The sequence below is a fragment of the Cynocephalus volans genome, chromosome 15, assembly GCF_027409185.1.
Source record: "Cynocephalus volans isolate mCynVol1 chromosome 15, mCynVol1.pri, whole genome shotgun sequence".
NCBI lineage: Eukaryota > Metazoa > Chordata > Mammalia > Dermoptera > Cynocephalidae > Cynocephalus > Cynocephalus volans.
In genome coordinates, this window is record NC_084474.1 from 49293393 (window position 1) to 49437571 (window position 144179).

Genomic DNA, 144179 nt, shown 5'->3' on the forward strand with positions numbered 1-144179 from the left:
TATGGTGAAAGGTATGGGTCTAGTTTCATTCTTCTACATATGGATGTCCAGTTTTCCCAGCACCACTATTGAACAGGCAGTCCTTTCCCCAGGGCATGCTCCTGTTGCCCTTGTCAAAGATCAGTTAGCTGTAAGTATGTAGGTTGATTTCTGGGTTCTCTATTCTGTTTCATTGGTCTGAGTGTCTATTTTTATGCCAGTACCATGCTTTTAGTTACTATACCTTTGTAGTATAATTTGAAGTAGGGTAGTATATCATCTCTGGCTTCTTTTTTTGTTTTTGCTCAAGATTGCTCTGGCTACTTGGGGTCTTTTGTTCCATATTAATGTTAGGATTATTTTTTCTATTTCTGTGAAGAATGTCATTGGTATTTTCATGGGGATTTCGTTGAATCTGTAGGTCGTTTGGGGTAGTATGGACAGTTTCACAATGTTAATTCTTCTGATTTAAGAACATAGAATGTCTTTCCATCTTTTTGTGTCCTCTCATTTCTTATAGCAGTGATTTGTAGTTCTCACAGAGATCTTTCATCTCCTTGGTTAAACTGATTCCTAGGTTGTTTATCTTTTTTTGTGACTATTATAAATTGGCTTGCTTTCTCAATTTCTTTTTCTTTTAGTTCATTATTGGAGTATAAAAAAGCTACTTATTTTTGTGAGTTGACTTTGTATCCTGCAACTTTACTGAAATCATTTATCAGCTCTAAGAGTTTTTTGGTAGAGTCTTTAGGTTTTTCTATATATAGGATCATGTGATCCTCACACAGGGACAGCTTGCCTTCATCTTTTCCAATATGGATGGTTTTTATTTCCCTCTCTTACTCGATTGCTCTAGCTAGTACTTCCAATACTATGTTAATTAGGAGTGACGAGAGTGGACATCCTTGTCTTGTTCCTTTTCTTAATTTAGGATGATGTTGGCAGTGGGCTTGTCATATATGGCTTTTATTGTGCCAGATACCTTTCCTTCTATACCTTCTATAATTTTCTGATAGTTTTTATAATGCAGTGATGTTGAATTTTGTCAAATGCTTTTTCTGTGTCTATTGAGATAATCATATAGTTTTTGTCCTTGATTTTGCTGATGTGGTGTATCACATTTATTGACTTGCATATGGTAAACCACCCTTGCATCCTTGAGATGAATCCCACTTGATCATGGTGTATAATTTTTTTTGATGTATTGCTGTATTCTGTTTGCTAATATTTTGTTGAAGATTTTTGTGTCTATGTTCATCAGAGATGTCAGCCTGTAGTTTTCTTTTTTTGTTGTAGCCTTGTCTGGCTTTGGTATCAGGGTGATGCTGGCCTCATAGAATGAGTTTGGAAGAGTGGCCTCCGTTTCAGTTTTTTGAAATAGTTTGAAGAGAATTGGTGTTAATTCCCCTTTAAAGGTTTGGTAGAATTCAGCAGTAAACTCATCCGATCCTAGGCTTTTTTGTTGGGAGACTGCTGATGACTGCTTCAGTCTTGTCGCTAGTTACTGGTCTGTTCAGGCTTTCTATTTCTTCTTGGTTTGGTCTTGGTAGTTTGCATGTGTCCAGAAATTTATCCATTTCCTCCAGGTTTTCAAATTTGTTGGCATATACTTATTTGTAATAGTCTCTAATGATTCTTTGTATCTCTGTGTTATTAGTTGTAATGTCCCCTTTTTCATTTCTGACTTTTGTTTTTTGGGTTTTCTCTCTTCCTTTTTTAATTAGCCTGCCAATGGTTTGCCTATTTTGTTTATCTTCTCAAACCAAACAACTTTTTTTTCATTTATCTTTTGTATTGTTTTGGGGTCTCTATTTCATTTAGTTCTGCTCTGATCTTTATTTATTTCTGTTGACTAATTATGTGATTTGATTATTCTTGTTTTTCTAATTCTTTGAGATACAGCATTAGATTGTTTATTTGAAATTTTTCTGTTCTTTTGATGTAAGCATTTATTGCAATAAACTTCCCTCTTACTGCTTTTGCAGTATCCCACTGGTTTTGGTATGATGTATCTTTATTTTCATTATTTCCAAGAAATTTTATCATTTACTGTTTAATTTCTTCTTGGACCCATAGATCATTCAGGAACAAGTTGTTTAATTTCCACGTATTTGTATAGTTTCTGGAGTTTCACTTGTTACTTATTTCAAGTTTTAATACATTGTGGTCTGAAAATATACTTGAAATGATTTCAATTTTTAAATGTTTTAAAATATTGGCTCAGGCTTGATTTGTGTCCTAACATGTGGTCTGTCTTGGAGAATGTTCCATGTGCTGATAATAAGAATGTATATTCTGTGGTTGTTGGATGAATTGTTCTGTAGATATCTGCCAAGTCCAATTGGTTTAAAGTGTAGTTTAAATCTTGTGTTCCTCTACTGATTTGTGTGGAACATACTAACATTTATAAAGCAAATGTATTTCACAGGGCCTAGTTTCCAAAGCCCTGTAGTTTCAGGTTTAACCTAACCTCCTAAAATTACATTTGGAAATGTTAAGCTTGCAAAAGACAGGAAACTTTTCCCCAGGCTAAAGTCTCTGTTGTAGATATAGAATTGTAACACAGCAAAGTTGATGGCTCAAGGACAGACAAGTTACTTTATTGTTATGTAAAAATACTAAGGAAATTGCTGTAGGGAAAGAAAATGTTTGATAAGAACAAGCTTTTGTTGGTGGATTGACTTAACCTTTTGCAAACTGCATTATGGAATGTCACTTTGTTATTTCACTGATGTTACCAGTTTCCATTGTTAAACTCCACTTATGTTCCTTTTCTGTAACTTCCTGGTCTGGTGAATAAATACGGAGAGAGAACACCAGTTCATGGTTAATTTCCCAAAGGAGGAATGCCTCTCTCTTGAGGGTTCCAGGAAATTAACCCCTTTGGGGTGTCTCACTGCTCAAAAGAAATGGGCTTTGAGTAATCCTTTTTGCATCTCTGTCACCCCGTGTGAGGCAAAGCAACAAATTTGTTGTCTAGATGATTTTCCAATGTTGGAAGAGGAGTGTTCAGGTCCCCAACCATTATCATATTGGGGTCTACCTCTTCCTTTAGATCTAATAGTATTTGCTTTCTATATCTGGGTACTCTGGTGTTAGGTGCATATATATTTATGATTATTACATCTTCTTGCTGGATAGACCTCTTTATTGTTATCTAATGTCCTTCTTTGTCTCTTTTATGGTTTTTCATTTAAAATCTCTTTTATCTGATATAAGAATAGCTACTCCTGGTCATTTTTGGTTTCCACTTATGTGATATACCTTCTTCATCCCTCCACTATTAGTCTGTGTGTGTCTTTACGGGTGAGGTGAATCTCTTGAAGACAGCATATAGTTGGATCTAGCTTTTTAATCCAGTCAGTCAGTCTGTGTCTTTTGAGTGATGAATTTAATCCACTTACATTTAGAGTTGTTATTGAAAGGTATTGTCTTAGTATTGGCATTTTATTGATTATCATTTGGATGTTTTAAATATGTTTTTTCCTTTCTTACCCTTTTGTCGTCTTTGGTGCTTGTTGGTTTTGAGGTGGTAATATGTAGTTTCTTTCTCTTTCTTGTTTGCATTTTTGTTCTACCAGTGGGTTTGTTCTTTCTTGTGTGTTTGCGGTAGTAACATTTTTTGATTCCAGATGCAAGACTCCCTTGGTGATTTCTTGCAGGGCTGTTTGTGTTGTGGTGAACTCTTGCGGTTTTTGTTTGTCTGGGAAATACACTATTTCTCCCTCATTTCTGAAGGATAACCTTGCTGGTTATAGTTTTCTTGGTTGTCAGTTTTTTTATTGAATTTTGAATATATTATCTCATTTTCTTCTGGCCTTTAGAGTTTTTTTGAGAGGTCAACTGTTAGTCTGACTTTGTAGTCATCCTTGTAGGTGACTTGATGGTATTCTCTTGCTGCTTTTAAGCTTCTCTTTTTTTCTCTGAGCTTTGTCAGTTTGACTATAATGTGTCTTGGAGAGGATCCTTTTGGGTTGACTCTGTTTGAGGATCATTGAGCCTGCTGGATCTGAAGGTCCATGTCTCTCCCTATACCTGGGAAGTTTTCTATTATTATTTCATTGAATATATTTTCAGTGCCTTTTCCTTTCTCCTTCCCTTCCAGAAAATCAATGATTCAGATATTTGTGCACCTAAAGTTGTCTGCCAGCTCTCTTAGATTTTCCTCATTTTTTAAAATTCTTTTTTTCTTTTTTGTCCCCCTGGGTTATTTTGAAAAGACTGTCTTCAAGGTCAGAAATTCTTTCTTTTGCTGCTCTAATCTGCTGCCTAAGCTCTTGGTTGTGTTTTTTATTTCGTTGAATGAATCCTTCAGTTTCAGGAGTTTTGCTACATTCTTTTTTAAGGTATTAATCTGTTTGTAAATTTACTCCTTCATATCTTCAATGCTTTTTCTCATTTTATTGTGTTGTCTAACTGAGTCTTCTCATATCTCAGTGAGTTTCCTTAGGATTGTTGCTCAGAATTTCTTTTCACTCTTTTCAAGGTTTTCCTGCTCTATGGGGTCTGGTACTTGAGAATTTCATATTCTTTGGTGAAGTCATATTCTCTTGTTTTTTTATTACTAGTATCTCTACATTGATGTCTGGTCATCTGGTAGAGCAGTTGCTTCTTCTATTACCCTGGAGTGGGCTTTGAGGAGAGAGACTGCCTCCTTTAGATGTGTTTTTTATTGACAATTGAGTAGGGTGTTTTAGTATTAATTCTGGGTAGATGTAGGAGTGTATTCTCTGTGTGTATACTTCAGCCATATTCAGTGTGGGAGTTGTGTGTGAGCCTCTCCATGGCCTAGGCAGTGGGTGACTTAGTGATTCTTTGCTGAGGTTAGAGATACTATGTTAGTTTGTCAAGGATGCGGGCAAGCTCTCAAGTTTTTAGGAGAAGTGCTTGTGTGCCCTGTCACTTTTTGGCTGGGATGGGTGATCCTGGGAGGGCTTTTTGGCACCATGGCTTCTGTTCCATGACCCTGACGAGTGCACTGGGGTGTACTAGAGCTCCTCAATTTGAATGGGTGACCTTGGGCAGGATTTCTTATTCCTCTTTCCTACAAGCAGAGGCTCCTCCTGGGTTCTTGCTTCCCCCAGTTAGGGGTTGGATTGGTAGTGATTGGGAATTTCCTTTCTTACTCTATTTGGGTATCCTGAGATTCTGCACTCTTGGGGGATTCTGCATGTGTCTCTCCCCAGATCAAGGCAGTCTCACAGGCTGCACACATAACTCCACCTCCCAGGTGAAGCACCATGTGTGGCAGCATAATTCCCCCTGTGGGTTGGGCCACTGGGTCATGAGTCTGCACTCACTCACCTCTTGCCACAGGCTCTACTGGTGACTCTCTTTGTGTCAATGCAGTCAAGTAGTCCGCAGGCCACCTGTACACTGGCCACATCTGCTGTGTGATGATGAGCCGATCTTGCAGTGGCAGTGAGTATGGCAGAAAACTCATGCAGAAGTGGTGTTTGCGGCAGTCGTGGGGGCTGCATTCAGTGTCTCCTGAAGTCCCTGGGCACACTCCTGCCATCTCTTAACTACTATTTTAAACCCTGTTTTAACATATTACTATGGACAAGTTTTGTATGATTCCGTTGATATACCTTGTCAAATTCATAGAGACAGAAAGTTAAAATAGTATTACTAGGGTCTTGGGAGAAGAGGAATGGGAGCTATTGCTTAAGGGTTGTAGAGTTTCATTTGAGAAGATGAACAAATTCTGGAGATGGATGGTGAAATAGTTGCACAATAATGTGAATGTACTTAATGCCACCAAACTGTACACTGGAAAATGGTTAATGGGGTTTTTTAAAGGTGATATTGTAAGATATTGTATCTTTTCTGATAACTTTTAGGTTTCCAAGTTTACCAAACTCCCATGATGCATATGGCAGTGTACAGAATCCTGAAAGCAAATCATTCCCTTCTTGTACTAGATACTCCAGAAGTAATCTCAGCTTTCTGCTTGTGGATTATCTAGGCCATGGACTGAGACCTTGGTATCTCTACTCAATTCACTGTTCCATGAAGCCCCTGAGACTTCCTACATAGCTGCCCACAAAATTCTTCACTTACATCCCCACCTCACCTCTGAAACCCTCTTGGTCTCACAGCCATTTCTTTACCATCCAGAAATTCTTGGGAGTTTTGTCATTCAGTCTGCATTCCCTGCTATAGCCTGTTCAGAGGATGTTGAATGGAGCATCAGGGTTTGTGTGTAGGGGAAAGGAGAGTGGTGAGGTGGGAGTTTGTGGATACTGTAAGTGAACACAAAGGATGAAAGTTTTAGTTCAGATTTTGTCACGTGGGTGGCATTTAAATAACACCTTAAGTGGTCAAAATGAATCAGCTGTTTCATTTATCATTCTTCAACAAATTATGGAGGAGCCACTTATGAGTCAGGATTTGTGCTCACACCTTGAGAGGGATTCTAAGTCCCAGACTTGCTGAGGAGACCAAAGGGGCACTGATGGTAGGACAAGAGAAGGGCCATATTCTTGGTGCAAATATCCACTCCTCTGCACTGCAAGTGAAAAAGTCCAAGGCAAGATTGCCTTCAGGCACAGCTGGATTCAGGTGCTCAGTGTCTTCAAAATGTTCTCATCTCTTGACTCTCTGGTTCTCATTCTGGGGAAGGCTCACCTCTTAGGGTAGCCAGATGCTCTAAGCTTACTTCCTACAAGTTTAGCAAATTCCACATAAAGAGAGCTCTTTTTGAAGAGTTTCAGATAAAATTCTAGAAATGCATCTCACTGAGCTGGGGGACGGGTAAAATAAGGGGTTGGCTCTACCCAACCTATATAGATTGGGCAGGGACTGGGGGAGATGTTTACAAGCCAGAAATCCACCTGCTCTTACCAGAAGAGGGAATGGATCCTGGCTAAGGAAACCATTTTCCTCACCATGGTGTGGAAGTTTAGATGAGGCAGTGACCTAGTCTCCTTGAGGAAATCAGAGTGACCACTGTTGAAAGTGGTCTTTATGACTTTAAAAACATGTAGCATGGAATGATCAGGTTGAGAAAGAGGATCCACCCACCCAGGGAAGAAACATCAGGAGCAACATTAATACTAACCAATGATTTTATCAGCACCGCACTCTACCGAGTGAGCCACGGGCCGGCCCCACTAACCAATGATTTTAGATGAGAAAATTCTGTGTGAGCAGCCTATTATCAGGTGATACCAATTGGTCCAGAGAGGATAACATGGAGTTGAGACAGGAGAGACCCTTTGAGTCTACCTCAGCAGACCTGCCTCAGGACTGAATCAGTCTTCTAGTAATACGATTTTCTGAAAATAAGTGGGGAAAGCAATAAATGCAATTTTAAGTAACCCAAATGTCACATTCCAGTCACTCCTTGGTTAAAAACATGGAATTAAAATACCTGTAGAGCTCCTGAGAAAGTTAGACTATTCCTCAGCTTGGAGTGTAATTTGTAAAGTAAATCTGCTTTTGGATTTTTGTTTTGTCCTTTAATGCAAGGTGAGACAAGAGAGAACCTTACCCATTACAAGGATTCCAATGAGTCCCATGTGAAAAGACACGTAAAATAGATTGAAGCACAGTATAATATTATACAAGAAAGCAATACTGAGGTCTTAAAAAGAGTTTGGGTATTATGTTTTACGTTTTTTGTCTTTAATGGAAGATCACAAGGAAGATTACTTACGAAAAACACAGCTCCAGGCCTAGAAATGCTTTCAAATCTCCAAAACTCTCTTATTGAAAATTTTTAATTTCCTGGTGTACCTACCTAGAACACCTCAATTTGCAATCATGTAAGCAGTGAATTTTTATTTTAGAGTAGACCCCTCCTGTTAGGCTAATTCTACAGGGGAGCAGTTTTGATAAACAGATAACCAGTGTTCTCCAGTCCTTCCCCCTCCACAAATGGGAACCAGAGCCAAAGAGATCAGTGGAACAAAAACAACCAACACTTATTCTTGATTTTTGTCACTACTCCTTTCATGTTTCCTTTTTTCTTCCACATGTTAAATATATAACCAAAACTTTATAAATATACAAATAAAGAAAACATGCGCAGCATGTAAGTGGGTAGGTGGTGAGTAAACCTGTCAGCTGATGGCTCCTACACCAAGAAAAAGGCAGCCTCTGTGGGAACAGAGCAGCTGTGTTTGAATCCTTTCTATGGGTCTGGCCATTCCCAAGTTGAAGAACCTCAACCGAAGAGCCACATAAGCCACGATGGGTTGAAGAAGGTTCATAACACAGAAGAGTTTCTGTTCACACTAAGGGGCAAAGCCGCTCTTTTATTTTTTTCCTGAGACCTCACTTTGTTCTTTTCTCTGACAAATGTTCTAAATTCTGTGAAATACGAAAGAAGATATGGATGAAAGGGGCCACAGGATGGGATCCAAAAAGCATAGGCAGAATTCAGGAAGTTCTGGGGTGGACAACTCATAAGACCCCTAAAGAAGAAAAGATGTACAGAATATTTAATCAGCCCATCTTTCTCCAAAAGGGAAGAGTGCATACAGTTTTGGTTCGGGATAAGTAGCTAAGGCTTTTGCAGAGAGGAAAACTGTCATGGGTAAATGGAAAATAACTAATGTCTATAGTACATGCAATATCTATGAGTAGGAAAATATTTAAGGTCAAGAGGGAGTATCTGTAAAAAAAAAATTATAGTGCACGTTAAAAGAAAAGTAAAATTAGAGAATGGTTGTGTTATCGAAATGGCATTTGGTGTATAAACTCAGACATTCCTTTTCGCATTCAGCTTCTCAGAGGTTGGTTTTCAGATGCCTGAGCACTTCCAACATTATTTTTGCCTTTATTCTTCTGTATGCGGATAAACACAACTGCTAAAATTATACCTAAAAAAGAAAACCCAGGGTCAAATAGATGGAATCTTAAAATGCACTGTCACATTCATTTATAAATAAGTATCCTGACAGGAAGAAATGTTTGTTTGTGGTTCAACCAAATTCTCTTGTCCTTGTAATAAGGGATCGTAGGAGTTGGCTCTCTTTGATAAGTATGCTTATCACTTATTTTGTTGTAAGGATGTATCAAGTCCCAAATCATACCTAATCTGGTAGCTGTCGCTGGGTCTCTATCAAGGAATATAAGACCTAATGTCCTACATTATTGTGAGAGTATAAGCATCTGACAAAGTTCCTGAACTTTGTACATACTCAAATGTGATCTCCTCCCTTCCTCCCCGTCCCTAGAGGAAAAAGTCTTATCAGGACAACCAGAAATCTGTTCTCTGACCTGTTTACTTACCTAAAGCCTACTTTCATTGTATCTATACCAAAAATGCATTTTCTCTGACATCTTCCTTGTGGTTTCAGCCTACATTGTTGAAAGACCTTGGGTAGATATCCTAAACCTTCTGGTTTCTCCCATCTCTGAGCTCCTACAAAGTTACATTGTGTACCTTAGCACTAAATGTGTACTATCTGTCAGAGCCTACAATGAAAAAAAGGGAGTTGTTTTAAGGACATCAACCTGTCAGTAAATTTACAGGCAGAAAAGACTGGATGCTCAGAAACCCATTAAGAATATTGTAATAATCCCAACCATATTTTAAAAAGAATAAGCAAATGGAGTTTTAAGATCCTGAGGTTACTTCAAAAAGTTCATGGAAAAATGGAATTAAAAATATGAATCTTTTCATGAACTTTTTGAAGACTTCTTGTTTTTGAGGGTTTTTTTTTTTTTTGCCACAAAACATGTCTTAATACATTTTAAAAGGCCAAGATCATAGAAAATATGTTCTGACCACAATGACAGAAGGAAATTTAGAAAATTCACCAATGTGTGGAAATTAAGCAACACTCTCATAAACTAGAGAGTATTTTGAAATAAAAATCATTGCACAACATATCAATTTATAGGATGCAGAGCTCATGCATGCTTACAGGAAAATTTATACTTGGAAACACCTATGTTAGAAATAAGAAAAATTTCAAATCAGTAATGTAAACTTCTACCTTAGAAAATAGAAAAAGAAGAGAAAACTAAGCCAAAAAATATATATAAGTAGGAAATAGCCAGGATTACAACAGAAATATATGAAATAGGGAATTAAACAATAGAGAAATCAGCAAAATTTGCAAACGTTTATCTAGACTGACCAAGGGGGGAAAAAAGAGAAAGACCAAAATTACTCAAATCAGAAATAAAGCAGGGGCTTTATTACTTTGTCATGATTTTTGTGGTGGTTAAGATTTAGTTTCTCTCTCTTTCTCATTTGTATTTTTGTTATACCCAGTGGGTTTTGTTCTTTCTTGTGTATTTGTGGTAGTGATTATTATTTTTCAGATGCAGGATTCCCTTGAGGATTTCTTGTAGGGCTGGTCATGTGGTGGTGACCTCCCACAGTTTCTGTTTGTCTGGAAAATATACTATTTTTCCCTCCTTTCTGAAGGATAGCCTTGCTAGGTATAGTATTCTTGGCTGATAGTTTCTTTTAGTATTTGACATATTATCCCATTTTCTTCTGCCCTGTAGAGTTTCTGTTGAGAAAGCTGCTGTTGGTCTGATACAGGTTCCCTTACAGATGACTTGACACTTTTGTCTTACTTCTTTTAAGATTCTCTTTTTGTCTTTGAGAATTGCCAGTTTGACTATAATAAGTCTTGGAGAGGATTTTGGGGGGTTGAATCTGTTTGGAGATCTTTAAGCCTCTTTGATCTGAAGGTCTGTCTCCATATACCTAGGAATTTTTCTGTTATTATGTTGTTGAATAAGTTTTCCACGATTTTCCTTTCTCCTCCCCTTCTGGAACACCCATGATTCGAATGTTAAGACCACTTGAGGTGGTCTGCTAGCTCTCTTAGATTTTCTTCATTTTTAAAAAATTCTTTTTTCTTGTCTGCCTGAGTTATTTTGAAAAGACTATCTTTAAGATCAGATATTCTTTCTTCTGAGTGTTCTAGCCTGCTGCTTAAGTTATCGGTTGTGTTTTTTATTTCATTAAGTGAATCTTTCAGTTCCATGGGTTCTGTTACATTCTTTTTTAAGGTATTAATCCCTTTGTAAATTTCCTCCTTTGTATCCTGGAATTTTCTTCTTGTTTCATGATGTTGTCTAACCGAGTCTACTGTCTCAGTGAGTTTCCATTAGATTGTTCCTCAGAATTCCTTTTCAGTCATTTCAAGGGTTTTCTGCTCTATATGGTCAAGTATTTGAGAATTACTGTATTCTTTTGGGGGTGTCAGTTTCTTGGGTTTTCATATTTCTAGTATCTCTACATTGATGTCTGGTTATCTGGTAGAGCAGTTGCTTCTTCTATTACTCTGGAGTGGGCTTTGAGGAGAGAGAGATGTCCTCTTTTTCTTGTCTCCACTGGTGACTTTCCTTGTGTCAATGCAGTCAAGTGTCTGGCAGGCCGCCTGCATGGTGGCTATGGCAGGTCACCCATGTGGAAGTGGTGTTCTCAGCACACTCTCTTGCCTGCTTCTGGGTGGAGGGTGCTGCTCTCAGCCTGAAAACTCCTTGTATATCCCCAAACTCATCTAATCTTTAACGTACAGTAAGATTATTGGGTTAAATGGGTGTGTAAGAGAATTGCTATTTGGTGCATAAACTCAAATTCTTTTAAGGTGGGAGGGCAAATAGAACATGAAAAGGTATAGAGGGAGCTTGGTAAATGGGTGTAACCTCAAAAAGCCAGCTCAACTAGGATGAAACGTGTGCAGCAGACAGTGGTTCTCAGGGAGAAATGATGGTCGCTGTGCACATGTGAGGATGGGTAGTGGCCATGTCACAAGGGCCCTCCCGTATCAGAAAAAGTTTGGACTGAGGGGTTTAAGGAAATGAGACTCCTTGTAGACTTGTGAATTAGAGTCCAATGTGACAGACAGACTGGTTCATGAAAGAAAAGGCCAGATGGAGAGAGAACAATTAAGAATGGTTAGAATAATCCCAGCTCTCTGTTTAAAAGAGAAAGGATATGAAACTGTGTAAACCCCTTCACTCAGGTGCACATGAATTAATCAAGTATCTATTTTCTAATTAACTTGTGGTGAGGATAACAGTTGAAAGACAGTAATTACTGTAGCAGGCACTGAGTTGATCCCAAAAATACAGCTAGAACAGGAGACTCTGCTGTGTGGCCAGGGCTGTGATGCAATGGAGTTATTCCAGGTAATAAAGAATTAGGGTCCACAGTCATGAAAATGTTCAGAGGGAAGTTGTGCAACCTTTCAGTATATCAACATCTTCACTGGAAGGCTAATGCCTACCTATTCCAACAATGGCATAAACTCTGAGTGTGGGATCTGTATGTGTCTTGCCCACAACTGTGTCCCCTGGATCAAGCTCTGGGATAAGCTCATGTTTCTGAGGCCCAGAATAGATATCTTTGAATCTGAGAAGTTTTACTCACCAATGACTAGAAAGGTGGTTAGGAGTATACCAACTGCCATGCCCATAGTGGGTATCCCAGCCTGGTGACCTGCTGGTCGGAAACATCTTCCTTCCACACATGTGCAGAAAGTAACTGAAAAGCAGAATAGTATTTGGTAGGATAAATTTTAAAGTGAATAGTTGCAGAATCCCATTTCAAAAATAAGAATCCCTCCACACTGCCCAAGGTTACAGATACTATCTTAAGTTGCCTAAAGCAAAATACCTACCTGGTAAAGAGACAGTCCCTTCCAAGGGTGGCCGACCCCCGTCATTGATGCGGATTGGGATTTCATAAAGTCTCTCCTCAAAGTCCGTGTGCTTGGTGGAGAGTCTGGCATGAGTGCCTGCCAGAAACAGAAAAAAATGAATAATGTGAAAACACAACTTCAGACTGCTGGATCAGTGGGAATTAAGCTCATCTTTGCATCATATACTAAGGTAGATTGGGAAATTCTTAGATACGAGTTAAACTATGCAAAGTATCATCTACATCCTTCCACATATACCTTCTCATAATGGAAAAAAGGGCTAAAGCATCCTTTAAGTTCTCAATTCATGATGTCTCTGTAGAAATGAATACTAAAAAAACAGTTGGTTCTCATTATTTCTGTTAGTTTGTTCTATAAAGTTGCCCCAAACATCTGATTAGTGAATACTGAACCATTGCTGCTAAGGGAAATATAGAGTTAGATTCCTGTGAGCCTCTAGCCTTTCAATATATAACCTTATTTTCTGGGCGTTTCTGTTTAAAGGCACCTTATTTAATATATAGTGTGGATTCATTAGCATTGAATTCATGGCAAACAGTACCAGGATGCATGCCTGAGCAAAATTATCTGAAAAGTGTTTTCTCTGTAAAGCATATCACAGCCTTCTTGCACTTAGGAACGCTGGACAGCACTGCAGCACCATGCTTCAGAGCCATTTTAAGCAACGAGTCATCAATAAAAAGCACAAAAATGGGAAAAGCAGGGCACTAAGACTGCAAAAAGAACACAACCATTTGGAGGGCAGAAAAACAAGAGTGTCACCTTGTTTACATGTGCATCAGGTAACTCATTTTTCATCATTCTGCTGGTGTCCATGAAAGCAAAAATCCATTAAGTATTGCTTGTGGGGTTACAAATTTTAACAAGTAGATGAATTTGTAGATAGAGAATGTTCAAATCATGACGATCAACTGTATATAGCATGGTGATTGGAGAGTGCATGGGAAGGAGCATCTATAGAACTGATCCTGGCTCTCAAATCTGCCTCTTGTTAGCTACGTGACACTGGGTAAGTCACACATCTCTAGACCTCAGAATTCCTTCAAGTTCTGAAATAGGAGTTGCATGATATGATATTCTACCTGATTTTCAGAGTATTTACTTTCTTCCACAGAAAACTAAGAGTGTAAAATAACATTGTCTCAAATTCCTAAAGATAGTTTTGATCTTGTTGTGACTCATCCTTATACCCTCCCGATTCATATATCTGCCTGGATATTTTCCAGAAGCTGGGGAGAGATTTTTGTAATTTAAAACTGTTACAGCCCCACACATTCACTCCTAGACAAGATGGAGTAACAGGGACCAGATTTACCATCCCACCAAAAGACAGCTAAAAGAACAGACAGTATATATGAAACCATGGTTTGAAGGACATTGAATATTTGACAGTGAAGGTCAGTGATCCTTAAAAGAATTTTAAAAAATGACTGGAGTCCTACAATTGCCCAGGTCTCAGTGCAGGGAGGGGGAGCTCAGTCAGGGCCCAGTGACGTCCCTTAGTTGAGGCAATGGCTCTGGAGTAAGGGGAAGTCAAGGCAATTAGAGTTCACAGAGCAGAGAGAAGAGAGCTGCAGAAAGAGGGCACTATGAGATCTGCGGGGGCACAGATCAAGTTTTCAGCTGAGTACTGATCAGGGTCTGTATATGAAGGAGTTACTCAAGGCTGTGGAAAGAACCACCTAAAAGGATTAGAGCAATCTTAGGAGCTCGCAAAGGGCTAGGTATGGCCCCTAATCCCAAGAGCCAGGTGGGACACCTCATAATTCATGGGGTATCAAGTAGAGTACATAGAAGGGTTTTGCTTTTATAGTTTGGAAAAATTAGCCCTAAAATAAACACTGCCCTGGTTCTGCCTAACAAAATTTAAAAACAACGTGTAAAAGGATCAAACTATTTCCAAGTACCTTAACCGCACTTCATAATAAAACTCAAGAATATTTAACATCTAGATATCTGGTATTTAAATAAAAAACTGCCAGACATGCAAGAAGAAATACATCCCGTAATAAGGGGGAAAAGTAAACTAGGTGAGATTAGTGGCAAATTAGATATAACAGAAGAAAACCAGTGAGTTGAAGACAGAGAAATAAAAACTATCCAAAGTGAAACAGAAAAAAAGAAAAAGCAAACAGCATCAGTGAGCTTTCATGCAACTTCAGATGGCCTAGTACATGGAAAACTGGAATCCCTGAAAGGCAGGAGAAATCGAGGGAGAAAAAGATTCTTGATGAAAAACTTTAAATCCTCAGATCCAAGAAGATAGCAAACCTCAGTAATAAGAAAAACAAACAAAACTATTCCAAAACACATAATCTTCAAATTACTCCAAATCAGAGAGAGAATATCTTGGAAGCATCCAGAGGAAAAAACACATTACATTCAAGGGAACAAAGAAGAAACTATGCAAAGCAGAAGACAGTGGAGAAATAAGACAAAAAGTCTCAAATTTAAAAGTATTCCAGTCATATGTTCTCTGGTCATGATAGAATTAATTTAGAAACCAGAAAGATGTAGGAAGCATTTGGAAACTAAATAACACTTCTAAATAACCCATGGTTCACAGAAGAAATCTGAAGGGAAATTATAAAGTATTTTAAGCCAAATGAAAATGAAAACAATATATCAAACTTTGTGGAATACGGCTAAAGTAGCATGAAGAGAGAAATTGATAGAACAAGAACAAATTAAACACAACATAAGAAGAATAAAGAAAATAATAAATATCCGAGCAATGAAATACAAAACAGAAAAACAGAAAAATCAATGAAACCAAAAGCTGGTTCTTTGAGAATGTCAATAAAACCAATAAACTTCTAGCCAGATTCATAAGGAAGAAAAGACATAATTTGTCAATATCAGAATGAGGTGATATCTCTCTATTATTCAGATGTTAAGAGAATAATAAAATAATATGAATAACTATATGGCAATAAATTATTTGAAAGATACAAACTGACAAGCTCAACCAAGGAAAAATATATAAATTGAATAGCCCTATATCAATTAAAGAAATTGAATTTGTAGTTAAAACTTTACACACGAAAAACTACAGGCCCAGAAGCCTTCACTGGTAAATTCTCCCTAACTTTAAGGAAGAAATAATACCATAAACTCTTCCGGATAATTGAAAAGGAAGAACACTTCCTAATTCATTCTATGTGGCTAGCATAACTCTGATGCCAAAACCAGACAAAGATAACAAGAAAAGAAAAATAGAACCATATTTCTCATCAATACAGATGCAAAAATTATTTTAGCAAATCAAATCCAACAATACATAGAGATGATAGTATTTCATCACCAAGGAGGCTTTATCCCAGAAATAGAATGTTGGGTTTCAAAAAAGTATTTTCAAAAGTAGACAAATATAATTCACCAATTAACAGACCAAAACAACAAATCTACCATAATCTTAATAGATGCAGAAAAAGCACTTGAAATTTTTAACATCCATTTCCAATTAAGAAAGGAAAGGGCCGGCCCGTGGCTCACTCGGGAGAGTGCGGTGCTGATAACACCAAGGCCCCGGGTTCGGATCCCATATACGGATGGCTGGTTCGCTCACTGGCTGAGCGTGGTGCTCACAACACCAAGTCAAGGGTTAAGATCCCCTTACCGGTCATCTTTAAAAAAAAAAAAAAAACACAGAAAGGAAAAAAACTCTCAGCAAATTAGGAATAGGTGGTATAGTCATCAATCTAATAGTAAGGATCATCTACAAAAACCCTACAGCTACCATCACACTTAATGGTAAAAAACTGAATGCTTTCTCCCCTAAAATCAGGAATATGTCAAGTATTTCTGCTCTCACTGCCTGTATTCAACATCGTACTGAAGGTTTTAGCCAGTAATAAGGCAAAATAAACAAAAGGCATGCAGATTGGAAAGGAAGAAGTAAAACTGTCGTTATTCACAGATTACATGATTGTCCACTTAAAAAAAAACTATGGGATTAAAAAAAAAAGATGAGAATAAATGAGGTCAGCAAGGTTGTAGGATACAAGATTAACATACAAAAATTAATTTTATCTCTATATCCTAGAAATATTTAGGAATTGAAATTTTTTAAATATTTAGAATAGCATGAAAAATATTTAATACTTAAGAGAAAAGTCTGCAAGAACTATACACTGAAAGTTAAAACATGTGGCTGAGAGAAATTAAGGAAGACTTAAATAAATGGAGATATAGATCATACTCACAAATTGGAAGACTCAATTTTGTTAAGATGTCCCTTCTCTCCCAGACTTCACTGTGGATTCAACACAATCCCAATAGGCTTTTTTTTTTTTTTTTTTTGGTAGAAATGAATAAGCTACATTCTAAAATTATCATAGAAATGCAAAAGATCCAGAATAGATTACATAATTTTGAAAAAGAACACAGAAAAGTTATGCTCCCTGATTTCAAGTCTTTTTATAGAGCTACAGTAATCAAGACAACATGGTATTGGTTTAAAGATAGAATCAGACCAATGAAAGAGAAAAGAAAGTTCAGAAATAGATCCATATGTATGTGGTCACTTGATTTTTGCCAAAATTGACAAGACAATTCAATGTGAAAAGGATAATATTTTAAATGGTGTCAGAACAATTAGATAGCCATATTAAAAACAACGAACCTTGGTCTTTACTACATATTCTATACAAAATTAATGTAAAATAGAGTATAGAGCTAAATGTAAAAGCTAAAATTGTAAAATTTGAGGGAAGAAAAAATAGTAAAAATATTTTAGTGACCTTGGGTTTGGCAAAAAATTCTTAAATGTTACACATTTTAAAAATCACAAAATAAAATGCAAGCCATGTCCTAGATAAAAATACTTACAAAAGATATATGTGACAAAACACATGTATCTATTACGTATAAAGAATGCTTATACTTCGACAATAGAAGCCACACAGCCCAATTTTTAAAATGGGTACAACATCTGACCAGCCATTTCATCAATGAAGATATACGAGGGTACTTCAAAAAGTTTGTGGAAAATAGAATTAAAAGATAATATGAAGATTTCCATGAACTTTTTGAAGTACCTTTGTACAGATGGCCAATCAACACATGGAAAGATCCTCAACACCATTAGTCATTAGGGAAATACATATTAAAACCATAATGAGATACTACTCCATGCCTATAAGACTGGCTAAGATTTAAAAGTGAGCATAGCAAGTTGGGGAGAATGTTGAACAACTGGAACTCTCATATTGGTGGGAATATAAAATGTTAAGAACAATTTAGAAAGCAGTTCGACATTTTCTTAAAAACATGACCATACACCTACCCTATGACCCAGCCATTCCACTCCTCGGTATTTGACCAAGAAAAATGAAAGCATATGCCCCTACAAAATACTTGTTCACAAACGTTCATAGCAGCTTTGTTTGTTATAGCAAAAATTGGAAACAACCTAAATGGCAGTCAACAGGTGAACGGATAAATTGATGTGGTCATACGATGGAATTCGACTTCACAGTTAAAGGAAATGAAGTATTGATACACGCAACACGGATACATCTCAATAATTGTGCTAAGTGAAAGAAGCCAGACAAAAAGTGTACATATTGTATTATTCCATTTAGATACAATTTTTGAAAATGTAAACTAATCTATAGTGACAGAAAGCAGATCAGCATTTGTCTGGGGAAAAGAATGGGTGGGGTGGGGTGGGTTGGGAAGTAGGGATTACAACAGGGTATGAAAAATCTTTTGGGGGTAGTGGAAATGTTATCTTGATTGTGCTGATGGCTTCAGTAGCATATACACAATCAATTCTTATAAAATTGTACACTGAAGATATTTATGTGTCAATTATATTTCAATCAAGTTTGTAAAAATTATTATGAAATCTGATTCTTAGCTGTCATTGGAAATTTTGCAAATGATGCTCAGATTGTCCAACTATCCATTTACACTAAGAGGGATGCTGTGTAGTAATCTCTCCTCCCTCCAAAGCCAGGGGGTTTATCCCCTCTGGAGACCTTCCCTAGAAGAGTTTCTGAAGCATGAACTTCCTTCCTGGAGCACTGAAGAACACTGGTGTTGAGTACTGCGGGCCCACCAACAAAACCTAATTTCATTATCCATCAGTGAATTTCTCTATATACTTTTGATAACTCACCATTGATTTTGGAAACTTCCCAGTGGTTTTGTAAGCTTTCACTGCCAAGGGAAAATGTAAAGTGGAGACCCCGTAATGACTGCTGATCATCATCAGTGGCCTCGAAAATGACACTTCCGGGTGCATTAAGGGGATAGCAGAGGAATAAGCCTGTGTAGTTCTTCACTAGCCTCGGGGGGTTGTCATTCACATCAGTAAGGGTCAGGAGGAAATCCGTTGTGGCACTCAAGGAGGACCCACCTAAGGAATTGAATGATTGAAACATGGTATCAGCTCACTCATTTTCCTCTTAATATTTCCATTTCTTGAAGAACAATTAAAATTCTCCATGAATATATGTAATCAATAAAAATAAAAAATTTTTTTAAATTATAAAAATATAATTCAAGCACTTAGGTATACTGAGGCAGGAGAAAGGAGATAAGCTTTTAGAATCAAAGGCCTGGTTTTATTACTGATTAAAAACTCTCAATGATAATAACTAAGATCTGTGTGCTAATGTTTTACATATATTACTTCAAAACAACTCTGTACATGTACAGATAAGTTGTGTGACTTGCCCAAGATCACACAGCTAGTGAGAAGTAGTGAGGCTTCTAATCCAGGGGGTCTAACTGTAGCACCTGCACCCTCAGTTGCTCCTTACCACACCGTAGGCATGTCAGTCAAGTTTTCTAAGTCTCATCTCCTCAGCTGTGAAACGTGGGCTTTGTGAGGATCCCACATGTAAGGGAATGTTCTAGAAAGGACTGCACAAGTGTTATTTACTATGCAGTAGTGGTGAAAAACGTGGACTCTGCAGCATGACCAGCTGGTCGCTGTGTGATCTTAAGGGAAGTTACTTAATTTCTCAGTACCTTGGTTTCCTCATCCATAAAATATGGTCAATAATGGTACCTAACTCATAGCATTGTATGAGGAGTAAGTTATTACACTAAGTCCTTAACATGGGACTCTCAGTACAATGTAAACATTGACTGTTAATTTCTCCCTGACATAATCACAGATACTCTTTCTACACTCTTTGACTCAGGACCTGCTTTGATTCCAGTAAACCCTGTTTTCTCACTTTTCTTCTCAACTGTCTTCTATGTCCCTGACTACACTTAACCAAAGGAGAAAAAGCCACTGTGTTCTTGAAGTCATTTCATGTATTTACATCATTTCAGTGCCAACAACTAAAAATGGAACAGGATTTTGGACCCTGCTTTTTATTCTTGAAACTTCTAAAATGTGAGAAAGCCCCTGGACACATCCAAAGTGAAGTGTTGATCCCCATGGTATGATATAGGGGACTGCACAGCATAAAGGCTCAGCCAGAAACTTGTTGCTGATTAACTGGGAGATTTTAAATTAAGAGTAAATGTACACAATGTGATAGTGGAATGCACTTAACTTGAAGCAAGCGACAGAGAAAGAGCCTGTCCCTGTCCTGCCCCAGCAAGGCCCGTCCACTCACATGCAGCCATTCCAAAATCAGCACACAGTTCTGCATTCCTACCCACTTTGGTTTCACTGCAGTATTTGTTTTTCTTAATTTCATAGTCTTTTCACATGCAAGATCATTTTTATGATTCCCTTCTCTGTTCTCCATTCCAGCTCCCAACCCTGGACCTCACACTTTGAAAGTTTATTTTTTGGTCTAAAACCGTATTTCTTTAGTAGTAATTTGCTCAATTCTCATAAACCAAGCAGATATATTTACTAGCTTATTAGGGCCTCCAATCAGCATAAGATCAACAGAATTCCTACCGTAAGCTGGAAAATTCCTTTAAATGCAAAAAAACTCAAAGTTATATGACCAGCCTTATCACTGGTAAGCATACTATTCCTGTGAGTTTATTTTTAATTTAAAAATTCCCTGGAACTCCATGTTCAGAGCCAGTGGGTGATAACACCACAGCTGAATTAGATGGGATGCATACGTCCGGGATCTATATTGAATAAGCTCCCTAGGTTATTCTGACACATATCAAAGTGGGAAGCACTGCATGAAGTATTTTCTCCTTTAAAAAGGATGAGATCTGCAGGGATGCAGTCTAAGATTGGTGGAACAAATAGTTAGCTAGGTGCACAGGGCAGTGCTCTGACTCCAGTCCTAGCTCCCAGGAGAAACCACAACCACTTTGACGGAAGGGAGGTGACTCAGCTGGGAACCTTCCTGGAAGCATCTGCAGCTCCTGCAGGAAACCTCAGAGCGAGCAGCATCCCTGAATCCTAGCCGACCCCCAGGTAGGGCCCTGCTAGGGGCACGGGGGCTCCACCTTTAACAAAAGCAGGAAGGTGTGAGCACTCCCCACATCGTGTGCCCTTCTCATCCTCCCAATGTAAGGTAGTGACGTGCTTTGACCCCAGCAAGCTTCTTACCCTCCCTCCCACTTCTACTGACACATCCCCTGGTCATCTATGTTTTCTTTTTCTGCTCACCTACTTCAGTGGCCACCACTCGTACCCGATACAGACTCTGAGCTTCCCTGTCCAGAGGAGCCACGCTAGAAATCTCACCAGTGACGGGGTGAATTTTAAGCCAACCTCTCGTGTCGCCTCTCAGTGAATAACTTCATAAAGTGAAAACAGCAAAAGAAAGCTTGCGTTACTTTGCATGAAAATGTGAAGACAGTTCACACACCATACTGTTCTATGTGCATTATCATTTGCATGTCATTTAAAACATATTGAAAGGGTCGTTATTATTAATGCTCTTTTGGCATTTCATCTGTCTTCAAAAGGAAGATTTATTCATGTTTACAATGTGGTGTTTGTACTTGTTTTATCAGAAAAAGTATAGTTACGAACTCTGGGGGAAAAGTTAAATTTTTCTGGCAATCAAAGAATTCAAATTAAAGCAACCTGGAAGTACTCATGTCTTGTAAAACCTCTTAGCAAACCACCCCCTCTTGGGAAATTTGAACACCTGGTAGTGGAGACACCGAGTGAGATGGGTGAATATTCATAGACTACTGATGGCACGGTGAGTTTCTCATTCCACCAATGTCTATTTAGTGCTTAGCAATATCAGGCAGTGCACCAAAGAAGGACCTACGGAAGGGGTCTCAGGCTGGGGGAGGAGACAGACACATACAGACAATTCCAATAACGTGGTAATATAATGGAAGGGGCCCTCGGGGATCCCAGAGAAGCTGATGGGCAAAGAAGTCTTTCTGGAGGAGGAGATCTTAGAAAAGGGAGGCTTCAAGCAGAAGAGCGCGTGAGCTAAAGCAGAGAGGCAGAGGAAGAGCTGGGTGGGTATGGGGAGAGTTGGGATATAAATGAGAAACTGGGTGGCAAAAGCATGAGGCCAGAGATTTGAAGAGCCAGATCATGAGAAACAATAAGCAGCCAACAAATAGCGTTAAGCAGGAAGGTGAGCCAGTCATATTCGTGTTCTCAGTGGAACTCATTGGTACGTGTGTGAAAGATGAATTTGAGAGAAAACACTAGAACCACAGGAAAACCTATCGGTACAGCCCTTTGGAAAGCAACACATCGTAGCTATTGGAATGTCTGTATCTTTAGACCAAACAATCCTACTCCTGGAAATCTTACCTAAAGAAAAATGTAATAGAAGTTAAAAAAGGTAACATGCATACATATACTCAAAACATTTTCTATAATAAAAGAAATATTGGAAACAGCTTACATGTCCAAGAATAAAAGAATGATTTAAAAATAATGTACTAGTTAAATTAATTTTCCCAATGTATTTTTGTAATATATTCTCTATGCCAAGCACTGTGGTATCTATATGTTGGAGTGAACAAGAAATCCTTTCTACTTGGGATTCAATCCAGAAAGAGAGGGGAATGCTTTGAAGAGTTTTAAAAGAGGAGTCAGTTGATCTGACTTACTTTTTTAAAGAATCAGTCTGACTGCAGCAAATAGACTCAGGATGGTATGGGAGATGGGAAGGGCAAGGATTCATCCAGAACAGAGACAGTGGTGCCTTGGACCACGCTGGAAGTAGTGAGAAGCATTTGGATTCCAGATATATTTCAGCGAAAGAATCTATAGGATTTTCTGATAGACTGGATCAGGACCCATTGGGTGCTAAAGGATTCTAAATTTGTGTAGCTGGAGAATTAAATTGCTCAAAACTTTGAAGCCATCCTTCATTGACTTACTACTAACATCTGAACTGTTGGTTTTTCTTCATTCACTTTTTTCACTTGTCTTTCAAAACTGTGTCTTACAGGACATACCTCAGTCTCTCTTACTGACCTTATCTTTGTGACCTCAACCTAATAGTATTCATATTATATTGTTTCCTTGTTCCATCACAGAAATTTGCTTAAATGCCTGTTTTCCGCATTTACAAACTAAAATTTTTACTCACTTGTCTGTGACCAATGATTTTTATAGCATTTCCATAAAGGAGGTAGAAGCATTTGCTAAATAGATGGCTATAAAAATTTAACTATTTTGCATCCCATCATAATTTGTGACTCTGATACATAGTGTAGTATCTACACTAAACCATAGAGTATATCCCCTACTGTTCTATCCTCTCTTAATGAAACCAGAGAGTAAAATAGTAGGTGGTAACTTTACTCCTTGACAATCAGAAAAAGGCCTAAGAGCTAATTCTGTGTGTTTAAAGGATAGCTCAATAGAAGGCAAGACTCCCTCAAATGTTTATAGAACTTAAGGAATTGTCATTTGTAATCACTGCATTGGTTTAAGTCATGCTGATCTGAGTTCAAGTCCTATCTATGTGCTTATTAACTATATGATCTTAAAGATTTTGTAGGTATTATACAGATATAGATATATATACATATATATCCTGAGCAAATTAATCATCATTGCACATTTTTAAGGCACATCTATGTAGGTCCTGTGGCATTAAAAAAAGTGATTGAGAATTGCTAAAATGGAAATATTTACACATTTTGTTAAGCCACCTCACCCTGAGCATTAGCCTCTCCAGGAAAGGGACCTAGAATGAGTCTTGCTGCCCCAGACCAGCTCTCTGGAGACCCAAGGAATCTATGCACTCTACATCTAGAAGATTCCCTTAACCCTGCAGGGCAGCCTAGTATGTCCAGTTGGGCTTATGCTTTATTCTCTCTGTCTAGAATTTCAGTCTGCATCAGGGGCTGGAACCCTTCCCCAAACCCCAGTACACATCACTGGTTCAGACACAGGGCCTGGCTCTGGCTCACCAGTCTCCAGGAGGTGAATCCACCTCCTGAACTCACCAGCTCCCAGCTGGGACCTGCAGCAGGTGGGCTGGAATGCAATCTGATGCTGCTTCGCTGCGTGAGCCTAGGTTCTCACTGATGAACCCCCATCCATGGAATGCCCCCCAGGGTCTGACACCTGCCTGAATGAAGGCCAAATTCACCTCATGCACTGGGACACTGCTTCAGATAGCTGGCTGCTCCATTAGGGGACAGTCCTGGAGTCAGCACAGGCCAGCTTCCCCACCCCTCCCAGTCCCTTCTCCTCCCCACTGGCCTCGGTTACAGCACAAGGGGACTGCCCAGGACTGTTCTCTTTTACCTTACGTTCAAACCTTCTGGATCCTTGGCAGTCACGCTGCCCACCTTAGTGCCTACAGCTGCATCCTCACTGACTTTTGCTTGGAATACATCTTGAGAAAATATGGGTGCTTCATTCACATCTGTCACAATAAGCTTGAATGTAGCCAAAGAGCTTGCATTGTACGTTACACCAGATACCAGAGGCTCAGGATTTTCCGCTTGTACCACAATGTTGGAAATAGCAGCTGTTTCAAAATCAAGAGGCTATGTAGGAAAAAGAGGGAAAATTAATTTGGGGGTGATTAGCTCCCTTTAAAGATTCATTCTCTATGCACCTTAAAAAACTCTTATAAAGAGCAGCAATTTTTAATCCAGTGTCAGCAAAAACCTACTTCTCAGAATGGTAATACAGCCATGAAAAAGTCTTTATTGTAGGACTTATCAGAGCTTTTAACATGTTAACGTGCATTGTGACTCTCCTAGAAGAAAAAAGTTGAATGCAGCAGCCCTGATATTTATTCAACCTTGGAACACGTCATTCATTCAGGAAGATTTTATTCTCTCAAGACAGCTTGCAGAAGACAGGTTGGGAAATGCTTATAATAGAGATTTCCGCATTGTATGGTGAATGATTTCCCATTGGCCTCAGGACCCAAGCCCCCAAATAAAAGACTTTAAATTCATGGAGGGTGGGAGAGGTGAGCAGAGATGATTGAAAGATAAATGATCTGCTCTTGTTCCAGGCCATGCTGAACAAAACCAGGAATAAAAATTCAAGAAACCAGTGTCGGTTTAGTATAAGGAAGAATTTTAACAGGGCTACCCAAGAGGGAAAGAATTGCGTCAAGAAACAATACATTTCCATCTCTGGAAGTTTTCAAGCATAGGCTTAAACAACATGTGACAGACTAGCTTAGAAAGGACTTAAATATCATATAAGCAATTGGTTCCACATGACTTTTAGTCCCTCTAGACACAGACTTCATGATTCTACTGGGGGTGGGGTTACCCTAATCCTAGAGACCTGCTGATGAGTGGAGCAGCCCCTAAAGCAGGCCTTCCTAACTGAGACTAAAGGGCTTCACAGGGTCACTGAACCCCTTGGAACTAAAGTCTAAATATTGTATATATGTGCATATGGGGGTTTTTTGTTCTGTTCTTCAGGGAGAGGGTACCTAGCTTTTATCAGGTTCTTAAAGGGACCCAGGACTCAGAAAATATGAAAGACCCAAAGCAAAGCCCAAAAGTTATGTCATGGATTATGGAAAGTGCACTAGTTTACTCACTTTCCAGGCCTGGAGGACCCAGGACCTCCTGGTGAGCTGTCAGTCCTTTAACTTAACTTACGTCAGTTCCTCACCCATTAAACAGAAAAGGCAATATCCATTCATGAAGAGAGAACCCGAGGCATGACTGCACTGGCTCCGTCTGCCATTCCCTAACATCTGAAAAGACTCCCTCTCCCTCAGGAGCAGGCTGATTGCTGTCCTCTCCCTGTCGGCTTCCCTGATCCCACCCTCTAATCCCAAGTGGCCAGGCTCCACGTCCTCTGCAATCTCATAACTTCTAACCCAGGATTCCAATTGTTGGTTTATCTGCTTTAGATCTCACAGACCATAACCTCCGTGAGAGGGGGAATTGCATTCTATCCATCCTGGCTTCTCAGTGCTCTTCCCTGGCGTGCAGTACCCATGGTGTGTGGGTCAGGCGATACAAAGGTACGAAAGGCCTGGTCTTTGGAGGTCTCAGTCCCATCTGGTGAGGCGTGTTCAACAAGCGAGCTGAAAAAACCCGCTCATGCCACAATTCCTCTTTTGTACGCTACTGCCAGGAAAGTCAAACCTAGTGATTTAGATTCAACCTGGAGGCAGAGATGAAGTGCTGAGGGGAAGGGGTTGAGACTGGGGATATTTAACATTTTCACCAGCGATCAGTGATGAGAAAAAAGCGTGCACATTAGCTTTCCAGAGGAGGCCCAGGCTGGTTAAAAACAGGCCGTGAACTGAGAATTCAAAAGGACCAGCCATAGTCGAGAAGTGGCAAATTTTACATTTAAAAAAAATCAAAACCAAAGCAAAACCCTGAATTTCAAGAAAGGAGATCCCAGGAAGAGTTGTTGATGAAGCAGGCAGGGCTCAAAGTCATGGCTTCCAGCTCATGACCCCCACTTGTCCTCAAGAATAGGATGATCTACAACATAACAGGCCAGAGCGTGAGACACGGGTAAATATACGGTAGGACAGCAATTCTGAAACTTGTTTAATCTGAAGCATCGCTTTGGGCACATGACAAAATTACCGATTTCCAGGCTTCCCCCTAAAGAGGCTGAAGCAGCTGTCCCCCGTGTGCACCATCTGACTGTTGAATTAGGCAAGTTTGGCCCCCTTAGATATGAGGGGAAAGCACACCTGTCCACAGGCAGAATCCTGGCTCTAACTAATCACAGTGAAGATAAACGTTTATTGAATTTTCTACCCTGTGGATGCTGTGTTACAGCCCTTCAGCTAACACTACCTCATCAGAACTAGAAAGTTAATTAGCAAAGTGACCTTACAAAGAGATTTTCTTGGTGACATGAGTGGTTTTCAAGACATGCAGTTTGGTTAAAACTATAGTACATCCCTCATCATTGCAAACAGGAGTATAAGCATCTGGCTAGCCAGCAGTTTATATCCTTCAGAGTTCCAGGGATCGAGTGCTGTTCTGTGAAGGATCACCTTTCTATGGGTGGTCAAACAAATCATCACTTGAATTTTATAACAGTGCCCAAAGGACAGAGAGCTGGGGCTTCATGGGCTTGAGGCAGGAGTTGGATGACCACTTATGTGCCTGTTTGTTAATTGTACAGGGGACAGAATTCATCTGTTCATTCAGTCAGGCTGTTTTATTGAACCTCTACTATGTGCCAAGCAATATTCTCGACACTTGGAATACAACCACATATAAAATAAGGATGTGACAAAGAGTTTGGTCAGAGACCTGCTCTCTGTAACATTCCTGCTCATGTCAAGATTATCTGGGAGGATGCCTATAGCTCTCATCTACCACTAATCATTGAAGTTAATCATTGAAGTTACCAGTGTCTGCCTAAAAGTACCCATTAGCCATAAATGGCCAAATTAAGCCACGACAAAAAAAAAAAGTGACATGTGGGAGTCATTCACACAGGGATGGATAGGCCTCTATCTTCCCTTAGACCCCTAGAGATCTCTGGTCCTGGAAAAGGATGGGAGAAAGCTGCCCCCGTCTCCTGCATAGGGATCACACCAACATACTGCCCAGACCACCCCTGCCCACTCTGAAAATTGCCCTTCCCTTTATCCTTTCCTTTTGAGGTTCTTTCTCTCCATGTAGACAGCCATGAGCGAAAAGGGAAGCTGTAATGGCACTGCTTCTAAATGCCAGACTCACACAGAATGCTAATGCTCTGAGCTGGTCCTCACACAAACCTCTCCACTGAAACCTAGTGAGGACTTTTGTCAGAGGTGAGACACAGGGTAACAATGGGATCAGAATTCTGCAACTGTCCCAGGCTTACTACAGCACTAGCACTTTTCCCCTGTGCTTCTGTCCATTTCCTATTAAATTATTCTATATTGTCTTCATTTTTAGCCTCTGCATTCAGCTTTCCTTTATTCTGGCTCAAAACTGTCCTCCAGGGCCTTCTTTTACAGCCTCCAGCACACTACACTGCAAACCTTCAACTTTTGCAGGCTGTCTAATGCTGTAACTCTGGCCCTTTTTAACTGGGAGGCTTTGCTCTCTCCCCTAGAAAAGTATTTTAAATATATTGGATGACATCAAGGGCTGTTTCCAACTGAGTCATCTGGTAAACCATTTGCATGCTCTAAATACAGATGAGGCAGCCACAGAGGAAAGAGTCGAGATTCAGATGTCCACGGTGGAGACAGGAGTGGATTGAGGGAGGGTTGGGGGGAGACACTATATAAAGAAATAGAACTAATTGACTCCAGACTACCCAGTCCTTACAGAGGGAGAGACAAAGTGCGAGCCAGTGTGCTTAGCAGCACTATAAAAAATGAAAGAAAAGCAGGGGGTTGGGGAGGGGATAAACTTATCTATTAAATCTTGAAAGGAGGCCATCAATTTCCAGTCATTATTCAAGAGGTGTCTCTGCCTGGCACAATAGAATAAGAGTTTATACCCTATTGGGTCCATAGGACTCATCCAGCCTAATGCCCCCCATTTGCAAAGGGGGAAGAGAGACCCCGAGTGCCACCCATCCTAAGGCTGCCAGCTTTAGCAAGCAAATATAAACACCTAGTTAAATTTGAATTTCAGATAAACAAACAATTTTTTAGTATAAATATATCCAAAAGGTTGCATGGAACAGGACTAGAATCCTGGCTTTCTGTCTTTCAGGAGGACAAGAATAACTTAAGGGTGCTCCAGGAGTCTATCACCTTCCCTGAGAAGTCGTTGCTAACATGTCACCTCTGCTTATAGGTCCTCATGCTGTCATTAGTAAATTAATACACAAAAAAGACAAATTCCTTTGAATGGGCTATTTACCTTTCTAATTGTGACATATCCGGCATTGGTTTGGGGATCTGTGTCAATCCCCAGTCGCCCCTCACTGTCTCCCTGGATAATCCGATACACGATTTTAGAGCTCCCGGTAAGTGGCTCATCAGCATCGGTGGCCTGGATGATTAAGATGGTAGACCCAATATCTGTGTCTTCAGCGAGAGTCAGGTTTCCATACTAAGGAAGGAAAGGGAAGGAAACAATGAGAATGTCCATCGTCATTAAGCGTAATTGCCAGAGGACAAATTAGTTTCTTTGGTTTCAAAATGGACACACGTCATAATATGCATTGATATTTATGGGGCATGTTTTTCCTATTGATGAATATGTTGCAGTTCATTTTAACGTCAGTCATACTCATAAACAAACATCTCAGAGCTACTGGTAGGATTCTAAAGCAGATTCCCCCTGCCATATCCAGTATGTTCAATAACTATAATTATCATTGTACTAGTCATGATATAAATGAATAGCTACAATGCATTGAGTACCTATGAAATGGCAGGTATTTTACGTACATTATTTTAATTAATTCTTAAATCAACCAAGAAATAGAAGTTAAGAGCCTCAACTCTGGAGTCAAACAGCCTGAGTATGAATCCTAGGCTTGCCACTTATTAGCTGGGAGACCTGAAGCAAGTTACCTCACTTCTTAAGTGTTGGTTTCATCATATGTCTGATGGAGATGATAATAATAGAACCTACTTCATGTTTGCTGTGGAGATTAAAGGAGACAATACATGTAAAGCCCCCAAATGCCTGGCCCATACTAAGTGCTCAATAAAGATAAGCAACAAAACACCCTACCGAATAGCTATATTACCAACTCCATTTACAGAGAAACAAAGGATTAGAGAGGTTAAACCCATCCAGGATCACACAGCTAGCTAGTCACAGAATTGGAATTCAAACCCATATTTGTCCAAGTCCAAAGCCTGTGCTCTTAATCACTGGCCTATACCCTCTCCCATTCCCCTGAAAATACCCCAGATCACCTTTCTTGGCATCATGATCTTAAAGATGGTAACAGGGAGAGTCCAGGAGAGGACGACGGCAATGAGAGAAGTAGTTTCACTCTCTCTATAGCCAGGTTTGCATTTCTAAACTCTGAGGACCCCACAGCAAGATTCTTACCCTCAGTCTAAAAAACATGGTCCAGATGAAGTGCAGAGCAATCACAACACTAGGAAAGGAGAAAATGCCCAAGAGAATAGAGGCTGAGAAGAAATGGGTTTTTCATTTCATGCTCGCTTAACCTCACTGCCTGTTATACAAGATATATTCGGTCACACTTCTTCCCACCCTAAGCTTCCTCATATATCAATTTCCTCCTTTGTCACAACCTTGTCCTTATTTTGATTTACAAACATCATCACAGGGCTCTGTGCTGCCATATAACTGACTTTACATACGACTTACCAATCTAGTCAGATGGGCTTCTCTCACCTTCAAAATAGAGATGTCCCTTTTAAGGGAAGCAGTGATAAAGCCATCACCAAGTCTAAAGCCCATATCAACGACAAGAAATCAGTAAATTTATATTTTTTCTTGATGTTCTAGACTGATTTTTTTCTTTCTGCCCAATTCTCCTAATTTTTGCAAATATCATAAGCACAATTTCCTTCAGCTTAAGCCAGAGATTTTTTTCTTCTCCTTTTCTGTTACCCAATTATTACAAAATAAGTTTAAACTGCCAATATTCCAAATATTAAATATTTGACTAAAAATGCTTATTTGAGACCTAGCAGTAATCTATTTATTGTCCTAATACATACAAATCATACGATGACAAATTGCAAGCGGCCATTCAACTCCTTTCAATTTGACAAAGATTGTGGTTGTAGCTTTTGAGCAGGCCTTGAGGTAAATGAGCCGTTGGAGATGTTCCCAGATACTATAACAGTGAATGTTAGTGTTCCCTGAAGAATTCCACTGAAGAAGGTGTCTGGGTTTGTTGATGGTGCCTTGACCCAGACTACCTGTTAAGTCTGGAATTTTTCCTAACTATTGTCTGTGTCTTTATCCCAGAAGTAGGGTCAGGTAATATGAACAAAGTAAAGAAAAAACAAATGGTGACAACTACTCACATCTGATTTTTCAAAGATGGGGATCTGATCATTGATATCAATAATGTTGACTTGCACAAAACAGAGGGTCTTGAAATCTGAAAACCAAAATCATATTACAGAAACTTTCACTGAAAATCATGCATTAAAATCAGATATCTGCAAGAAAAAAATGGCAAGTGAAATGACTGCCATAATAACAACTTCACAGCTGACATGCAATTTATGTGGAGAAAAAGTTCTCTGCTCCCCACCGGTACCCACAAGCCTGTCACCAAAGGGGCAGGGTGCCTGGAGAAAGACCTGAGAGGTTTTCCTGGGCTTCCCATTGCCCTGCCCCATCCTAGGTAAGGTTTGTTCCTGAGCAGATGGGTCTTTTTTTGTGTGAAGCAGCCTCTTTTTCTGACTCACAAAACTTACATAGTCTTCACAGTCCAGTGCAAAATTTTCCTTCCAGAAAGGCTTACCTGGGCACCCCCATGCCTCTTTCCTTCTCAGAACACATCCATCCTACATCTGCTCTGCCCCCTATGGTGGGGAGATTCCAGGGATACCTGCTCCCTTCCCTCTAGGTGAGGAAGTGGTTCAATTTGCCTCCTCCAAAGAGTCTGCTGCCCAGCCTGCAGGAGGGAAGGTGGGGACACAGGTAGCTCATGGAACCCTGGGAATTGCACAGGCTTTCAGGGGTAGGTTTCACAATTTGAAGACCTAGTCAGAGAGATCAGGTTCAACCTAGATCCAAGATGAGCATGGAGTGCAGGTGGGATGAGATGCCTGGCTGGGGAAAGAGCCAGAACAAGAAGCAAGACAGCAGGCTCTTTGCTGGGGTTGCCATCGTTCTGACCACAAGGCACTGTATCCTATAACAGTTAAGACTCTGGGCTCTGGAATCCCACGTGCAGATTCTGTCTGTGCCACTTCCAAGATGTGTGAGCGCTTGAGTGTGTCACTCAATGTCTCTGTGCCCCAAGCAGTTTATCTATGAAACTTGGATAACAACAGAACCGAGATGCTCATCACAACACAGATTGTTAGCCGTCTCCAGGTACCAGGCACTGTAGGAACTGCTTCACCTGCACTGCTTGTTTTATCTTCACAGTAACTTATGATATAGGTACTATTGTCATTCCCATTCATTTAACAAACACGAAAGCTATGGGTAGAGAAGTTAAGTAAACTGACCAAAGTCACACAACTAACTAGTGGTGGAGCCAGGATTCGAATCCATGGACTCCCTTGGCCCTCCACGTCCACTGGCCTCTCCTCACACTGCTCTGTTCCCCAGGGGCTGACCTTATAAACTGCATCAACAACCATGCTTGCCCTCTGGGTAACAGGTGGCAGGAGACTGGAGGAAGGGCAGGAGGGAAGTGGTGGGGTGTCACTCTTTTGCACCTACAGGCATAGGTCTTGCTCCTCTGGGGGATTCTCCCTCCTCTCACCCTTTCAGGCTTTAGAGTAGTAAAGGCTGCTCACAGCAATTCATACCTCCCACTGGCTTCCCTTAACCCTGCTCACAATCATTACAAATAATCCCTCCTTTAAATTCTTTTGCTTGCCCTCTTTTGGTGGGGCCATCTGTTTCCTACGAGAATGCTAACATACCAGATAGTTTAACTCTAGTACTTGTGCTCAATGCACTGAACATGACGTCAGGCACGCAATCTAATAATAATGTAATTATAAGCAAGCAGGTATTGATTAAAGTTGGGGCTGGTCCCCAGAACAAGAAAGGCTGAAGACTGGGGTGGTCCCAAGGCCTGAACTCCCTGGCTCACTGCCCTGCACAAACTTCACTGGGACAGCAGCAAATCTCCCTGGTAAAAGGCCCTCACTATTTTATGTAAAACTATGTTAATTACAGCTTAGTCTCTATGTTTTTGCAGTGTGAAACTGAATGTTTAATTCTATCAACATATGCACATATTAATAAATATATTTTATAATCTGGTCCATATTTTTTATAGATGTACTCATGCACATAAACAATTTGTAATCTGATTTCCACTCTATGCTCTTATAACTTCAAACTGCGTCAGGTCCCCATGTGTTTGCACATGGGGTTCCCACTCCTCTGTAAGCCCTACATGATTTTGTAACTTGTCACATTCATCCTTCAGAACTCAGCTCAATGACACCTGCCACGCCTGCTCTTTCCCTCCACTGTGTCACCCATTTCCTTCATGGGCTACCTTGTGCGTGTTCCTTGCAATTTATTGATTCATGTGTCCATCTCTTCTATCAGAATGAGTGCTCCTGGAGACAGACACTGGGTCATCTGTGTATCACTAATACCTTAGATGAGGCCTTAAACAAGGTAAATGTCAATAACTATTTGCTGAAGGAATGGATAGGTAATAGTGTGAAGCTGTTAGTTCATCATGGGCAGGGATGATTTATTATACTTCTGTTGTACCTCATAACGTATGCTAGACAAATATTAGACACTCAATGTTTGTCACATTATTGGATTTCAAACATTCTGCATTGGTGGCCTGCTAAACACCAGTGCTCCCCAGAATACCAACATCCACGTAAAGGGGAGAAATGTGAAGCACAGCATGAGATGATGTTCTTTTCTTTTCCATTCCTATATAACCTGTGCCTCCTACTGGAACAATTTCTGAATTATTAATCTAAGATTCAGTGCTAGTTAACTCAAAGAAAGATTCTTAACCTTCTAGGAATCTGAGTGCCCCTGAAATGAGTCTTTCTCTGAGTAAGTATATTTTTATGTGTCTGTGCTCATTTTCATAAGAATGTGTGCATTTATTTGAGAATGCATAGTTTTTAATCACATTCTCTAAGGGTCTTGTGGCCCAACAAAGATTAAGAACGACTTGCTCTGGAATTGTATAAAGAATAGAAAAGAATGTCTCCTGATATTGACAAGTGGCCAAGTAGAAGCAGGTAGGAGAAGACAGAACTTCCCACAAGATGCAATTCTCCTCCACTTTTGCACTGTAGAGCCCTTTGCATTCAAAAGCAAGACTTGGGAAATACAATTAGTTTTCTTGTTCGTGATCATGGTGGCTGTGAGAATGCCTGGCAGACTTCCAACAACAGGAATAATCACTGATGACGGCTCCACTGCTGTGCTCTGAAACCCATCACTGCATCTGCACCAAGGCTGCGTCTGCCATGGGCCACCCCAGCCAGTGATGAGCAAGGCAGTGATGCTAAGGCACAGTCATTTTTGGAAATGATGGACTCCTTTGGCCACCAATCTTGGACTTCTAAACAACCATGCTGCACTTTCCTTAGACTGCTTAGTGGTCTAGGACATTCTTCCCAGCCTTCCTTCCTCCTCTCTCTTTCACTAAGGGTCAAGCTTGTATTGCCGTCTGATGCCTCTCCCAGCCTCCCTGTGTCCCTCTGCATTTTCTTTCAAAGGCATCCCCCTCTTAAAATCCTTGTACATTTAATCCTCTCTTGGCATCTGCTTCTCAGAGGATCCAGAGAAGCACAACAATGTTGCCTGGACTGCAACTCTGGGCTTTACCATGTTGACCCAGCTGCTTCTGTGTTGCATGTGTTGCACAAAGGAAGCAAAGAACTCTTAAATGGCATCATTCTGTAATAAGCCAGGCATTAGAGCAGCCTAATGAATCATAACTGGAAGGAAAACAATTATCTGCATTTGCGACAGTGGGTACGATACTTACCTTTGTCGGACACCTCTACTGTTAAGTTGTACTGAGGAGTATCTTGCTTCTTCAAGGATCTTTTAGCTAACTGGAACACTCCTTGATAGGTTTGGACCAGGAAGAGCCCATCTGTGGGAAGCTTGGGGGTTTGCTCCACAATTCTGTACCCTAAAATACTGTTGACAGTGTTTTCTTCATCCATGTCATGGGCAGTAAGGGTTCCAATATTGCTACCTATAGAGAAGGAAAGAAGGAAATCCATCCATTATAAGATCCATGTACTCTATTAAAAAGTGGTTTGCTAGATAAGCAGGTTCCTAGAAAACACTGTAAACAACTTCAGGAGCAAAGGCTCTTAAACTTATTTTTGCTCTTCTAACCCTTTCCATGGTACAATAGGTTGAACAGTGTGTTAGTTATCTAGGACTGCCATCATGGACTGGGTAGCTTAAACAATAGAAACTTATTTTCTCTTAATTCTGGAGACTAGAAGTTTGAGATCAAGATGTTGACAGAGTTGGTTTCTTCTAAGACTTCTTCCTTGCTTATGGATGGCTGTCCTTCTGTGTCCAAATTTCCTCTTATTATAAGGATACCAGTCATATTGGATTAGGGACCCCCCCCCAAGGATTTCATTTTACCTTAATTACCTCTTTAAAGATCCTATCTTTAAATATAGTCACATTCTGAGGTACTAGGGGTAGAACCTCACCATATGAATTTGAGAAGTTACACAAATCAGACCATAAAAGGGGGTTAGGACTTCAACATATGAATTGGGGGGGACACAATTCAGCCCATAACAAATAGCAAAGTCCCCCTCCCCCAAATTTATGTCCACCTGGAACCTCAGCATGGGACCTTATTTGGAAACAGGGTCATTGCAGATGAAACTAGTTAAAGACCTTGAGATAAAATCATCCCAGATTTGGGATAGGCCCGAAGTTTAGTAATAGGTGTCCTTATAAGAAGGGAGTTCACAGAGACACACACAGAGGGGGAGATGATATGAAGATGGAGGCCAAAAATTGGAGTTATGTTGCTGGTTTCTAAGTAGCCAAGTAAAGCCAGGAGTCAACAGAAGCCAGAAGAAGCAAGGAAAGGTTCTCCCCTAGAGACTTTGAAGGGATCATGACACCATCAGCACCTTGATTTCAGACTCCAAGCTTCTGGAACTGAGAAAATAAATTACTGTTGTTTTAGGCCACCAAAGTTGTGGTGCTTTGTTACGGCAGCCCTAAGACACTAATACACGGGGCAGAGAGCAGCCACGCATCCTCTCTGCTGCGCAGCACTCACGGCCCTGCGTGTTTTATTTCTGTTTGTGGTTCAGTCCGGGGAGTTCCACAAGTCAGTGGCTATGACTCAGTGCTGCTCCCAGCTCTGAGGGAGTTCTGATAGGTTCTGGATCATCTTGCTCTGCGAAATGGAATTGTGGGTTTCTTTACATGCAGCAATAATTCCACCTAAGAGCCAAAACTTGAATTCATCCCATTTGTGGAGTTAGATAGCACCTCCTCTCCCATGTCAGTTTGTGTCCATTGACTTATATGGAAATTTAGAGGATTTCTTGGTTTGGGGTGGGGGGAGGGGAAGGGAAGGACCTACATTGTGTCTACATTGGAGCCAAACGCATGCAGGTATATCTCATGAGCTGGGTGCAGGGGGCCATTGTGATCAATAGGACGGAAGAATATACATATTCAGTGCAGTGGCAGCTGCTTATTTCTGAATCCATCACAACCAAGTAACCTCTGTGGTATGTATATGTCCTGATAAGAAAAGCATCTGTATGTTGGAATGAAAGAGTGCCTTGCCAAATTCCGCAATCCTTTGGTGCCTAAGAGCCCTGCTTTGGACCTTTCCCTGCAGTAACTGAGTATAACCCTGAGGACACTGTTCTCTCATTCCACAGGAACTTCCAGCTGTCAGAGGCACCATGAGGACTGTTAGCTTCAGGCGACACCCTTCAGTGGGAGCAGAGGACTTTGTGGATGAGCCAGAACTGAGAGGAGTACTGTGTCTCTGAGTGACTGAGGCCAGGAAAAAGTGACAGCCCAGAATGATTCAGGTGTATACACCACACCTCTTAGGGATATCCAGAAATACTTTAGGGAAGCAGAGCTTATATGAGAGTCTACCTTTCTGTATGAACACATAAGACTTGGTCACAAGTGGGATTGAAGAATTAGCGTTGTTATTGCTAAGACTTGGGGACATGAGTCCCACCAGATATTGGCTAATACAAGACACCAAACTGGAGAATATAAATGTACTGAGGAATAATTTAATATTTTATTGAGGTTTTATTTGCTAATGTTTCTATCTATGGATGTCTTGTCAGCTCAGCTAGACAGTAAGCCCCCAAAGGGCAGGGGCACTGTCATATCTCTTTTAGCCTGCATACACAGAACATTCTCAGTTAATTGATAAAAACATCTGGTTCATTAAAGACTTTGTGAAATATTTTTACAAAATAAGTTCTCAATTTTAGAGAGGCAAATAGCATGCCTCTTCCCAAATGAAGGGTTTCCAATAATCCCCATCTCTTGATATTCATGCTTTTTCATAACCCTCTCCTTTTGACTGTGGGCTGGACCTAGTGACTTGCTTCTTATAAATAGAGTACGGCAAAAGTGATGGGAAGTCACTTCCAAGATTAGGTTGTAGAAAGACAATGACTTCTGCCTCAGTCATCATTTCTCCCTCTCTCTCTCTCGAGCTCTCACTCTGAATCAGAGACACCCAGCTGAACTGCACTGATTCCTCACTTACAGACACTGAGATCATAAATGTTTTTTGCCTTCATCCTCTGTTTGGGGGCAATTTGCTATGTGGCAATAGATGACAAATACACTAAGTGTTTGGCCCAATACAAAGAGAATTGAGATGCCATCTTGAAGGGTCTTTAAAGGTTTTCTGCATTCATTCACATCACAGACCATCTCAGGTTTCCAGAAAGGGTGATACCACAAGTGTTTGCTGGCTGTTGTTACACATTCCATTGTTACACAAGTGTCTCTGTGAGAGGACTCTTCCTTATAGTTAACTGAAAGCCTTCAAGCTGTCATTTAACTCTTTCTGTTGCAGCAAGAGTTGGAATAAATGAAACAAAGAGGCCATGAACAGAACACATGGACAACACGTGGCCTGTGTATGACACCTGACAGCAAGAAGGAAAAGTATGGACACAGAGTGACCAAGCCACAACAGACCTCCAGGAAAGCCCCCACTATGTTGAAGTTGTGCGGTGAGAGGAGGAGACAGAAGAAAAGAAAATGGTGAGAGTGCCCACAAGGATGGCAGAGCCCTAGAAATGGTAGTTGTAAGAGGCTGCTCAGCTCATAAGCCTCTGAATCATTCAGAGCACAACAGACCAGAGCGTTTCAAGAAATGCCAGCCTGCTCAGTCAAAGGTCTCAGCACCAAGGAGGAAATAGATAAGGACTGTCCCAAATCCAGGGAAGTTATAAAACTCCCAGAAATCATAAGCAATAAATTCTTATAGTAGTTGTTCCTATACAAAACTAAAGCTGTCATGAGACAAAGCAAAAGAAAATGTAGCAAGTCAAGACCAAAAGGACAAAAATAGATGAGACCTCATCTCCCAGCCTGCTGAATTGTTCAGCTTCCTAGAGAGGGTTAAAAGTCAACTACTTATTGCTTTGAGTGTATTTAAATATTTAGCAAATTTGGATGAGATTATATCTCTTTTAATGAGCTTATTAGAGGTCAAATAAGATCATTTATGGAAAAATTTTGCAAATGAAATATCTTACACACGTATACAGGATACTGGTGTAGGTGGTTATGGTGCTAGTGATAGCAGAAAGGTGATAAGCTTTTTATAAGCAGCTTATAAAAGCTCCAATTTAAGAATACTACCCAGATACTGTTTGATCCAAAATACTGTACCTATGTGACTCCCAAGGTGCATTCAACCTCTATGCCACACTAGAAATGGACAACTGACTCCCAGTTAGGTCTGCCTGCCCACATTGTACCCAAAAAGAGAAGAAACGTGTTACAGAGTTAACACAGGGAAGACAGTTACACAGCATTGAACAGCTCTCATTTCTTACCCAGTTTTTCATTCTCCTGGACCTCAAATACAGTCACTGTACTTGGACATATAGGTGGATTATCATTAATATCTTTAACTTTCACATGAATTTCCAGTGGCCGTGCAAGTGGTTTTCCATACTCATCCTTTGCAGCTGCATAAAAAACATACTACAACAAGAAGGTCAGAGTTAAGACTCCCTCACCATCTCCTTTAAAATGCAGAGAAAATAGCTGTTTTGTTTCTATTTCATTTATCCCCTTATTTTCAATTTACTTAGAACTGCGAAATAAGAAAAAATGAAATGGGCCGGATTTGTGGGGAGATTATCATATTATAATGCCTTTAAGAGTCAATAATATGCTGGGATCTGAAATACTTTTTTTTTTTTTTTCTTTAAGTGAAATCAATTTTGCTGTCAACTGCAGATGGGCATAGGACTTTGTCTTGTCGCCTGTGAAGTTTCTCCCATGTTACTCACTGAATCATTTTCTTCTCGGTCCAAGGGCTGAGTCACATAAATATCTCCTTCCTGGTCAATTGAAAATGGGAATCTTGGCAGCTTCTCTTTTTCGAATAAGGAATACTGTGCACCTGCCTCATTCCACCGCACCTACAGGGCCCAAGGTGAATCATGAGGAAAGATACATTTGGACCCAGAGAAGTGGAAAGGAAATAAACAGTTTTCTGTTTCTCTGTTTGAAATTTCTGACAACCTTGTTTGTATGTCCATGGTTTCTTATAACAACTGAATTATATTTTTTATTTCGAGCTTTTTTTAAAAAAGTTATATTGCTCAAAAAAGCACATCGGGGAATTTTTCTTCTCTAAAGCAGTTCTTTGCAAACCTTCTAAAGAGTTTGTGGGTTGTTTTCTTTTGGAAGTCTGACTGTGAAGGCTTCATATCCATAAGACATCAACTTAAGAAACAAAATGTACTTTTTAGCTGGCATTATCTGAGGATTAAGCCATGATGCATGACAAGCTTCTAAAATTCATCAATGAAGATGAATAAGAGCAATAGGAGACCCTTTAAACTCTTCTCCATGCCGTTATGTAGTTAAGACAAATGATACATAAATAAGGCACATTCCTCCCCTAAATATTTCATCTTAAAGACTTCAGGGATAAGAATAGCTGCCAACTCCTAGAGCTGTTTTGCGAAAAACCTGGCAAAAAAAAGAAAAAAAAGCTCAATAACAAGACCAGTCTACTTGCTGTACTTGCTGTATAGACAGAGCCTGGCCTCTGATTTTCTAATACTAATGTTTATTGAGGGTTTACCACATACCAGACACAATTCTAAACAATTTAATGTACTACCTCATTTACTCCTCAAACAGTCCTATGAACTATAGACTGTTATCCCAATTTTATACATGAGGAAACTAGGGCACAAAAAATTTAAGTGACTTGCCCAGGGTCCTTCAGCTAGTTGAAATGTCCACAACTAAACAATTTTTTCAGACCAGCCTGGCAAGGGTATCAAGGAAACAACTTCATCCCTCACTAGTTATTTAAGTGCCACCCACTGTCTATGCCAAAGACTGTGTCCTTGGTTCTAAAATGAGCCCCCTTGTGTCCTAAAAGTTCAGCCCAAGTTCTTCTCGAACTGTGTTCCCCACTCCTCTCACTAGGTTTCAGAACACCCAAAGCACTTTCTCCAGGCTTGGCAATTGGGTGTGGCACCCCAGAATTTCTTTTCTTGGGGAGCACCAAGAGCAACTAAACCTACAAGTTCTTTTTAACATTTTCAAATCTCTGTGGGGATAACCTAAATAATAAATAGCAAGACTTCCGTCTGGGCCCCAGATCTGAAGTTCTCATGGTAATGAGTGCTGACGTGCTTTCTTCGCTGGTGAAGCACAATTCCTCTTGCTTTCATTCTTTTTTTTTTTTTTTCCTCTCTGAAGATGAAGTTCATTAATTCAACATTTAGTAAATGTTAGACAATAGATATGATGGGATGAACCATTTCAGGGCACCTAACAATAGTATTTTTAAAGATTCCCAGGGGAAATACAGACCAGTACTTCCTCCTACCACTGGCATCCTTTATTCACTCTCACAGATACTGCCTCTGTTAATCTTCACAATAACCCTGAAGGGTGTTCTTATCCCCATTTTATTGATGAGAAATTGGAGTTCAGAATAGTTAAATGACTTGTTTATGATCACTTGTTAAAACACTAAAACAAGGGCATGGTTTGGGTTGTCTGCTTCCAAATCCAGGGATCTCCCACTAACTCACAGCTTTCATGTCAAGGAACCTCCTAGGCTACCAGAAAAGATCCGATCTGGGTGGAGTCAAGAGTGGATTTCTAAGAAATAAGGTAAGAGGGGACCAAGGTGAGAGCACCTGCCATAGGGGTGGGGAAGTAGGAGCATTTGAATGGAGGAAGAGGCACACACAGGAGATGGAATGACAGAGGGGGGAGTCCGAGGGTGAAGGTTGTTTACTATGACATTTTTATCCTTGGCCAATCCTGTCTCTGTCCCTTAACCTCTGATGGAATGAGTCTATTGGGTCAAGATGTTTTCCCACAAGAATAAAAAGCAGCCTTTCATAAGTATTTGCAAACCTAAATTCAAACCACATGAATATACACGATGTATGCACTATATACAACTCTCTCTAGGGAAGCCATACCCCACACTAGTGACAGGGAATGACAAACATCACTGGTATCTACTTTTAAGGTGAGGGTGAGTAGAGTTCGCTCTGAAAGCTCAAATATATGTGAACTCAAGTTTTCCATCACTGATAGTAAACTCCAGAGACTAGGGGTCAGAAACTATTTGCTTTATAATTAAACTATATTTGCTTTTATAATGCAAAAATGTGTCTAATAAATGTATAAGTGAAAATCATGAGGGTGGGTCGCTACAAAGTGAAGCCATTTATCTAGTAGGCTCTAGGTGTTACTTGGGTACTACCTGGGTGATTTTGATGGGGTGAGGGTCAGTTGAGTTTTCTACAATTTCCACAGGTTCTGGTGCTTTCCAAATATTCTCCTTCACCGTAATATCCACAGACGCAGTATCACTGAAGGAGTTCTCATTCTGGCCTCCCATGTCCTTCACCGAGACCACCAGATTGTAGGAAGGATTCTTAGCAGGATCTAATTCCTGAGACCCTATGGGAAGTGGGGGGAGAAGAGAAAAGAAAATGTCTGTGAAGGTGACCTAAGTCTGACTTAGTGCTATGAGGGCAGCCCTTAACTTACCTTCTCGGGTAAGTGAGATTGCCCCCGTCTTGTTGTTGATCTGAAAGTACATGACATTGTTGATCTTGGGAAGCTGAATGACAATTTCATAAAAAAGCTGGCCATTGAGAGTGGCTGGATCATCCAGGTCTGTAGCATTGACATACATGAAAGGCTTTCCTGTTTAACAAAATGTACCCCCCCCAATAAAAGATATTAATTGAAACCCAAACCAACCATAATCACTTTTGCCTTCTAAGAAACAGAGATAGAATGAAGGAAGGTGTGATAATTCATATCACTAGGGAAATAAGTCTCTATTCTTCTCCCCTAGCTAGGATAGGGTTTCTCAAAGAGTAGTCCTAAGACCTTGGGGTGTTCCTGGGATGGTTTTAAGGAGTCTGTGGAGTTAAAATTTGTGCATGTGTAAAAGATATATTCAAAGCATGAGATAATTTAATGAATTTTAGTGTGAAGAAGTATAAAATATATCATTAATAGGTTTCAGATTCCAAATTACAACTAATCTTTAAGAAACTACCGCTTGTCAAGTTTTGGTATAGTACCAAAGAACGTCCACATTTTGAGGGTAATTTTTCTTCATATACTTCAACCAAAGTATCATATGTCAACAGAAGGGATGTAGAAACAGACATGAGAATCCAGTTGTTTTTCTACTAACATGGACAAAGAGATCTGCAAAGATTAAAACAATGTCATTCTTTTCACTAGATTATTTTTATCTGAAAATAGTTATTTTCCATTAAAATATGGTTATCAGTGTTATTTTAAGTTAATAAATATTTTTTAATTTCTCAGTTTTAATTTCTAATACAGTACATATTGATAAGTATAACCAGTTAGGTACTGAAGCCAGCTCATGAGAGCCAATTGTTGGATTTTCAGAAATTTTGTGAGTCAATTATTAACACCATTAGCTTGAAATAGGCCATGGTGGGAGTATTTATACCATGGAAATTGGCAAATGCTACAAAGCAGGGCTTTTCCCCCCCCCCCAGAAAAACAGCTGTTAATCATTTGCCAGAACACCACTAGATATAACCCACATGTTTAAAAGTACTTTAGAGTCCTCAATAATTTTTAAGAGAATACAGGAGTCCTGAGACCAAAAAGTTTGAAAAACACTTCTGTAGAAGATCCTATTGATGAAGAGAGAAAAGGTAAAGCCTGAAGGATTTTTATTTAGCAGAGTCTGTTAGTTGAGTCTTTGCTGTGCAACCTCAGAATCAAGGACAGTAAAATTGCTCCACCTCATAAAGTAGACGGAATTTTTCCCCTGAATTATTGGAAGTGGACATTGAAGACTGAGAGGAGGAAAAGATTAAGTAACATAAAGGGAAGCTTGATGGTGAGCTGATGGAAATGGTCAAGAGTCCTTCTGAGAATGCCAAAATCTAATATTCATTTTCATTAGGTGCACTGTTCAGATGTGATGCTCCTTTCTAGGTGCCTGCTGCACACACTTATGCCTTGATGAGGGGCTTATGTGGAAATGAAGGATAGAAGGTCAATGCAGGATAGAGAGATTTAACCATAGCTGGGAGTTGGACGTAAGAGAAGTAAAAGAACTACAAACCAGCAGTGACTATGATAATCTATGTTTCTGAAAGGATATGAGAGAGGGAGCTCACCTTTCCAGGGTATTATAGAGTTCTAAGGTATTTTAAGTTCACCCTAGAAAAGTGTTCCCAAGTGGGGGTAATTTTGCCCCCCAGAGGACATTTGGCAATGTCTGGAGACATTTTTACTGTCACAACTTGGGGAGGGAGTGTTGTCACTGGATGCTGCTAAATACCCAACAATCCACAGAACAGCCCCTCATGAAAAAAAAAAAAAAAATCAGGCCCAAGATATCAATAGGGCCAAGGTTGAGAAACCCTGCTCTAGAGCAGTAGGGATAATAAAATAACTCCCAGAAAATCAGTGTGAGATTTAAATAAGACAGTAAGTGCATAATGAGCGATAACTGCGGCTGTTAGCCACACAAATCTGCCCCTTCCACCTGATACCCTTCCATCTTTCCATAAATACCTCCAGGCTCCTGCCTATTACCTGGGCGAGAGTTCTGCCTTACTGAGCCTTCATACTTTGACTGGAGAAACGTGGGTCGATTGTCATTGATGTCCTCCACTTCTATGGTAATGGGGACTGGGCCCACCACTGTAGCTCCCTGAGCATCCAGGGCTGCAATCTGATGTTCAGGAAAAGGAAACCACCTTGGTGAGACTGAGTTTCATATCACATGCCAAACATCACTTAAAGGAAATTAGAGCTTGAAGAACCCATGGCCTGGTGACTACAGGGGAGAAAGAACCCATGAACGCCCAAATTGGGAGCTGCTAAAATAGAGGCCCACCTGGCTAATCAAGACAGTGAATTTCTAGCAGGAGTGTGTGCTGGACACTGGACATGCTTCTGTTCTAAATGGCTGAAGTTAGTGAAATGAGAGCACTTTGGCTCTTGAGGCTATGGAAGCGTCATGTCCTCTTACAGGGCCATTATGACTGTCAGCCTCCAGAGCCCCCAGCAGAAGGTACCAGGCAGAAAGCTTTGGACTTGCACTCTTTTTCACAGTTAGCTCTCTGCTATCCCTAGGTATTCAGATACTAACCATGAAAACTAAGGAGGTAAGAGGAAGAAGGGTCTTTTCAGTAAGCCTCTGATCACTGGTTTCTTCTGCTTCTTTTAAGGCCCAAAAGAACTCCATCCCAACACTGATCTGCCTTCTTGGTGGGCCCAGAGCCCACACAGTAGCCACAGGCATACACCAGTGAAGAATCAGAGAAGCATTGGCTTGCTTTTGATCCAGGTGCTTACTAGGATGAGTAATGCCATGAGAGGGTGTTGGCAATGTAAATTGGGTGACTCTGGTCAAAAAACCTAAGGAAGAAAGTACCTTTGCCATGCCCCTCTGTAGTTGGTTAAAAAAAAAAAAGTAGACATGAGGTTTTCCAAGCAAGCCATTAATATTAGAAGAGCTAGAACAGGATTCTATGCAAGGGACCAAGGTTCAGTGATACTTCCAGAACAAAGGGTGCTCAGAGAGGTTGGAGTTAGATCCCTTTGTCTAGTCCCAATTCACCTGGAGATTGTGAATAGCTTTGGTTTCCCTGTCTAGGGCTTTGATGTGATACAGAAGTCCATCTGAGTCTATCTTAAATGTGTCATCTGTCTCCCCGGTTAGTTTGAAAGTCACGGCAGGAGGATCGGCCTTAAACTAGGAAAAAGCAAAAAATAGATTAGGTTGTACGGAAAAACAATACTTTGGACTTTGTAGAAAATCACCAATTTCAGGTAGAGTTTTCATTTGTATGGTCAATAAATAAAAAATCCTCAGCTTTTAAAGTGGTACATCTGAAAGTTTGCTTGCACATGAACCACGTAACATTCAACATACATTTTCCTCAAGAAACAACATATAATTCAATACACTGACAAAAGCCATTGATGCTTTACATTGTAGCTGAGGTTAAAGGAGATTTTTCTGGGAATAACTGAAAGCTATGACATTACCAGCTTCTAAGAAACATTAGAAAGGGTAGCTTTATTGCTAGGATAAAAAGATATCATTTAGATGTCACTTCTAAAAATTGTGACAAAGATTGGCACAGGTTAATATTAATGAAAACAACTTACAAGTGGCTTAAACTTGGTATGATGCTATACGATAATCTCTTAATTACTTTTTCAGAAATGAAGAATATATCAACCACTATTCATGGGACGGCAGTAGCTCTTTTTAAGACCACATAGTAGGCAACTCACATAAAACTAAGATGACATAATAGTTGTTCAACCTCATTAATAATTTTTAATACATTTTTATATATCTTTATTAACATATTATAAAACAATAATACCAATATTAGTAAGGTTATAAAGAAATGTGAGTATTGTTGATGGAAATACAAATTCATTCAATCCTTTTGGAAATAACTTGATACATAAAATTTTTGTAGCTATTGATAGCAAACATTACTATACAGAATTATCCTAAGAACATATTTTTTTAAACAGTAAACTACTACATGCTTGTAGTATAAGTAGCATTATTCGCAATACTGGTAAAGTTGGAAACTCCTAAAAGGTCAAAAAAAAAGGATGGTGAAATTTATTATAGTACATATACTTGATAGAACATTGATCATTAAAATGTTCATTATAAGGGCTGGCCAGTTAGCTCAGTTGATTAGAGTACAGTGTTATAACACCAAGGTCACATGGGTTCAGATTTCCTTATTGGTTGGCCACCAAAAAAAACCAAAATAAATAAAATTTTTAAAAATTATCATTATACAAATTATTAAGAAACAATAACTGATGTAAAGTAACAAAAGAAGAATATAAGAGTAAATCTAGACTATGACTGTAACAGTACCAAAAGCATTATGTCAGTGGGCAAGAAGTGGAATTTTTTTTAAAAAAGAACGTTTGGTGTGTTAAGTAGGTAAGACTATGGGTAGAGAATTTTTGTGCATGTTTTCTTGTGGACCTTATGTTGTTTATATAATAAATGAAAGTGTTGCTATCTTATGTTTTTTTTAAAAAAATAAGACCTGGACGTCAGTGGGAAAGGTGGAGTAAGGACGTGCACAAAACTGTTCCTCCATAAAAGCAATGAGAACACTGGCAAAAATTGCAAATATGAACCTTTCCAGAACCTGGGAAGCTAACCAAATGCTGGCAAAATCCAAGGAATGTTTATTTTTTTTAAAAAAAAAAGAGAGAAAGAAAAACTACTGAATATCAGTAAGAACCAAGCTTTTTTTTTTTTTTTTTTTTTTTGACCAGTAAGGGGAGCACAATCCTTGGCATGGTGTGGTCTGCACCACGTTCAGCCAGTGAGCACACCGGCCATCCCTATATAGGATCTGAACCCGCGGCCTCTGTGCTCCCAGCGCCGCACTCTCCCAAGTGAGGCACGGGGCTGACCCAGTAAGAACTAAGCTTTGTGGTGTTTTAAAATGCCCTAATCCCATTGTTCTCTCCTAAGAACTGAAGTAGCCTTTAAACCAAACAGCCACACAACCACTGTACCATGGAGGGTGCATAAGGGGTATGGAACTTCCCAAAAATCTTATCACCAGAAAATTATTATTGTCTGACCTGTCTGGCATTACACTGGAAACACTTACTCACAGGGCTTGTCTTTATTTGACCTGACTCAATTCACTCACTACAAACAATTTTTCCCTTGAGGTATTTGTTAAAAACAATCATCAGCAATTGTTTAACACTGTAGCTGCCTGAGGCAGTAATAACACTTGAGGCAAATAAGAAGCTTACCAAAAAAGTTAAAAAGTTGAGGAATGAGATGTCCATAGGAAACTTTTAAAATCTGATATATTCCTGGGAATAAAGAAAGTCACATTCATGAGCAGAGCTGTGCATAGGCCCAGAAAAGGTCTGAGAAATTCCTAATCCCTCACCTCTGGCTCACCTTGAGGCTCTGAACAGGTAGGAAGTAAAGGCTAAGGCAGAGTTGTAAACTGCTTGCTACATTGTTTTTTATTATATTTTTCTGATGGCTGGCCAGTAGGTGGATCCAAACGCTTGACCTTGGTGTTATAACACCAGGCTCTGACCAACTGAGTTACCTGGCCAGCCCAGCTTGCCACATTGTTGAAAGTGTGCCCTAACATGCACACAGTGCCTCTTGGTAAAGGCTAGGAGACTTATTGGTTCAAAACATTTAAGGAAATTGTGGTCCAATCACTAGCTGAACTGAGAAGAGACTTCAGTGGGCACATATGACAAAAAATAGACCTTACAAAATTAGTTCAGGAAAGTAACTAAACAAACAAACAGCAACAACAAACTCTGGGAAAAGAAAGGGATAATGATTTCTAGAGTTGCCGCATTACATTATTGAAAATGTCCAGCTTTAACAAATTACTAAGAGACAAATAAATAAGAAACTACATCCCATATACAGGGGAAAAAAGCAGTCAACAGAATCTACTAGATAAATATTTTAAATGATCTATTGTAAATAGGCTCAAAAACTAGAGGAAAACATGTCTAAAGAATTTTTTTTAATATGAAAACAATATCTCAAAGAGATAATATCAATAAGGACATAGAAATTTTATTTTTAAAAAAAATAGAAATTCTGGAGTTGATAAATACAATAACTGAAGTGAAAAATTAATTACAGGAGGCTCAACAGCAGACTTACCTAGCAGAAGAAAAAAATCAGTAAACTTGAAAAGAGATCAATTAAGATTATTTGCCCTAAAGTACAGAAAGAAAACAGAATGGATAAAAGTGAACAGTGCCCCAGAGACTGGCAAAACACTGTCAAGCAACCAAATACTTGCATAATAAGAGTCACAGAAGGACAAAAAGCAAACAGAGAAGAAAGGTTATTTTAAGGAGAATGACCAAAAACTTCCCAAATTTGAGAAAAACACAGATCTACATATCCAGGAAGCTCAATGAACTCCAAATAGGATAAACACAAAGAGATCCAAACATAGACACATCATAATCAAACATTTGAAAGTCAAAGTAAAAGAGAATCTTGAAAGCAGCAAAAGAATATTGAATGCATAGATTCATCACATACAAGGTATCCTCAAAATCAACAGCTGATTTCCCATGGAGGCCAGAAAGCAGTGGAATGACACACTCAAAGTGCTGAAAGGAAAAGACTGCCAAGAATTGTAAATCCAACAAAATTATCCTTTAAAATGAGGGTAAAACAAGCTATATATCAGACAAAAAATGTTGTTTCTAGAGACAAAAAAGGACATTCTATAATAATACAAGGATCAATCCATCAAGAAACCATAATTATACACATATATATGTACCTATCAACAGACGCTAAAATACATGAAGACAAAACTGACAGAATGAAAGAAAAATATACAATTCAACAGTAATATTTGGAGATTTTGACTTCACTTTCAATAATGTACAGAACAAATAGAAAATCAACAAGGAAACAGAAGGCTTGAACAACACTACAAACCAACTAGAAACTAACACTCCATCCAACAAAAGCCAGTTACCTGGAACATTCTCCAGGATAATGTATATGTTAGGCCATAAACAAGTCTCCACAAATTTAAAAGGATTGAAGTCCTTGTATAATTGAAGTATATTCTCTGACCACAATGGAATAAAATAAGAAATCAATAATAGCAGAAAATTTGGGCAATTCACAAATATGTGGAAATAACACTCTAAAAACCAAAGATCAATGTCGGGTCCGCTGCCGGCCAACCTGAACAGCACTAGCCTCATTGCTTTCGGTGGGTGAGCGAATGGCCCGGGATTACTCTTTGCCTCCTGTCCCCTTTGGAAGGAGACGGGGGAAGAGAGCCGTGAAGAGAGGTGAGCACAGCCGCCGGCCCCAAAAACAGCCCGGTTAAAGGACACTCAGACGCGGCGGGGGTTCTGGCGAGCAGTTCCGTTTATTATCACACAAGCACTTGCTTTTAAAGGCAGATGGAGAGGGGAGGTTTTTTACATAATCTTATCAGCTTAAAGGTCAAGAGAGCATGCATCCTGTCTCAATGCCTAGCTATTGCAACCTCGAGCGCGGAAGCGCGTATTTGGCCAATAAGGGCTAAGGCAAGGTTCCCGCAGACACCCCCACCCTACTACCTCCTGGCGCTGTCTTAGGCTGCCACATTAATACGCCCTTGTGGGCCCATAATGGCACCACTTGTAATGTCACTTAAGGTGGCGTTAGCTTTTAAAGCCCGACAAAGAATAAATCAAAAGGGAAATTAGAAAATACTTTGAGATAAATTAAAATGAAAAAATACAGCATACTAAACCTTATTGGATGCAGATAAAGCAGTTCTTAGAGGGAAATCTATAGCTGTAAATTTAAAAAGAAGAAAGATTGCAAATCAATAACTTAACCTTCCACTTTAAAAAACTAGAAAAATAATAAACTAACCCCAAAGACAGAAGAAAAAAAAAAAATGAAGGTAGAGTGGAAGTTAATAAAATTGCGAATATAAAAACAAAGGAGAAAAATCAACAATCTTCAGGTGGACTGACCGAGAAAGAATTGGACAAGATTCAAATAACTAAAATCAAGAACGTGGGAGGGCATATCACTACCAACCTTACAGAAATAAAAGGTATTAAAGAGAATATTATGAGCAATTGTTTTCCTGTAAGTTAGAAAACCTAGGTGAAATGGGTAAATTCCTAGACAAACAAGAGCTACTAAAACGGACTCAAGAATAAATTAAAAATCTGAATAGAACTATAACAAGGAAAGAGATTGAATTAGTAACCAAAAAATTCTCACACAAAAATGCTGAGAACCAGGCGGTTTCACTGGTGAATTCTACCTAACACGTAATAAGGAACTAAAACAAAACCTTCACAAATTCTTTCAAAAACCAGAAGAGTAAGAAACATTTTCCAACTCATTATATGAGGCCAGTATTATCCTGATACCTAAACCAGAAAAAGACAACACAAGAAAACTCCAGACCAATATCTCTTATAAATATAGACACAAAAATTTTCAATGAAATACTAGCAAACTGAACCTAGCAACATATAAAAAGGATAATATACCATTACCATGTGGAATTTATCCCAGAATACAAGGTTGGTTTGATATATGAAAATCAATTAATGTAATACCCCATATCAATAGAATAAAGAACAAAAACCACATGAGTATCTCAACAGAGACAAAAAATCAATTGACAAAATCCAACATCCTTTCATCATAAAAAATATTCAATACACTAGGAATAGAAGGTAACTTCTGAATCTGATAAAGGACGTCTAAGAATAAAGTCCACAGCTAACATTATACTTAAAGCTGAGAGACTAAAAGCCTTTCCCATAAACTCAGGAACACAACAAGGATGTCCAATCTTGCCACTTCTATTTAACATTGTACTGACGTTCCTAACAAGGGGACTTAGGCAAGAAAAATAAAAAGCATTCCTATTGGAAAGAAAGAGTAAAACTATCTCTATCTACAAATGACATGATTTTATATAGAAAATCCTAAGCAACCTAAAAAAAATATTGCAGCAAATAAATAAGTCCTGTAAGGTTGGAGGATAAAAGATCAATATACAAAAATCAATTGTATGTCTATATACTAGCAAAGAGCAACTTGAAAATATTTTTAAAATTTCATTTACAACAGAATTTTTTTAAAAAAGAAAAAACATCAGAATAAATTTAAGCAAAGATAAGGCTTGTAAAATGAAAATAACAAAACATTGTTGAAAAATATTTTTAAAAGACCTAAATAAATGGAAAGACATCCCATGTTTATACATGGGAAAGCTTAATATTGTTAAGAGAGCAATACTCCTAAAGTCAATCTAGTGATTCAACACAATCCATATCAAAACTACAGCTGCCTTGTTTGTAGAATTGACAGGCTAACTCTAAAATTCATATGGAAATGTAAGGGACCCAGAATAGCCAAAACAATCCTGAAAAAGAACAAAGTTGGAAGACTTAACACTGTCCAGTTTCAAAATTTACTGCAAAGCTCCAGTTCAAGATAATGTGGTACTGGCATAAGGAGAGATATATAGATCAATGTAATTAAATTTGTCCAGAAACAAACCTTTACATTTGTGGTCAATTGATTTCCGATGAGTGTGCCAAGATAATTCAATGGGGAAAGAATAGCGTTTTCAATAAATGGTGCTGGTACAACTGGACATCCACATGTAAAAGAATGAAGCTGGACCCCTGCCTCACATCATACACAAAAAGTAACTCAAAATTGATTTAAGATCTAAATGTAAGAACTAAAACTATAAAACTCTGACAAGCATAGACATAAATCTTTGTGACCCCGGATGAAGCAATAGTTTTTTATATGTGACATCATAAATACAAACAACAACAAAATAAGTTGGACTCCATCAAAATTAAAATCATTTGTGCTTTAAAGGATATGCTATGGTTTGAATCCTTCTAAATCTCAAATTGAAACTTAATCCCCACAGTAACAGTGTTAAGAGGGAGGGAAATCCAACCATGGTATTTGAAAGGTAAGGCCTTTAAGAGGTGATTGGATCGGGAGGGCTATGCCTTTATGGATGGATTAATCCATCAATGAATTAATATATTAATGGGTTAGTGGATTAATGAGTTATCATGGAAGTAGGCTGGTGGCTTTATGAGGACAGGAAGAAAACTGGTTAGTACTCTTGTGCCCTCTGTGTGATGCCCTGTGCCACCTCAGGACTCTACAGAGACTCTCCACCAAGAAGGCCCTCACCAAATGCACTTCCTCAACCTAGGACTCCTCAGCCTCCAAAACTGTGAGAAATAAATCCCATTTCTTTATACTCAGTTTTGAGTATTCCATTATAAGCAACAGAAAACTGACTAATACAGGACACTATCAAGAAAGTAAAAAGATAGCCCATAGGATGTGAGAAAATATTTGCAAATCATATATGATAAGAACTTATATGCAGAATATAAAGAACTCTTACAATAAAAAAAAATTTTTTTTAATGAGTAAAGGATTTGAATCGACATTTCTCCAGAGAAGATAAAGCCAATATGCACATGAAAAGATACTTAACATCATCAGTCATTACAGAAATGCAAACCAAAACCGTGAAGAAATACCACCTCACAACCACTAGGACAGCTATCACCAAAATGACAGATAATAACAAACATTGAGGAGGCAGAGAAATTAGAACTCTTATTTAATGCTGGTGGAAATGTAAGATCATTCAGTTCCTTTGAAGAACAGTTTTGTAGTTCCTAAAAGAGTTAAACATAGAATTAACTATGACCCAGCAATTCTGCTACTCTCTCTCTCTGTGTATGCTTGTGTCCCCAAAAGAATTAAAAATATGTCCTCACAAAAAGTTATATGTGAGTGAATGTCCATAGCAACATATTCATTATAGCCATAAGTGAAAACAACTCAATTGATAAATGGATATTCAAAATGTGGTATATCCATACAATGGAATATTATTTGGTCATAAAAAGGAATAAAATTCTGATACATGCTACAACATGGATGAACATTGAAAACATTATTATACATGAAAAAAACACACATGATTTATTTACATGAAGTGTATAGAATTGGCAAATCTACAGAGACTGAATTAGTGGTTGCAGGGGCTGAGGGAATGGGGGTATGACTGTTAATGCGCACCAGGTTTCTTCTGGGGCTGATTAAAATGTTCTGGAATTAGAAAGTGGTGATAGTTGCACATTTTGTAATATAAAAAAAACCACTGTACATTATGAAAGGGTGAATTTTTACGGCACATGTGCTATATCTCCTTAAAAAGAAAAAGACCTGTATCAGATTGTTATCATACTGTCTTTTAATCTACAAGTCCCCAAAGAGTTGAAAATCCTCAGTGAAAAAAGTCATGACAATTAGTTCATTTTACTTTGGAGGGTATATTAATAAGCCAAGAACCAACCTCATGGGACAATGGGCTTTCTTTGTGCCTCCCTAATTCCAGGCGCCAGATGAGGGGATCTATACAACTCCTCCCCACAACCATAATGAAGAGCTCAAAGCACATCTTACCAAAGCTGAGTTTGCTGCATCATCTCCACTTACAAAGATGGAGAGAGCATGGTGTGCTTGACTGGAAGCCAGGACACCTGTGTTCTAGTCTTGGCTCTGCCATTAACTAATTTAAGCTTCAGTTTCCCCATCTGTAAAACAAGTGGTTGATACCAGAAGTCTCTAAGGTCCTTTCTTGCAAAAAGTTTTTGTGATTCCAGAAAGGAAATTCCCTTTGTCTTCTACTGTCTACCCTCCCACTTCAACTCTCCAACCTTACCTCAACATACACCTATAAACAAGAAACATTTAGCCATGATAACTGGACTATCATTTCCAGCCAAGAAAGGATAAGCTTTGCAGCATGGCTAATAGAAAAAGAACAACAACAAAAAAAAGTAGAGCAGCCCAAGGAATGATTTTTGCTAGCTGGTATCCTCAGAGACTCTGGAATGATCTTTTCAAACAGTTTCTAGGTCTGGATTTTTGTAAATAGGAAAGCTTGTAAGTTGGAGATTGCCTCTATATATAAAGGTACCTCACTGAAAAATGAAATTAAAAAACAGCACGAATCTTTCCATGAACTTATTGAAGTCCCCTCTTACAGTCCTGATTCTGTTCAACAGAATATGAGCCTGAACTCACAGAACACCTACTCTATTCTGCCCCCAAATCTTTTCATACAGAGGTCACAGAAGTAGCCACAGACTCTATGGCCTACAAACATGTTTTGTTTAGATAATATAATGATTTTTTTTAACTGTGCTGATACTGTTAAAGTCGGGGAATTTTACATAAATATAAAAATGTCTGGCTTTTCTAGAAAATTTATAAAATCTAGTAAAATCTACTACAGTAGTACCCAAATTCTGACTTGTGAAAATTATCTAGAGCTGAATTGAACCTAACACCTTTTGATGCACTCTCAGTTGGCCACAGTCACCACTACTCCCTATTGTTCCATATGCTGAAGTATCAGAAGCCTTTTAATTTCATATCTGTGCAGTGGGGGTTTTTTCACATCTGTTTTTTGCTATTGTTTTTCTTATTTCTAGACAGCTTCATGCACCACTCAGCTGGCCCCTATGAGCAGCTGAGATAACTCACTACAGATAGGCTTTCATGTCACAGTCGTTCAATTAGCACCTGTATGAGGAAGACTCCCCAGTCTGTCTCCAGACCCATATGACCACTGTCTCCTAGACATCTCCACCTCGATGCCCCACAGTTAACCTTAAATTCAATATGCCCAAAACTTGTACCTGTTCATTAACTTTTCCATAAACTTTTTCTTCTCTCTCTATGACACCACTAGCTACCCAGTCAAGCAAGCCAGAGACCTATGAGTTATCTGAAATACCTTTGGCCCCCTCAGGTCCTGCATTCATTCAGTAACCAGTTCTGGTAGGTATGACTTCCTTCACATGGCTCCTACCTGTCTCCTTCCCTCCATTCTCCCTATCTTAATCTATTTGGACTACTATAACAGAATACCTTAGACTGCATAATTTATAAACAGTAGAAATTTGTTGCTTACAGTTCTGGAGGCTGGGAAGTCCAAGATCAAGGCAACAGCAGATTTGGTGTCTGATGAGGGCCCATTCCTCACAGATGGTCCTCACATGGCAGAAGGGGCAAATGGGCTCCCTTGAATCTTTTATAAGGGCACTAATTCCATTCATGAAGGCTCTGCCCTTATGACCTAATCACCTTCTAAAGGTCCCATCTCTTAATATTATTGCACTGGGGGTAAGGCTGAAACATATGAATGTGGGGAGGACACCAACATTCAAACCATACCACCCTCTTTGTGCTTAATTAAACCAGGCCTCCATCACTTCCCAGACTATTGCAATTGGTCTCCTAAGGCTCAGCCCCTTCAACCCATGCTCACAGTGATGACAGAGTAAGCTTGTACAAGCACAAATCTAGTTATGGCAGTCCTTGCTGAACCTCCCCAATGGCACTCTGCAGCCTACTACAGGATGCAGGGCCAGTCCAGCCTACACTGGTCTTGGCACATGTGAAGCCCTTTGACTGAGCAGTCTCCCACTCTAGACCCTGAGCCACCTGCCATCTGCCATTTTCTTGCTAAATGTACACCTCCATGCTTTTTCCCATCCTGTACTCAGTGCCTACTTCCTGTTTGTAAGCATATACTTATTTTTGAATACTCAGTTTAGGGGTCAAGTTTAGTTTTCTGTTTGCTCACTACCATCTTCATTTTAAATTGGTCACTCTTAGATTTTTAAGTGTTTTCACCACGAAAAAATGTGAGGTGATGCACATGTTCATTAGCTCAATTTAGCATTCCACAATGTAGATATATTTCAAAACACGTTGTACATGATAAATATATACAATTTTGTCAGTTTAAAAAATAAATATAAATAAAGGCAGTCACATTTCCATCACCTGCCCTTTGCCCCTCTGCATCCCACCAGGCTTGCACCAGAGCCTCCAGTACAGGTGTTTGTTGACTTGTTTCCTCCTTCTAACCAGAGAGATCACCAGGGCAGAGACAGTGTCAGGGTCATCCAGTTTCTCCAGCATAGTGCCTTGTATACAGTAGGCACTCCACATATGGTTAATAAAAGAATACAAATGCATGCCTAGCACATGAAGTTCTTACCAGCTTGTGACGCAGAATACACACATAAAAGGAATAAATTATGTCAGAGAAATCTACAACCAAGTGCTCCCTGACAAGGCAGAGAAAGTAAATAAAGGAGGAATTCATCTCTCGTGTGAGCCCCTGCCGTAGACTCCTCGCCAGTTCCCTGTAGCCTCCTTCTCCTCCTCCAGTTTGTGGCCAGAGGGGTCTTTCTTCAATGGAAACTTGGTTAGGCTCATTGCTTTGGGGAGAAAACCTAAGAGCCTGGGAGTCAGGGCTCTCCCTGTCCACAGCCTCCTCTCCCAGCTGACTCTGGAGAAGCCACGTCTTCAGACACTTCAAGCTCATTGAACAGACAGCCCTGACAGTCAGATGGCTACTCCCTCTCCAGTGACTGGGTCCCTTTCCACCCTAGGGGAGAGGCAGAGCCTGCAGACACCCAGCCCCCTACCCAAGGGATGGTAGCATTCATCCCAGAGACTCCTGGGGAAATCTGAATGAGGACATCAGATAGGACTCTTACAATACTGAGGCCACCACCCCTTTGTTTAACTTAGCTTCTGAAACCATTCTTGATGAGCTTTTTCCATGTCTCTTTTATTTCCTGCTGTACAATAGATAAGGGAGTAAAAGTTCACCGAGAGCACGTGAGAAACCAAGATGACAGTGATCAAGAGTAGTCTTTACCTGGAATATGATTTGGCTTGGTTCTTGACCTTCAAACACAGGAAGGGTCATAGCCTTCAGGGGTCCACTAACCTTCCCCTCTTGGCCATATCCAGTTGTCTGTTAGCAAAGAAAGAGAGAAAATTAGCATCTATTATGAACGTATGTGTGTCCCTTACTGATTTTATTAGGGATTCCAGAACTGATATATAAGACAAAGGATTCTATCATGGCTGAAAACAATGGAAAAATCTAGTCAAAACAGACAGAAAGGGGTGTAATAATTGTTAAGGCTCTACCTTGTCAAAATAACTTGCTACGAGCTTTGCATTGCTTTTCCCATTTAACCATCCAAGCATTCACCCTGTGGGGAGAGTGTTACCACCCCCATGTTACAAATGAGGCTTAGAGAGGTTGGGCCAGAGTAAAACATGTAAGTAGGTGACGGCATGCACACTCAGCTCATGGTTTCTCACAATGCAGCTCTGCCTTTAAATTCTACATCGTTTTACGCCAGCTTCTTAAAACACCTCCCTCCACTCCTACTATTTTATAAAGACATTCGCTACAGATTCCCAGGGTTCTTGAATTCAGTCTCCACAAGAACAATTGAATTAATAAGTAGGAGAAAAAGAACATGTAGATGTGCTTGGTACAACACTTGCTTGGCACATAGTTACATGGTAAATTTTGGTCAAATTTAAATCTGAATTTGAACTGTAACTTTAAAGAAAGCTTACTATTTTAACATTTGATTAGCACTTTTATATTCATTTAGAAGAAAAGCAATAAAAACACAAAATGTTTACTTTCAGCAGTAGCCCCATAACAGTTCTAAAACGCAAAGACTCTAAACCTGAAGCCCAGCAGACACCCAGGTCCAGGCTGGAATGGTAGCATGTGCAGCTGGGACAGTGAGAAGAACTCACACTTGCTGAGCTAGTGCGTGTGCAGCTCTGTCCTAAGCACATCTACTCCTGACAACAACCCTACGAGGGTAAATGACTCTTGTTAGCCCTGTTTTGTTTTGTTTTGTTTTTTAAATTTTATTTTGTCAATATACATTGTGGTTGATTATTGCTCCCCATCACCAAAACCTCCTTCCCTTCTCCCTCCCCCCTCCCCCCCAACAATGTCCTTTCTGTTTGCTTGTCGTATCAACTTCAAGTAATTGTGGTTGTTATATCTTCTCCCCCCCCATTTTTTTTTTTTGTGTGTGTGTTTGTGTGTGTGTGTGTGAATTTATATATTAATTTTCAGCTCCCACCAATAAGTGAGAACATGTGGTATTTCTCTTTCTGTGCCTGACTTGTTTCACTTAATATAATTCTCTCAAGGTCCATCCATGTTGTTGCAAATGGCAGTATTTCATTCGTTTTTATAGCTGAGTAGTATTCCATTGTGTAGATGTACCACTTTTCCGTATCCACTCCTCTGATGATGGACATTTGGGCTGGTTCCAACTCTTGGCTATTGTAAAGAGTGCTGCGATGAACATTGGGGAACAGGTATACCTTCGACTTGATGATTTCCATTCCTCTGGGTATATTCCCAACAGTGAGATAGCTGGGTTGTATGGTAGATCTATCTGCAATTGTTTGAGGAACCTCCATACCATTTTCCATAGAGGCTGCACCATTTTGCAGTCCCACCAACAATGTATGAGAGTTCCTTTTTCTCCGCAACCTCGCCAGCATTTATTGTTCAGAGTCTTTTGGATTTTAGCCATCCTAACTGGGGTTAGATGGTATCTCAATGTGGTTTTGATTTGCATTTCCCGGATTTGTTAGCCCTGTTTTATAGGTGTTAAGGCTGAGATGCTGAGAGGTTAAGTAATTTGCTCAGGCAAGTGGCTGGAAACAGGATTCGAACCTCTAACTCTGGAATGGGCCCTCTTAGCCACTATGCCCCACAACCCACCAGAAGGCGCAGAAGCGGCCGAGACAAGCCTGCTGCATTGGGGACATGCACAAGGGGGTGGCTCCCACCACTCCCAACCCCAAAGGACAGGGAGCATTCGGAGCAGCCCTGCCATCCGCATCGTCCCTCATGACGCACTTCTGAAAGGCTCAGCAAGGCAGAGCGGAGCAGGCGCATGCAGGAAGGGACAGCCAGCCACACAACCAGGCAGGGTCACCCTCCAGGACCGGGAATTTAGTGTCCCATACCCACCCTGGACTCCCCTCCTTCCTGGGTGGTTCTTTGGGCTGCCCCTTTGTTGTGAAAATGGGGGGTGGGATCGGTTAGAATCAGAAGCTTGCCATGGCGAGTCAATGGTTTTTGCAGCCAAGCAAGTAAAACCAAAAAAATAAGGTGGAAGAAAGAGAATTTGCTTTGTATTCGGTAGGGACAGCAAACACTATTGCTGAGGAAACTGCTGCTTTCTGGGAATAACCCAAAAACAATCAGTATGTGAGCAACAGGCAGAAAAAAGGGTCTCACGCTATTCCTCAGTTTGTTGCATCTTGACCAAGTTGACACAGATGTCTGGTGGAAGAGCAGTGGCAAAGGAGAGCACTAAGGGCTTTGAGCTGGGGTCTGCCCTTCCTCAGGGGGTGGCAGGTCCTCAAACTGGCTGCTCCTGCCACTGCCCACCCCTCTCCTTTGGTGCTTCCCACCACAGAGGCTGGGCAGTCAAGTGGCCTCTCCCCCAGGCTCCCTTGCCACCAGGAAGGTGGCCAAGTGTCCCAGTTCTGGTTCAAAACACAAGAGGGGAAGTCTGCGCGGGCGTTGGGTCAAGCTCTTGTTTTCTGATGAGGAAGGACAGACTCACTGGCATTGCCCTTCCCCATAGTTCTGGCTGAGACAATGACCTTGTGTCTGCAGCACAAAGGGAAAGAAGCTTAAGGCTCCGCTAACATCATGGAACCGATAAACCTGCCCTGGATTGCCTACTTCAGGCTTCTTGTTGTCTGAGGAGACAACACATATATATTTAAGATGCCCTCAAGTCAAATTTCCTGTTACTTCTAGCTAGAAGCATTCTTAACTCACAGTAATTTCACAGACTTCTAGCCTATCTCTTCCTTTCTAAGTCTGTCTTCCTTTAGGGGCTCCGCTCCTCTTGGAAGGTGAGGCGCAAGGACCAGGTGCAGATGTCCAGGCACTGCCACAGTCAGTCCAAGACAAGGGCTGTGCTTTCTGTGGAGCTGCTGCTGAACAGCAGATGGCCTTCGTCAGCGTGGCACTGCCATCAGCAAGCGGTCAGCCCTTCAGCTGGTTACACCAGTGAAAACTATGTTAGCCAGACAAACCCCACAAACAAGGCTGCACTTTTCCTACACACACAAGCTGGCTCACCTATCAGGAAAGGAACATTGGGTCTCAGTTCCAGGGTTCAAAGTTGCATCCTCGTATCAGGGCAACAGGTCTCTCTTCCTGCCAGTTATCCTGGCTATTGGGGCTATAAAGATTTCAAAGTGCATGTGCTCACCATTAGTCATCAAGCCCACACCGCCAGAACCGCGAATGACGGTGTGGCAGGAACCCGTGAGAGGACGAGTGGGTGGTGGACTTATGCAGAAGCTGGAGGCAAGAACACCCACCACCTTGTGCAAAGAGGTGAAAGGAAGAGAATGGGCCTGACATTCTAGTGTCTCCCACGTGGTAGTGATGGGACTAGACCCTCTACATACGTCACTTCTTCTGATCAACGTTATCACGAAAGCACCTCCAGAGAAGTCCCATGGTAGAGGCAAAGTGCTCACAGGTCGTACTACCTCAGGACTGGAGCCAGCTCTGTGGGACCACCACACCCCAGCTCTTCCCCATGTTGCTATACTGCCTTCCAGGACAAAGGACATGCAACTGCCAGGGCCGTCTGCCTGGTAGCTGCCAGCAAAAGTTCAGTGCCTTGGTCGTGTGATATTTGTGCCAAACCTTTCTTCCTTCTGGATATCTCAAGCAAAACTCTAAAATAAGGTGGCTTCTCCGCAGTCTCCCCTGCCTCCATGTTCAGCACCCTTTCCCAAACCCTGGATCGCTGACTCACTCTCTCATCAGTGCCATTGCCGTACGTCCATGCTGTGTTTCCAACCCCCTTATGAAACCAACTCTTAGAAAAGAACAGGAGAGCCAGTTGCAGTGGGGAGTCAACAACTAGCAATTGTTTTAAATAAGTAACTCTGCTGAATGAAGCCTTATGTGGAAGGCAAGAATTTCCAACTAAACTTCCAGTCTTCGCAGGAGAGGGTTTGGGAGTAGGGTGTGGGCAGAGGCAGGAGAAAGAAGTGGCTCCATTCCAAAATCCCTGAAATCCCACTGCACAGGGAGAACCTCCCTGCCTTCACCCAGACACAGGTCTGCTTGGGGCCATCTCCTAGGCAGGCGTTGGCTGCCAGCAGTTGTTTGGGCAGTATTTCTTACTCTATGTAGAAATCCCAGTGGGGTGGGAGTAGACAGAAGAAAACCTTATTTTCACATTGCATTCATGAAGAAAAGATGCACATCCCCTTCTCAGACAAGGAGAAAATGGCCTGCTGATATCAAATTATTGTGATAGAATCTTCTCTTTCTCTCTTATACCTCATTGTTGTTTCCTAATATAAGTCCAGTAACATATTTCATTTCTACTCTGTTCCTGGAACCACGCTAGGTGTCCCTTCTTCATGGAGGTCAGAGTCCATATGGATATAGATATGGATATTTAAAATGCAGTAGTAATAATAATAGCTCATATTTACTGAGTGCTTAGACTGTGCCAGTCACTGATCCAAGAGCTTTATAAGTTCATTATCTCATTTAATTGTCACAACATCCTGTAAGGCAAGTACTATTTTTAGACCCATTTTGCAGGGCAGAAAACTGAGGTTCAAAGCTTAGGTAACTCACCTAAATTCCTGTTACTGGTAAGTGGCAGCACCAAGTTTGAACCCAGGTCTGACTCCACTCTACAATAACGTAGGTAGCAAAGGACATTTGAGAGGACAGGAAGAGGAGAGTGGTAAAAAGCAGGAGTTTGATCTAGCCCTTACACAATCCTGAGGACAAGATTTGAGCCTCCAGGCTGTGAAGGTGCACATTGCTTATGAAGTTTGAACTAGACTTTTTCTCCCAGGAAGAAAGCTCTGGTAATTTTACAAGTTTGACTCTGTTGCACTCTGTAAATATTTTGAACTGTGTGGGATCTGGGAACCCTCTGGGACTTGAAATTTGGTGTATTATTTTTGGGTCCCTGAAGCAAGGAAACAAGATTTGAGGTGTGAAGATCTAGAAACTTCCTTTTAAGGAAAATGCTTCCCCATAATCTTGCTTCATAATACAACAAATATTTTGGCAACCTTTATGAGCCTCAGGAGGCTCACAGGTAAAACAAAGATGGCACCCCACTCCCTACTCAAGGTCGAGGGCTGGGACTCTCCGGTTTTCATCCAGCTACAGCTCTAGAAGCCAGTCAATAGGGTTAACTCAACAGATGGCTAGAGACAAATTTAACCAGAAAACTCCAATCCATTAATGAGAAGAAAAGCACAGAGCAGAGCAGGGTTGAAAACAGAGAAAATGATTTTGTTTTGGTGGTAATTTTTTATGGTCAAAGTTAAAAAAAAAAAAAAAGAAAAGGCAAGATTAAGAGACTTAGACTAATACATGTATAGTATCAGTATAATTTCTTCCAGATTCTCCCTAGCTACACATGAAGGTCTAGAACTGAATAGGTAGATTTGTTTTAAATTTGTCCATTAAGAGGTGTCACTTTTAAGAGCTGAGGAGAAAGTGCCTCCCCCTGTGGAAGGACAGACATATGATTTGTAGCCATTTCACTGAAAATGTCTCATAGGGACAAACTAGGTGTCCACTCCATACAACAATTTAATTTTGACAGGCCACCTTTTTTAAGTGATGATAATGGGGTATGGGGTAGAAGGATGGCAGAAAATACTCTAGTAAATGGACAGAATACCACCCTCCTCTCTTACCAAATAAAGTGCAAGAAGACACAGGGAGTGAAGACGGGCTTGAGTCATCATGGTATTCTCTATTCAAACTCCTGTGAATAAACCAGAAATAAAAGTGATTAGTTACCAGCCTGTCAAAATCATGTCTTTTCAACAGTAAGAATCCCTGGATGATATTCAGTTATAAACCTAGTGAAACAGTTTCCCTAAAGGCCAGCCTCTCCTTGCATAGAACAGCTCATTCTTCCCGAAGTTTCACAATACCTCATCCATAGCAATGCACAAGTCAACATCTCAAAACAAGCTCACAGTAACTCTGTTTCTTTAACTGTTCCTCTCTGTTATAATCTTCTTCATTTAAGAGTCTTAAGTGGTAGACAATAAGTATTATTTTCACTCTTATTATATGAATGGGAAGATATGTTTTGGCAAATGCCAGGATAACTAGATACAAAAATTTTAGTGGTTCTGATTCAAAGCTTCAAATATATGAGATTCCTCAAGTGGAAAGAGCCCAAGAATGTTCACAAGTCTCTACTGGAAACCCTCATCAGCTGCCCCTTTTGTCTTCTAAATATTGTTATTACCTGTGCAGTACACCTAAGGAAAAAATGTATTTATTACTCCAAAAGAGATCAAATAAGAATCCAAGCTCTGCCCTCATTCTCTTGTGTTCAATACTATTTTTCCTTTCCTCCTAGAGACTTCCCATTTTACAGATATTATAACTTTCCCCTTGAGACATGTCATGACTAACTGATTTTAAGATGTGAGATAAGTTTCCTGCATGGCCCGTGTTAACAAAAGAGGACCACGGGATCTGCTAAGAGAAGAGAGAGACCTCTCAGAGAAGAATGTCTTTGGCGTCTGGTTCTTGTCTAATTGGAGTTGTGGTGGGCTCTATGAATAAGCAGGAGAGGTCAATGACTGGCAGCAGGTGGACTTGTTGAAGGTCAGTGTAGAATTCCCAGCTATAGCAGACTTGGACTTATTTTCTGAGAGATGCCTTTGTTTAGCTACAGAGAATATAACTTTATAACAGTTCGTAAGATTCATACTTCCAGGCTAAAAAATGTGTGTCTGCCTTTTCCCTTCCTGTGGCCATTTGGTTCTATTAAACAATTTGAATGTTACTTCTAACCACAGTGAGTCCATTTTGTTTGTTTTGGGGGTACATTTTAACACCCATAAAGCAGGATTGTTGCCTATTATAATATTGGAAAAACACAAACAAAATAAAACAAGGAAATCAAAGATGTATTCATTCCACTAAAATCCCAATCACTTTATTATCACTCAGGATTATGGATGATCTTGGTTTACTTTTCCATCTTTTTCTAAGTTTTCTACATGGAACATGTACCACTAATACAATCGGCATAGGAAAGTGATCATTAAAAATGTAACCACTCTAAAAATTTAGACTGAAAATTTTAAATGCCTTACATTTGGTTAGCTTATATTTGAACTTTCAAAAGGCAAAAGTGCTATCTGATTTTAGCCTGACAGATGCCCTGGGAGATAAAGAAAGAAATGAGCATCTATTAAGCATCACCTATGAGGCAGATTTGTGGCAGGGCCTTTAAAAACAGAATAACAGAGTAGTGCAGAGGTGGACTCTGAGGCAGGAACCCAGCTCTGCTTTTCACTAGCTGTGTGACCCTGGATGCACCAGTTCAGCCCTCCATGCCTGTTTCCCCACATGGAAAATACATAGCAACCACTCAGTAATAAATGTGTGCTCCTATGATTTTCTCCCAGACACAATTAGGAATTGTCATTCTTATTTTATGGATGAGGAAATTGAAGCTCAAAGTTAAGTATTTGCCAAAAGACACGTCTAGGAAGTGACACTGCCATGCTTCCAACAAGATCTGTCACTTCCCGAGACCAAAACATCTTTCAACTCTTTCTATGATACCGTATACAGTCTATGATAGCTACATAGACAAAGAGTTGTAGATATACATAAGAATATATATATATATATATATATATAGTTTATACATGCTATGTAAATTAAGCGATTTGCCCCAAGATTCCACAGCTATTTTAAGAAAAAGCTAGGATTAAAACCCTTCTGGACTCCTAGATTCATGAATTCCTTGATATTTAAAAATTAGTTTTTGCAACAGAATTAATTTGGTTGACATGTCCAAACATCATTTTAGAATTAACTCGTTATAGTAAAACACAAACAAGACATTTTTCTACTGCTTTAGATTGCTCATTTGGTTTTGGAAACACATAGAAGGAAGTAACAATCTCAGGTTCTAGAATATTGCAAGATGAAATGTATATAAATGAACAAATTGGTATCTTAAGTCTAACGAGTTTTTTTATGTTAGCAAAATGCACTTGATAGCTATCAACCAATATTTGCTTAATAGAAGTACAAATACAGACAATAATGACACATTTGGGGACTTTTCTCCTCAAACTCCTCAGCATTCAAGAGCTCTCAGGTGCCACTGCCAGCTCCTCCAGCCGTGTCTCCCGCCCCTCCCCAGTAGTGCTGCTCACCCGGAGGGACTTTGCCCGGAGCTTTCCTGGAGCCGCGCTTTGTCACTTGCCTCTCTCCCCACCTGACCCAAGTCCTGGCCAGGAGTAAAATGGACAGTGGATATTTGCTAAATGAAGTCAGCTTGAATTTATCCTTCCTTGCCTCTGCTTCCACTTCTCATATCTTACTGTGTAGGTCCAACTGCTTCATTTACTTAAAACACATTGAACTAAGTTTTCATTACATGCCAGACACTGTGCTAAGAAATGGGAAACTAAAGTAAGGGATTTGGGGTCCAGGCTCTGCCTTCATAGAGCTAGGACCTAAATCCTACTTCCTTCACGAAAGCATTCTTGATTTCCAGCCAGAAGCCTCTTCCTCTCAAAACCCCTCCTGTCCACATTCTACTTATTTATTTATTTTTATCCTTTACTTACCTGTTGGTATTATTGCCTGTGCTAGAAAATAAAATCCTTCAGGGCAAAGGCCTTTTTTAAAAAATTGTTATTTCTCTCAGAGCTCTTCACACTATACTTTGCATATATTAAGCCCTCAACAGATGTTTGTTAAATTCTAAAACATTTGTGGTTATTTAACATGGATATCTGATGAATTTGTTCTCATCGGTAAGAGCTGTCAGAATAAACGTAACATGTTAAAGACAACTAATCTGAGATTTCAAGCTTTATTTTGATGCAAAGTAAAGCATTCTATCATTGACAAAAATTTTGTTTCTTTTTTAAATATACTAATAGATTTGTGATTGGTAAATAGTTGAGAAATGGTTGAAATATATCCTCCCTCCTTGAACTAATTTTTTTTAGCACTTTTACTTTTCCAAAGAAATGTAAGTTGAATGATAGAAAAGCAAATAAAAATAAAGTGAATGTCTTATTTTAGTCAGATGCTCATGAAGGCCACTATCTGGGGTGTTTTAATGGAATCTAAAAAGTGAAAGCAGAAAAGCACTTATCCATTATTTTGTCATTTACATGTCATCTTATCCCACAGGAAAGGTGTTCCAGTGGAAGAGAGAAGTAATCGCTCTCCACTCCCACGCGAAGGGTGCCATGATTTGAGAACAGATCTCCCGCACCCCGTGGTTACTAGGAGCACGGACCCTGGAGCAGGACTGGCTGCTCTGGGTCCTGGCCCCTCCCTGACTCGTGGCCTGGTTTACTCATGTGTAAAGCAGGGATAATCGCAGCAACTACCTTTGAGAGATATGGCACTCAGTGGGTTAATATTTGGAACAGTGTTTGTCACTGAAAATTTCATTCTCCACCCAAGTTCGCTTAGTCAGGACTTTAAATATTGTCTAACAGGATGTCTCCTTTCACAATCACCAGCTTTTGGTGGTCTCACTAATGAGAATATTCAAGAAAACCTCCACAGCAACTTCCTCGTGACCAAGTGAAGCAGCAAGGCAAAGCCTTTACCCGATGCTTCGAGGCAAACCACACTAACATGAGGATTATGTCCGGGGAGGGCTCTGGTCCCTCAAACAAGTCTTGCTTACGTTTCCTCTTTGCAAGGATGTAACTCCACTAACAAATACCATAGCCGGGGCCATGATGATGCCGGGGAGAATCCATCATTTATAACTGAAATTGCCTAAAATCACCAAACCATACCCATGAGAGTTTTCCTCACAAACACTATTTGAGGGCCGAGCCCGTGGCGCACTCGGTAGAGTGCTGCGCTGGGAGCGCGGCGACGCTCCCGCCGCGGGTTCGGGTCCTATATAAGGATGACCAGTGCACTCACTGGCTGAGTGCCGGTCACGAAAAAACGGAAAAAAAAAAAAAAAAAAAAAAAAAAAAAAAAAAAAACAAACACTATTTGAAAAAGGATTGGGGTAGATTTCCGGATAATTCAGTGACACTTTATCTGAACTACCTGAAACAGTTGATCCAGTCATCTGCTTGGAATGTGTACTATTTGTCAGGGTTTCCCTCACGGTGCAAAGACTAAATTCAGACAGTTTCTATAGCAACTATCTGAGAGGCCAAGAACACCTTAGCAACACAGGTCAAGGGTTTTTAAAAAAAAAAAAAAAAAAAAGGAGGAGTTTGGAAAAGAAGACCTCAGTCCCCAAAATGCACCTCACCTAGCAGACATTGCCACCACCACCTGCCTTAACCGCGGAGCAGGGCCCCCACACAGGAGGGGGAGTCGGGGCTGCTGGCCCTGCATCTGGTGGTGCCTTTGTTTCATCCACCACAGCTCAGAAAACACAGAACTCTCTCCACATCCTGAACTTGTGTCCAGCCAGGATCACAACACAAAGGCTGCTAACATTTACCGAAAACAATTTATCACGCACAGTGCTGAGACTTTTGCATCAATTATCTTACTGATTTCTCAGAAGAGCCATATGAAGCAGGTACTGTTATAATCTACCTCTGAAAGATTGAAAATCAGGAGGTGAAGGTCAAAGAAGTTAAGAGACTTGCCTGAGGTCACACTACCAGTAAATTTCCACTCCTTCTGAAAGCACAAACATCCTTGTAAGAAACACCAAGTACCACTTAATTCACTACACATCTTTCCCAAAACCCCAGAGTGTTTTTGTTTTTTCCCCCACATGTGGCTGCTCTTGTTTTAGATGCGGACATGACCCCTGCCCAGAGGAAGAGGCTGCATCAGTTTGTTTAGTTTCTACGATGAATATATTTCTGTGTCTCAATCTCTCCTCATTTCCTCTCTGAGCTTCATCTCAGGAATCTCTCATTTTTAAATCAAGCCAAGTGTTATGGGTTGAATTATGACCCCTTTCCCCCCAAAAATTCACATGTTAGAGTCCTATCTCCCAGGTACCTCAGAATGTGACCTTATTTGGATGTAATGAAGTTAAAACAAGTTCATTTAGGTGGGGCCTAATTCAATGTGACTGGTATCCTTAAAAAGGGGGAAATTTGGGAACACACTCATATATACAGGAAGAACATGAGGTGAATGCAAATATGGCCATCTGCAAGCCAAGGAGAGAGGCCTGGAAGAAATCCTCTCTTCACAGCCCTGAGAAGGAACCAACCCTGCTGACACTTGATTTTGGACTTTCAGCCTCCAGAACTATGAGACGATAAATTTCTGTTGTTTCAGCCACACATTCTGTGGTATTTTGTTAGGGCAGCCCTAGCAAACTAAAACACCAAGGAATGCTGGCTTTGACTGAGTAAGGCACTGCCATCCTGGGGTGGCCTCACAGGGGACATTACTCAGTTATTGAACATGCAGTGCCCTCAGCATCCCAGCGGGCCCACTCGAAGCTTGATTGATTCTCCTGCTGAGTTCTGATGCCTCCAAGAGGCTTTAAGACATTTTTAGACACTCCTCATTTCCTCATTTATCTAAGGACAGGGAATTTCTAGGTCTCAGATCTCCAAACCTACGGGTAACAACATGCATGCACTGATTTGCCCCCCTGCGCCGCACCTTGCTAAAAGCTAAGTGATAGGCAGATCTTAAGTAGAGCCAGTCATCTCATCCTTTATTTCTTTTAATAAAAGGCATTAAGGGCTTTGAATTAAAATAATTCACCCAGCACTAAGATTGAGCCATCCAACTCCAAAGAACAAAGAAGATGCAGGAGGAGAGAACTGCAAAATTTGTTTTCAAATATTCTAAGGTGTGTGGGTAGGAAAGGATGTGACTGGAATCTGTACCGCTGCCAGGACCCAGCAGTGCCAGATATCCTGGGTGCCATTTACTTTACCTCTGCACTGTGTATTGCTGACAGCAGCATAAATGATAAGGCAAGGCCAGATATAAATAAAGATCAATTTAAAAGCTCGCTCACACCATCATCCATCAAGTAACGTTCAGAGAAATCATGCCCATCTTTCTGGTCTAGCTCACAAACCTCTGGCACCAATGACATCACTTAAGGTTTTGCAAACCACAGGAGGATCTGACCAATTTGTGCTTTTGACAAATTAGAGACCCAATTAAAGTGGCCGTTAGTAAGCTAGAAACAAGTGAGCAGGTGTAAAATCTGGGCTGCTGTCCCACACTTCAGAGTGATTACTCCACCTGAGGGAGGAATGAGCAGCTGGATGGTTTGTTTTTAGAGTTGAGAGAAAGAGAGATAGGGAGGGAGGGAGGGAAAGAGGAAGTAAGGGAGGGATGCACATTACACACACACACACACACACACACACACACACAAAGAGAGAAATGTACACACTTTTTCTCACTAAACTTTGCAATATAGAGATGCAATCTTTTAGTATATGAAGATCTGGGTTTATACATATGTAGAACTGGAGGTGATCGTTTGTCTTAACAATAGATTTATGATAGGGTAGATGGGAGGATAGATGGCTCCCTGGAGAACTTGAAATGGTCCACATTTATATGATCAATTACAATACAAATTACTAGCATAATTATTCTTATTGAAGAAAAGAATAATAAAATAATGAGTGTTAAGGAATATTTTGGGAAATGGGGTCATGCACATTCCTGGCTGGCTCTTGTTCCACCCAGAGCTCCCACAGATTGAGCAGAGATGGGTGGGCTGGGGAGGAGAGGCCTCTCCACAGAGGCTCACGGGATGTCCGGGCCCTGACCAGAAGGGCAGCTGCCACGTGCTATCCTGCAGGGCACTTCCCCGAAGCTTAAGCAGGTAGACAGACAGTAAGGACTTTGGCACTGAATTCCCTGAGGTGTGTAGGAACCCCAGGAAAGAAGGCAAGGGAACGACTTTCCTCCATACCTAACAGCACAGCATTACAAGGGTCTTCTCTGGCCTAAAGAGGAGGATGAGATCACTATTTCTCATAAAAGGAGGTTTAATTATTTTTGACAAAGTGCTTCTTAATACATTATACAACGCTTCTTCTGGTATCATAAAGGGTACACACAGATGAGCATTTTGTCGAGATAGTAAAGTCACACTTTCAGACCTTAGAATCTCATTAGGAGGAAATCTCAATTAGATTCCATCCATACAGTTGAGACACTGAAGGATTTAAAAAAAAAAAAAAACTTGTTGTAATACTAGTTCATTTTATATGATGATCCTGAGGCAAGAATTTTAATGACAAAAATGTGCAGTCATGGTCGAGTATGCAGATTAACTTTCTGATTTCTGTAATTAAATTAAAACTGACAACTGGGAATAGGCAGGATAGTAAGGGAAAATGAATTTAATTCTGCTTAATAAAGTGTGCCATACCACTATGAGACCTCACTCAAGAACTGGTTTTTCTACAATTGAAACATTTTAAAAAATGGCTTGCATACAATTAAATTTTAAAATAAAAAGAAATTAGTGCTTTTATTAGGAAAAAATAGCTTGTATTTATTGAGCATTTGTTAAGTTAAGCACTTTGAACAACTTATTTCATTTAAACAACAGAACAATCCTATAATGTGGGTCCTGTTGTTATCCTACAGGGCAGGAAACTAAGCTTACAGAGTCTGAGGAAGGAGTGTGGATCCGAACGCAGGGACCAAGCACAGAAGCACCTGGCTAGACAGCCTCCATGTGAGGAAGATGAGCTCATCTGTAGTTTAACCATCCTGTAAGAGCACAAAGCCAATTTTGATTCTCTTTGTCCCTTACTCAAAAAGTACAAGCCCTAATATTTTTAAATAGTTAAAATATGGTAAGAAATTGTTGCTTCAGAATATCATGGATGAGAAAATTCAATGTGTCAGTCTTATAAAATATCTTAAGAGAAATTGAGTTTTCCTTGCACCTCATACACGGCAACCAAGTAAAGTGTAGCTTAGTCTGCTGTGTATGGCTTAAGTGAAAAAAATCCACTTTACTGTAATTAATACCTCAGCTATTGGGTGAATATCTGCTTTTGGTAAGTTGATATTTCATGAGTCTAAGTAAAAAATCCTATTTGTTCTCACAAGTGACAAATAAGTACGTAGATATTCCCCTAACAAAATTTGGGTCCTCTTTTCTTATTTAGATACAAGTAGGCTATAAAACAACTAGCCCCATTCTAAATTCAACTGCAGCAATTTCTTTAAAAATGCAATTTTATGTCAACAAACAAATCTGTATATATCTACTCAGTTAGGCAAGGATCTGTTTCATAGCTGAGAAAATTAAAGTTCTGGGAATTTAAGTACTCTGCTCAGTGCCCACCTGCTGGTAAATGATGAAACTGGCCTGACCCATCTGGCCAACCCTGAAGACTCATAAACTACATACCCTATAATCTACTATAAACCCTTAGTAAAGGACTCATTTTGTTTCCTGATGAGAACAGAGCATCGTCCATTTTCCTTGTCCTCTAAACATGTGACTTCTTCTTCTTTCAATCACTGCCTCACTTGCTATTTAAGTTTTTGAAGAAAAAGACCAGAAAATAATCAGAGAATGTATTGCTCTTCTAATCTCCTGCTTTCATCCCCTACCATAGAGGGCATCTGTCCCCATAAAATCACCTGTAATAAAGAAAAAAACAAGGACTAGACCTTTGAAGACACCAACAAGCTGTACCTGACCTACAATCTCAAGATGATTCTTTATTAGCACATGGCACATTCACCAAAGCCAAAAGCAGCTCCAGAAGCTGACCAGCATGCACATCAGCCTTCCTTCCCCAATTGCAAAGGCAGGTGTCTGTCTGTCTCTCTCTGTCTTCAATTCTTATTCCAGAACTTTGCTAAAAGCTTCTTTTCTCCTATACACTTCACATTCCCTGCTGTGTCCCAGAGAATCTTATGAATCCCAAATTGAATCTCATTCTCTGAGAAGTAGATAGAATGCTCAGTGTCTGAAGAGCATATCTGAGAGATGATATGCTCTGTGAGAATAAGATTCCAACCCCAATTTCTAGAATACAAGAACCCCAGAGACTTAAAGCTAGGCACTTTTACATGTTAATCACAAAGAACAGGAATAATACTTGCTTAAACATCAGAAAACTCGATCTTTAATTCCACTACCAAGCTTGATTCGACCAAAGCCACTTGAAATGAATTTGTAAAATATAGACAATGAAAAGAAACCACAGAAGGAAGAAACTGTGCTCTGCAAACAAAACTTGTCACACCAGAAATAAATGTCCCTTCTCAGCAATGCTACATAGCATTCTTCGAGGAGTAAATTTGTCCAGTAACATTATAAGTATCCCACATCTATTTTCTCATTCTTAAAGAAATATGTTAATGACATAGTTAAAACATGTCAATACTTACCTTTCTGTAAGTAACAAAATGGTGGTTATAAGTTCTTTTTTTCCATTCGGTTCTTGAGACTCTTGCTGAGACTTAAGCGTCTGTCCTGGGGACACTCCCTCCACACTGCTCTCTCTCCCCAGCCTCTCCCTTCAGCTCAGTAAAACATTAACCATTAACATTTTTTATTGATCTTTGGGAACTATCAGGTATCATAAAAGGTATCATTACATTCGCTCCAGGAAAGAAATGAGTTTGTACCAAAAGAGGTTTAATTCACATCTAAAACATCTCAAAAGAGGTTCCTGGATTTTTGAAAGCCCATCAGTAAATCAGAAAACAAAGAGACGTTAGGATAGGAACACATTTTGTGTTTTCAACTCTCTCTAGAGTGTGAGCTCCAGGACATCAAAGATGGAGTTTAGTTTACATTTTGCATCCCCAACACTTAGCATAGCTTCTGCACAGGAGACTCAGTCGACAAGTATCTGTGCAGATTCCATCTCAAACACAAAAGACAGAGCACAGGGCACCAAGTCTGAGTAGTGATACAGTTCACTGACGACCAGCCACAAGAGATATAGTAAATGACTCAGAAGATGGGACCGAAGACACAATCTGGCTGTACCTGCTTCTGAAATTCCAATGTCCCCTTCAAAGTCTGCAGGAAACAACCAATAGTAAACCTTCCCCAAAATATGAACCAAGTCCTTTTTATCACAATTCAGGGAATGGATTTACCCAAGATCAAGTTATTTTTTCTACTTAAAATTTCCAATTAATCAATAAAAGCCAATACCCCCAGATTTCTTAAGCCAAGTCTAGTCTTTTAGACCAATTTTTGATTCCCAGACTTCTAGTCTCTCTGGGAATCCACACTGAAGATGAGAATCAATGTCACTTTTGCGTCAGATGTACCACACTCTACCCTGTTTCTGTGGACTTTCTGGTGTTCATATCTGGGCTTCTCCTGAGCTGGGTTGTGTTTCCCATTTGTGTATAGGTGAAAAGCCCCTGTGAATGCACTAAGCCACTGATGGGAATAGGCCTCATTTGTCTTGGGGACCCTGAAAGTGAAACCATCTCAGTGCATGCCTGTGTCAGCATGCTCAGTGGACCAGCAGGTCCAGGAAGTGCCCTTCTTCCTCAGTCTCACAGCCAACATCACTCTATTTAGGGAAATCAGGTTAGTGAGGCTAAGCCCTTCTCAAATTCTTGACACCTCTGCCCTCCCATTATCCAAATAAAATGACTGTGTTCTACAAAATCAAGTAGCCTCCACTTACTGCATGTTTCACTTCCTGAAATCGATAATAAGCATCTTGCCACACATCTTGCTCTGCGAGAAGTTTGTTTCTCCTTTGGAAAGTTTTTAATGTATATTAAAAGTGCTTTTAAATCTATAAATTTTTTTGAAGTGCATATATGTATCATTTTTAGTCATTGTCTTTCAGCAATATTATACAACTATGTTCATGGTATATTGGTATATCAGTTTAAAATGTTCTCATTTAATCTTTTTGACATGTCTATGAAGTAGATTCTAGCTTATAGAGAGAAAACGGAGGCACAGAGAGGTTTTACCTCTTGCCCAAGTCACACAGCCTATGACCACAGAATCAGGACTCCAACTCTGGTCTGTCTGATTCAAAGCCCAACCTATTCACGACAACTGTAGGATCTGCCAGATTATTTTCCTTCCAGTTCCACGTAAGTAATAAAAACTCCATAGGAAGAAATCCTTCTGTGTGAGACCATTCCTGCTGGGAGATGCCCAAGTTCCCACATTGGGCTTCCCTGTACATTTTATGCTTCCTCTAGCCTCTAGCTTCCAACTGAGAGAATCAGGTTGATTAAACTCTGAAAAGAACAAAATCACCCATCAGAGAAATTGATAGGTGATTGCATCTCTGAATTATACAGGCTTGTCCTGTATTGTCTGGGATAACAGGTTAACATGGTTCTAAGAGCTGTTTATACATTCATTACATCATTTATATATTCTTCCAGATTAAATCCAAAGATTGAGAGCATGCATGTTTCAAGGTAAACACCACTGAATTTTAGGAATCCATTTTCATGCAAAAATGCTAGTTCAGATTCCACCACTGCTGTAGAGTCACCACCAGCAAAAGGACCTCACCAGGATTCTTGCATGCAAACTTGCATGGGGCCGAGGTGATACTGAATTTCCAGTTGAGTAAGCTAATGGGAACCTGAGGCAAGTCACTTCATCTTTCAGGATGCAGCTGTCAGACTTGTGAGATGAAGGGTAGGAATAATTCTCCAAATTTCCTGCCAGGTTAAAAAAATCATAAGCATGGGTGGGGGCTGACCACCACTTTTCCCTTGGCAGGAGAGGCTGCCTCATTTACAGGCAACAGCTTTGAAGTATGGAGCAGGAAAAGAACTGTTTCTTAGCTGCAAAAGCGAGTCTCTAAACAGGGAACACAGCACCGGGGCTGCTGTTGACGCTGCCAGGATCCCGGAGGCCGGGGCCGTGCTGAAGGTGGCCAGCTGCCCTATTCAGGATTCGAGGTTTCAGGCCAGCATAAAAGAAGATTCCTGGGAGCGCCTGAGCTGCACCGCAGACCGAGTGAGCAGCCCAAGGTGGCAGCGGCCGAGAACGGGGACGGCGACAATGCAGAGGCAGAGAGGGAGTCGTCCAACCCGGCACAGCCCTGTGAGTGAACCCCGGCCCGGCCCTGCTCGGGTGTGGATGCCTGCCTGGCTTCCGCCTGCCCCACTGGGCCACTCACCGGCCCCGGGGCTGCCTCCATTTTCTCAGGTGGTGGTGGCTCCAGCCCGGCTCGGCCAAGCCTGTCCTCCTTGCCCGGCTCGGCTCCTCACTGAGCCTTCCCACTTGCTTGCCCTGGTGCGGGGCTTCCTGAGGCCTGTGGGCCGGCCTCCCTTCCCACTCCCTCCATGGTTCTCTGGCGGAGCTGGGGGCGTGGGGCATCCCCAGCCAGCATCAGGAGGGCAAGGAAGTACGGGCTGGGACGACTGTCACTCCACCGCACCCTGGGCTCTGGCCCCCCGGCAAACTTCCTATTACCGGGAGGCAGATACCATCTCTGCAGCCACCAGTTCGGAAAAACGCCTAACCAATTTCTGGTTAGGAATAGTGTGGTCGGAGAGTTCCCGAGTTCGCTTGAACCTGCCGGAGAGCTGACTGTGGGCGGGCACGGGACTCGATCCGCACCGGGGTATTCAAAGGTGAACCATGTGCTGCGGGCTCCTCCCCCGAGGAGCTCACACTCTAGTGTGGGAGATAAGACAAGTACACAAATAACTGCAATACCAGAAGGAAGGTGATAAGTCCCGAGAAAGACCTACACAGTGCTACAAAGGCACCCAGAGCGACCGGTCATCTGCGCCTAGCAGAAACCTGGTAGACTTCCTGGACGAGGTGGTGCTGAGCAGGGTCTTGAAGGCCCAGCTGATAGACGAGGGTTGCAGAAGACACGCCCCAGCCCAGCACAGTGTGCACAGAGTGGGGAGACGTGCGGCCAGGGAGGCGGAGACTCAACAGAAACCACACACCCTGTGGGGTTGCCACTGCACGATCCAACAGCCTGGGCCAGACACACGGAACAGGGAGAGAAGTCCTGCACAGGAAGTGGAAGCTCAGCAGAGACCACACACCCTGCGGTAACGCCCTGTGATCCAGCAGCCCAGGAGATTCCAAGCTGACGAGAGAGGTGGCTCCCCGGAGAGGCCCAAGACCCGAGGCAACCACACACACAAGGCACTAGAGGCCAATTGAGCAGTCATGGAGGCAGCCATACCAAACTGGCAACCACAGCAACATCTTAGTTAGTCAATAGTCTCAAACCGGGGGACTGTGAAACCCCCTGCCACAATGAATAAACACCAAAAAAAAGATACCAGAAATACAAAAAATCAAGAAAGTACACCACCAAAAGTTAAGAAATCTCAAATTCTAGATCCAATAGAACAAGAAGCCCTTGAAATGACTGACAAGGAATTTTGAGTGATAATTCTAAGGAAACTGAATGAGATACAGGAAAACTCAGCTAGACATCATGATGAAACGAGGAAAAGTATACAGGACCTTAAAGAGGAAATGTACAAGGAAATCAATGTCCTGAAAAAAAAACTTGCTGAACTGAAGAAGTTATTCAGCGAAATAAAAAATACAACGGAGAGTTTAACCAGCAGGCTTGTCGAAGTTGAAGAGAGAACCTCTAAACTTGAAGATGGGCTGTTTGAAATAACACAAGCAGACAAAAAAAAAGAAAAAAGAATCAAAGACATTGAAGAAAATCTGAGAGAGATATCAGACAACCTTAAGCGCTCAAATATCCGAGTCATGGGTATTCCAGAACGGGAGGAAAATGGAGATTGCATTGAAAACATATTCAACAAAATAGTGGCAGAAAACTTCCCGAGTATAGGAAAAATCACATATCTTCAGATCCAGGAAGCTCAATGATCTCCAAACATATTCAACCCAAAAAGGCCTTCTCCAAGACATGTCATAGTCAAATTGGCAAAACTCAGAGACAAAGAGAGAATCTTAAAAGCTGCAAGAGAGAAGCGTCAAATCACCTATAAGGGAGCCCCAATCAGGCTAACATCAGACTTTTCATCACAAACCCTAAAAGTTAGAAAGGAATGGGATGATATTTTCAAAATAATAAAAGACAAAGATTGCCAGCCAAGAATACTCTACCCTGCAAGGCTATCCTTCCGAAATGAAGGGAAAATAGTATATTTCCCAGACAAACAAAAACTGTGGGAGTTCAATACCACACGACCACCGTTACAAGAAATCCTCAAGGGAGTACTGGGTTTGGTTCCTGAAAAATAACTACCACTGCCATAAAAACCCAAGAAAAATCAAAACCCACTAGTATAATAAAAATGGCATTCATGAAAAGAAAACAAAAAAACAAAAATGCTATCGACAACCTAAGGAACCAACAAATGCAGAAAACAAACAGTAAATCAGAAAGGAAGGAACAAAAGACACCTAAGACAACCAAACAACCAATAAAATGCTAGGAATAAATCAACCCTTTCAAAAGCAACTCTTAATGTAAAAGGCTTAAATTCCCCAATCAAAAGACACAGACTGACTGACTGGATCAAAAAGGAGGACCCAACTATATGCTGCCTACAAGAGACCCACCTCACCCATAAAGATTCATATAGACTAAGAGTGAAAGGATGGAAAAAGGTTTACCATGCAAACAAAAAAGAAAAACAAGCTGGAGTACCTATTCCTATATCTGACAAAATAGACTTTAAACTAAAAACCATAAAAAGAGACAATGAGGGACACTACTTAATGATAAAAGGACTGATGCATCAAGAAGACATAACAATCATAAATATGTACGCACCCAATGTTGGAGAAGCCAGATTTATAAAACAAACTCTATTAGACCTAAAGAAGGAAATAGACACTAATACCATAATAGCAGGGGACCTGAACACCCCACTGTCAATATTAAACAGATCATCTAGGCAAAGAATCAGTAGAGAAACACAAGATCTAAACAAGACTCTAGACCAATTGGAATTGGCAGATATCTACAGAAGATTCCATCCAACAACCTCAGAATATTCATTCTTCTCATCAGCACATGGATCATTCTCCAGAATAGATCACATATTAGGTCACAAATCAAGTCTCAATAAATTCAAAAAACTTGGAATTATCCCATGTATCTTCTCAGACCACAATGGATTAAAACTAGAAATTAATAACAAACGAAACTCTGGAAACTTTACAAACACATGGAAATTAAACAGCATTCTACTTAATGACATATGGGTCCAAGAAGAAATCAAGCAGGAAATCAAAAAATTTATTGAAACTAATGAAAACAATGATACATCATACCAAAACCTGTGGGATACTGCAAAAGCAGTATTGAGCGGGAAATTTATTGCATTAAACGCTTACTTCAGAAGACTGGAAAGATGGCAAGTAAACAACCTAACACTTCACCTTAAAGAACTAGAAAAACAAGAACAATCCAAACCTAAAGTTAACAGACAGAAAGAAATCATTAAGATCAGAGCAGAACTGAATGAAATTGAAACCCAAAAAACAATTCAAAAGATCAATGAATCAAAAAGTTGGTTTTTTGAAAAGATAAATAAAATTGACAAACCATTAGCATGGCTAACAAAAAAAAGAAGAGAGAAGGTTCAAATAACAAAAATTAGAAATGAAAAAGGCGGTATTACAACTGATTCATCTGAAATACAAGGAATCATTCGAGACTACTATAAACAACTATATGCCAACAAATTTGAAAATCTGGTGGAAATAGATAAATTTCTGGACACACACCAGCTCCCAAAACTGAACCATGAAGACGTAGAAAATTTGAACAGACCAATAACAATAAAGGAGATTGAAGCTGTTATCAGAAGGCTCCCAACAAAAAGAAACCCAGGACCAGATGGATTCACAGCAGAATTCTACCAAACATTCCAAGAGGAATTGACACCAATTCTTTACAAACTATTCCAAAAGATTGAAACAGACGCAAATCTCCCAAACTCATTCTATGAAGCAAACATCATCCTGATACCAAAACCAGGTAAAGATATAACCAAAAAAGAAAACTACAGGCCAATATCCTTGATGAATGTAGATGCAAAAATCCTCACTAAAATACTAGCAAACAGAATACAGCAACACATACGAAAAATTATTCATCACGATCAAGTGGGATTCATCCCAGGGATGCAAGGTTGGTTCAACATATGCAAATCAATAAATGTGATACACCATATTAATAAAGTCAAACACAAGGACCATAAGATCATCTCTATAGATGCTGAAAAAGCATTTGATAAAATTCAGCACTCATTCATGACAAAGACCCTCTATAAGTTAGGTATAGAGGGAAAGTATCTGAACATAATTAAAGCCATATATGACAAACCCACTGCCAATATCATCCTGAATGGGGAAAAGCTGAAAGCTTTTCCTCTAAGAACAGGAACCATACAAGGATGCCCACTCTCACCACTCCTATTCAACATAGTGTTGGAAGTACTAGCCAGAGCAATCAGAGAAGAGAAGGAAATAAAGGGCATCCAGATTGGAAAAGATGAAGTCAAACTGTCCCTGTTTGCAGATGACATGATCCTATATATCGAACAGCCTAAAACCTCTACAAAAATACTCTTGGAATTAATAAATGATTTCAGCACAGTAGCAGGATACAAAATCAACACGCAAAAATCAGTAGCATTTCTTTTCTCCAGTAGTGAACATGCAGAACGAGAAATCAAGAAAGCCTGCCCATTTACAATAGCCACCAAAAAAATAAAATACTTAGGAATTGAGTTAACCAAGGATGTGAAAAATCTCTATAATGAGAACTACAAAGCACTGCTGAGAGAAATTAGAGAGGATACAAGAAGATGGAAAGATATCCCATGTTCTTGGATTGGAAGAATCAACATAGTGAAAATGTCCATACTACCCAAAGTGATATACAAATTCAATGCAATCCCCATCAAAATTCCAAAGACATTTTTCTCAGAAATGGAAAGAGCTATCCAGACATTTATATGGAATAATAAAAGACCACACATAGCCAAAGCAATGCTGAGCAAAAAAAAATAAAGCTGGAGGCATAACAATACCCGACTTTAAGCTATACTTCAAAGCTATAATAACCAAAACAGTATGGTACTGGCATAAAAACAGACACACTGATCAATGGAATAGAATAGAGAATCCAGAAATCAACCCACACACTTACTGCCATCTGATCTTTGACAAAGGCACCAAGCCTATTGACTGGGGAAGGGACTGCCTCTTCGGCAAATGGTGCTGGGATAAATGGATATCCATATGCAGGAGAATGAAACTAGACCCAAACCTCTCACCATATACTAAAATCATCTCAAAATGGATTAAGGATTTAAATATACACCCTGAAACAATAAAACTTCTTAAGGAAAACATAGGAGAAACACTTCAGGAAATAGGACTGGGCACAGACTTCATGAATACGACCCCAAAAGCACGGGCAACCCAAGGAAAAGTAAACAAATGGGATTATATCAAACTAAAAAGCTTCTGCACAGCAAAAGAAACAATTAACAGAGTTAAAAGACAACCAACAGAGTGGGAGAAAATATTTGCAAAATATACATCTGACAAAGGATTAACATCCAGAATATATAAGGAACTCAAACAACTTTACAAGAAAAAAACAAGCAACCCAATTAAAAAATGGGCAAAAGAGCTAAGTAGGTATTTCTCTAAGGAAGATATACAAATGGCCAACAGACATATGAAAAAATGCTCAACATCACTCAGCATCCGGGAAATGCAAATCAAATCCACACTGAGATACCATCTCACCCCAGTTAGGATGGCTAAAATCCAAAAGACTCTGAACGATAAATGCTGGTGAGGTTGCGGAGAAAAAGGAACTCTCATACATTGTTGGTGGGACTGCAAAATGGTGCAGCCTCTTTGGAAAATGCTATGGAGGTTCCTCAAACAATTGTAGATAGATCTACCATATGACCCAGCTATCCCACTGCTGGGAATATACCCAGAGGAATGGAAAGCATCAAGTCAAAGGTATACCTGTTCCCCAATGTTCATCGCAGCACTCTTTACAATAGCCAAGAGTTGGAACCAGCCCAAATGTCCATCATCGGATGAGTGGATACGGAAAATGTGGTACATCTACACAATGGAATACTACTCAGCTATAAAAACGAATGAAATACTGCCATTTGCAACAACATGGATGGACCTTGAGAGAATCATATTAAGTGCAACGAGTCAGGCACAGAAAGAGAAATACCACATGTTCTCACTTATTGGTGAGAGCTAAAAATTAATATATAATTCACACACACACACACACACACACACACACACACACACACACACACACACACACACACACAAATAAAAACGGGGGGTGGGGGAAGAAGATATAACAACCACAACTACTTGAAGTTGATACGACAAGTAAACAGAAAGGACATTGTTGGGGGGAAGGGAGGGGAGGGAGGAGGGAGGGAGGTTTTGGTAAGGGGCAACAATAATCAACCACAATGTATATCGACAAAACAAAATTTTTAAAAAAAAATGCTAGTTCAATAGCTTAAGATTGACTTAGTAATAAAAATAATAGGAATAAGGCTTTTCTCCTTTCTGGCTCCCTGAAGATCGGCCACCATCATGTAAGACAGTAACTATCGAGACCAGGAAATTCATGACCAACCGACTCCTTCAGAGGAAACAAATGTTTGTTGACGTTCTTCATCCCGGGAAGGCAACAATACCTAAGACAGAAATTCGGGAAAAACTAGCCAAAATGTACAAGACTACCCTGGATGTCATCTTTGTATTTGGATTCAGAACCCATTATGGTGGTGGCAAGACAACTGGCTTTGGCATAATTTACAATTCCTTGGATTATGCCAAGAAAAATGAACCCAAACATGACTCACAAGACATGGCTTGTATGAGAAAAGGAAGACCTCAAGAAAAGAATGAAAGGAACGCAAGAACAGAATGAAGGAAGTCGGGGGACTGCAAAGGCCAGTGATGTTGCTGGCAAAAAGAAGGAGTAAAGATTCTACAGTGATTTCATCTGCAATAATTATGTGAAGTTTTCACAAGAGGATTAATAAATTGTAAAAAGCTTTAAAAAACTAGGAATAAGGAAAATGTAGTTGATAAAGATTACTGATTTCATTTTTCAGAGCAAAAGAGATGATTTCCAAGATGGAAACAAGTGAACAAGTAAAAAGACTTGGGCGAATGCTTTTGACAAACAGGTTCAGGATGATGAAAACATTTCAACATTTTTGTTTAGAATAATGTTTTAACCATTTCTCCAATATAAACTCTAGAAAATACATAAGTAATTAATTTATGGACAATGGTAGTAAGGAATAAAGTCTGGATAGCCTCCCAGACAAAAACTTTATGAAAATTTGGAATTATTCTTAAAATTCAAAGTATGTTACATTTCTAATATTTTTTTTCTTTAAAACTCAAAGTGTAATTTGTGAGTGTTAAGTTTTTCCATTTTTATGCACTTGCATTTTAATATGTTCTTGTGTGTTACATATCACATATTTTGAGAACATTTTGTCATGAGTTTATCATCAACACGCAAGCCTCACTTAACAGAAGTGTATAATAATACTTTTTAATTTCATAATATCCATCTTGCTCTTGTTAACTTAATGACAAAAACTGTCTTCCATCAGCACGCAGTAAATACTTCTGCAGTGGATTGAATGGCCCCCCAAAGTCATTGAAGCTTAATCCTCATTGTATTTGTTGAGGGTAGGAAATCCTATCATTGTAATTGAAAGGTGGAGCCTTGAAGAAGAGGTGATTAGATCGTGAGGGCCATGCCATAGTGAATGGTTTAATGGTAGTCATGGGCATGGTTCTGAGGGTTTTAAAAGGAGAGCACATGAAGAGCTATCTCTCTCTCCACACTGCCATTTTCTGCCATGTGAGTCTCCTGCATCATTGATACCAAGGAAAATCCTCACCACATGTGTTCCCCGGACTTTGGACTTCCCTGCCTCCAAAACTGTAAGCAACAAATTTTATTTTGTTATAAATCACCCAGTTCCAAGTATTTTTGTTATAAGCAACAGAAACTGACAAATACAACTCTGAGAACTGACCCCCCCCCCTCCTTCAGTTATTTAATTCAATAATTCCAAAGAGTCAGGATTACCTGCAGCTCAACCAAGGCTGATGGGAGCCCAGACAAGCAAATGATTTTGTACCCCTTCAGTCCAATATTTCACAGTTTCTGTTCCACATTTACTTAGTGGGATGAGGTGAAACTAATTTTCTACTAGTCAATGTTTTAGGCTAAAGCAGAATCTTCCCTAATTATTTCCACTGGCTAGGACAGACCATTTTCTGAAAAATTTAAGCAAAACAGTTCCCATTTCAGGTAGCTCTTGTACTTGTTTCTGGGTTTGGGGGGGGGTTGGGTTTTTTGTTCATTAGTTGTTGTTTTGTTTTTTCCAGTTTTCCAAACCAGCACACTTTAGAGAATCATTATAGGACTTAAAACTTAGATAACAAAATAAATAGCTAGTTCCAAGTAAGAAACATTGACCATACATAATGCTGTTTAAAATCTTATCTGACAGCCACCTTGTGCTCTTCCTAAAAATATTCAAAGACAGGAATATTTTAACTCCATCTATAGATGGTTGCTCCAAGCAACCACCCAGTAGGCAAGGCCCTTAATCTGGCTCCAGTGACCCATGTCATGGAAACTGCTGGAGAATCCCCTGAATGGAATGATCAGTAAGTACTCACATCATCAGCAGTACCTTGGAAAAAATGCCTTCTAGGTCTTTCCAGACTTGGAGAGTTTATTAAAACTGGTTCTTACACCATAAGATCCTGGCTCAGTATTTCTGGGAGGCTTTGCTGGGCTCAATATTTTTAAAGCACTCTAGATTCCTGATGCACAAAACCCTTCTGTGAGAAACACTAGCTTGGGGATTCTGTGCTTTTTCTGCCGGTAAATATTCTTTAGCAAGAACTGGACTTAATTGAGATTAATTTTCTCCCCACCATGTAGGATCGATTTCTGCAGGAATGTCTCGACAGTGATGCAGTCAGTCTGATGTCGAACATGCAGGCTGAATCTGACAGACACAAGCATGCTCATCTTCCTTTACAGTCAGCTGAACTTTTTATTTGATCTCGGGTTTTCTTTAAGTTCCAAGAAATGACAATAATCTTGTTAGTTTTCTGAACCTACCTCTGTCTCTCTTTTCAGATTTCACCAAACAAGGCTTTCCTCACATCCAGTTCACTTTTGGGTCACTGCATTTGGCTTCCGCCTCCACCACTCCACCAAAGTTGCTCTCACCAAGGTGACCCCCAGCCTCCTCATGATAATCGGATGGACACTCTCCAGTCTGCCCATCATCAGACCTTTCACAGCACTCAACACCATCGCTAGCTCTCCCTGAACCATGCTTCACCCCAGCTTCCTCGCCAGTGCTCTCTCCTGATTCTTATTCTACCTCTCGAACCAGTCCCTCACAGTACCATTTGTGGGCTCATCTGACTCTTCATGTCCAATCCCAGGTTATCTTGTCTTGTCACTCACTCTGAGATCAGATCTGTTCCCATGCCAAAGTCGCGAGTCTCTCTCTCCAGCCCGGATGACTCCTCTGGTCTGGTATCCAGTCTTTGATATCCAACTAACTATTGCACGGCTCCACTCACATGTCCCATATGCACAACAAACTCCACATGTCCAAAGTTAACCTTACTGTCTTAATTCCCCCAAGCAAGCTCCTCCTGGGACACCACCCCTTCATGTTAGCTCTGGCAATCATCACAGCTTAGTATGCTGAGATTGGTTAGGAATTCCTGCCATGGGTACAAATAGGAGACTGGCATGCACATGCCTGGGTATCACCCACCTTACCTTAGGAGGACTCTGTGACTTTGACACCAGGATTCAGTAAACACCAGTTACCCTTCTTCGCCTGTGATCTCTCACTGAACACCAAAACATTGGGATTGCTTCTGGAAATTTTGCCCTTAAGAAGTACGTCCTTGGAAAGAATAGTCTTTTCAAAAAATGGTAATGGGACACATGCAAAAGAATAAAATTGGACACCTACCTCACACTATTCAGAAAAATTAACCCAAAATGGATCAAAGACCTACATGCAAGAGCTAAAACTATAAAACTCTCAGAAGAAAACAGGGATTCATGACTTTGAATTTGGAAATGGTTTCTTAGATATGACACCGAAAGCACAAAAAATAGGAAAAAAAAATAAATTGGACTTTATCAAAATTAAGAACTTTTGTGCATCAAAGAACACTATGAAGAAAGTGAAGGACAACTCACAGAATAGGGTAAAATATTGGTAAATCACTTATCTGAGAAAGGAATTGTATCTAGAATAAAGAACTCTTATAACTCAATAAGAAACACACAAATTACCCAATTAAAAAATGGACAAAGAATCTGAATAGACTTTTTTTTAAAAGAAGATATACAACTGGCCAACAAGCACGTGAAAAGATGCTCAACATCATTAGGCATAAACAGATCAGAACCAGAATAAGATACCACTTCACATCACTAAGATGGGTATAATAAAAAAGATAATAAGTGTTGGAGAAGACGTAGAGAATCTGAATCCTTATCCACTTCTGGTGGGAATGTAAAATGATGCCACTACTTTGGAAAACAGTCTGCAAGTTTCCACAAAAACTTAAACACTGAGTTACCATTTGACCCAACAATTACACTCCTAGGTATATACCCAAGAGAAATGAAAACACGTGTTACACAAAAACTTGTACATGAATGTTTATAGCAGCATTATTCATAGTAGCCAAAGGTGGAAACAACCCAAATGCCCATCAACTTATGAATGCATAAATACAATGTGGTGTATCTGTGCAACAGATTATTCAGCCATGAAAAGGAATGAAATATTGATATATATGCTGCAACATGAATGAACCTTGAAAACATAATGCCAGTCACAATAAAAGGCCAAAAACCGTATGATTCTATTCACATGAAATGTCCACAATAGGCAAGTCCACAGAGACAGGAAATAGCCTTCATGGTTGCCTAGGATTCAGGGGGGTGGAAGGATTGGGGACTGAGAATTAAAGGATATGGATTTCTTTGGGGAGTGATGAAAATTTTCTAAAATTGACTGTGGTGATTGTTGCACAATTGAGAATATATTAAAAACCACTGAATTGTGTACTTTAAGTGGGTGAGCTGTATGGTATGTGAATTACATCCCAATAAAGCTCTTATGAAAAAGTATTCCCTGCAACCAATCCCACCTTGACATAATGTATGAAACACAGGCTAAACATTTCTCAGTCACCTCAGTCTAGTCACTTCAGATCCTTTATGTTCCGTTATTATAGATGTTTTGGGTGCTCTTTTTAAGTCATTTTAGTTCCCTTTAAATATTTTAGTTTTTACTGATTTTACCTACTGTTCGATCTCTTATGTCCTACTTTTGAAAATGTGAATAAGAACATTTTAATACATGAAGATTATCTTTGCCCTGAGCAAAGAAGGAGAAAATGATAATGTGACAGTGGCCCCTGAGTCTCTCTGGTGTTTCAGCTCAGGCAGTTCAGTAACCTTTTGGCCTCACTGCCTGCCTAGAAGGGAAGACTATTTTCTTTCTATGACACTAAACCTAGTACACTCGAGACAAAGAGCCCAAATTTTCCTCCTTTAGGTCTCCGGCTTAGGATAAGGTTAAACCTCTTCTCAGGAATAACCCAGGGGAATTTCTGGAAAAGCCGTGTTATCTTAACACTGAAATTTTCCATTTGCTATATGAGGAAACACGGGAACGAAATCTCACATCTGTGATCCACTCAATTCCCCTGCCGAAGGTTCAGAAGCAGGAGCAGCCCATGACTCAAAGGAAGGAGGAAGAAAGAATGGAATCCCTGCCGGAGACCCCATGGGTTTATCAGTGAGTGCCCAGCCAGCACCAGATCCCTTACAACCAGGCACAGGACAGGCCCAGCCGAGGACCCTTAACTACTTTGCTGGAGTCCCACTTAGCCCGCCTGTCCCTGCTTTACACCTTATTAGACTGACGAGCTCCGTAAGAAGGCAGAGCTCCAGAGGATTTTTTTTTTTTTATTCCCCCATCTTCCTATTTCTGCTGCTCTGAGCATGAGAAATAAGGGAATTGTCTAGAACCAGAATTATATCCGACTGGATTTACAAGACAGAGGTGGTGTACCTTTTCCAAGTTACTACTTGTAAAGTAAGGCAAATCATAACTAAAGCCAAAATGTTTTGTTATTTTAGTTATTATCTTAGTTATACTAAGTTTCCATTTATATTGTCAGAGCTAGGGCTCAGACCCTCCAAACCCATTGTACAGACTGGGTCCCCACACCCCTCACACACAGGTCCATGCTAGGTAATTGGGAAAAATTCCAGGAGCTGTTAGCAGATAAAATGAGCTCACTCCTCAGCAGCAGCAGCTTACAGGTCCAGCGGTGACGGTGGCCTTGCAGAGAGTCCCGGGTCACTAGCAGCAGCAGCCTCCAGCAGCAGTAGTGGCCTCCCCATGCCCCCCCCACCCCGCATGGAGGGGGCATCCCGGGGCTGGGAAGCGCCTGGATCAGAGCCACCCATCCTTATACTTAAGTCCATAACCCAGGACACCTGGGTGCACAGGCTCAATTACATTAGACAATAACCAAGGAACACCTGGGTGCACATGCATATTTACATCAAATGCTCAGCAAGATTCTGAACATCTGAGGGGCCCTGACCATTTTCCTATATTTTCCCAACACCACTTTATACCAAAGAAAACCAATCAGTTAACAACACAGGACTTGACTAAAAGTTAATCAAACTCCACAATTCTTTTCTACCTCCTGTGACAATTTTCTAAGTACAAATAATGAATTTTTAATACAGGGTGTTGGGAAAATATAGGAAAATGGCCAGGGCCCCTCAGATGTTCAGAATCTTGCTGAGCATTTGATGTAAATATGCACGTGCACCCAGGTGTTCCTTGGTTATCATCTAATGTAATTGAGCCTGTGCACCCAGGTGTCCTGGGTTATGGACTTAAGTATAAAGGACAAGTGGCTCTAATCCACAGCCCCCCACCCCCACAGGACCATGGGGGAGGTTACTACTACTGCTGGAGGCTGTTGCTGCCAGTGCCCACAGGACCCTCCGAGAAGTGGCTGGCACCACCAGACCTGTAAGCTGCTGCTGCTGCCATTGCTGAGGACTGAGCTTGTGTCTTCTACCCACGGCTCTTGGGATCTTTCCCCAATTACCTAGCGTGGACCTGCGTGTGAGGGGTCTGATGACCCAGTCTGTACGATGTGTTTGGAGGATCTGAGCCCTAGCCCCGACAATACAAATGGAAACTTAGCATAACTAAAATAATGAAACATTTTGGCTTTAGTGTAGTTATTGCCTCAACCCAACAACTGGCCTAGTCATGTAGCTTTACACAGGGGTTCTCAGCCCTGGCTGCATAGAATTATAGGGATTCTGATTTGATTGGTCTTTGAAACTGAGCTGCAATCATCTTTAAAATTCCCATTGGTTCCAACTACAGCCAAAGTTGGGAACTACTGGTTTAATGTTTACCCTCTTATCGGGCACTTCTCTAACTGCTCTCTGTATATTATTTCATTTAATCCTCACAACAACACTGGGAGGCAGTTATTTTTATTACTTTACAAATTGAGGAATAAAGAAGATAAAAAAAATTCTCTAAGGTTTAAATCCAGGCCTGATAAACTAAAAGAAAAACCAAAGCACTTAACAGCTGGCATCGCCTAGCTCCAGAGGCAGCTGTTCAGCACGTCTCCTGCACAGCTCTACTTACCTACAGCAAAAAGCAGTCAGACCACTGTGGCTCAAGCCCACCAGCAGACCGATCAACTCACAGATCCAGAGCAATAATATCACTTTTATCTTTTTCTTTGGGGGGTAGGGAAGTGGCTGGCCGGTATGGGGATCCAAACCCTTGACCTTGGTGTTATAACACCACGCTGTAACCAACTGAGCTAACCGGCCAGCCCCACAGCAATAATATCAATACTTCCACCCCATTAACATTCTCACTAGCTCTCCCTCCCACTCGATCTTTTCTGAGCATTATATCACGGGGAATCCTGCCCCAGCTGAGAAACCTGTTCAGGTGGCATTTCCACTAACTGGTAACACCACTTTATCCCAGAGCATTTTCTCTCCAGATCTCCTCTCCAGCTGATATCCCCTTACCTTTTCTCCTGACCTCCCTTGTCGTGGCGCAATAGCATCACCTGACCAACTCTATCAGTTGCTCTTCCAGCTGGTTGGAGGGAAAGTCATCCCCTCCCACAGCTAGTAGGGAAGTGGTTAGCTTTACCATAGCTCAGCTCACCTCCGACAACCAGGGTTATACATTACGCCAGGAACACCTCACCCCAGCAATAAATGGATTATCTCGATGCAGCGGGCTTTTTGAAATGTACCCTCCCGTCAATATTGACAATCTTCTCCAGGACCAGGGTAGGATGTGGCTCCCAATACAACACTGCTGACTTGCTGACCTTTGCTCTGGAATTTAACATTGGTCTACAAGGACCTTGTGTTTTTGAAAATTAATTTCCTTATGTATTTGGAATGAGTAGTCCTTTTCTTTCTTAGTCATGAAGCAGAGGAATGAAGGACAGTAACCCAGCCCCACGGGACTCAGCATCATGGCACATTTTCTGGGCCTGACACTGGCAATGAGAACTGATTTCTCCCCATTGTGATTCAGCTCCCTAATAAATGAGTCTGGTATTCTTAAGGCATAGTGTTTAAAACCATTAAGTTTAACACATAGTGTTAAAACTTAATCTAGACTCTTGACATCACACCCCCTCCTCTGTTTGTGCCCATAAGTGCAAAGACCCAATCCAGGAGGTAAACTAAGGTGGGTTAGGATTCTTTGTTAGGGAGATCTGGTCCCTGTTTGTCTAAAAATGGTACCAAAGTATTTAATGTTTATTGAAGGAGGAAAGAGCAGATGCCAACATTTTCTATAAATTACTTTTTGAAAGAGACTTTCAGCTCTATTCCACCTGCCTTAAGAGTATTTTCCCATTTGTCTCCCAACCACACTCACATCAGAAACCAACACCTATTAACCTTCTCTGTCACAAGCCTAAGCAACCAGGAGGTTGATCACCCTATCTTGTGGCATCACAGAGGCTGCTGGAAAACTAAAATTAAAACCTGATGTTAACATACCAAACCAAATACTAAGGAAGCCACAGAAAGTCAAGTTCAAGTCCTTATTTAAGTTTCTATTTTAAAAAATAAAATACAGCAAACATCAGTGAGGGATCTTAAGATGAGCCATTAGACCTCATAGTGACCACGATTTGAACATACCGTTTCTCTCCAAATGGCTTCTGGAAACCCAGTGGGAACTCTGACTTCTATTGGCAGCTACTGAATAGTTGCCCTGACTTTATAAACCTGCAGCAACATCTTCATATTTTGTGAAGGTTCCCGGGAGGAACCTTGCACACTTTTCAAAGATAGCCTATCTGAGTTCAGAGATAACCTACCTGATAGCCTATCTGAAGTTAGTAAAGGACCTAGAGCTATTTTGCCACCGGAAGTGTTCACGTACTGGATTTAGAGATGGGCCCAATTCTTGCATAGCTATTTACTCTGATAATTAGGCAGTTACTTTGATGACCTCTATTTAGCTAATGTTGATTCCATGCCAGGCACTAAGCAAAGCACTTGGTTTATGTTACCTCTAACGTGCACAAACCTAAAAGGTAGGTCACAGTCTCCAGTCCCCATTTACAGTTGAAGAAACTGAGACTCAGAGGAGTCAAATATCTTGCTCAAGGTCGCTTAACTGGTAGGTGATGGAGCCAGGATTTGAACTCAGATGTGCTGGCTCATGACCTTTGCTACTGTGTACAAGTGCTCCTGGACTTACAATGAGGTTATGTCCTGATAAACCCATCATAAGTTGAAAATATTGCAAGTAAAAAATGCATTTAATTCACCTAACCTGCTGAACATCATAGCTTAGCCTACCTTAAACATGCTCAAAACACTTACATTAGCTTACAGTTGGGCAAAATCATCTAACACAAAACCTATTTTATAATAAAGTGTTGAATATCTCATGTAATTTGTTGAACACTGTACATTACATCAAAATTGTGACGCTCTCACACCATGGTAAAGTCGAAAAATCGTTAAATCAAACCATCATTGAGTTGGGGTCTGTCTGTACGTTGTTCCTAATCTATTAAGATGTCTTAGTCACTGCTTCTACCCTGGACACCATGAACACACCCTTTCTCTCATCACCTGGCCTTGCTGTGGCTTTTACTACCACCTCTCTTTTACAATAGTCTAAAAATACTCTGGAGAATTTGTGCCAAAACTGAAATTGTTGCTTTGGGCAAACTCTCTAATGTTCAAGTAGGCACTGTTAAACCAGCTCTGTCTATTCATATGCTTTTGTTCCCTCAGGGATATATTTATACCAATTCACCCAGACTGTTCTGTCCAAATGCAGTGGTCTTCATTTCAGAAGTTGCTTGGAGTCACAAACGTTCTCCTGAGGTTGAGGAAGGCAACAGGTAGTGGCTTCCCCCACCATGTTCAAGGCTTAAATCACGTCTGCCATGCTCTATGGAGAGGAACTCTAGGTTCATGAGGAAGAGTTTCTCTTGTAGAAGTCTTCCAGCTGATAAATGAAGGGAGGAGGATAGAATTAGAATATTACCATCTTGCAGACCCTTACCAAAATAAGTCCAGGCAAGGGTCATTAGTGACTGTTGCACCACAAAAAAAGAGACAACTGGTCACTACGTGCCTCCTAGTAGAGGTATAAAATACACTTACGAAGGATTCTTGTTGAAAAAGTTGTATCTGAATCAGATCAAACCCATTATGGAGCATAGATCTAACAATGTAAGAGGAAATCTCTTTGCTGTGATCATATAGAAGCAGCAGAGACATTCTCTATATTGACATTTTTATGTTCACAATTGATAAAAGCAAAGGATGAAACATTAAAGGGCAACTTAGCAAAGACTTTTCTACAGGGGTGTGAGTTAAAGAGGTCCCTCCAGGATATAGCTTTCTGGTGATTAATTTGATTCAAGGATCATGTAGAAGGCCCAGAGAAGTATACACAGTCAGAGCAAATGCCTCAGCCAGGCTGTGTGTGACTGACTTAATTTTCTCATTTGAACAATTTGTACTAGAAAATTTCAAACAGAAACAAAAACAGCAAGAATAATGTAATGAACCCCCTTGTACTATCATCCGGCTTCAGCAATTATCAGTTCATGCCCAGCCTTGTTTCCCTGAGCCACACTACCACCCTCCAGAGTGTCCACACTGTCTTCTTAGAAAACAAAGTGGCAGTCTCATCAGGAATCTGCCCTCTGCACAATTCTGGTGGAGGTAGAATGGCTTCCTTCCACCTCGGATCCAGGCCAGGCTTGCCAAGTCATAAAATCCAATGTCAGCTCTGCTCCCTGCCTGACTGGTACCCACAGTACAGAAGCTCTTCTGCTTTTGTACAGGTTGGGTTCTGGAAGGCTTTTTTCAAGTCCATTTGTTCTCAGTTCTGAAGTGGCAGCATCCAAGTTATTTCTAACACCTGCTTTGCTTGTGGCTGACAATTTTTGATGAACTTTTGCTCTGGCTCTTAGCCACAGGAGTATCTACTGAGGAGCTGGTGTCAGTGTCTGCTCCTTCAGTCAGCAGCTCACGATAATTTTCTTTCAGGCTCTAACCAAAGAGCTGAGTCTTTGCTGCTGCTACTGCTGCTGCTGCTACCCAATTCTAGTCCAAAACTTGAGTGAATATGGGAAAAGATCCATTCCTCATACCACACACCAGGATAAATTTCAAACAGCTCACAGATTTAAATTTTTTTAAAAAAAAGAATTATACAAAAGTACTAGGAGAAAACAGGAGTGAATTCCTCTATAACCAGGAAATAGAAAAAATTTCCTAATTATATCTCAAAATCCAGAAGCAACAATAACAAGACTAATAAACCAAAATGTCCACCAATAGGTTTCTAGTTGGATAAAATGTGGTACATCTGCTCAATGAATAAATCACAGCTTTTAAAAGGAATAAGGGGGAAGAAAAGGGATGAGGATGATTTCTGTACACCATTAGGAACAATCTCTCAGATATACTGTTAAGTGAAAAAAACATGGTAGAAAAAAAATAAAATAAATGCTACCATTTATTTAAGTAGCTAAGAAGGGGGAGATACAAATATATATATATATATATATATATAATATGTGTGTGTGTGCAAAATTAACTACATATATAAATACATGAGGGTACTTCACAAAGTTTGTGGAAGAACAGAATTAAAAGATAATACAAATCTTTCCATAAATTTCTTGAAGACCCTCATATATGTATGCATTTGCTTATACTTTAGAAAATAGAAAGATAAATCACTTTGTTTAGTTACCATAGAGGAAGAGAAGAATCAAGTGGAGAGAAAAGACAGAAGCTAGAACTTCTCTGAATGTAGTTTATTGTATAGAGTTGACATTGGAACCATATAAATTATTTACATAATTATAAAACAACATTAAATCAAAATTTAAGAAAGCAATTTCTAAAAATTTAAAATAAAATGAAATGAATAAACTTCACTATGTATTGAGTTGTCAACATAACCACTATAAGGAATAAATCCAAGTAATTTTTAAACAGTTATCTGATTGTATATCCCTAGTGAAATAGATCTTAAGGATAAAAAATAACTTCTGAAAAGTCTAAAACTATTTTCAGAAATCATACTCTTAGCAATAATATCAATATTGTTATTCAGAAATATGTATAATACGGCAAATAAGTAATTTTGTTAATATTATTTAGAACCAAGATTTTAAGTAGAAGAGAGAAGATATACAAATATAAAATGAAAGGCATTAAATTAAAAACTCTACCGTACTAAATTTGTATTCCAAATATTAGTATGAATTCGTGATGCATTTTCTCTTAAGTATTGCTTTTAATTTTGTTCACTTTGAAAAAGGCTAGAAATAATGACCAACTCTTAAGCAATGTGCAACCCTAAAGCCAGCTTGTGACTTGTAAATATCCTTGGAAAATAATACTTAAAGGAACCAAGTCTCCCTGGAGAAACTGCTGACTCTAAGTCTGGGACAGGAAATGTACTAGATGTGCCTAGATCATTTGTCATTCCAGACAGCAAGGAAGTTACCAAAAACTGGGGTTGTATCAAAGCATTCAGAAGCCAACAGAGGCTCTCACTTGCAAAAGATGGAAAAATTTGAGAATCAGCAAGAATAATGACTTCAATGAATCTAAACACATCAAATATGTTAAAATCCATGAGGTCGTAATTATTCTCAACAACAAACACTCATTGAGCATGTCTGGAGAATGCCAGGGAAGCAATTTGGTATTCTGAAAACATGTAAATACAGAGCAAAAATCAAAGATTTAACCTGTCCTTGCTATGGGAAGGTACTTCAAAAAGTCCATGGAAAGAGTCATATTGTCTTTTAATTCCATTTTTCCACAAACATTTTGAAGCATCCTCATATAAACTGTATCTCAGGGTAACCAAATAGTTTTTAAGGAAAAGTTTCTTTTTATGGAAGTCTTCTAGCTAATAAATGAAGGAATGATAGAATATTACTACCAGAAGAGAAAAAAAGAATTAGAATGTTACCATTTTACAACAGCGACTGAAATAATGGATCTAAGCAAAGGTCGTCAATAGCTGCTACATCACAAACAACTGGTTACTTTGTGTCTCCTGAGAGATACAAACGATACTACTTATGAAGGATTCTTGATGAAAATATGGGACTTGAATCATATCAAATCTCTGATTCTAGAGTTTGGAATTTATAGAAAATGCTGTACAGAGAAACAGGTGACAGATTAAATGACACCTCAGGGTTACAATCAGCAAAATACAAAATGTGAGAAACTGCAGGACTGATGACATTTCTTCCATATACAAGAGTACTTCAAAAAGTTCGAGGAAAAATAGGACTGAAAGGTAATATAAATCTTTCCATGAACTTTTTGAAGTACCCTCGTATTTTAAATTTTCTATTAAAAAACATTAAAATGAGAAAATTCAAGTCATACATACACATCTTGACTCTCTCTACCTTCCTACCTTCCTGTTCTTGTTTTTAAGCAGAGGGTCTGGGTCAATAATGGGTGAATGGTAACTTTTATAAAACAATCAAGGCATTCTTTAAGGATAGTAATGAACACATTCTAACTGGAAAGCTGCCCAAGAAGAAACAATTCAACGATAGCACCATGTGCTGAATCCTTTTTATTTCACATTCTGAATCTGACCTTACAGAAAATTTGAATGAGAAGCCAAATTTGCAGATCAAAGTACTAAAATATGAGTATTCAAACATGAGAACTGTTCTACCTCATTAGCATCTAAATCATGTAAAACCTCTCACCTGAGCTGGGATTCACTCCCAGGTTGACGCAGGAAAAAAACACACATACAGACATGAAAGCCAATCACCTGGAAGCGCAGTGGGGAATGGGGGGTACGGGGCAGATTGTCCACTTGAGACTAAGCCTCAGGAATTTGTAGGAATTATGGGGATGTCTGCAGTCTTTCACAGCGTGATATGACAGTACAGAGAGTTTTGTCTCAATCTCCAGTGGTCAGGTAAATCTAAGCTGATAATGGGTTATAAGCAATTATACTAACTGCCATTTGTGAATTATTTCAGATTATTATAAAATGTACAAAACATGTTACAATAATTACTTCATTGAACCTTTACAACCCTCCCCCTCACACTCCCACCATGACATAGGTATTATCACCACAATTTGATAGATAAGAAGGAGGTTCAGAGAGGTTAAGTCACTTGCTCAGGGCCTCACAGCTGATAAGTGACCAGGCTTGTCCTCTAAGCTAGGATAGTCTGCCTGCCCTTTCTCCACTGTCTAGGCTTGGCAGGCCACCGGGCAGCACATTGTGGACATGAATGGTTGGTGTCACTGCAGAGATCATGCACAGAGCATTTCCTGGGTAAAAAGTCTAACCTTTGCAATAAAAGCAACAGCACTATCCAGGAAAGCCAGTGAGTTCAGAAGACAGATCACACCTCAGTCATTTATCTAGGCAGCAAATCCAGGACAAAATCATTCAGAGAGGCTGTCAGGTGCTGGTGGGAAAGGTAAGAAGACAAAGTGTATTTCCCAGCTCCTTTTTCCCATCCCCTTATATCATTTTTAAATAGATCATGAACGATATTTTAGACAATTGCATCTCCTTTTCCCCTGTGGCAAGTAATGCAATAAAAGCTAATTTGTTTAGCATCCTATTGATTAGAGTGTAGTGATACAATACAAGAACTGATGAACTGCAAGCATGACCCAAAGGCAGCAAGACATCTTAACGGGGGTTATGACTCATCATTAAAATGCAATTATATCCCAGAGAGGCAGAGTTAAATATATCTTATTGAATTAAATTTGTCTGACAACTATTCAGCCACATAAAGTTGTGTGAAATCTATAGAACCAGAATACCTGATTACCAAGAATAACACATTTCCTGAGCACACTGGCTTTTCTGCTATTGCATTGAGATAAATATAAGCCCTTGCCTCATACATATTTGCTCCATCACTTGAAGATTGTGGAGAGGGTTGACGTAGAACTGAACTGCAAAGCGTATGATAGAAAATGATCTGCAGACAGTCCTTTCATAGCATATTGTCTCTAGGGAGAAATTAAGCACCACAACTTGGGAGCCTGCAGTGATGACTCAGTGCACTTGGTGAGGCCTCAGACATCTATTATTTTTAAGAAATAGTGTATATAAAGAGCCTGTATATGCCCAATAACTGGTAAGGGCTCCTGAGTGGCAGCTATTGTTATAATTCTATTATAATTGTTAAATCATGACACTTGCCTTGTAGTACTTATAGTAGAACTAAGTTGGTGGAAACTGGCCTGTGTTGTCTTTTATTTTGTCTCCTAAAGAGGAATGGGTTAAGATTCACTGAAACATAGTGCAGCCTAATAATCAACATAATATTCCCCCATTTTAGGCTTTTAATTTATCACAAATAAGCAAACAAATGAACAGCAGGCATGAAACAAAAAACCTTTCTCAAATGCAAAATCTTTGTGGAAAAAGGGCTGTGAGCCCAGTTGTTGGGCAAAGTCCCTCAGCCTAGAGAAGGCAGAAGAGTAAGACAATGCTCTCATCCCTCCATCGCGGGATGAGTCAGGGTTCTCCAGAGAAACAGGGTCAGGAGGATATGCATCTACATAGAGATTTCTTTTAAGGAATTGGCTCATGTGATTGTGGAGGCTGGCAAGTCCAAAATCTTCAGGGCAGACTGGCAGGCTGGAGACCCCAGATGAGCTGTTGTTGCAGTTCAAGTCCAAAGGCATCTGCTGCAGAATTCTCTCTCGCTTGGGGAGATCAGTCTTTTGTCCTATTCAGCCCTTTCTTTGACTGACTGGATGAGGCCCGTCCCCATCAGGGATGGCAATCTGCTTTGCTCACAGTCCACTGGTTAAAATGTTAATCTCATCCAAAACACCCTTACAGAAATATCAGAATAACGTATGACCACATATCTGGACACCATGCCCAGCCAAGATAACACAGAAAATTAACCTTCACAATTTCTCTCACTATACTTACACTTAGGCAAGTTTCATCACAAAGTGAGGAAGGAAGCTTCAAGGTGGTGATGCCAAGCACTGTGACTACCATGAGACCCTCCAAGGAGGCCACATGCATGATAAGAGGAGCGCTGAGCACCACTACATCAATTCCAAGGTAGAAGTTTACCTCTTCATCTTAAATGAGGAAAATAATTCATTAATTCTGAAAGCAGGCATTATTTACCTAAGACGCTATTTTTAAAAAATTTTAGGTAAATATTGTTTAGCCCCATCTCATAGACAAAGAAACTCTTTTCCATTAAATGACTTGCACCAGCATACATCAGCTAATAGATGGTAGAATCTAAATTTGAACACACGTTGTTCCATGATATCATCTCTGATTAGGGGACTTGTGGGAGGAGAACTCTCATCCAAGCCTGTGCACTGCAGACCTGAACCTCCCCTTCTAGAGACGTTTAGGGATGCTTTTTGTAGCAAGATATGCCCACATTCCCAGTCCACCACACTTCCTTGACAATCACTTGTTGGAGACTCTTTCTGAGTCCTGCAGAGGCTCTCATGTGAGTCACCTACCAGAACTCTGATCTCTGCCAACCCCAAGTTTGGGCTAATGGTTGCCTATAGTTCATGGCAGAGCATTCCAAAGAGCTGTTGAGTTGTGGGCAGCTAATAGCAAGGCTGCTCTTTGGTCCGAGCTTACCCCATCCTGGGTGACCCACTCCAGGGGTCCCTTGGGAGACCAGGTCCTTGGCTCATGTTCAGAACTGCCCTTGTTCATGGCTGGGTGTTCAGAGGGTAGAAACAGAGGTGATTAGTATAGAAGCACTTGTGCTGTTTGCTTTTAAGGTTTGTGTTAAGATTTGGTCTGGGAAAGCAGTCTAGCTCCTTTCTTCTCCCTGTGCCCCCTGCCCCCAGCTTTGTACATCAAAGGTGAAGAGAAACCTATTTCTGCTTTAGTTCACTGTCTGACCTGCAGCAGGACCAGGGGACCAGGGAATGGGGGAGAGGCTGAGTGCATGGCGGAGCCACAGGCATTCTGGATGCAGACATGATTGAAAATCACACCCCGGTCCATGGCATGTGACCTACCTTAGCCCCAGGGCAAGCTGGTCTGCCATGACCATCTTCCAGGGAAAGTGACACAGGAGAGCCTGCCTTCCCCAGCAATCGTGCCTATTGCTGCAAACAGTCAGCCAGGGCACATTTGCCAAAACTCTGAAAATCACAGCTAAGCTGAATAACAACACAAAGTCAGTCGGTCTAAGCTAAGGAGCTACGTGCAAGTACTAAAGTATGGTTGCCAAGGGGTAATCCCAGGCAGTTGAATACAAAGAAACCAGGAAACCAGGAAAGTGATTGCTTTCATTCAAAAACTATGTTAGCAGCAATAAGGCAATAACCATGAGAAGAGTCCTATAAGAGGATCCTGTGCCAGGATCTGAAAACAACACTATCATTATCACTATTTTCTAAGGCCCAGGGAGCTTAAATAAACCTTCACAAAGTAGCTCAGCTAGTAAAGTGGTACCACCAGGATTTGAACCCAGAAGTCTGACTCCCAAGTCTAAAATCTTACCCCTCTATCACTGTATTCTAGTTGTATTTTTGTGTGTGTGCTTATGAGACATTCTCAGACCTGTTGAGAGTTATCATTTTTTAATTCCCTTTGTTTTGCATAAGAATATCACATACATTGGTTTTTAGTAGATACCATAATAAAAGTGTATGTCTTCTAAATATTTTATAATTGAGATTTTTTTCCTACTAAATAAGATTTTTTCCATGCCTTTCCTGCCTAATTTTCCCAATATGTGACTTTTACTGGGCTAGCCCATTTTTAACCCAAGGAGGTTATTTAAAACATGAGATCACATACCAGAGCCTTAGGCAGTGCTAATTCCCTGTATTGTGTTGCTTCTTTTAGGTAACATTAAGTTTTAGCTTATTTCAAGGTTGTTTTTATTTTATCAAAAATTAAAACCTTAAATTAAATACTAATTTATTTACACATCTCAATGAATGAGATGAAAGGAAACTGAAGTGAGATTTGGATTGTTTGATTTTTGTCTTCAGGGAGAGATTTTTTTCCCTGCACTCAGGGTCTTCCTAAAATCATACATGGAGATAATCTCATTCTGTGTTTACAGGTAGGTTAGCAGGTGAACAGAAATTTTATAGGCTTCTTAAAAGCAACACTCCAATGCCTTAAACAGCCCTTACAGTGTGACAGGTGGTGCTGTGACCTGACTCTTCACACATTTGCTGTGACATCATAACACCTCTAGCCTCAGTTCTCTCAACTACAACATGGAGCCAGTAACACTTCTTAGAGTTGTGAGATATCACTAAAATGGAAAAGATGCAGACTTCACACAAAGCCTGACATAGGATAGACACAAGGACAGCTATAATGCTCATGATTCCCCTAGTCTGAGCTCTACCAACCACCATTTACATGAGTTTGGACATGCTTAACTCCTCTAGATTCTGTTGCCTGTGTTTCTAGATATCAGAGGGTCCTGCCGACTCTGCCTCTGTGATTCCGAGATGCCCTCTGTCCCCCCACCCCCCAGTGTGCTGCTGACTGCCCGCTGGGCTGGCACTCAGACCTGGCCCAGGCTCCTGCCCCCAGATTTTTGCAAGCTTATTCACATCTACTATCTCCAGGACATCTGAACTGAACTAAATGTGCCAGTTACACACTACCCAAGTAATCGCACAAGTTTGAGGCTGCCTCTGTTAAAACGAATGTTGGGTTGAAGAAAACTCAACTGGGAAAAGAAAGAAGAGACCCAAGTTTGCCAGAGAATTTTCTTAATGCTCTTAATAATCTAGAGTTGGCAGAGCTAAAGGCTCCCCCAAGCAATGGAAGTGACTGCCTCCTACATTCTTCCAACACTAGCATGCTCCAGCCCAGTATAAGAGCACCACCGCCTCTCTCTGTCCTTTGTCATCACATTCACTTTGGAATTGGGACCAAAGAGAAAACAAACTGAGGGTGAGCTTAGTAAACAATGGGGTGTGGAATGAATAAAACAATAATTACACACTAGCCACTACTTACTGAACACTTACTGTGTATCTAAGTACAACCATGTAGACATTTAATCCTCACAAGGGTCCTATGATGTAGGTAGCTATTTGTGAAGCAGGAATCTTAACTATTCTCATTTTACAGATGAGGAAACTGAGGCAGAGAGAGGTGAAGTTAGTTGTCTGTCTTCAGAGCACTGTTTCTCACCACCATATTATATTGCCCATGCTGACGAGTAACAATGATAATAGCTTACATTTAGTGAGTGCCTGCAATGTGTTGGACATTTCAGCAACGTAACAGGAAGGAGGGAACTGTTCAGTTAAAGTTAAAACATCTCTATATGTCTATACTTTAGAGAAGCAAAATTCATCTCAAAGATGCATGGTGCTTTTATTTATTCCAGTTGTTTTTCAATCCTAGTTACATACTAAAACCATCTGGGGATCTTTAAAAAAAAAAAAATACCAATATCCAAAACCTACCCCAGACCTGGATGTGAGACACAATCATCAGTAATTTTTAAAAACTCTGCAGGTGACTCAGATGCCCAAGCAGGTTGAGAACCGGTTTTACTTTAGTCAAACAAACGTAAGACCATTTTCAGTTTCGAACATGATAGAAAAGGAGAAAAAAATGCCAACAAAGAAGAATAAAAGTTCTGCATAATAAAGTTACAAGAATTTGGAATCTTCCTCAAATAGGAAGAGTAGGGGGTCCTAGAACAGGGAGACAAGAATATTTGGAATGAGATCTAGATAGTCCAGGAGGAGAGACTGAAGATCCAAAACAGGACAATAGGAGAGACCCTGAAAGGAAAGATGGTAAGTTACAAAACATGTATATAACACATCATTCTCCCTGTATCCATAGCCTCTGCAATATGGCTTTGCAACCCCTCCCATTCAAGGTAGAGTCTATTTCCCCTTCTCTTGGATATGGACTGATCCCGTGACTTGCTCTGACCACCAGAATGCAGTGCAGTGCCAGTTCAAGCCCAGTCTCAGAGACCTTGCACATTTCCGCTCACTTGCCATGTCATCAAGCCTAGGCTAATCTGCTGCAGGTTGACAGGCCACATGGATCAGAGCCCAAGTGTCCCAGCCAAGACCCCAGATAAGACCCCAGATGAGAGAGTCCCAGCAAGAACAGCAGATTGACCCACAGTTAACTGAAGACCTGTATGGGAATCCAGCTGAAACCAGACGAGCCGCCCTGCTGGTCCTAAATTGCTAAGGCACAGAATTGTGACCACTCAGTTTGGGAATGATTTGTTATGAAGTCTTAGCTAACCAGTACAGATGGCGAGTGAGACAGCCCGTGGAATGGATGAGAGACATTGGAAAGATAATGTCTAATACTCAGCTTCAGGCTGTCGTCTCGTCTGTGCTGTAAACCCCTTGAACCACCCTCAACTAGGCCCAGATCATCAGTAAACACATGACCTTGGCTAATGATGCTTTTTCTAGTGAATAAAGGGGAGTGGGTAAACAGGGCTGTCGTAGCAGCAAAGAGGCAGAGGGGGCTTGGAAGTCTTGCAGAAGCAGGAAATCAGAGTAAGAGTCAGCAGCAGAAAATCAAAATCTCCAAAGAATTCCAAGAGCGATGAGGAAGAGGAGATGGGACAGCCACAGTACGTGGAGTGGGCCTTGGGTAAGTCCTTGGGGATATTACAGGAAAGGGTGACTCTGTCAGGCTGGAGGGCTCAGGAACATACCTGTGGCAGACCCCTGAGTATGCTGCTGTTATCCCATGTGACCGTCACACTAACCCTAAAAGGAGATATCTGTTACCCTCATTTTATAAATGAGAAACCCAAGGATGAGAGAGGTAGAATAACCTCCCCACGATGACTCAACAGGTGGGTGGTGCTGGAACTAATTTGCCTGACTCAAGCTCTCTGACTATATCTGATGAGGAGGTCAGAGTTCTGAACATTATTCCTGAAACTCCAAACTCCCAGCCCTTCACCACGCCCCAGCCTTAGCTAAGCCTGAATAAAGTGATCCCACATTCCGGGATCCAAATCCTCCCATCCCAACCAGTCGTCTGGGGCTTTTCTCTCCAATGAACAATCCCTTTGGTTAACCCCATCCCCTCCATACTGTCTTCAACAAGAGCCAGCGCTCCAGTGTCCCTGTGACCCCTCACGTGGTGGGACAGGGTGCTCAGATCAGGAACTGACAACCAGCGAGGAACACAGGACCCCTCCCTGCTCCTCTAGTAATCGAATTCCGTCTCCCCAGAGCTTGTGCTTGGCCTGGAAGCTGAGCGCGAGCCTCCCACACCAGTGTGTTTGCTGCCCTCCAAGTTGTGCAGGACGGAAAACCAGGACATGCTCGGGGTCACAGCGAACATCGGGAACCAGGGAAAGTCCAACCCACAGCTCCCGTCCCTGCCCCCTCCCTGTGCCAATGCAGGGCCAAAATCATCTGTGTATGCTAGAAACTCCCCCCTTAAAAAATTATGTTTCTTGAGAGAAAAAAAGTGCCACCTGATTTCTCTTTCAAATTCCAAGAGAACAGACTTGATTTTACCTGCCCAGGTCTCCAGGGGATGGGAAAGAGGACAATGAAGCTCCTTACTCCCCCATCTGCTAGGGTTTTGTTGTCTGTATTTTACACAGCTCACAGGTACACTCTCCCCACTTAGGAGGGGGAAGGACCTTGAGCTGCGCCTCCCTCCAGCCCTGGCAGAGGACTCAATCCTTACAGCAGGAGCAGAGCCCTTCCCTGAGGACACCAGGCAGGTCAGATGAAAATTAATTGAACGTGAAGCCCTTCTCCTCCGGCTGATTGAAAACCCAGTTTGGAGCCTGGTGTTTGCGAGGCGCTTTTATGATAATTCATTGTGTATTGTTTGGGAGGCGGCTATGAGACAGCTTGGTCTGGGTCCCTGGGCTTGGGGCATGACTGCCAGTCTCTACCGGGTGACTCACAGATGCATGCCTCATGCCCATCTCCGTGGAGGCTGTGACCTTCGTCCATTAGTGTCTGTCACCGAGGGTGACTTCGCAGCCATCAGAGCTGCCTCTCCTGAGCCCACAGGGCTTGGATCAACCCCCCTACAGCTTGCAGATTCATCTCTGGGCTGCCCTGTTTATTCCACCCGTAACTATTCCCAAGCTGCTGGCTACCTTAAAAGGTCCCATCTGAGAGTCTGGACATCCCACACACTTCCTGTTGCTCACAAATGCGTCTGAGCTTATCACAGCTGCTTGCAAGATAATTAAAAACCAGGGCCTGCAAGGTCAATTGTCAGCAGGCAGTTAGGGCCCCACACTGGCCCCCTTCCTCCCATAAGGGACCACCTCGGCTTCCCTCACATCTAGTGAGCTGTCGACCTGACTGTGAACCCTACAAGACTGGGGAATCACAGGGTCAGAGAAGAAGGAGAGGGGACAGTGGGGCATAGTGGAGGATCCCTAGCTTGGGGTCCTGCAGACTTGAGTTTGAACCCTGCCCTGTCACCCTCATCTGTTCAGTGGCATTAACTTCTCCACGCCTGAGGATTTGGAGAATGGAGACACCACTACCTGCCCCCCGGGGTTGTCTGATGAGATGCAGAGGGAGCTGCGGCTCAGCTCTGCATGGCCCGGTCCGTGTCCGGGAACTCAGGTCGGGGCTTCAGCCCAGCGCTCTCTGTCAATGCATAGTGAGGGGAGCTGTTTCTACCTCCTTGAAACCTACACTCCCATCTGAGTGTCAGGTTGTGCCCACTGTTCTTCAGCCTTCCCACGATGGCCGAGGCTAAGCAGAGCCCTAGCCAGGGCCCTGCCTGGCCCAGGTTAATTATTCCCAGAGCCACCGAGTGCTGGGTAGCAGAGCACCTCAGCCAGCCTCAGGAAGACAAAAGGCCTGTCAGGGCCGGGGAAGGAGGCAGTGGGGGTCATGGAGCCCAGGATGCGGACACAGAGGGAAAGGAGGGCTCAGCCCTTACTGGAAGAGTGGCTTTCCCCACCAGTTCACACTATCTTTTCTGGAAAATGACAGGAGAGCTTCTTCCCTCAACTGGCTCTTATTAGAAGCCTCTGGATCTATGGGACCTGGAAGATCTGTTGGGCCTTGGAAGTCTATGATGTTTCTCCACGAAGGCCCCAACCTGAGGTAAGGAGGAGGCCCTGACTGACGTCTCTTCAGGCAGCATCTCAGGTGCCTCTGGATTGCTCCACCTCCTCCAGCAGGAGCCCAGGAAGGACCCTGCCAAAGGGACAACCCTTCACTCTCTGGGAGAGAACAGAGCCCTTTGTCCTGCCAGTCATCTTGATGATTCCAGAAGCAGTGCAGCATAGCAGCCCTAGACAGACCTGGCATAAATGCTGCTGACAAGCTGGGCAACTCTGGGCAAAGCACTTGCCCTCTCTGAGCCTGTTTCCTCCTCTGTAAAATGACAATAATAACAGTACTTAATGAGGTTGCTGTGAGATTTCCATGAGATAATGCCTGTAGTAAGACCCAAACTAAGTGCTTGGCAAATGATAGCAATTATTTCATTGGGTGGGAAAATCTGAAGGAGGGCAGAGTCATAGACAGCAAGCTACAGAGCACAGGGCACAGGCCAGGAAATCAGAAGACCTGGACCCAGATCCAGTTCTGCTACTTAATAGCTGTGTGTCCATAGACAAGTCACTTGACCTCCAACCGGTGGGAAGAATGACGTGAAAGCATGCAGTGGTCAGAGCTGCCACAGTGACGCACTGTTTTATAGACTCATAGGATGTAAGCAGCCAGAGCCCTTGGAAGTCATATTCTCAAGGGCATGTGGAATGCTTTATTTAATGTCACATCCCTGTAGCACAGAGCCTGGTGCATAATCAAAGCTCGGTAAATGTTTGTTTTTGAATTAATCCATTTAGCCTAACTTCACTTTATAGAGAAAAAATCCTGAGGCACAGAGGTGATCAGACATTCATGGAACTGCTGAGGCTGAACTTCAGGTCACCAGTTTGCTGCCTTCTGGTTCACATTCTAGAAAATGCCAACCTCAGTACCAGGAAAACTACCACTGCCCATTCTCATTGGTCCCAGCTCACTGCAATCAGAGTGCAGGTCATTAACCCCCAATCTGGCCCTCCAGAAAGCAAGACTAGTCTCTGACGTCAAAGTATTAGGAAGCTGCCTTTAAACCTTGAGAGGCTCCCAGCAAAGCCTCAGTTGTGCCATCCTGAAACCCATCTTCAGAGGCCCCAAATCACCCTGCCAATTGGCACTAACTTTTGGAATTAAAAAAACAGTCATTCCCGCCTTCATTAGCTGGTGGTAGCCATCCGTTCCTCACACACCAGGATTGATAACATGGTAGAAATACTGATGCCTGCCTGCAAATTGGAAAAGCTGGAATGAGAGGTGCTAGTAAAAGAAAATAAAAAGGCACCATTGTGAAAGTCACAAAAGATCCCCAGATCAGTGATAGATTCACAACAATGCCCTGGAAACACAGACCTCTGCCCAGCCCCCGTGTCTTTCTGTCCCCAATCATTCTGAGCCTGCAGTCTGTCAGACACTCAAGAGTTAGCAAACTAGGCACCTGGCCAAGGTCATGCCAATATCTGCCAGGCCACACTAGCCAGACCCTCTCCTCTCTGTCCACAGAGACTTCTAAACACAGCTCTAAGGTGGCAGTCATGATGAATTTATCAGGATATGAAACTGAACCATGCTGGTTGCATGCTGTGCTGCTTCAGAAGTACGCTGCCCATTTTTGGAAGCTGGAAGACCAGCTGGGTACAGATGGTGGTGATGGTTGCACAAAGTATACTTAGTGCCACAGAACTGTGCACTTAAAAATGATTAAAATGGTAAATTTTATGTTATGTGTATTTTGCCATAATAAAAATTTTAAAAAACCTATTTCAGTTTCTTTAACCTCATTTTCTGTGAATGCATTTGACCATGGAAAGTCCCCTTTTCACAAGCATTCACATTAATATTACAGAGAACAGGGTCCCAAAGAACACACTTTGGGAACGATCGGCATGTGGCATTGTGACTGGACCTTCAAGGATAAAATCTGATGGTGGAGCAGGGTGAGGCTGTCACCTAAAGCGGGGAAGCAACTTTTTGGGCCAGACCTCTAGGGAAGGGAAGTGCCTGTATCTCAATCAGTAAACTAGGATCAACAGGCAAGGCATCTGCCTCTCTGGGTCTTGACATCAAGACATCTATGAAGTCGTTAATAAGTGAGGTTCTTAAGGGGAACCCTCTGATGGAGGCACGGAAGATTGGAAACAAGAAATATGGGAGAGAGGCCTGAGACAATATGCCCCCCAATGTACTTCCCAAGGGGTTGGGGGCTAATTACCTCTCTGACAATACAGAGTATACTGTTCACATTCAGAATACAGGTGGCTAATAATCTCAGAACTTAATAAAGGGTTTTTGAAATTTTTAGCCTGTTCTCTCTGGGTAAGGTGGAACTCCTTTGGCCAGGGAGCCTGGCCCACCTTTTTCTCAGGGCATTACAGCTTTACCCACTGGAATGACATCGACTGCCCAAGGGGAAGGTGAAAATTTAGGATAATAGAATAGGACAGCCTCTCCCTACTTCTCAAATTCTCTTGGGACTAATATCCAGTAGCTCTTGGTTTTTGTTTGAATAAAGAAAATAATAAAATGTAGCTAAAAGTTTCCAAGCTTCCATCATGTGCCAGAAACCGTGCCAAGCACTTTAGTATGCACTTTCCCATTTATTTCCTGTAAAGACCTAAGATGTAGTTAACATTTTTCATTCATTTACTCAGTTTCTTCATACAGATGGAAAAAACTGAGCTTTAGAAGGATTAAGTTCCTTGCCCAAGTTACCCAGCTGGGAACCGCTGGAGCTGGGATTCAAACCCCGGCAACTGGATTCCAGAACCCGCCCCCTTCCCGGCCACCTCATTCCACCTTTGCAGCCACCCTCTCACACAGCTGAGCAGCCTGTGTCTCCTGCTCAGTCACAAAGCCGGTAGAGTCTTGGTGTCCACTTCTGTCTTCTTTCCCATCCTCACAATTATTCCCAGAAGCACCCATGAGACCCAGGAGAGGCCCATTTACCTGTTGGAGGGAGCGTTGTTATGCTTAAAAGCAGGAGAATGGACGAGGTCATCATCCACCAGAAATTTTTATGTGTTAAACATTCTCATCTTCAGCACCTAAAATAGCATTTCTCATTGTCCAGTCTGTACAGAGACTCTAAAAGACACAATAAAGAAAATCAAATTGAGTTCCCTTCCTTTGGTGCCAGAAGAGATAGTGCTGGCATTTTCCCAACTACTAATGTTTTTTAACTGGCTTTATATATTCCAAGGGACAATGATCAAGGCCAGTCCAATATGTCAGCGAAGTAGGTGAGTGTCTGCATGTGAGCTGGGGTGTGGGCATTGACAGACCCACCTACTCTAAACGATCTCTTCCCATGCCAGTTAGACACATACCTGTAATTGTCCCTCAAACGTTGTTAAAGAGACTGAAGTGCACACAAGTCCTTACATCAGCTCATATATGCATCACACTGTAATAACCCTGTAGAGATTTGAATACCCTTCAGAGATTATAATTCACTTTTAATTATCTCAGTCCGTCATCTTGAAAACCCTCTGAGGTTGGTACCATTATTCTTATTTTATATTCATATATGAGGATTTTAAAGCTCACTAATAATTAGCAAAGCCAATACTCGTATCTAAGGCTCTTTACTCCAAGCCCAGTGTTCTCTAGACATAAAATATTAGCACTTATCAACATCTCTTAGACAATTCTTTCACCCGGCAGAAGCCTGACGCCTGGAACAATGTCAGTTTTGATAGGCGTGCAAAGAAGAACAAAGTCTGGAGGGTGGCATCAGGGCCAAGAAGGAAGACCCAAGCAAGGCGACCAAAGAGTTCTTCTCTGAAGAGTCGGGGAGGGAGGCAGCAGCCTGACCACGGTGGGGACCCCTGTGGCACAGCCAGATACCCCTGTTGGAATAGCACTGAGCTGGGATCCAGGCCCACTGAGCTACCGAGTCACTCAGAGTAAATCACACTTGTCAGGGTCTCAATTTCTCTGTGTCATGAGGGTTATTAAGATCTGATCTAGGCAAGCTTCCACCACCGCCCCAGAGTCCCTCCAGAAGCTAAACCCAGCCAGGGGACGCCAAACCCAGCCACGACTAGGCAAGCTGTCGCCACCACCCCAGGCCCCCCGGGGGTGCTGAGGTATGGAGCAGGGGGAAGCCAAACCCAGCTACAACCAGGTAAAGAACACACCAAAAACACCATCTTCACACGAATAGCCCTCCATAGCCACCACAATGGCCATGGCTGCCGCAAAAGCAGCTAGTCTCTATAGCAGCAGTCACAGCCACCATGCAGATGGCATGCCAGACTCTCAACTGCATTGACACAAGGAGAGGCACTGGCAGAGACAAAAAAAAAAAGAAGAGGTCCTTTCTCTACACAAAGCACTCCAGAGTAATAAAAGAAGCATCTGATTTACTATAGTCGGGGAGGACTTGATCACACCTGACTCAGTAGTGGACAGATCATCTAGGCAACAAGCCAACAGAGGAACAGTTAATCTATCAGATGGAGAGAACAAATCTATGTTATTAGAGGGGGAAGGGGGTGGGGGAAGGAGGGAAGGAGGGAGGAGGCAGGGGAGGGGGAGGGGAAATGGGTAAGGGGAGGGAGGGGGGATAGGGAGAGATTGGATAAGGAGCATAAAGAATAAATATGATTTATAGCAATAAATATGCTAATAAAAAAGATCTGCTATCAAAGGTTCTCTTAAGCTCTAAATTTAAGTCATCTTTTGGAGTCAATAGGTCTGCATGTACTGCCACGTGACAAAGAGCTAAATAAACATGGACTTCTTGCATCCTCATCAACATCATCATCTCGGCTGGGACAATTAATATGTGCCCTTCACACAGTGCTGAGTGAAGGCAAGCATGGGAGTTCCTGTCTGGGCTGCCTACCTGCTTGGGTTGTGTATTCGTGGTGCCGCAGTTCTCGTCCAAAAGGCTCTGGTTTCGCTTATTTTGTTTTTTTCCCACCCCAGCTCAGAACTGCTTTTGCCCAGTCATTCCTCACATAATCCAAGCTCCTCACACTGTTTCCAAATATTGAAACACATTATGGCAGGCCACCAGTTCCATCTTATAATTGAAAATATGAATCACAAGGCAATTTCCTTTGGATTTTTTAATAGGATTTCCACTCCTACTGCATTGCCTTGCCTTGCCTGATGTTTACCAAAAAAAGGAAATTACTACTTACAAATATATCTGACTGTGTTTTTTAGTCAAATAAAAGCTGACTGCTTGTGTTGCACTCCTCAAAACTCTGTTCCTTGCCTGTTTTCTGATATTCACACATTTGCCCATCCTTTGTGTCTGTGGGTGGCCCCCAAAAGGCACCTTTCTGCCAACATTCACGCAAGGGCTAGAGCTCCCCATCAGAACATCTGCCATCTGTGCTGCAATTATTCCCTACCATAAAATGGCATAGGCTTTGCATACAACCTATGCAGAGCCTCCCATGTGCTTCAAATCATACCTAGATTACTTATAATTCCTATACAATGTAAATACTATGTAAATAGTTGTTTTATTGTTTTATTTGCATTATTTTTCCTTGTTGTATTGTTATTTTTTAATTGGGGTTTTTAAAAATATTTTCTACCACAGTTGCTTGAATGGAACCCACTGATATGCAGTGCACACTCTAGAAGCGTGTATGTATATGTTTATGTGTATGTATACATGTATATAAAATGGAAAATACCTTTGAAGAAAGTGCTGTCCAAAACTGTTTGAAACCACCCACAAGGCAGCCCTGTTCCTACAAGTCAGACAACTGCCTCTGAGTGATACCAGCAAGAATCTGCCCTCCTGCATTTTTATTTTCCTAGAAGGCTAACAGCAAGGGAGTAGCTTCTCTACTTTGAATCAACTGGTTAAAAACTTCAGTACAACAGAATATGCAGGAACACTTTAGTTTTGACGTATTTGACTGTGATCCCAGCAAATCTAAATAACCATTGCTTGTCTCGAGTTTCAGAAGGGGCATTCACCTCACCAACACTCAGTGTCCTTGGTAGATGCTGAACTAAATAAGACCACTAAAAGCGTCTCCGTTTTTGGAACATGGGTATTGAAAAGTGGCGCAGGCTGAGAGTCTAGTTGATATTTGAGGGTATTCTAATTGCAGCACTCTACCTTTCCTTTAGCTGTGAGCCCTCACTTTCCCACCTCTCCCCTGTAAACTCACATGCACACACGCACACTCACTGGCAGGCACACGCAGCATCACCTGCATATTCCTTACTGAAAACAAGTTCTTATTTTACATATATTTTCCCCCAACCACATGACAAAAAAACAGGTGTGTAATACTTAATTCCTCATTTCCCTGGGGGTTGTACTGAACCAGTTACAGATGGTTTAGTCTCTTGCAGTTCTGCAGCTTTCCAGGCAGTCACAAAGTTGCAATCCCCGTTCTAACTCTGGTGTCATCTGATGCTGTTTAGGTTGCTTGCCCTGAGCAGCTTGCTTTCTCTCACATTCTCTGTCACTTTGCACTGCTGTCTGGCGGTTGTAGGCATAGGGCCTCATTGCTTTGTGAGTACTGCTCATACAAAGCCTTTAATGCTGCCAGACAATGTGCACTCTCTAAGTCCAATAAACACATCAAATGCACTTTCTGAGGTGAGGTTCCCCCAATGAATGACTTCCTCCCCTCTGCCTGAAATGCCATTCTCAGCACTCTAGCCTGGCCATGGGGGGGGGGGGGGGCTGCCTCGTGGGTCTTCCAGTTCCTGCCAGGCCCGGCTCTCCAGGGCAAAGTCCTGAAGCAACACTGCTTTAACCTGTCACACTCCTGTTTGGAAATATTCAAGCACCTGCATTGTCTTCTGAACCAAGTCCAAACCTCTCAGCCCGGAACTCAACATATTCGACAATTGCTCTTTAACTTATCTTCCCAGTTTGTCCACTCTCCACCTCTTGGACAGACTTTAATAAGTTAATAAGTTAAGTGCTTTACATTTAATCCTCATGATCTTCCTATGAGATGGTGCTTTGGATTGAATTGTATCCCCCAAAGTCCAAGTATCAGAAACTTAACCCCCACTGGGACAGTGTTAAGAGGGTGGGAAATCCTATTACGGTAATTGAAAGGTGGGGCCTTGAAGAAGTGATTAGATTCTGAGTACCATGCCCTAGTAAATGGATTAATAATGGCAGTCATGGGCATGGTTCTGAAGGCTTTAAAAGGAGAGCATGTAAGAGTCTCTCTCTTGCTCGCTTCTGCCTTACTCACCATGTGACACCCTGAGTCGCTGAATAGAGTCACCAACAAGAACAAAGCCCTCACCAGATGTGTTCCCTGGACTTTGGACTTCCCAGCCTCTGAAACTGTAAGCAATGAATATTGTTTCTTTACAAATGACCCAGTTTCAGGTATCCTGTTATAAGCAACAGAAATGGACTAATACAGATGGGTATTGTTATTTTTGGTTTTCAGATGAAGAAATTGAGGCTTCTCCAGACTAAGTAACTTGCTCTAAGTAACCCAATGTATTTAGTTTCCTAGGGCTGCTGCCTAAGTTTTGTTTCCATAAACTTGGTGGCTTACAACAAAAAATTTTATTCTCTTGCAATTCTGGAAGCTAGAAATCCAAAATACAGTGTCAGCAGAGCCACGCTCCCTCTGAAAGTTTTAGGGGAGAATCCTTCCTGGTCTCTTCCAGCTCTGGTGGTCCCCAGTATTCCTTGGCATTCCTTGGCTTGTAACTGCACCAGCTCAGTCTCTGCATGGCCTTCTTCTGTTTGTGTCTCCTCTGTGTCCAAATCTCTCTCCACTTTCTCTTATAAAGGCAACACACATTGGATTTAGGGCCCACTCTAAATCCAGGCTGATCTCATCTTGAGATCCTTCACTGATTACATCTGCAAAGACCCTAATAAGGTCTTTGAGGTTGAGTGGACATGAACTTTACCCACTACACCCAGCTAGTTAAGAATTTGAAATTAGGTATACCTGACTCCAAGCCTCATACATTTAACTATCTCACTTAACACCTCCTAGAAAGCTCCAGGCCAAATTGGACTTCTCTTTTTTCTAAACAGATTTGTCCAGTTCCTGCCTCTCTATCTTTGCTCATGCTATTTTCTTTACATAGACCAAATTCCTCTTTTTTTCCCCTCAACCAACCCTACCTGTAGAAATCTTGGGTAGTGTTCGAGATAAAGCTCAATGTCACTTCCTCCAAGAAGACATTCATGGTTGTACCAGCCCAGCAAGGAATTTTCTCCTACCCAAGCTCCAACTGCCTTACTTCACGTGTCTCTGATACCCTTATTTCCTTCGATATCATATTCTAGGTTTTTGTGCAGTTGTCGTCATTCATCACCATGCCAGGTTCCTGCCCCTGTTAGCCATACTATAAGCTTCTTAAAGGCAAACCTGCCTTCTCCCGCAGTGTGTTCTCCACAGCACCTTGCAGGAGCAGGAGCTCTGTAAATTTGGCCAATCAGATTCATAACCATGTGCCTCTTTCGCTGCATTGCATAGTTCATGTATTAGTAAACAAAGATGCAGGATGCTTAAAAACCAACCTTTCTCCGACGCTCCCACTTCCCCAGAAAGGAATTTTTTAAAAATAGCCCAAATTACTTCCTCATATCCAATCCAATCATTTTACTGATTTTTTTTCCTTCATTTGAATTTTATCTAATGGCAGCAAATCCAGTTCCTTCCTAACATAATCCTCCCACTTTTTTTCACTTTCTTTCTATCTCCAATGCCACTTCTTTGGCTTTTCGGGACAGTCTGATTTACTACTCTCGAGGTCTCTGAAGACGAGGACATTACCTTCATCATCATTATATTCCCAGCACCAGTCAGTGCCCGGGTGCCCCATAATGTCTGAGTGAATGAAGGTGTGAGTCTGCACTGGAGCAGGAGCAGTCACCGTTCTCTCCAGGATGATAACTCACATGTTTGCAGGTCTTATGCCATCCTCACCACAACCCTATGAGGTCAGCATTATTGTTACCCCCATGTTACAGATGGGAAAACTGAGGCAAAGAGAGGATAAGGAACTTACTTGGTCATACATCCAGTAAGTGATAAAACCAGATTGAAAACCGGGTCTGTCTGACTCCAAAGCTGTAGCTCTTAACCAAAAAGCCTCTCAGATTGAATGCAGCCTGCAACATCGTGCCTTGGGTCAAGCCTAGGGAGCCCTGGTATTGCATCCTGACACACCCTTAAGCCTGGGAGGCTTGGCATTTGTTGGCCATTTGGCTGAGAAGGTCTGAAAGAAGTGATGGGGAAGGCTGAGAGTGTGAGGACAGAGAATAGTGTAGATAAAAAATGTGTGTGGGGGCGTGTGTGGTGTGTGCCATGTGTGCAGTATGCACATGGTGTGCTCTGCACGGGGTGACACATGGGGACGAAAAGGGCTGTGTTTATTGGAAACAGTTTTGGAGGCTAGCATATGCAAATGACCACGAGTCACCTTTGGACTTCAGTCCTAGACCAGACACTTCACATCTAGACAAACTTGGACAAGTCACTATCCCCCTGTATTGGTTGCTATGAAATGACCTGTCACCCTCCCAGGGTTATTGGAAGGATCTATGAAACTCAAGAAGACACAGTTAAGAAGGTCCCATGTACACAGGGCGCTGCACTGGAGAGTAGAGGGGTAAGGAGGAAAAGAAGTACTGGTGCCTGTTTGAAGCCATTTGCATTCAAATTGGGGGAGGCAGACATATAAAACTAACTCTAATTCATGCGCATGAATTAACATTCTTGAGCTCTTTACTGCACAGCACATTAAAAGACATTAATCTCACATCAGTCCTATGAGGGGTAGGTATTATTAGCAATCTCATTCTGCAGATAGGAAAACTGATAGAAAGATTTAATCTCTGCTCCAAAGACACACTGATGTTAAATGGCACAGCCAAGATTCACCCCAGGCCTGTGTAACCCAAATCTTTACTCTTATGACCTCCCTGTACTATTTCCTACAGCAATTCAAAAATGCATAGTGCATAGAGATGGGAATCTTTGCTCTCAACTTGGAAAAAGGAAAAGGAAGGGTCAAAAAAAGAGACATCTTTTAAAACTGTTGCTTTAGGTGGTAGGCAAGGTTGCATGATCATCACCATCAGTGCACATGTGACTACAAACACTGAAAGAGGGAGGTGAGAGTGAAAGCCTCTGCACCAGGGACCAGAGGAGACATGAAAGGGGACACCAGGAAGTTCCCCTGAAGCAAAAGGGTTACACACAGCTGGCCGTTGATTACATGCCACGTGATTAATGTCAAACCGTATTAATGTCAGAGAGGAGAATTTGGTTAAAGCCTTGCTTGGCTAGATCTCAGGCTGAAAATCACTAGTTTCCCTTTTTCCTCTCCCCTAATCCTTTATAATTTCCTCTAATGCTTTAGTCAAGCTTACAACCGTGATCCTTCAAGAGCGAAGTGAGGACCATCTGTTCAGTCAGAAATTTGCCAGACCAAAGTCAAAGATCAATCTGGTTTTCCCTACAGCTTAGCGTTTAGATGACCCCAAAGACTTTACAATTGTGTCAGCAAAAAATAACTTTGCATTACTGTAAATCAAGATTCCAAAGGAGAGATGTCGAGGTTACTCTTTAAGACAAATAATGACTGAGCTACTGCTAATGAGAAAAAGAAATAAGGTGTCTCTTTAGAATATGCTTGCTCTAAAAGCTATACAAAAATAATCATAATTCTCTTGTTTGGGGAGGAAAAACATTTTAGAATGCCTTTTTTTTTCCCAAAGATTTTATTTCTTTTATTATAAGACATATAGTTAAAAACTTGCATATTTTGAAAAAGATAGAAAACGGTAATAAAATGGACATTTTTATTAAGAAATATGTTCATAAATATGCTTTATCAAATGTTAAAATGGTTATTTTGCAAAATAATAATAAATAGAGCAGAGCTGTGGCATACAAGGGTCAACCCAAAGTACTGGAAGTTTTTATGTGTTTTATAAAAATTCAGACCTTTGATCATATTTTAAAATTTGGCATTTGGCACTCCAGGTTATCAACAATTTGGATTTTTAAAAATATTTTTATGATGGCTCTATGGTTGCAAAAATAATGAACATAAAAGGTCGTTTGACTAAGTAGAATTTGATGAAAATAATTTTCCCCTAAATAAAAAACTGTAAGACATAAAAGATATAATCTTTGAAGCTACAAGTGGTACATGTATCAGTTCTCAATACTACAGATCTCTGGGGGCACTGAACAAAAATTGTTTGCTAAGCTTTAGTTTCCAGCAAGGTCCATCATTTCTTTTCACGGTTTGATGGCATAATAATGTTCATGATCATGATGTGCCCAGTTCTACAAATCTAGCTCTGTAGATATAAGGTACATAGAAAGTTTTCCCTCCTTTTAATAAACCCTTTGACAGCTTTCCTATATTTGTTTATGACCCATTGGCCTCAAATTCACATACGAGAACACCGGGGAAAAGTTTAATGATGAAAAGATCCTGTCCTAGGCATTCGTTTGTAAGCTTCAATTCTCTACTACCCAAAGAAGAGAAGAAACACATGAGAACACCACACATGTCCTCTGATGAGTCCTGGGTGTTCAAGGAGCAAGGTCAGGCTTTTCCTGTAAATAAATACTGACTCTTTACAAAGCTCCCTCACTTCCCATGCTTCGAGTTGCCCATGAGGCTAACACACTAGTTCCCGTGCAATGGGAGAAGCCACATCTAGCAATACTTAAGTTGCCAATCTAATATAGATTATTGGTCCCAACAGCCTTCAGTGACATCCATCAGGGGGACATCTGGGTCACTGTGGGTGCCTAGAGCACAGAGAGGTCATGGCAGGATTTGGACTTGAGCTTGAAGGCCATATTCTTGTTGTTTCTGGCCACGATCTTGCCCCAGAAGCGCCTGGCTCTCCTGGGGATGCTCTCCCTCCTTTTCTGGTAGGCCAGCCGCCGCTCGATCTTGTCCTTGCTGTCCCGCCGAAGGCGCACCTGCCGCACGATGCCCTCGAACAGTTCCTTCACGTTGTGCTGGACTGCGGCCGAGGTCTCAATGAACTTGCAGTCGAACACCACAGCACACGCTCTCCCTTCTGGAAGGAAAGGCGGGGAGAAGATCGGGAGAGGATGAGAGCAGGAACCTGCACAGCACACGGCCATGCTGCGTGATTCCTGCTCTAAAACTGTCCTCGAGGTAACTCTAAATCAGCCACAAGTGCCATGGACACAGGAGGCCACTGTGACGCACTGTGTCCTCTTAGGAGTAAAGAGAAGGAAAGGGTGTCCCAGGAGAACCCCCCAGGCCTGCTTAATCCTCAAGCCCACATTCTTAACTCTTTCTTCTGACAGTTTCCTGAATTGAAGAGTTTTACTACTTGGCTTTCCTCTCTTACGAAAAAAAAAAAAAAAAAGCTGTCATGAGACGTTTTGAAAAAAATTTGAGGATTTTACAGAGGTATATACAAACTTTTCTGGAACAGTCTCAATTTCAAATATTTCATTGTGTTCAATGTCCATGTGTCTTCCAAATTTGGGTTTGGAAAGAAACAATTACTGTAGACAGTCACGTCCTGGTAGTAAGACATTCCCACACTAGCTATACATTGTCTTTATCAGGTTTCTTTTCTCCCGAGCAGGGCCAGGCAATGTAGTATTTTTATGATTGTACCGGGGACCAAATCTGTATCAGGCCAACAAAATCTCAAGGACCCTAAAAGCGCTTGGGTGACACCTCAGCAAATAGGAATTATCCCTGAACTAAGTATGAAAAAGCATAGGTGACACCATCAGACTGATTCCGTAACTGAAATTTAGGAAGTCAGGAATGGGGGTAGGAGGGAGTTTCTAGAGTTTGCAGGGACCAGAGGCAGCACGAGAAAAATTCATTTTCACAGTGAAACTCTTTCTCACAGTTTCTCTAAATCGGAGATGTCCGTCCTTCTGGCATGAAGATACTACTTTCACTTCCCTGAACTCTTAGGAACTCCATGGAGAATAGAAAGAACAAGGAGAAAAGGTTGGGGGCTGCCAGTAAGCTCCTAAGCATGACGATCTCTTCCCTAAAGGAATTCCAGAAAATCCCTGGGATGTGGGGAGATTGGAATCCTGCAGGTAGACCATAAAACTCCATTCGCATTTTAATAAGTCCCTGGTCCCTGCCTCATGAAAGAGGAAGGCCAGAGCACCTGCCTGAAGGCACACACGTGCTCCAGAGACCATTTCTACAGCACTCACGCCACTCCTCTTACCTGACACAGATACTTCTCTGCACCGCACTAAGTCACTTTTGTTGCCAACCAAAATGATAGGAATGTCCTCTGTCTGCCGGGCCCTGCGGAGCTGGATTCGCAGCTCAGATGCCTTCTCGAAGCTCGCTCGGTCTGTGATGGAGTAGACAATCAGGTAGGCGTCCCCGACTTGCATGCAGTGGTCTTGAAGCCACTCGTTCTCCCCCTGGTGAAACAAGAAGCCCTTCCATGAGCTCAGGCTGGCCTGCGAAATGAGGTGTTGTTTTGCAAAAAAACAATATGTATATCCTAAAGTACCCTTGTTGATAAGAGAAGAGAACTGCTTCCAACTCCCAAAAATGCATTGGTCTTCCATGCTTACAAGATGTCTGGTGGCTAAAGATTGCTAGCCTGGATAGTATTAATACCAAAAAGTTCTCTTTCCAATATCCTCTACAGCTTGAGTTGATATATTACACAACTACTATGCCAAACAGTATTTCCAATTTCTATCTAAAATACCAAAGATGAGCCTTTTCTGACTTCCCAAAAGCTTCCTTTGTTTTTCCCAAATGATGAAATTAAGAATTCTTTTGTAATAGAAGAGTTCTCAATAAACAGAAGGTCTAGCATATATGCTCAGAAGCCCAAGATCTTTAAAAAGCAAATATTGAATACTAGTATTAAGAATGTCAAATTCATATAAGATGGTTTTATGTAGTTTAAAATAACTACCCATACTTGTTTGCACTTTAGCTAAAACAAATACAATTTTTCGTGTGTGTTTTCATGGAACTAACAGCAAATCACTGCAACTTACTTGTTATTCAGAGCTCATTTGTGAATGACCTGTTTCTTGGAACAGTCATGTTCTTCAGTAGTAAATGCTTTTAATCAAGGAAATGAGCCCACCTCATCTGGAACACCAGCTGTATGAGACAAGGTCATCCTCACACCAAACGGCCTATTGAAAGGAAGCCCTGAAGGAATCCACAGAGAGCTACGGTTCTGCATACCTTATTTTCCCACATATCCAGGAGTATAACCGTTGCACTTTCCCCGTCAACAATCAGGGTTCGCTCATATGTATCTTCTAGAAAGGAAACAGTAACATTGGAGTCAGGCAAATATGCAACACTTTTACATAAGAGAACCATGTAGAAAATTATGCTAGAAAATAAACTTACTAAATAGGTACTAATTATGTAAACATACACACATTTGTGAAGGTAAATTATTATTTTTTGTCAACAACATTCTACATATATTCCTGCAGTACCTATATCTCTTGAATGTGTTATCACTAAACCATTTGAAGTAAAAGGCATTTGTTTTCATCATCCCTGGACCTTTTATATAGGAAATCTATTTATGAGGATAAACTCACTTAAGAGCTTTTGATTCTGATTCAATGGATGATTCTATGAGAAAACATTAGCTGCCTAGTTGAACGATAAGCCCCATTTTCTTAAGCCTTTGTGGAAATCCATTGTACCTTTCAGTGTGTGGTTACTGAACACTCACTGGCAATTTCAGGAACTCTGAGCTCAGAGACATTTCTCCTCTTTGGAGAAGTGCAAGAAAAAAAGTCTTGAGACTATCCCTGTTTTGGCTGCGGTTTTCTTCCTTTAAAAAAAAAATGCAGTTCCCTAGGAATAAATGGGCTTGTTTTTCCATCTTGAGTACAGCAGAAGTGCAGCCTCCAGCTCTACTTGGTAATGGAAACTTTCCTCCCTGTACTTGAGCCCAGATTGAGTGTAGGTGAAGGGTGAACGCAGTACAATGGCCAAAGCAACTCCAGCCTGGAAATATCCGTCGAGGAGGGGCAGGGGGTGTTCTGGGATTTTTGCAAAAGAGATTCATGTCAACCCCATACAACTGAGCTCAGTCCTAGTCTATTTTCACGTTTCCTGTTTCAAATTTCATGATTTGAAAATTATCATTTTCATAATGATTTATTATTTTTCTTGTTGTTCCTTTTGCCTGAAATCTCTTCCCTCAAATGTCCACAAGGCTTGTTCCCTTACCTCCTTCCGAGGGAGGTATTCCTTGACCATCGAGATTTAAAATTGCAAGACCTCTCTTCCACCAATATGCCTTACTGCCTTTCCTGTTTCACGTTTCTTCATTGCACTTATTGCCATCTAACATGCAATACATTTTACTTGCTTTTTTTATTATTTTCTGTCTCTCCCCTCCCCCCTGAATGTTAGGGCAGAGATTTGCATCTGTGCTATTTACTGTGTCTCCCAGCACCCACGATAGTGCCTGGTACATTACAGGTGCTCAGTAAAAATTTGTCCAGTGAATGCATGAATAATATAGCATTGTGGCTGTGAGCACAAGCAAACCTTAATTAGAACTTGGGTGCCATCTCTTATTAACTATGTGGCTCTGGACCACTTTCTTAAGCTCTCTCAGCCTCAGTTTTCTTCATCTGTGAAATGGGATTGATAATAGTGTCCACCCCTTAGGGCTATGTGATGATTACATACATTGAGCCTGAGCACAAAGTAGAAGCTCAATAAATTAGCCATTATCATCACTTCTTCAGATAAAGTTGGTTCTTGCCACACTCAGTATTTCCTACTACAGGTAAATCCTAGCTCAGGAGTGCTACATTGGGGGGAATCAGGCATTTCTTGTTTTATAACAGTGAGAGGTTTATAAGAAAAAAAAAATGTTCCTGGTTTAATGTTTCCTCACCTAGAACTGGAATCAGAAGAGGGAAGGGAAAGAAAACGTGGACAACTGAGAAGAAAGTTAACCAGGGATGGCCGTCTTTCTGTGAGTTTCCCCATCTCCTAAAGTGTCATTCTGCTAATCAGAGGTAATCGTTTCCGACTGGGGGATTAAAAATCTACTCTGCCTGTCAGGCTAGCCTTGTCCACATATGCAGTGTGAATGACATCACAGGGGGATGAACTCTGGCTTACTGGAGGAGAGGGCCCGATGACCTTACCATGCAGATTCATACAACCGAATGGAAATCATCGGAGACTGTGCAGTACAGATGGGGGCAGGGTGGGGGACTGACTGTGCCTTATGACCACAGAGTTTTTATCTTTTCTCCAAGAGCTCTCCTTGCACTCAGAAAACCCTCTCAATAAAGGACTTTTTCTGCCCTCAGCCCACCACTCACCACCCGAAAGCAGGTACAAGGGACTCACTTGAATGCCCAGAAGTTCAGATAGAAACATACTGTATTCTAATAGCTAAGAGAAAAAGTAAACCCAAACTTCCTCTTGATGTAAGAGATATCAGAACAAGTCTAGAGAAAGAAAACTAGACTATGGATTACAGCTGTGAGAATGAAGCCCAGTAGATCTGTCATTCTGGAAGTCTCCTACAAATCATCCCGTTGGAAATCTGGGAGCCTAAAACAATACATCTCCTTCCTGCTTTGTGCTACCTGCACCAAGGATTCTTCCAACACAAAAAATGCACCCCACATCCCATTTAAACTAATCAGGCACCAGCCTGCAAGTAACCAATGCTCCAGGTCTCTCTTCTTCCCTAAGTCACTCAGTGAATGAATGAGTGATACAACATTGTGGCTGTGAGCACAAGCAAACCTTAATTAGAACCTGTGTGCCATCCCTTATTAACTATGTGGCTCTGGACCACTTACTTAAGCTCTCTGAGCCTCAGTTTACTTCATCTGTGAAACGGGATTGATAATAGTATCCAACCCTTGGGGCTATGTGATAATCATAGATATTAAGCCTGGGCACAAAGTAGAAGGTCGATAAATTATCATCACTTCTTCAGATGGAGGAAGTCTTAGCGTTTTCAAGTGCTAATCAGCTGAAGAGAGAGAAAATAAAAGAATACAAAAGCCTGGAGGATCTCTTTGAAATTTGCTCTGGGTTAAGGTGTGTGGAGAAAGAGTTGAATCCTGTTGGCCTGTGAGGCTTTTCAATAACAGGGTCTGGGGCCATTCTCTTTTCTCCCACACTCTGGGTGAAAGCTGGGGGTGTCCACGCACACTCTGCATAGCAAGAGAACTCATCCTGAATGGGGTGGGGAGGAGGACAGAGGTTCTAGGGGGGCAATTGCAGTCAGCAGCCACTTTCCTTGGACCAGTGCACCTAGGTGTATCTTCCCACATCTGATCCCCCTGACAAAGACTCTCTCCTTGACCAAACTTTAGTCAGGCTCCTGAGCCCTCTTCTCAACTAGGTCTCTACCTTGGGCTTTTGTGATTGTCCCTGCAGAATCCAGTTTTAACAAGAATCCTGCTAAGCCAATTAAGAGAGAAGCTCCCACCCTCCATATCTGACCAAATTCCTCACCAGCCACCTTTGATGTCTTAGTCCTTAGCCTGACTTCAGCAAGAGTCCCCCTGCCCTTAATGGCTCCTCTTACTAACTTTCCATCCACTGACTCCCCTGCCCCAACCTGCTCCTTGGCCATAAACTACCACTTGTTCTTATTGTATCTGGAGTTGAGCCCCATCTCTTTCCCTATCGTGATAGTCTTGAAGCTTATTGCGATAGTCCTGAACAAAGTCTTCCGTAATGTGTTAATTTTTTTCTCTAAAACCCCTTGTGCTTGGAGGCCCCTCCTGCCTAAGACTCGCTCAAGTGCAGTGTGGAACCCACACAGATGTTCTTTCACATGCTGCAACTGGCTCTTGTTGCCCCCCAGAGGTTCTGCGTCTCCAGCATCCCTCCCCTCAAACTTTCAACTGCTTTCATAGCCCAAGGAATCCCAGGGACCCTTGGAAGAAATGCCTGCTCTAGGAATACTGTCCTCTCCTCTAGTGGCTCATGTCTGCTCTGCACATCTCGAAGGGCCCCAGCCAAGAGTGGCCACAGTGGTTAGGGGAATAAGTAAAGAAACCATCAGTTTTGGAAGATACACACATCAAAAGGAAACAGATTCCAAGTCAGCTCTAACTCATGTTTACTCTGCATTTACTATGTGCCAGGCACTATGCTACGTGTTTAAAATGTTATCTCCTGTAATCCTCATAACATCCCATGACACAGATATTATCCTGATTGTATTAATGATGATGCTCGAGGAGGTTAGGTGGCTTGTCCAAGACCACCCAGCTAAGTGAGTGTCAGAGTAGGGGTCTAAGCCCACTCCTCAGACCCTAAGGCCGGTGCTCGTTCCCGTGCCTCCCCCGTGTGTGTGGAGTGCCTGCTCACCCAGCTCAGGGCGCCCAAATCCTACTCGTCCTTAGGGTCCAGCTCACAGACCACTTCTTTCATGAAACCTTTCCTGATTTCCATAGCCATAAGTAATCTTTTCTCCTCTGAATTCCCACAGCACTCTCCTTGTACCACGTTCAAGACACTTTCCACATCCTATCTTGATTTACTGCTCGTGTATATCTGATCTCTACTACGTGCTCTGAGCATCTCTAGGGATGAAGCGCCACGACTCTTTGCCTGTCCCCACAGTGCCTCACCGAGTTCTGTGGATATGTTCAGTAACCAGTAAGGAATGAATGAATGAACAAATGGAATTACATGTGCACAGAAAGTCATAAGATTATCAAATATAACTGTAACATTGATCTTTATTAGGAGAAATAATGATGAGAATACTGAGTAGATTTTTTTTCTTATGGTTAATGCTGGAAAATACAATGAAGGGGTGCCTTGGAAAACCTTCCTCTTGAGAAACGTAAAGCCAGCTAGTGATTCCAACAGGACCTACAGACAAGGGATGTAATTCTAAATGGTATAAATTAAGTTACTCAAATCGGACACATTAGATAGGATGGGTCACCTGAGAAGTTTCTCACTGACAAACATTCTCTGCTTAAGGAGATAAGGAAAGAATTCTCTGTCTCTCTCTCTTCTTCTCCCTCTCAACTAAGAGATTGCCCAAATGGAGAAGCTCACCTTCCCAAATTCCAGGTGTTCTTAACACTTTATGTCTATAGGGATAGCACTCTCTGGATAGACACCACTCCATTCTAATGAACAAACATTTTTGAAAGTCAACTATCCATTAACTGTTTCAATTCCTCTCTTTAAAAAAAGAAAGAAAACAAACAAAAAAAAAACCCCTCTTTTTTCCTTATGTCAATCCCCAAAGCACTTTGCTACTTCTCAAGGCACTCGTTAATTTTACCTTGCTCTGATACAGCCACGGACACTTAGCTCTCACTAAGAGAGCAGGGTGTACTCTTTCACCACTGCATACCCCAGAGCCAGCACAGAGCCAGGCACGGGCTGATGCCCCCTTCACTGTGCTCTAGTACTTAACAGCATTTGGCAGCTAAGTCCTGCGGCTTCAGGGGATAGTGGAAAAACACAGGATTTGGAATCAACTACAACCAGGTTTGAATCCTGGCCATACCATATACTAACTTTTTCATCCTGGAAAAGTCACTTAATTTTATAAGCTTCATTTCTTCACCTGTAAAATAGGGATATTAATACTTAGAAAAATCATACCAATTTGGTATTATCAGAAATATGTGTGGAAAGTACCCAGCACAGTGCCTGGCACATAGCAAGTTCCCCATAAATAATAGAATGAGAAAAGCACCCAATCAAGATTATAAAATTCCAAATTCTAAACCTAGATTCCTAGGTAAGCCACTTTGTCTCCCTGGGACACAATCTACTCATACAAGTACCGGAATTTTGCAAGGACCAAGTTGATTGACAGCAACTATAAAGCACCTAGTAAATTACCTCTCCCATTGCAAATGTTCATTCCAAACATTCCTTCCTCCCTTCCCTCTCTTCTAGCAAGTCACCTGCCAGCCTTTACAAAGGAAGAGAGAATCAATTGTATAACGCTGGCCCTATTTCTTCCTTGAATCTTGTTTAGCTATAGTTTAGCCAAGCTTCCAGAAATGAGAAGAGAAATTGATGTTACATCAATGAGTCATCATTTACAGCCCAGTTCCTGAGCTGCCTCATAAAACAGTGAACTCCCTGGCACTGACAGTCAAGAAGAATAGAACCTTCAGAGGAAATGGGCTATTGGTAATGAGGAGTAGGAGTCACATGCATCAAGAGGAGGGGGGAACTGAGTCACCCCTGAGGCATCTTCCTCCTCGGAAGGCTGTGATTCAGTGTGAGTCGAAACTCAGAATACAGATAGACCCTGTGACTTGGGGTTACACTGGATGGGTCTTCCTTCATTTCTACAGCTGCAAATAGGGACACACAGCTACCCTGGTCAAGTATGCTAAGACTGAAGCCACAGCTGAAAGACCCTGTATGGATACCATTAGCTATTAGGATCCTCATATTATTTCTCAGCATACAGGGTTGCCTTTACCCATAGTTGAGGAATATGTGCATTTACGAGATGTCACCTCAAATCAGTTTTGGAAATAGGCAAGGCTTAAATAAATAAATATCTTAAATGAGATTGTATGGGGAAAATTGTTTGAAAGATGGTAAGATTCTATACAAAGTATCATTACACTTCAAAATTTTTTTAAAAAATATTGTATTTCAAATACAGATTCTGAACTATTTCGAATGTCTCTAATATTGGTGGGAAAAAACTGATGAATCCATCCTAACAGTTTTTTTCAAATCACTTGGTTTGAAAAAGGTACAACCAAGGAAAAAGGTTGTGTTTATACTGAGCTCTTGGAATAAGGTCTGGGTAACAATCAGCAAAAGTCAGAAGTGGGATCCTGATCTCTGCCCTCTTTAATCAGCCCCTTTAGACTTGGAATCTAAGAAGTTCCTTATCTGGCACAGGTTCAACAGATTTGGTCATGTCTACAAGCATTTTCATTTTCTTGTCCCAAGGGCCTATGCCAGGGCTTTTCTGGGGACTCAGATTCTCCAACCAGTGCCAAGAATGCATAACCTCAGCTCCCAACTCTGCAGATAAATGATCTACCCACTGCTGCTCTTTCTGCCTGGACCAGTGCTGACAGACAGAAGCCACTGGGGCTGGGCCACCTACCTCCCAGCACTTCGCAGTCACTGTCCATGCTGTCGTGTACGCCCGCGAAGATGTTGGCCAGGGTGGACTTGCCCACCCCCTGCTCCCCTATGAGCACCACCCGGTAGTAGGTGTTCCCCGACTCGGAAGAGATGACTGAGTCCGTGGAGTCGGAGGACCAACTCCGGCGGCAGTGGTCCTCAGGGGTGGCAGACTGGCGGTGGCGGTGGCTATACTGATGGGGCTCTTTCTGGACCATGAGATGCCTGCCATCGGCCGGGATGCTCCAGCGCTGCTGCTGTGGCTGCATGCCCACAGTGCCCTGGCGCATGGTGACATTATTCAGAGTCATCGTTGGGTCCTAGGGAGCAAAGCAGCCAAGACACCAGCATTAGTAAGCATGAGTGAGCGCTCAGGGGGCTCAAACACACACTCATCAGTGATATTAGATGAGGGAAGAACCAAGTATCCCTAATATAAGGAACACCAAAGAAACAGTCCCAAACCCCAGTAAGCTAGGCTTTCAACATGGCACACACACCCCACACTGTTAGTAACCAGCTCCTCAGGCAGACTGTCATTTGCAAAAAGAAAAAGTACCATTAACATTGCCCACTGCCCATGGGCTTCCTCCATCCTCAAAGAAGCCTTGGAATCTCCACTCGGAGCTGGCACAGAGGCAGCTGGAAGGAACCAACAGCGTCCAGAGATGGCTTGCAAGGCGACAAGTTGATATTGCTGGGGACCAGCTGGCCAGGTTAGCTACTCTGGTCTAACTGCAGTTCTTAACTGCACCAGCGTCCAGCAGGCTTTTGTGCCTCAGTGCGAAACACGTGGCAATGACATCACTCCCCCTGGCTGGACTGGACAGGCACTTATTGGAACTTCCATGTTTAGTAAAGTCGCCCTGATGCTCTCCAGCTGCCTGAATAGACCGTTATTGGGGGAGGGGAGATTTCTGTTTGAGGTTTATGCCCAGCTCTGCCCTCTTGCCCACAGATGCCGTGTTTAAAACATCCCAGCCCCAAGCCTAGTCGTTCTGGCAGGCACGTGACCTGCTCATGCTCAGATTTATCAAATTGGCAGATAAAGTGCTTCACTCTTATCAAACCACGTCCACTCCGAGAGTTCTTCAATTCAACTCAGATTCCCACCTTCTCGAAGCACATCAGAAGGCCAAACTCTCCTAAATGACATTCAACAACTCAGCTACAACTTTCTCTTTGCAAGACTACCTCGCCCTGCAGGGAGGGCTGTTCTCCCAGGCTATGTGAGATAAAGTAGAGGCATTCACGTTTGCATCAGCAAGATCCCCGCGTGAGAAGGAGAAAGGCACAGACCATCCTCTCTCCACGCTCACCCCAACCCCTCCGCCACTAACCAGGGCGACCGACCGGTTTTTCCATTTTAAAAGCAGCAACTTAGGGGGCCGACTTGCATTCAAACAACAAAAGCATGAAGCGTCACTCCGGCTGCCCTCTGACCACCTGATCCTCCTGCACTGAGCTGAGGAACCTGCTGATGGGAAGCGGCTCCCCTGCACCCGAAGCTCTGCCCTCTACCCGCAAGCAGCAGCGCGGCCGCACCCTGCAGGTTTCTTTGCTCAACTTCCAAAGTTGTGCGGGCGGGAAACGCCCACTCCCCCCGGCCCTGCCCGCGGCGCTGGGACAGTCCCTCCCGGGCTGCCCCCCTTACTTGGCTTGCTGCGTGCGCCGTCGGTCGGCCCGGGGACGCCGCGCGGGGACGCTCCGCGGTGCCCGCCGCCCGTGCCGCTGCTCGCAGGCGCCGGGGCCCCGCGCTTATAGCGAGCCCGGCAGACCCGCCGCCCGGCTCTTCCGTGACGTCAGCGCCCCCGCCGGGAGCGGGCGGCTCTGCAGCAAACTCCGAGTTGCAGCCACTTGGCTAGACCAGTGACTCTCAGTCATGTGACCGCTCTCCCTTTTTAAAAAAAATGACAGTTCAAGCCTGGGCCTCCTTTCTTTTGTTTTTTCTTTTTCCCAGGTGGACACAGGAAAACGGAAAAATACATTAAGTGCAAGCTCTTGCGAGCTGGAGGAGGAGGCAGGTTTGAGTTGGGAAAAAACAGGGATGAGCCGTGCGCGGAGACTTCAGCCTCCAGGATGGGGCTGCAGCCACCTCGAACGGCCAGGGCGTGTTTTAGCTGCATCTTCTGCAAGGAAAACAGCCTCTTCCTGCCGCCTGTCACCTTCGCTCCCGTCAGAGGGGAGCGGAGGGAGCCGCACTCTGTTTCGTTTCCCTTCTCTGGCAGGGACCCAGAGAGAGGTGAGGAAAGGGGACAAGACCTTGAAAGGGGCGGTTTTGAAACATAATTAGGGATCCAAGCAGATTGTGCTAAATATTGCCTGCCCTCCTGCTCCGAGCCAGAATGCTGAGGCCCCTCGATCAGGGAATTTAATCAGCATTCCAATCAGCAGCACCTCTGTACCAGCATCCCCGGCACGCTGGGCCTCTGGCATGGAGCCAATGCGTCCCAGCCATGGGGATGAGCGCTGAGCCCAAGGCCCCCGAGAGACTCATGGGAATAAAGGGCACAGGAAAATAGTAACTAAGTACCTCTGAGGACATTTACTTAGAAGGTACTGTTAGGCCTCCGGGGACTTTAATCCTTACTTCCATTCTTCAAGGTGGATTTATTGCTACCCCTTTTCATGGAGGAGGAAAATGACTCATGGCCGGAGAGCTTGCCCAAGGACACACAGCTCCTGTAAGTTGCAGGGTCGGGATTCGAAAGCTGGTTTGCCTGACTCTTTGCACTGCACCACCAAGTGAAGGGTTTCAGTGACCTCTTCCTGGGGACATGGGCATTTCCCAGATGCTGTGTTTAGAGATGATGTTGGCTTTTCCAATATATCCATCCGCTTTTCCAGCCAGCTTCATCTCTGGGTTGGCTGGTGGCTCCGGGAAGCTGCCAAAGGCACCAGAGTCTATTCAAGTGGCTGGACTCTGCAGTGATTAGAGTCGATTCTCAGTTATCCCGTAGGCATTTATCTGCTTTGGGGATTATCTAAATACCCAGCTGCTGAGACCTGCCAGGCCCCAAGCTGACAAAGGCAGAATCCACAGAGTAAAAAAAACTTAGCGCTCAGGTGTCCTGGCCCCAGTCTCCTACTTAGTTTATATGTGACGAAGCTGAGACCCCGAGGGATGACGACCACTCAGGAAATGGCAGAGCTGGAAACAGAACCTGAGCAACATAATCTTCTGGACGATGCCTTCACTCTGTCAAGTCTTTCTTCTGGGCTTAGCCAGGAGGGAATGGCTACAGATGTGGGGAAAGGAGAAAAGGGGCAGGGGAGGTAAGGAGGGAAAGAGAAAGTTTGTTCCCACAGGTATAATCACCCATTCCATTCCAAAAACATGTCAAGTAGTTTGTGGATTATCTGCATATTAGAATTATCCATGCTTTTTCCGTGCTAAACCTCTTAGTCTGTCAACTGGTCTCAACAGAAACATTTTGGGGATGAAGACTAAGAATAAATTAGAGTTTATAAGCATATCATATAGTCTTTCAATTCTACTTTTGCCTACTAATAAGAACCTAATACTTCACATCAATAAGAACCTAATTCTATGCCTAAGAAATATCTACTACAAACTATTTTTCATATGGTGTATATGAAACATACCAAGGGAAGTCAACTCCAAAGATTAGGGGAGGAGGAGGTTGGGTACAGCAATGTTGTACGAGGATAAAATAATCCACCATTTTAAATTTTCTGTCCTGCAGAAGCCAGATGAAGACAAATGAGAAAACATTATGTTAGAGTGAATATTTAGGGAAAACTCACAGTTACTCCTCACAAAAAGCACAGTTGAGAGCCAAATCTTATCCAGCAGGGTCCCAGCTACCTCATCCAGGATTTCCACTCACTGGGACCATTTGAAGGTATGGAACTGGAGGAAAAAGGTAGAATCAGTGCATTTGGGCAAGTGGCAAGTTTGAAGAGGAAAAATTGGCAGAATATTATAGTTTCTTGTTCTATGAATTATTCTGTCCATATTCTTTCTGCCAGCATTTGAAGGCTCCTCGGATTCTAGCTAAAATGAGTAGCCAAAGAATATAGCAAGGAGGCAGAACTCAAAGCAGCGAAATTAACTCACATTTCTTGCACAATGTACATGCCCTATCTCAGTTAATTCTCATCATCACTGCCATTACCTATATCTTACAGATGAAAATGCTGAGAAATGAGGTTAAAAATAACTAGCCCAAGGTCACAGAGCTGGTAGGTGGGAGAGCTGCACTCTCTGGGGCCACAGCCTTAACCACTGTTACATTCAGAGTAGGGGATATATTTTGGCCTCTGTTCCTGTTCTAGCCCCTCCTTGACCTGTTCCCTTCCTAATTCCCCTCAAAAGAGGAGTTTTTATCTGTCTGGCCAAAGCTCATGATCTCCACTGGGTCACATGTTACTGGTGGTCAGAGTCTGCTCTGCTCTCTCTTTTCTGAGTTCAAGTCCTGGATGATGTGAACTTGGAGTCCCTTGGGGGGCCTGCCCACCTCTCTGTCCTGTCACTGTCTTTCTCTCAGCATGTAGACTTGAGCTACCAGGTCCCATGATTTCAAATGGAATGACAGAGGGAGGCCAGGGGTGGGTGTGAGGAGCTGCCCGAAATCGCCATTACAAGATGGCGCTGATTTCCGGTGGAGGGCAGGGCTGCTCGGTAACACGCCTGGGCCGATTGGGCAGCCACCAATCAGATGGGAACACGTCCTAGGCGAGGGACTGTCTCTATATAAGGGGCGCGGCTCCCCTCGCTCGGGGTCTCCATTTTTAGCAAGCTTATGCTCTTCCTCTCAAGAGGCATTAAAGCTGATCTGCAGAAGGATCCTTTGTGTGCCGCGTCGTTCTTGCTGGCGAGACGGTAGCGCGGGACATCTGGTGCCGAAACCCGGGAACTTGTGTCATCGTCAGCACCTTCGGAGACCCCCTGGAGACAGGGAGGATTCAGAACTGCAGGAGGGTAAGTTCGGAGAGGTATGCCTGTTCTTGGTCTGGGGTTAATCCGGTTGGTTTAAAAGGTTTTGAAATCGCCCGTTGGTGTGGTCAGACTGACGTAGATAAGCAGCTGCACCAGAGACCTGTGTGAGCCTCTCGTACATAAGGGAGCGGCGTGTCTCACAGCGCCTCCTAAAGCAGAGCGCGTTATGGGTTCCACACAGTCTGTGGTTACCGCGTTAGAGGCTGTGCTGAGACAACGTGATATAAAGGTAGGGGGCCGTGTGCTCAAAAATTTTGTAAAAGAGGTAGATCGTGTAGCACCGTGGTTTGCTTGTTCCGGCTCCTTGACTTTGAGCTCTTGGAACAAACTAGGCAGAGACCTTGACCGCAAGTACGCGGAGGGAGACCTCCGTCAGGGCACCAAGACCATTTGGAAGTTTATTAAAAATTGCTTAGAAGATGAGGGCTGTAAACCGGTAGTGATAGTAGGGCAAAATACATTAGAGGAGGTCCAAGACAGCATGTCAGAAACTGAACGGAGTGAGAGGATGGGTACCCGCAGGAGGAGAGACGTCTCCCATAAGAAAAAGGGCCCTCCCGGTAAGTCTACGGACGAGGGAGAGATTCTAAAACAACAAAGTGACACTCCCGGCACATCTGCCGGTAAAGGAGGGATTTCAAAACCCAGACAAAAGTTGGAAGGGAAAGAAGGAGGCCTCTACCCTATGCAAGAGCTGGGGGCCTTAAAACAAGAATTAGAAGATTTAAATCTGGATGAGTCCGACTCCGATCCCCTCAGCCCTAGTGAGGAATCCGATTTGGAGGAGGAAGCTGCCAGGTACGAGGAGGAGAGATATCATCCCGACAGGCGGCGGAGACCACTCGGGGAGTGGAAATGCCGGCCGCCCCCAGTGGCCCCCGCACGGCCTGCGCCTTCGGCGCCTCCTCCTTACGTGCAGTCTTCTAATCCCTTCTCATTCCTCTCTGATAAAGTGAGGAAAAAGGTTCAAGCTGCCTTCCCAGTTTTTGAGGTTGAGGGCGGAGGGAGAGTTCATGCCCCCGTCGAGTACACCCAAATTAAGGATCTAGCAGAGGCGGTTAGAAAATATGGTGTAAATGCCAATTTTACTCTAGTAATGCTAGAAAGGTTTGCTGGTGTGGCTATGACACCCGCTGACTGGCAAATGTTGGCTAAGGCAGCGCTCCCTACCATGGGTCAATACATGGAATGGAAGGCGCTATGGCATGAGGCTGCACAAGCTCAAGCCAGGGCAAACGCTGCTGCACTGACCCCCGAGCAGCGAGATTGGACCTTTGATATGTTAACAGGCCAGGGCCCATTTGCCGCTGATCAGACGGCTTTCCCATGGGGTGCTTATGTTCAAGTTTCTAGCACTGCCATTAAGGCTTGGAAGGCACTCCCCAAAAAAGGGGAAGCTTCTGGACAACTTACTAAGATCATTCAGGGACCTCAGGAACCATTCTCAGATTTTGTGGCTCGAATGACAGAAGCAGCGGGGCGCATCTTTGGGGACCCTGATCAGGCTGCGCCTCTTGTTGAACAACTGATTTTTGAGCAGGCGACCCAGGAATGCCGCGCGGCCATAGCGCCCAGAAAAGGTAAAGGTGTACAGGATTGGCTCAGAGTTTGTCGAGAACTCGGGGGACCCCTGACCAGTGCAGGGCTGGCAGCTGCCATCCTCCAGTCGCAGAGACTGCCTAGACAGGGACAGCCAAGACAGGGGCGGAACCAGAGAGTTTGTTTTAAATGCGGTCAACCGGGACATTTAAAAAAGGATTGCCTGAGCCCCAGAAGGGAGGGAGATACCCCGCCCTGGACGGGCTGCCAGTCTAAAAAGGCGGGGTGGGCACTAAAAAATTACTTTACCTTTTCGCCTTATATGGGTACCCAGTATAATGCTACCTCTTCAGGCCTAAATTGGACATATCAAAACCCCACGATGGCGATCCGTTCCAACCCATTTGATGTTTGGCTGTTGTGTGGGGTAAATGGCAGCTGCACGGACCTTTCACCGTTTGCCTTTTCAAAAGGCGGTGGTTGGGGAAATGCCTCTTTTGAGTGGAATGTGACTGAGTCCTTTGAATCCACTGTGTCCATAAAACAGCTTGGAACAAATTACTCTGTCCCGCCAACACCAGTTTGCCTTTATCCTCCTTTCATGCTCCCAATACTATGGTCTTGTTCAGGCAGAGGAGGGATTTTGGTCTCACTGCGGCAATAGTCGCCGCCGTATCCCTGGCGGCGGGTGCAGCCACAGCTGCTGCCGTCTCCTTGACTACCACGGTACAGACTGCCACCACGTTGAATAATTTGTCCTCCGCGGTAACACAGGCCCTAGAAACACAGACTGCGCTAAACGCTCAGCTGAAGGGAGGATTAATGGTGGTTAACCAGCGGGTGGATCTTGTGCAGGAACAAATAGACGTTTTATGGCAAATTGCTCAATTGGGGTGTCAATGGAAATATTCAGGGTTATGTGTCACCAGTATCCAATATAAAAAGTATACCAAAGCTGCAAATTTGTCTAAACAATTATCCCAGCATCTTTCAACAGGTTGGACGAGAGAATTTGACAACCTGATAAACCAGCTGCGCATGGCCATTGTGTCTGTGAATTCAACAAGAGTGGATGTCTCCTTCGCAGCCGGACTGTCCTCATGGATTAAAACGGCCGTGTCCCACTTCAAGGAGTGGGCAGGAGTGATTGGGGTTGGCATGTTCTTATGTGGGGGAACTGTGCTCCTACTATGGTTGGTCTGCAGATTAAAAGCCCAGACCCAGAGAGACAGGGTAGTCATCGCCCAGGCATTTCTAGCCCTGGAACAGGGGGCCAACCCTGACGTTTGGCTGTCCATGCTTAAGGATTAGCCTGCTCTGACTCCCCTTCCCCCTTCCTGTTGGCTGGCCTCCCTGAAGCTTGTTCAGAGGAGTTCGCCCTTGCTCAAACAGGTCTATGTGTAACAACAGGCTCCAGTGTGTCCAGAGACGGGCAACTTCCCCCAGACTTGAACCAACCTAAGACATGGTGCCCGGTGGCGATAGGGTCAACCTATGACGGGTAAGGTCAAAGTCTGTGGAGGGACGACCTAGGACAGGAACGCTGGCTAATTTGTCCGCGACCGCCGAGCTTGTACCAGCCGCTTTAAATGATAAAAAAGGGGGAGATGTGAGGAGCTGCCCGAAATCGCCATTACAAGATGGCGCTGATTTCCGGTGGAGGGCAGGGCTGCTCGGTAACACGCCTGGGCCGATTGGGCAGCCACCAATCAGATGGGAACACGTCCTAGGCGAGGGACTGTCTCTATATAAGGGGCGCGGCTCCCCTCGCTCGGGGTCTCCATTTTTAGCAAGCTTAATCTCTCCCTCTCAAGATGCATTAAAGCTGATCTGCAGAAGGATCCTTTGTGTGCCGCGTCGTTCTTGCTGGCGAGACGGTAGCGCGGGACAGGTGGGGAAGGAGGAGGAGTACCTCTGAGCAGGTTTGTGAATAGGGCATCCCGAGCTTGCACACCATTAACATAGTGTCACTATGAACACCATCCCTTGAAAACTCTAGGGGAGCAGAAATGATGGGTAGAATGTGTATGTGCCTGGGTCTATAACACTATTCTAGACACTGTATTCTATTCTAAAAGCAACAGAATCATTTACTTAATCTTTAATGTACTGTACTGCCTCATCTATACTACAGACTTACCACAATCAAGGTAGCACTTGCCCAAGCCACCAAGTAAATGCTACTCAGTGGTGAAGGTTACACCATGCAAATGCGCTCCCTCTTCCACCAAAAAAGTAAATTTAAGACTGAGGTCTGAGTAGGTGATAAAATAAATGGAATTTTTTCCCATTGCTTTTTAAACATTTGCATTTTAATGCCTTTAGGCAAGGCATGCCCGCCAGTTCTCCACAGTCCTTACTATTCCCTAATAATTCTACTCTAAGCAGCTGCTCTCATTTGTATTATCTACCTTGCCCCCAAAGGCATTTAACTTTGTGATCCCTGCATGGGCTGAAAGAAAAAGTAGAGGATTTAATGTCAGAAAAGCAAGTTCAAACCTAGACCCTTCCTCTTCTTAGCCACGTAACACTGGGGATGTCACTGAACCCCAGAGACCTTGGCTTCTGTTGTTCTGAGAACTAACGAGCTACTGAATGTGGAAATGCTTGTTAACCATGGAGCACCGTGTCAATGCAAGTGATTATGACTATGACGCAGGAGCCAATGATTGGAGCTTGGCCACCTGCCCTTGGTTTTGCTGCCTGTTAAGGCTCAAGTTAAGTTAAGCCAGCAGAATTCAGGACACATGAGGTAGAAGGAGGAAGAGAGGAAAATGTACTCAAAATTAGATGTTACTAGAAAAAAAAAAAAAAAGGAAAGTAGTATGGTTAAGTTCTTTGTAAACAAACAAGAAGATGGGGGCTGAATACCCAGCACACATAATAGGTCTCCACCAGCCACAGAAATACTCAGGAAGGAGCTGGGTGGGAGGCAATGTACAAAGTGAGCACAAAAAGAACCACCCACCTACTCTGAGAAGTCTAAAGAAGGAAAGAATTACTATATGGAAAATCATTGCTTTATAGAGGGGAGAAAAAAGGCTCCAATTGCAAAATCAAGAGAACCCTGATTAAGAGAAAATAAAGACCAAAGAAAAGATGGCTAAGAATAACCTCTCATCTGCCAGAGGCTTGCAAGATCCAGATGGACAGCTTCTCCAGCTGCATCCTCCTTCAGACCAGCCCCTAGCTCCTCATCAGACTCCCACTGGGCAGATTTAATTTTCCATTGAAAAATGTCTTAGCTATCACTCCTCCTCCACTCCATTAACCCAGCCTCTGCAGGCCTTTACAGCTCCTGTGGCAGAGCTAACCAGAGCCCTTCCTTCTAAAATCCTGCAGAGCAAGTGCAGAATGTGTTTCAGAAAGCTGAGGGGAGCCTCCTGAAAAAAGCAGACATTTTTCTGCCCAGCTTCCTCCATTCATTCATTCATTAAACGACAAATAACTATTGAGCATCTACTTTATGCAAGGGCCTGTTCTAAGGGCTGGGACTTCTATTCTGGTAGGAGAAATAAAGAATTAAATAATTGAATAAATAAAGTATCATCACATTTATTTATTCATTCATCCATTCACTCATTCTTTGAGCACGCTACTCTTTAGCCTCAGTTTTGTCATCTGCTAAAAGGAAGTATAAAGTAGGGATGAAGAACATGCCCATTCAGAGGTCTGACAAGCCACAGGTTAGTAGAAATTTGAAGGAGTGTAAAGCTAGGCAACTACACCAGTTGTCCAGTAAGGCAAATCATAACTAAAGGCAAAATGTTTCATTATTTTAGTTATACTAAGTTTCCATTTATATTGTCAGAGCTAGGGCTCAGACCCTTCAACCCCATTGTACAGACTGGGTCCCCAGACCCCTCACATGCAAGTCCATGCTAGGTAATTGGGAAAGATCCCAGGAGCTCTTGGCAGACAACACAAGCTCAGTCAGAAACAGCGGCAGCCTCCTTGAGGGTCCCAGGGACACTGGCAGCAACAGCTTGCAGCAAAAGCCTCCAGCAGCAGTAGCAGCCTCCTGTGTACCCCTGGGGGCATCCTGGGGGAAGGCCCTATAAATCAGAGCCACTCATCCTTTATACTTAAGTCCATAAACCAGGACACCTGGGTGCACATGCGCAATTACATTAGACAATAGCCAAGGAACACCTGGGCTCACATGCATATTTACATCAAATGCTTGGCAAGATTCTGAACATCTGAGGGGCACTGACTATTTTCCTATATCTTCCCAACAAGGAGAGTTCTTATGCCCAGTTAGTGGGAGTGTCAGTACTGGCCAGTTTGGAGATCAACCATCAACATCTAGATGTGCATATCTTTTGAGACTTAGCAAGCTCACTTTTAAATGAGACAAACTCAAGGATGTTCATGAAAGCACTGTTTGCAATAGCAACAATCAGAAACCACCTAATGATCATCAATGAACAAATGCATTGTGGTATATTTATACAATAAAATACAGCAGTGAAAATGAATGAAGTTGATCTCCATATAAACATGAATAAATATTGACACCATGATGGTGACTCAAAAAAGCAAATTGCAGAGTATCTATAGGGTAATAATTTATATAATTTTTTTAAAACACCATACTAATATTTTATGGTTAAATACATATTTAGTAAAAGTATAAGAACATGGATGAGAAAAATACACACCAACGTCAGGACAGAGATTACCCCTGGGGAGGAGGGGAATGACATTTAGAGGGACAGCATTCTTCTTAAAAACCACCAAGAGGCCAAGACAGTTGCACAATGAGATCAAAGTGTGTAGCAAAAATAACTGTTAATGTGGAACTTTATGTCCAACTAAACCGTAATTCGACAATGTGAATTAAACAAATATTTATTGAGCACTCATTATTACTAAGCAATATCCTAAACCCCAAACACAAAATTATGTAAGAACAGGTTCCTGTTCTCAAGGAGCTTAAAGTTTCTTTTTCCCAGAAACTACCAAATCCACAAGATTTAAGAGCTGCAATAAAAGCCTTGGCCCAATATATATTTGGTTTCCCAACGAACACAGTGTTTCCCCTGGGATTCCTTCCCTTGGCAACAGAAAGAGCAATGAGACTGTTTAAACTATGGAGCAATAAACCAGACTAAGGCAAAAGCCTTGATGTAGTCAATTATAATGACACAAGGATTCTTCGGTGATAAATCTAGGAAGGCCAAAGGGATGAACAGTTGGGTTGAAGATATGCACAGTTAACACCTTTCATACATGATTATGCTTTGCCTGCTATTTGCTTAATCTCACCATCTTCCTGATTTCCGGGTCTTTATTTAAACAATGGGATGGTCTCTCCAACACTTAAAAGGCAGCAAGATTCTTTGGCTTCGGTAAGATGCATATAACTCAACCCTGCAATGAATATCATCAAGATTTTTTCATAAAAACAAAAGTGAACCAGCCCCAATTGATGAAAAGTTATAAATCTAAGTTTCTATTATTTTTTTAAAGATTTATTTATAATCCGTTTGAAATCTGGCAACAAGCTTTGAGTAACAAATGCATGAGCAAGTTGTCATTTTTAACCCAGAATGGTGCATTTACTGGAGGTGGCGAAGCTAATAGATGGGATGATGGTACGAGTGGCTAGTGTGTGTGCCAGGCACTAACATGCATTATCTAACTTAATCCTCACAACAACTCTATGAAGTAGATACCACGATTATTTCCAGTTACAGATGTGGAAACTGAGATTACGGGAAAGGTAACAAAGCTAGGACTCGGCAGATTCTGTCTAATGCTTATCTGCCAATCTGGTCCATGTGATGAGATTCTCCTAATCTCATAAGCTCCTAAGGGCAGACACCGGCACTGCTTCTACCCCCGGGGGTATCAAGAAGTGAGGGGGGAAAAAATTGAATAATGTTACTTTAGCATGTACAGAGGAGGCACATACGGGTCCACCTTCTTCACAAGACTGGGAGGGGCAGGAAGGCAGGATGTGTATCATATCTTTACTATGTCCAAGGATGTATGTGAGATGCTGTGCAGGTTACACAGCCCCATGTGCCACAAGGCCCAACACTGGAGGAGCTCAGGACACAGAAGGAGAGAAAGATGCACACACCCAGAGTGTGACCTGCAGCAGGATGTGGTAAGATGCTATGGTAGGTGTAACACAAGCAGTGAGAAGAGAGCACAGGACCACACGGTCTCCTCTGCTGCACGAGGGCCTTCGTGCCTGTCCAGCATGCCTGCCTGGGCCCATGCAGCACCCCACTGCAATTGTAATCTCCTCTCCCTTCAGAAGAACAACACCGAAAACCACCGCCCCTGACCCCCTCCCCATACACATTCCTTCCCATGGAAAAGGGGTGACCTTCCTGATTGGAAAGATATGGGAAGAAATTGAGCATGTGAAATTATGTCTTGCTCATTGGGGCCAGGCTGCCTGCAGGACAAGCAATTTCCTTTCCTCCTGCTGTCCTTGGAGCAGCACACAGCTGCGGTGGGTGTGTGAACAGTGTGGCAATCCTAGGGGGTGGCCTTCCAGCAGCTCTTTCTCCCCCTCTTCCCTCTAACAGATGTCTATTCAGGTAGTAGATGGAGAGCCTCTAGCATCAGAGGATGGATCATGATTGGCCTAAACTGGGCAAGGTAAGCTCATCCCCTTTGCCAGGGATTGGTCTAAATAAGAGCATGTGATCCTGTTCTGGCCAATAAGATGTAAAGGAACGTCTCTTTGAAAGCTCCTGGGAAAGAATTTCCTCACTAATAAAAACAAAGCCCTCCTTTGCCATCCTGCCTCTTCCTGTCTCCTGAATCCATGAGTTAAGAACTTTGAGGCTTATCACTCCTTCAAACCCCAACTTACATGAAGGTGGGGATCGTATCTGATTTATTTACCACTGCACAGTCAGTGTCTAGCACAGTGCCTGGTTCATAGTTCGCATTTAATAATTATATTGGATGATTGAATAAAGAATGAAATTACTTTCAGCTAGAGGGATTGAGAAAGACTTCATATAGTGATATTTAAGATGAGCCTTTAAATGTCATAACACTGATAACATTAATGAGAACAATAACTAACACTTATTGAGATCTTCTTTCCGCATTCCAGGCACTGTGAATGTGGATTATCTCTTTCAATCCTCACAACTGCTCTATGAGCTAGGTCCTTTCATAATTACTACTTTGCAGATAAAGAAACTGAAATGTAGAAAGTTAAATTAACTTGCCCAAGGTCCCACAGCTAGAAAATGGCAAAGTTAAGATTTGAATCTCAACTTCTGATTCCAGAGAACATGGACTTCATCCAGAAGGCCATTAGGAGCCATCAATTCAACAATTCAACTCAACAAACATGTGAAATACCTATTACATGCCAGGCTGTAGAAACACAAGGATACTTAACAGACAATCCATGTACAAAATGATCAGGAAGAAAAGTCAAGCAATTAATAATATTAACAGCTGCCCTTTATTTAACAGCATATTTTGCATGTATCATCTCATTTATTTTTCTCAACAATCCTGTGTAGTCCTTATTAACACCATCCCTATTTTACAAATTAGGAAACTGAGGCACGGAAATATTAAGCAACTTACCCAGGATCATACAGCCCAGTGACAGAGCTGTGATTTGTACCAAAGCAATTTGACTTCAGAGCAGGAGCCATTATATCCAAAACCACATGGCAAAGTGACATGACAGACAGTATCACAGAGGTGTATGTTCAGAATTGTGGGGGCAGTAAGATGGGAAGTGATGAACTATGCCTGAGTGGGTCAGAGAAAACTTCACAGAGAAAACTTCAGTCATCCACGTGTTTTGAAGCAGGGAGAGAAATTAGGGTAGTGTATGTGTGTGCACGTGCAGGGGTGGTAATGCATTTGTGTGTGTGTTCTATGCATATACACAAACCACCATGTGGACAGGATGTGCATATGTGGAAAATCAGCATTGCAAAGGCTATTTGGAATGGCTGGAGAGCAGGATAGGTATGGGGAAATGAGAGAGAGAGACCAAGAAATTTGGTCAAGAGTCCTCAACAGATACCGAGCTAGGGAAGAATGAGTGTAATGCTCTGTGTAGTCCTACACCAGTCACTCAAAATTCCAGCAGGAACTCAGGTGATGGGAAGTGGGGAGCAGCCTCTCAAGGTTCAGAAGCAAAGAAGGAGAAGCTAGTTCTATTAGTCTTGAGGTTCAAATGGGTGCAGGAGCCATGACAGGCAAAGGTACAGCCACCCTTACCCATCCAAGGGCCAGGAGGCACCCACAATTTTTATGAGGGAGCAGCTCCATAAAGTGCAGCTAAAAGGCTCATGAGGCCCACTGGCTGCACTCCCAGTGGGGTGGGGAACGTGGGATCCACCAGGACCAGCCAGACACCCAGGTGGGATGGGCCCACACACAGCACCACCAGCTGGAGCAGGGGAAGGTTTCCTGCCCAAACACCCACTTCCGTTCACTGCTTCCACTTTCTCCTCCTCAAGCCCTTCTCTCTTTTCCACTCCTTTGTTCTCAGTCTGCATTATTTTTCTGAGCATCCAATACACAGCAAATGGTGTTTGTGCTCAGTCAAGGGATTGCCTTCTATACTCAATGTGAAACATCACAGTTGGATGGGGAATAGATGTTCCTGCCCATTAAAATTTATATGAAAACTGTAAATGTTCCTCTGACAAATGAAATAAGTAGAGACCTCTGAGAAATTGTGAATCTCCTCTGGGAGATCTGCAGGAGTGATGCATGACCTGGTGGCACCAGGTCTTGCTGTTTTTCTTTCACAATTAAAACACGATTTGGGTGGTGAAAAGCAAGCCCCTTGCAATTGACACATAGACCCAATATCCTTACCTATGTTTCCCACAATAGGGAATTTATGCCTTGGATTAAGAAATTGCACAGTGAAGTTACCATCATCATAATTATTACCCTGAAGAATTTTATTAGGCATTCATTCATATACTCAGATTATATCATTTAATATGTGGTTTGGTGTCAGGTTTTATGTTCTGTTTTTTGCATCTTCAAATTGCCAATGAGAAAAATTACTTAGTCTTTCACTCAATGTTGTTGAAGAGCCTATCAGGAATTGGGCCAGTTGCTAGGCTCTGGGGTACACAAATGAAAACAACACCATCCTTACCCTTAATAAAGTCATAATCACTGAACCCATATTTAGTACTGAAGTGTCTGTTCACCTTGAAGGCCAAGCCTTGTCAGCACAGATGGGCAGGATCACAGGGAGACTTCAGTTGGGGAAAGAGGGATCGCTGAGCCTGAGAAACAGGCATGGGGTTCCTCTCTTCCTCCTATACCAAGACAGCCCTTGTCCCCCAAGGACACAAAGGTATATATCAAGCAAAGGGTAACCAGGAGAGAAAATAGCAGAAGTATCCTCATAGCAATTGGTACTTGGTGTTTGAAAATCTAACTCCATTATTTCCAGACACCATTACTCCATTATTATGGGATTATTTCATTAGCGTGTCAGATTCTCTAGGAATATTTGTTAGTCCTTTCTAGATTGCAAGAAACAGACATACTCAGCTGGGGGCTTATTGTGAGAAAGGCAAGAAACCATGCTGACAGCTGCCCTACTGGGCTTCACAGAGAACACAGGTTTCATAGAGGTTACCATATATGCTCTGCATCTTCACTGAGGCTCTTCGTTGCAAAAATTTGAAACTGCCTCGAGCCACCTTAATTTTTTTAAAAACATTGGTGGATATTATATAAATGCAGGTATCGTGAGGTCTTGAGGTACTTCTTTGAGGGATCAGAGCCAGGAAATGGAAAATTATCAGAAGCCAAGACTTATACACTGCCTCCCTCCCTCTTTCCACATGGCCTTCCATGTCTGCTTCTTGCCACATGTCTATTTGTTTCTTTTCTCTCCACATACTAGGTTTGGGTTCTTCTCACCCCCAGCTCCAAGTTTCTTTGCTGCAGCCACAGGCAGGCACACTCTCTCTCAGTCCCAATTCCAAAGTGCCAGGAAAGAGCATCTGATTGGCTCAGCTTGGAATGAAAATGCCACACTTGATCCAATCAACTGAATCCTGGAAAGCAGAGCCATGTGGCACAGACAGAGCAGACTTAGGGTGTGAAAGAAGGAGGTTCTCAGAAGAAAGGTATTGCTGTGAGCTGAGCAAATGCCACAAAAGTGTCTACAAATTTTTGGCTATTCTGTCATCTCCCCACGGAAGGCTTCCACTGCTCTCTGTCCTGGGGCTTGGCTTTATAGTGACCCAGATACTGAAAGTCTCTACTTCTCTACACTCGCTGAGTTTTCCCCTCTCTTGTTCCCTGCCTCATGACTTCTTACTTATCACTACTATTGTTTCATGACTTCTACTTACTGCCTGTCTCCATGTCTCTTGGTTTCTGTGCCACTTTACTGTGGCATCTCTCTGAGTGAATGGGATTCACTCTTCCCAAAAGCAGACTGGATTGGATGGGCCTGTCAATCTCAACTGACCAGCAGCTCCCTTTGGGTGAACCATGAATCCATCAATCCCTGGTCCATCAGCTATGGCTAGGGTAGTGGGGGTACAAGGCTGCAGCATAGAAACCAAGAGCAAAGAACTGTATGTTCTGCTTTTCCCAGAAGAGAGCTATGGGTCTGGAAGTTTTTCTCAAAAGGAGCAATGAGCTTCCAGCACTCAGATTATAAAAGATCTGTCCTGTCTCCAAATACTCTCTCGACATAAAATGAGCTCCTTAGGAATCTCTATGAACTTTTTAATTTCTCAAACAATAACTAACTTAGCATTTCACATGCATTTAATAAAATTACTTCTATACTATTCAGTGTACTATAGTACCCTAAACTGGTATTTTAATAAACCTTATTCTCCTCAAATGCCTACTTCTGAGAGTCTTAACGTAAAATAGGGCAAGGAGTTGATAGATTACAGGATAAACTCCCCACATATCACAAAGTCATTAAGACTGCTACGTAACTTCTTGGTGACTAAAGCTTTACAATCCTGGTGGTAAGTCTGTGATTCTTCTTGTAAAATCCTCTGTAAATTATTTAAACAATTAGAGACAAGTAGTGTACAAGTATCTACTCTCTCTCCTGCTCCTCACTGAGATATATGAGCTAATTAATATTAAATGTTACAATGTCTCAATTCTCATCATAAATTAGGAAGAAATGTAACACAAAAACACAAAGTAAGAAAAAAGTATATATCACTGAGAACTAAATAATATATCACTGAGAACCAATGGGAGTTTTAGAAAAAGACACATCATGTTACACAAAGGATACTAAATATTTTGATCTCCTAGATACAAGCCAAGCTTCCAACTCACTTATGACCTAAAACATCCAGTCACTAGTGAGTATGTCCCTATGCTGAAGACGCAGATCCTCTGCCATCAGGAAGTTTTTTCATTCCTGAGTGGAGACAAACTCATCCTTGATGCCAGCCCAGGTGAGAAATTCCATTGGGGTAGAGTGAGCTTTACCTCAGATAACTACAGAAGAGCAATCTCTCCCACATGCCACTCAATAAGGATTTCCTTTGGGGGCTCATTTGCAAACCTGAAATGTAAAATTCTATTTTAAATGGTACAGGAGCTCAAAGGCATGGTCCAACTTCATACACTCTTTCCATAGGGAGAACACTGGTCTGAATTACTCTCATAGTCAGGCTCAGACAAAGTACTCTAGGACACCCGGGCTCAGAACCCAGGCTTCTTGTAATGAATTTAAATCCAGTGTAGATGGTCCCTCCCTGCCACAGGATCCTCCTCTCATACTGTGATATAAAACAGCTCTTTCCAAGTTAGAGTCCAACATAAACCCAGCAGCAATTCTTGAGACACTGGTCTAAAATTAAATAAACTGTTACTAGCAAAGTCCCAAAGTAGCACCTGATATCCAGAAAATCTGAGCTACCAGGATAAAAAAAGCAAAATAGAATATGTAAACATGAGACACTCAATGAGTTGAATTACTGCAAATCTAAATATGGAATTCCTAGGTAAATCTTTTAGAATGAAAAAGCCATGAAAATACATTCATTAGACTGTGAGCCACTCAGTAGCAGTTACATATTACAGTATAACAAACCACCCCAAAACTTAGTGACTTAAAACAATAATATTTTAGCTCATGATGCTATGGGCCATCAGTGTGGGC

General features: G+C 41.7%; 2 protein-coding genes and 1 pseudogene across 10 annotated transcripts; 1 reads left to right on the forward strand and 2 right to left on the reverse strand.

The window, feature by feature from the left end:
- Nucleotides 1–8706: 8706 nt before the first annotated feature.
- CDH17 (cadherin 17) lies at nucleotides 8707–62529 on the reverse strand. 7 transcript variants are annotated; one of them, XM_063079859.1, is made up of 17 exons: nucleotides 62479–62529; nucleotides 56585–56683; nucleotides 44860–44994; nucleotides 43830–43968; nucleotides 41778–41936; nucleotides 41488–41687; nucleotides 39032–39163; nucleotides 38570–38720; nucleotides 34507–34722; nucleotides 30863–30939; nucleotides 28761–28952; nucleotides 24247–24491; nucleotides 21172–21302; nucleotides 18745–18984; nucleotides 12579–12695; nucleotides 12329–12442; nucleotides 8707–8807 (listed from the first exon to the last, which is right to left on the reverse strand). In XM_063079859.1, exons 1-17 carry the CDS (start codon nucleotides 62527–62529, stop codon nucleotides 8707–8709), a joined length of 2499 nt encoding a protein of 832 aa, XP_062935929.1. The 7 variants fall into 7 exon arrangements, with proteins under 7 accessions (XP_062935929.1, XP_062935932.1, XP_062935931.1 ...); XM_063079862.1 differs by lacking the exon at nucleotides 41778–41936; XM_063079861.1 differs by lacking the exon at nucleotides 39032–39163.
- An 18795-nt stretch (nucleotides 62530–81324) lies between these two features.
- Nucleotides 81325–81706, forward strand: LOC134364053 (small ribosomal subunit protein eS24-like; annotated as a pseudogene).
- Nucleotides 81707–115232: 33526 nt separating this feature from the next.
- Nucleotides 115233–127281, reverse strand: GEM (GTP binding protein overexpressed in skeletal muscle). Of its 3 annotated transcripts, none has more exons than XM_063079680.1 (5): nucleotides 127202–127281; nucleotides 125528–125867; nucleotides 118642–118718; nucleotides 117647–117851; nucleotides 115233–116491 (listed from the first exon to the last, which is right to left on the reverse strand). In XM_063079680.1, the coding sequence occupies exons 2-5, from the start codon at nucleotides 125856–125858 to the stop codon at nucleotides 116214–116216; spliced, it is 891 nt and encodes a 296-aa protein (XP_062935750.1). In that variant the 5' UTR covers nucleotides 125859–125867; nucleotides 127202–127281; the 3' UTR covers nucleotides 115233–116213. The 3 variants fall into 3 exon arrangements, with proteins under 3 accessions (XP_062935750.1, XP_062935749.1, XP_062935748.1); XM_063079679.1 differs by lacking the exon at nucleotides 127202–127281 and adding an exon at nucleotides 126107–126277 and having other exon boundaries at nucleotides 125528–125828; XM_063079678.1 differs by lacking the exon at nucleotides 127202–127281 and adding an exon at nucleotides 126107–126277.
- Between the last annotated feature and the right edge of the window lie 16898 nt (nucleotides 127282–144179).

Coding starts and splice junctions, on each gene's coding strand:
- CDH17 (XM_063079859.1), bottom strand. CDS start 62,529: ATGATGACTCAAGCCCGTCTTCACTCCCTGTGTCTTCTTGCACTTTAT. Junction 44,995..56,584: donor CAAGCCAAATCATATTCCAG/GTAAAGACTACT, acceptor GCTTTTTCCTAG/TTTAAGGCCGATCCTCCTGC. Junction 21,303..24,246: donor CCAGAAGGTTTGAACGTAAG/GTAAAAGAGAAC, acceptor CACTTTATGAAG/TTATTCACTGAGAGGCGACA.
- GEM (XM_063079678.1), bottom strand. CDS start 126,142: ATGGAGGAAGCCCATGGGCAGTGGGCAATGTTAATG. Junction 125,868..126,106: donor GGCAGTGGGCAATGTTAATG/GTACTTTTTCTT, acceptor TTTGCTCCCTAG/GACCCAACGATGACTCTGAA. Junction 117,852..118,641: donor TGGATATGTGGGAAAATAAG/GTATGCAGAACC, acceptor TTGTTTCACCAG/GGGGAGAACGAGTGGCTTCA.